Genomic DNA, 136,536 nt, shown 5'->3' with positions numbered 1-136,536 from the left:
TATTTTCCAGAAAATAAGGAATGCTAAATGATAAAATTGTGCTTTATTAGGCTATTAGAAACTGCATATAGGCCAATAAAACAATAATATTGTGTTCATTACTTTGCACTGCCATCGATCCAGGCATCGAAAGGTATTTTACACTATATTTGCTTCTGCTTTTCGAGTGCGGAAGTGTGATAAAGACACTGATCTAGTCTATATTCTCTATTATAGATCAGATAAAGGTATTTCTCGTACACGTCACGTACAAAATATGTGGTTTTAACGACAAAAGATGTCGTTTGAACGACATAAAGCTGTTGTTTGAACGAGAAAAGATGTCGTTTGAACGAAATAATATGTTGTTTGAACGAGAAAAGATGTCGTTTGAACGACATAATATGTCGTTTGAACGAGAAAAGATGTCGTTTAAACGACATAATATGTCGTTTGAACGAGAAAAGATGTCGTTTGAACGAGAAAAGATGTCGTTTGAACGACATAATTGAGTGGAAAAATAATATGTATGTGGCAGCAATGCGCCACCGTAGGTTCTCACTCTGCGTGTTTCGCGCTGGATGACGGTCGTGCTGAGCGGTGCAGGTATACAGAGAAGTAGAAGAGAAGAGGATGACAACATTTGCTAAGGGGGATGTTTTCATTTTCATCCTTAACACAAACATTTTAAACCACAAACTACGGAGTATGTTTTGGACATTATTTAACCTTTTAAAAGACGAACAAAAATTTTTAGAATGACATTTCTTACTCCAAGTTTTAGGGGTGCTGAAGCACCCCTAAAAAAGGGCTAGCCTCGCTCATGGTGTTGTCTGTTGCTGAGAAAATGTGTTTACATTATTTCTATCGTTTGATTATTTTCTCTTAATCTTCAGCAGAGAAGTCTATATCACTCTGAAACTCTTCACAGGATTGGCTGCTCACTGCAAACGTCACATTTTTATTTGCAAGCGCTCAAGAATTTAAAGCCTGTGCTGTGATACCAACATTAAGTCTCACTGAATTTTCTTCAACTTCGACATCGTGCATCTCAATACAGACCACGGGTTTACTTCCCCAGACTATAGACTACAACCTGTGAGTATCAGTTTACACAAGCTCATTTTATATTTGTGTAACATGTACAGTGCTGTATTTTTTATTTATTTATTTAAGTTAAAAAAGTTTGTAAAAAGGTGGTCTATCAATAATCTTCAAAGCATTGAGTAATAGGTATAAAAAAGCACCACTTTGATAATACGTCTTTTTCTGGAGAAAATCTGCGGTATTTTCTGAGGTTTGACTTTACCTTTTAATGTTTCACAGCCTACAGACAAAAGAAGAACGCTGAGGTATGTCAACTCTATTTTATTTTCACTTAATATGAATGCGCACAAACTGCTTTATTAGGCCAAATATCAGACGGTGCTTTGATATGTTTTGTTCAGCAGGTCATGAAGATCCATCAGTCTACTGTGATTCTGCTGCTGGTTATATGTGCACCATTGTCCACTTACAGCCAGAGTTATGAGGCTTTCAAAAAAAACATCTGGCTCCAAACGGGATCACTGACAATGATTGTACCACCGAGATCAAAAATAGACAAATCAATAAGTGCAGAAAAATACACACCTTCATAAAAGCAAATGAAAATGAAATTATACATGTTTGTGATAATGAAAAAAAGCATCAGAATTTGCCCTATATGATAAGTGCTACATTTAATGTGATTGATTGTGCTGGCAAAGAAGATAACAACGGTTGTAATTATACTCATGTTGAACCAAATAGAAAAACATTTATATTGACATGTGAAAAAGGTTTCCCAGTACATTATGGCGAATCCACCTTAAAGTAGCATCAGTTTATTTCCCTATTCATGTGATTCTTCTTTTCTGTTTTTCTTTTCTAGATTGTTTTAGTGCAAAATTTTCTTCTCTTCTTTCACTCTTTACATGATTGATTACAGCAGGGGTGTCCAAACTCAGTCCTGAATGGCCACTGTCCTGCAGAGTTTATCTCCAGCTTTTCTCAACACACCTGGCTGGAAGTTTCTAATATGCCTAGTAGCTGGTTCAGGTGTGTTTAATTGGGGCTGGAGCTAAACTCTGCAGGACAGTGGCCCTTCAGGAGCAGGATTGGACACTCCTGGATTACAGTATCATTTATAAGCAAAAAACTGACTACAGATTGACTACAGATGTTAAGTGCTTCAGTTCCTTGTACCATTACTTTGGGTGTTGGTGTCAGCCAGTGTGGCAAAAGCGTGGAAGTTGTTAACAGCTGATGAGTAAAGAAAAGTTTCTTTGTTTTAGAGAGTAGTGAATGTACAAAAACAGACAGAAAGAGGAAGATAGAAGATGAGTGAAGAATATGTTGTGCCTTCTGTGCCAAGACCCTCAATAAAATTATCTACAAGCATTAAACATGTCTCTTATTGTCTCCTGAAATGGAAATGATTGTTGTGTAGGCTATTTCAGTGCTTTTCAGGTAATATATAGGTGTGGAAAATCTCTTATTGGACAGTTTGTTGGTAATTGACAACTTAAGGCAGACTTGTTTGCAATGAAGCAAAATATTTCACGAGGACATTCAATGAGGGAAGGAAAAAAGCATAAAAAGCCACTGGATGTTGACAGGGAAAATGGAAATCCCATGTGTCCTTACTGGAGAAAACTCCCACCTGACTCATAAGCCTTTCTGCAGCACAGGAGGAGGTTTGCTGCTAATAACGTTCGGCCATTCCTTTAGCGGTAAATCGTTAAACATTTTCTCTTCTAAATAATCTAAAACAGCTCAACTTTATTTATGCAGAGGCCTGTCTCACAAAGCAGGTTTAAGTGGTTACCCAGGTTTGAGTTGATTTGAGCAAACTCAAAATAAAAAAATTTAAAAAATTGAAAATGATAAAGGGAGTCTTACTCTTCAGTGATTGTTACAATTGTAGATCTGTGCTATAAGAAATTAAACTTTTTTTTTCAATACTGCAACCTGCTTACTTGTTTTTCACTTCAAAATACATCACATGCATGACATTAACAACAGATCATTTTAATGCTATTGGTGCCGAATGCATTACACAATGCTGATGGCTATAACGTTTAATATAAACACAGTTTTAAAAACAGAACATTACATGCTTGTTTTGTGAGCTGATAACACCTGATCCTGCTTTATCTTGGCTTTCTTTGCCACAAAAAAAAAAATATTTTATGAACACACAATTACAGCAACCAAAGAAAAGTTAAAACAAGAAGACGTTAAAAAGACGTCTTCTGGGCATAACTTTGCTTAGGGCATCACAATAAGACACGATGCTGCCCTCTAGTGCAGTGAAGCAGAAATACATTTCATTAGTCCAAAAATGAGGAAAAAATATTTTATACTCACTCTCAAGTCACCCGAAACATATTTGATTTACAGGTGCTGGTCATATAATTAGAATATCATCAAAAAGTTGATTTATTTCACTAATTCCGTTCAAAAAGTGAAACTTGTATATTATATTCATTCATTACACACAGACTGATATATTTCAAATGTTTATTTCTTTTAATTTTGATGATTATAACTGACAACTAAGGAAAATCCCAAATTCAGTATCTCAGAAAATTAGAATATTGTGAAAAGGTTCAATATTGAAGACACCTGGTGTTACACTTTAATCAGCTAATTAGTTCAAAACACCTGCAAAGGCCTTTAAATGGTCTCTCAGTCTAGTTCTGTAGGCTACAAGACACAAAAGGTCATTGAAAAAGAGGCTGGCTGTTCACAGAGCTCTGTGTCCAAGCACATTAATAGAGAGGCGAAAAAGTGTACAACCAATATAGATAACCGCACCCTGGTGAGGATTGTGAAACAAAACCCATTCAAAAATGTGGGGGAGATTCATAAAGAGTAGACTGCAGCTGGAGTCAGTGCTTCAAGAACCACTACGCACAGACGTATGCAAGACATGAGTTTCAGCTGTCGCATTCCTTGTGTTAAGCCACTCTTGAAGCGTCTCGCCTGGGATAAAGACAAAAAGGACTGGACTGCTGCTGAGTGGTCCAAAGTTATGTTCTCTGATAAAGTAAATTTTGCATTTCCTTTGGAAACCAGAGTCTGGAGGAAGAGAGGAGAGGCACGCAATCCACGTTGCTTGAGGTCCAGTGTAAAGTTTCCACAGTCAGTGATGGTTTGGGGTGCCATGTCATCTGCTGGTGTTGGTCCACTGTGTTTTCTGAGGTCCAAGGTCAACGCAGCCATATACCAGGAAGTTTTAGAGCACTTCATGCTTCCTGCTGCTGACCAACTTTATGGAGATGCAGATTTCATTTTCCAACAGGACTTGGACCTGCACACAGTGCCAAAGCTACCAGTACCTGGTTTAAGGACCATGGTATCCCTGTTCTTAATTGGCCAGCAAACTTGCCTGACCTTAACCCCATAGAAATCTATGGGGTATTGTGAAGAGGAAGATGCGATATGCCAGACCCAACAATGCAGAAGAGCTGAAGGCCACTATCAGAGCAACCTGGGCTCTCATAACACCTGAGCAGTGCCACAGACTGATCGACTCCATGCCACGCCACATTGCTGCAGTAATTCAGGCAAAAGGAGCCCCAACTAAGTATTGAGTGCTGTACATGCTCATACTTTTCATGTTCATACATTTCAGTTGGCCAAGATTTCTAAAAATCCTTTCTTTGTATTGGTCTTGAGTAATATTCTAATTTTCTGAGATACTGAATTTGGGATTTTCCTTAGTTGTCAGTTATAATCATCAAAATTAAAAGAAATAAACATTTAAATATATCAATTTGTGTGTAATGAATGAATATAATATACAAGTTTCACTTTTTGAATGGAATTAGTGAAATCAACAGACAAAAATGACTTGTCTTGCAAAAGACAAGGCCAAAAATACAATTAGACACTCCGTTCAAGGTATACATCATTACAGCAGTTAATCTGCGAATAAACATATTTAACTCCATGTTCATTTAACATTAACACATTGAAATTTGCATAAACATGCAAAGAGCATTTTTCAAATGACGCGCTTGGGCTTAATCTGCCCGTATGGCATGTGCGTCACGATCAGCCATTTCTCATAGCTCGAATACACGACAAAAACCCAAAAACATTAGTTTAAAAAAACATTATTTATTTAACACATTCACTCGATATTCCTCCCGTTTTTAACAGAGGATTAGCTTTTATACATCTTTTATAGGCTATATACTACAACCGCATTTGATAGTTAAACACCATTTACAGAACATTTATACAAAGCAACCTCTGTTATTGAGGATTTAATCACTTTACTCACCAACAGAATTCGAATTTTCTAGTTATTAAGTTTTCAGACAGGCAAAACTCCAACCTCTGGAAGTTTCCTCTAGAACAGTTTGCACCAGAATCAACCGTGATAAACGACTGCCGATGTTCAATTCACATTTCTTCTCTCAAAATCTGTTATTTTTCTTAACACAACTGCTGATTTATGTGTTCTAATTCTGGGTTTTTTTTTGTTTTTTTTCAGAACTGCAGCTTCTCTCTCCCGCGTTCGCGCCTCGTTCTCTCTCTTGCACAGCTCCGATCATAGGGCGGGGCTAATTCCTCGCTCTCCTCATTGGACCAATCTTCAATTTGTTTTATTTGAATAATTTCTCAAATTAGTTTGATTTCTTTTTGAATTTATGCATTTTCCTATTTTCTATTTCACAAATGTTATTAAAATAAAATACTGATTTACATATTCACGAGTGTTATGGTTTTTATTCCCTTTTCTATTTTACATTAACAAGAGTAACCTGGGTTACACTATACTTAACCGCTAGTGTACTTTCATAAACTAAAGAATTTACTACTAGTATTAAAATAGTCTACTAGTATACTTACAAGTAAACTTGTAGTACAGATGCTGTACAAATGAGAAACATAGTTGTGAACTAGTTATGCACTTAATGTTTACTACTGTTACACTTATAGTACACTTAAACATATACTTTTATATACTAAAAGTGGGCCAATTTAGTCCCAAGCAGTATTGGAAAGTACACTTACAAGTTTACTAATAGTACACACTGATATTAGTATACTTATTACATGAAGTACTTAATAATATACTTATAACATTACTTAAGTATACTTCATAAAATAAAATTTAAGTAAACTTCTTTTTCATAAGAGACAAATATATTGGGACACCTGACCAGGGACTCTGACATTGCATTCTAAATATATAGACATTATTATGGAGCTTCCACTGTTCAGAGAAGGCTTTCCACTAGATTGTGGAGTGTTTTATTGGGAATGTTTGCCCATTCATCCAGAGCATTTGTGCAGGAATAATTCATCCACAGATAAAAAATCATGAGTTAAATCTTGACTCTTAGGGAATGTTGTGGACTGCTGCTGGTGGTTTTCTGGCTGCTGCTGTGTAGACATTCAGGAAGGTACTGTAAACTATATCTGCTAAAACTCCAGTCTGTGTTTAATATTTAAATGTCCAAAGATGGTGTTTAACACTGTCCTTTACCTGTATAAGACTTGTATGATCTGGTTTCTGTAGTGACTCTTGTCATTCATATCTGTGTTGTGTCCTGTAGGAGTTCTGTCGGCTCCGTGAGGATCTGCACTGCTGTGGGAATCACTGTTTTCCTTCATCACAAGGATCTATTACTACATGAACACAGAGCTGAGGAAACACTGGCCTGAACACTGTACAACTGCTCTCTGATCAGCCAGCACATGGCATGAACTAAAACACAAAGATCCTCACTTATCCAGCATTCCAGACATGTGGTTTTCTTCATTGCATTGCTATGTTATGTTATAGATTATATATTCTAACAGAAAAATGGCACCATAAATTTGCATAATGACACTGACTAAACCTATATGACTTTCTTCCTCTGTGAAACACAAAATATGTTTAGCACAATATTAAAGGTGGATGTGATGCACATTACAATTTATACTGTATGTTTACATTAAATATTTACTTGGAAATTAAGTTTTCTAGAACATCTAAATTGGATGCATATCTATAAATGTATGCAAGTACATTCTTACAATAAAAGGTTTAGTGGAGTTCTATTTAGAATTCTAGGGTTCTCGACACAATTTTAAAGAACGATTTATGTCAAAAAGGTTAAGTTGAAGTACTAAATTAACTAAAACTAAATAAACTAAAACTTACAAAATATAAAAACAACATTACCAGAGCTGGATTTCATGATAACTTTGTCTCTTAGCATGCTACAAAGACTCTAAAGGACAGGTAGACCTTAACTTAAGATATACCATTAGGCGAGTTCCCCGGACTATCCCTTAGGATGTTGCTTAAGGTATATCTCATTAAAGGATTAGTTCACTTTCAAATTAAAATTTCCTGATAATTTACTCACCCCCATGTCATCCAAGATGTTCATGTATTTTCAAGTTTGTGAATATTTTGAATAAAAAATGAAAAAAAAAAAAAAACAACGATATAAACGCGATACCTACATGTCTGTCGGCTGCATGATGCGTCTCCAAGGAATTAAAACTTTGTTCTAAAATAACGGTCGCCTTAATCTCAGGCTGATGGGGGCTCCGCGCCCCCAGAATATAAATAAATTACAGTATAGATTTAGTTTGCAATTTGGATTACTTTTATAACATCCTGATAAATGCAATTTCTACTTCTGAAGTGCTTCTTTTTATAAAGAAAACTGATTTCTCACATAACGCAGTTAAGCAGTCCATGTATAGAGTGAATTATTGCTTCTCGAGCCATCGATTTCAACCAATTCAGCACCGCCACCATGGACAGCACCTGGTAATGTTGTAATCCTGATTGAACACTGGGTGTATTACAGCTTCAGAATTATATTCGTATTGACTGTCAATGTGATAAGGTATAGCTAAGAGTGGTCCAGACCAGCCTTATGAAAGTATGACTTATTCTTAACTAATTAAAAAAAAAAAAAATTAGAGACAATATTTATTATTTAAGAACCATAATGACTTTGCAATACTCTTTATAACAGAAATGAACTCACTCATCTTCAGCATCAGTTCTGTCATCAGTGTAAAAGTCCAACAGGATGAACTAATGCAGGTAAAAACAATCAAACTGTTGCTGTCATTTATTTAGGGGAAAAGCACTCAACAAGGTTCGCACCATTAACATTTGCAACAAATTTAAAAATACAATTTATGATGTGAAAAAATAAATAAATACTGGCTCATCTCTATATACAAAGTACAGATCCCTTTGATTTCACTGTATTATAAAAAGTCTGTCACAACTCAAAACTTTTGCTCTAGTCTAAAAAAAGAGCATTTACTGAAAGTAAACGTCTACAATGGCTCATTTTTGGATTTCTGACATCGGAAACCTGATGTAATAACACACAAGTGCCCATATTTCCATATCATAATAACCAAGTCGATTCAGTGTTCAGAAACATAGTCTGCAAGTTAATGAGTAATATATTCAAAGAGCAGAAGAATTGTTGAGAAGAGCAGGAAAACCCAAACCATGAGACATATTTATGCTGTCTGTGCCAGTAACTTATCAAGAAAACAACTCAAGTACATAAATAAAATATAAAACTATTTACACAAATATATACAGGTTTTACAAAGCACCAAAGAGAGTCATAAGGCTGTATTTGTGGTTCCTCTGAACAAGAGTGCTGTGTTTCAGCATCTGATAGTGTTCATTCATACTGTATATCCAAGAGAACATACTGCTTATCTGAAGATGTTGTAATTTGTCTACTGAATCAGGCTGCGTCTCCTCCATCTCTATCTCTCCCAGCCTCCTGTTCTTCAGTCTGTAACATCGGTCTCAACTCAAATGATTGTGCTGCAGTCTGGTTCTGGTTTGATGGGTTATGTGGAGTTTCATCAGGGTTGGCCTTGTTCTGTGTTCAAGAGAAGACACATGAGTTAAACAATATCCACATGATACTGCTATAGTTAATCCATTTTATTAAGAAGAAAGTTGTTTGTAGATGAAATTACATATGGCTGACTGTGACACTTTTAATCTGGCATGTCTGACCAGTTCATACTGCAAAAATGATGTTCTTCCTCAGTATTTTTGTCTTATTTTCCAGTACAAATATCTAAACATTCTTAAATTAAGATACATTTACTTGAGAAGCAGAATTACTTAAGATAACAAGTGCTGATTTCTGAATAACTGACAAAATTAAGTGATTCCACCTAAAAGAGAAAATAACTTTGTTGTCCCTCTGAATTAAGTTTATTTTTCTGACCCCATTGACAGATATTTATTCTTATTTTAAGCACACTCACTTAAAATATTGTTTTAGACTCAGTTAATTTTGATCTGTTTTTCAGAAAACAAGCATTCTTAAGTCGTTTTTCTTCTCAAGTAAATGTATCTTGATTTAAGAATGTTTAGATATGTGTAAAGGAAAACAAGACAAAAACTGATTTTGTCCATTGTTTATCTATTGCTTATAAACTAAAAGCTGCTTGTCTGAAGAACCTAGAAGTGCAGATGCACTTTTATAATGCAGGTTAGTGACAAACCTTAAATAAATACATCGTTAAACGAGACATTCACCTGAGAAGAGTGATTCTGCTGCGATCTGCTCGCTGGATTCTGTGTTTGGGAAAAGTCACATTAAAACATGAAGTAAAGTGTCCTTTAATTTCAGGTAATTTGTAAATCTCATAGCAATCAATATCAAATATATATCTGTATATTTCTAACCTGAAAATGCTGCTGAACTTTCTTAATGACTGAAAAAAAGGGGGAAATATATTTAGTGAATCACTGTGAAGTTGATCATTCTCAGCTAAAGCACCACTGCTATACACACACCAGACTGTATAATGGCTGATTTGTGGATTTACAGTAGAAAAGAAAGAGCTATTAATTCACCTACACCTTCAAAAATGACATTTTTTAAGCTGAAGAATGTTGCACCAAACAGAATTGCAAAAATAATGACCATTTTCAAACAGGTTTCTCAAACTGTATTTGTTTGTACAGAAAAAAAAACTTGTGTGTGTTGTCTGTTTTTTTTCTTAGACAAGCTCCTGTATTTTGTGGGTTTGTTTCATGTTTATATTTTCATGTCTTTTATTATGTAATTCTCTTGAAAATGGCAGGTCATTCCACCAGCAGGGAACAGACAAGGTGAAGGTCAGTGAGTAATTTTGTGCACCACAAGACACCGTTCACTTGCAGAACGCAAGCTTCGGGAGGGCACATACTGTAGGTCATACTGTAAGTAATGCATCATTAGTTTCTCTGTATAAATAACCCTCATGTTGTTCCCTGTCTAGCTTTAATGTTCCCTGTTACCACTGCTGGTAAGTTTGCTCAAGTTCACGTTTGTTTCTAGTGTATGGTTCAAGTCAAGTCTTTCTTGATTTTGTATTGTTTTCACGTTCACATTTATAAACTGCACTTGGGTTTAGCTTCAAACTTGCCTTCAGTGGACTTGTGACAATAATTACTATTGGTTGATTTTTGTCTCTTGTTCTGCTTTGTTTTTCTTCTTTGTAATATTGTTCTAAAACGTAGACCCAGTGTCTTTAAACACCTGATTTACAGCAAATCAAGAAACACAAAACAGAAACTAAAGATCAGCCCATTATATTCTGATGTTGTTTACACTAGTGGTTAATACAAATGCATCTAGTTCATACTCACAATGTTCAAAAATTATTAACAGCAGCACTGAAGAGACAAACATGCATTCAGAGGAAAAGACAACTTTCCTAAGATCCTTCATCGCACGCTCACCATTTCCTGTGAAATTAAAATGTTATAGTAAATACAAAGTTTGATTACTCAAAAATCTCTATTTGTAAAGTGTGCTTGTTCTGATAACTGTGCTCTCGATTCTAGCAAAGCACACTGAGAAACCAAACTCAAATCACATTAAAGGACTAGTTCACTTTCAAATGAAAATTAGCCCAAGCTTTACTCTCCCTCAAGCCATCTTAGGTGTATATGACTTTCTTCTTTCTGACGAATACAATCTGAGATATATTAATAAATATCCTGATGCATTCAAGCTTCAATGAGTATGGGTTCAATGAGTACGAGCTGAAGAAAGTGCCTCCATCCACATCCATCATAAACGGCGGGTTAATAAAGTCCTTCTGAAGCGAAGTGATTCGTTTGTGTAAGAAAAATATCCATATTTAAACAAGTTATGAAGTAAAATATCTAGCTTCCGCCAGACTGCCTTCCGTATTTTAGTTACGGAAAAATGGAAAAACCGTTGTGTCAGTTACACTTTTTCCGTAAGTTGAATAGGGAAGGCTTGAGGATGTAGCATAAGCTGAACTGCAAGAGTTTTACACTTTCTTCATAAGTTGAATACAGAAGGCAGTCTGGCAGAAAATAGATATATTACTTTATAACTTGTTAAATATGTATTTTTTTTTTTAACACAAACCCATAGCTTTACTTCAGTAGGCCTTTATTATGATTGATTTTAAGGCCATTAATTTATGAAGGATGGATGGAGACACTTTCTTCAGCTCATACTCGTGAACCCTGTTCACTGCCATTATAAAGCTCAGACGCATCAGGATATTTATTAATATTTCTCTGATTGTGTTCATGAGAAAGAAGAAAGTCATACATACTTGAGGGTGGACTAAATCTTGGGCTAATTTTCATTTGAAAGTGAACTAGTCCTTTAACATGCTGTGATGTCAGACATTTAAAGATCACACATTTAAATGATGCATCCCTTAATAATGCATTGTTTATACTTTCGTTATTGTAGATTGATCTTTTGATTCACATTACAGTTTTGCTGCTTCCTTTCAGTTTACAATATGATGTTAAATGGTTATGAAACTCACTAATTTTCATGATCAGCTCGGTCATCAATGCAAAAGAGTTGACTAGAACAACAACAACTGATCCAACAAGGTACACAGCCTTTCTAAAAGGAAGATCTGTAAGGCAGATGAAACTTTGTTAAACAAATAAAACATATATATAGTAAATATAAAGTAAAACTTTCTTTTGCAATCTAATCTCAAACTGTGGATGCTTGTTTCCACCAAGGAATTAAAAAAAAGAAAGAAAAAAAAAAGTTAATTGCAACTTTTTATCTCACAAATTTGACATTAGGCCTATGTCTTGCAAGTCTAAGTTTATATCTTGCAATTCTGAGTCAATATCTAAACTCGGTTTTGCAAGACAATAAAGTCAGAAATGTGAGATAAAAGTCACAATTACCTTTTTTATTCTGTAGTGAAGGTTTTTTTTTTAAAACCAAGCTATTATAAATAATAAAACAGAATGCACATTTTTACTGAAGCATATTTTTAATAATTGACTTGAGTTATTTCATATTTTTAACTGACTTGTATTAATCGTACTTAGTTTTTTACATTTGAATCAGAAGCAAGATCTGCATGGGAATTGCAGAATTTTTTTTTTTTTTTTTTTGCAGGGAACTTGCAGGATCAATTTAGCATTGAAGAAAAGCTTACATGACTCAGACTCTTAAATCTCCTTTTCAGAGAAGAAAAACATCATACAGAAAATTATTCAAATCAATACTGTACCCAGGTCACCAAATGAGTGCTTCAGGACCACAATTCCCCAGAGACCTTGAAGAAATGCAGCTACGCACACCCATCCTTCACAATCTACAATTGGAAAAAACCATTAAGACTTTATAGTATCAACTTTAATTGGACATTTTTATGTAATTGTAGCCATTATTGTACCTTTTTCTTTTTTCAGTGCTATCAGGTACGAATAGACCATTATTGCATTCACTACTATCATGAAAATTAACCACGCTGCTCTCCTGACTGAGCGTAAACCTGAAAATGATTGAAACGAGAGAAAGCTTATTACATTTTAAAAATGGCAGAAAAAAAGATGATTTAGGATCATCTCACAACTGACGACAATTACTCCTGAAGATATAACAATTGATTGTACCCTTATTCAACAGTAAGTCATTTAAAACCATCAAAGATAGTGGTGTTCGTCATAGATTAAAGGCACAATATGTAAGATTTTTGGAATAAAATATTAAAAAAACACTACACAGTGTTATATATTTTGATGACTTGTGTACTTATATTATCCCAAATGTTTCCAAGAATGTTTAAATCCAGAGAAATAAGTCATTATTACATAGGACATGGGCTGTGTCCGTGCGTCGCCTATCAATCACATCATACCCTCGTTTTATTTTGTAGAAACCATGGAAACACCAAAGAGGCTTTAATATATTATATGTGTTATTAGACAAGGGAACAACTGTTTGGATACACTCATTGACAGAAAACTAATCATTGTTATCAATCATTCTTATTGTTTAAAACTAATTTTCTTGATTTACCGTGAATACCGCTAATATCGATCTAGCTTACTGCAGTGTGTAATAAGAGTTTAGATACTCAAATGTTTAGATACTCAAATTAGATACTCAAATGTATCTAATATGATAAACAGTGCTGCTTTACCCCATCCACGCATGACCAGAAGCAGTGGAAGCGCGACTGCGGCATAATAAAAGCTCCACTGCTCGCGAGGCATGTGTCGCACTAGTCTCTCATTATCAATCGCTCCAGCGGCCTCATTTTAGCTCCAACAGCACTCAACCCTGCTCTGCTTCATACCACAGTAATGCTGATAATCTCATCCATGAACATGATTTCTGACCGAGTCCCGTCAGATTATTTTCCACTAGCTGTGAAGTGAAGATGACATCTCCCAAGAATCTGCGCTCAATCACGGCGTCATCAAGCTACGCCTTTGTTGTGAATAGGCGACCTCTAGCGGCGAAAAAAACTACATAGTGTGCCTTTAAGATGTCTTTGACTTATGATCAGTTGTTTATGCATTAAATACTTACACTGCAGTTTTTCCACACATGCATCCTTCCAGTCATATCTGGTCAACGTTAAGAACAGTGGAAAAACTCCAATAACAAAAAGTGCTGCATGTGGAGAAAAAACACTGGGCTTTAGAAACAAACAGACAACACAATGAAACTATTCTTTAGTAGTGAGATGCTTAGCCATCATTAAAACTAAATTCAGCTGTTTTAACTTTTAGTAATTTTTCCTGATTTTGTTTATTTTATAGCAATAAACATGGGTTACAGATCAATAAATTAAGCTATCATTTAGTAGGCTAGTTTAGGCTGAAGTGTAGGTTTATTGTGATTGATAAACCAATATTTTCCATAAATAAAGGAAAAACATTTCTTCATTGACAGTGTTGTCCTATAAAAACTAACAAATGTTGAATGGCTTTAAAAATGTAAGAAAATGGAATGAGATTATAAGGGTAAATGAGCATTTACATATTAATTGTAACATATTTAGATAAAAGTTTATCGTTGCAGGATGATGATGCATTTACATTTATGCATTTGAAGATGCTTTTATCCAAATCTACTTATAATGCTTTCAATACAGATTTAAATTTGATCAGATGCATCTACCAAAGTGGTAATGTATATTAAAACAAAATGCCCCAGGAAACCTTGGTTTCTAGTGAATTTACAATAGGTTGTTAGGCATGACATGGAGTGGAGTAAAATAAAAGAGTAATCCAGCAAATGCGAAGGCAACGTAACAGTGTGCACAAACACAACAAACAGCAGACAATGAGTGAAGAGAACTGAAGGCATAATATACACAGAAACTATTGATCAAACAAGGAACAGGTGTGTGTAATCAATGAAACAAAGAGTAAACATAACAATGGACGGAAACAGAAAGGAAGCACAGGAAATAACGGTAACAAACTAAAAGTCCTTGGAAATTAAACAGAAAGTACAACAGATCGTGACAAGCCTTTCTGTGCCCATTCTGGTACTCAGACTCTAATTTTATCCCTCCAAAATAAAAACAATATTATTTTAAAAAAATATTAATGTATCCACAAATCCTCACTGACAAAGAAATAAAAACTTATTATTAACTTTAAAAAATTAATGTAATATAATGTCACCGATCAATATTTTCAGCAAAAAAACTTGGATCAATTAACCCCAAAAGTGTTTCAGTTGGCTACGGGTATGTTTATACAACAATGATGTACTAAAAACAAAAGTTTTTCCTTCCTACAGATGACAACATCATCAAAACGATCCACGGATTCATGAAAATGACTAATAACACTGTATTAAGAACTTTAAGAGCTGCTGTGCAGCCAAATAATGTTCCAGTTATCAATGTAAAGCTGCTTTGATACAATCTGCATTGTAAAAACCGTTATAATATAGGTATAATAGTATAATATAGATGATAATGGTATAATTTAAATTGCACTTTGAAACTTGTTTTCAAAAGTTTGTGATTTCAGGCCAAAAGGCCTAGAAAGTTTTCAGTTTTAAAAAGGTGTCATGTAAACAGCCCCTTAAATGTCACAAATGTTGATATTCAAATGAAATAACAAATCTAAGAAGAAAATACCATTCATTCAATGTGTTAAGATGAGATTTTATAAAACGTCCTACCTCTGCGGGCAGCTCCAAAAGCGTAGAAGAGGAAGATGACTTGTAATGGAGGCAGAACATCATGGCCAATATCAGACACGAGGTCTAATACAGCACGCATGCGGCCATCTTTATTTCTAATCAGTTCAGCCAATACTGCATCAAACAAATATAGAATTAACAATATGTTTCATTCAAAACGATCATGACCAATTTCTAAAAGAGCAATAAATAATACAACAGGGACAAAAATACTAGACTGAAACAGTATAATTTGACCTAGAATAAAAATATCCAAACAATGACACAGAAATGAAGTAACCTGCTGAAATAAGTTGTAAAATAGTACTGTATGAACTTTTTTTTAAAGTGTATTAATGATTTACATGTTTTTCTCCAACAAATAGTTTAATCCAATTGTACTCAATGAGTAAGTTCTGCAGTTTTGGTACAAAAGTTAATAAGTTAATAGCATTAAATTAATTAATGCATTAATGCATGAGTCATAAAATAAAAAGCAGAATCAAATGGATAAATATCATTTATAATCTCTTAATCAGTCTGAGATTACACTGCTGAGCTAACAAAAAAAAAAAAAAAAACAGTTTATATCCTTTACTCATCACTGATGTAGAATGATACAGAAATACTTACAGAAAACAATGTTCGTGATGCATATCAGAATCATTATTGCAAAGAGGATTGTTATCAGGACTCTGTCAGATTGTTCATAACTCAGACTCTTTTCCCAAAAGGATTTAAAAAGGACTAGGACATAGAAAGAGATAAACAACCATAATTACATAAATGTTGTTGACTGAGCTTAATGTGCAGAAACTGTTTCAAGTTTCATTGGGTATTAAAATTTCACCATGATATTATGTGCAGTGGAATATTCAAATTCGCTAACCTGTATAAACAACGTTTGTAAAGAGGGAATATTGTAAATGAACAATGCAGTGCATAGCCGTTTTGCGATTGCCTGCAAAACAGAAAAAGTTTCAAATCAAAAACAAAATCTGTAATCTAAATAAAACAAACAAAAATACTTTACACAGAAATTAACACTTTCTGAAACATTGATTTTATATTCCTTTGTCCATTTACTGACAAAGAGCTGCTCTGCAAATTCTGAAAACCATCAAACCAGCTTATTTGAGCATCTCTCTGAAAAACTAATAATCAAAAACAAACAAACAAACAAACCTGGGAAATGTTCTGAATGTGGAGACGCCCATAACAGCAGAAGGGGCCTCAGAATATAATGAGCACAGCAAGCAACAGTCTCACTCAGAAACCCTAGAAAACAAAAGAAACAGGAGATACAACAATAGACTAACAGTGACGACATTCCAAGGTTGTTTTATTCTGTTCTACAAAACTATGAATTATGGGAGCTTGTTTCCACCACGGAATCAAAAATTAAAAAGGTAATTGTGGCTTTTTATGTCACAATTCAGACTTTTTCCTCACAATTGGGAGTTTACATCTCACAATTATGACTTTTTTCCCCTCAAAATTGTGAGATATAAACTCACAATAAAGTCGCAATTGTGAGATTAATAATAATAATAATAATAAATATAGCTGCAAGGGTTAAGCTGAATAAGGGCAGAAAAGGATGTATTTGTGGATATCTGTGATCATGAGGTTAGGACAAAGCTATTTAACTTACATCAGTAAAAGCACTTATAATAACATGGTTTATCACTTCCGAGCAATAGATTGCGCTATGACGAAACTCTCAAGTCATGCCTGTGATGACGTACCAAGTTTCATTTCATTACACAAAACTTTTGCAAAGATACAGACACATTTCCATTTTGGCGAGCTCACAGGAAAATTTTTCTATCAAAATCTTTTAGCCATGAGTGTCTGTAGATGCTACATACCAAATTTCATACAAATCAGACAAACTTTGTAGTATAGGAGTTCGGAAAATTAGGTTTTGAATAAAATTCAATATGGCGGACAGTATATCGTAAATTTGGTATCGCAGGACTCGGCATAAGCCAACAAATATACTGAAGTAAGTTAAATGACAATTTGTTGAATTTTTCATATAAGCATTTTCATAAATTTCTTTATACCTCTTGACCACTAGGGGGCACTGACCTAAAACTTTACAGGTCCTCTCAGAACATGGCCTCGATGAATCATACCGAGTTTCAAAATGATACATTAATGCGTTCGTAAAAAACAGCATTTCATGACAACATTCAAAATGGCCGACCAAAGAAAATTGGATATCGTTCAACTCAGCATACCTCAAGGAATTTAAGAAGACCATCCTCATGATTTAAGGAACAAGGCATTCAAAAGTTATAAGCAAAAATAGCCATTTTTCCTATCTCGGCACCAGTAGGTGGCGCTGTGACGATACTATGCATGTACCCCCAAATCATGCCTGTAATTACATATACCAGGGGGTTCCCAAACACATTCCTGGAGCCTCCCCAGCACTGCACATTTTGCATGTCTCTTTTGTCTGTCACACGCATTTCAGGTCTTGGAGTCTGGACTAATGAGCTGAGGATCTGAATCAGGTGCTTGATTAAGGAGACATGGAAAACATGCAGTGTTGGAGAGGCTCCATGAATGTGTTTGGGAACCCCTGACATATACCAGGTTTGGTGTCAATACACTAAATCATTAAGAAGATACAGTATCAGTATCAAATCCATTTTTGCATGCTCGCCATCAAATTCATTGATGCGCTTTACAAGAATTGGCTGATCAAAAATCACCAAATTACGTGCAATGTGGAATACTCACCTTCAATAACACCCCAGAACCAGAAGGCAAAAAACATAAAAAGGTTTGGTACAAAGACTACAGAGATCTGAAGAAACAGGCCTGTATCAAAAGAGAAGTATAGTTCAGTCAGAAATGCTTTAGATAATTCTGTTGCATATTTTAGTGCAATTCAGATTTTTTTTACTTGCATATAAAGCCATAATCCTATTAACAAATAAACAAATAAGAATAAATTGTGTAAACTTACTTGTCTTTTGTGATATGTGGAATTTTTTACACCATAGAAATGACAGCAGAAGTGCAGACATGAAAGCAGCAATACAAAGACTGAACACAATTATGTGTAAAAATGAGTAACCTGTGACACACAAATATTACATTACAAACACAAAATGACTGTGCAAAATTCTCTGAGAAACTGTAATGCTCTGTATTCATGTCCAGTTATTAATCTTTTCACATGTGAATTTGAACCTGATGACACCAAATTAAATGTAATTACTAACCCAAGTTAAAATATAAATAATGTGCGGCCTGAGATTAAACAGTTCCAGAACCTTCTCATTCTCTGTTCCTTGCTGGTGGAATGACCTTACTAAACATATCCGGTCAGCCAAATCACTGACGATATTCAAGAAACTCATCTCTACAATGAACACTTAACTGCATCCTGCTGACCTAAACAAAACAGCATTCTTTTTCTATGTTTTCACCATGTACTATTCTGGACAATGTTTGAAATGTTGTATTACTAGCACTTCTCGTGTTATTGCCTCCATAAGATGAATCGCTTTTTGCATTCCTTAAAAAACATGCTAAATTAAATGTAAATGTAACATAAGATGGAACACTCACAACACTATAGTAAGGTCATTTGTCAAAGCTAAAAATGTAGAATTTTATTATTTATTTCTGGTAAAAGAAATACATAAATAAAAATGAATGCCAAAAAATAATAAATCCACTAAGATTTGGAGCCAAATTACAGATGGGGGGCAATGACTTTAGAAAGCTGCAGCTTCTTTCAGAATCATTAATGGTCCAATTCTTTATATTAAACTCATATAGCATTTGAAAAACTAACATTATCTTGAATTGGACAAAAGTATATTTATAAATTAACATTAACCAAGAGGGACAAATGTGTGAAAAAGATATTTAAATTTGTGTTAATTAATTTAGAATGCAAAACATGTCACATGTGCAAATAGTAATGTATACAATCTTGTAACTGTTACCAATCATAAAAAACGTGATCTACCTATGATATGTAATTGTACGCATTTAATATTTTGGCATTCATCACTATATGTCAGTATTTCTTCAGGAAAAAAATAAAATCATTTAATCTGGGGAAGTCTTTGAAATTTGGTTGATTTTACACAAAATGATGAATTAATGGTAAAATGTAGCTTTTTTTTTAATTCAGGAAATGCTTATCAGATTATCCAATTCAATTGAGTGCATATGTCTTTATGCACATTATTTGAATTTATACACATCTCTGTGTTTTAATCTGTATTATTTATTTATTTATTTGCAATATCCCAAAAATTGCATAAAAATAGGTGGATGGAATCATGGCTATAAACATCCAGCAAGTAGATCACATGAAGCAAGCACATCAGAAATTAGCCTTATATGCTTGATTGAAATAAAATGGAGCATGCAATGAAATCTTCATTAAAGTAAATTTAATTTCACTAGATTAGCTCACCCAGTTGCTCTAGTCTTGCAGTTGCATTAGCTGAAAAATTTCCAGCATTCGCGTGACACATGTAAACTCCTTTATCCTCAGTTCTGACACTCTTCAGTCTGAGAGAGAAGTTTCCTTTAGGGATTTCATCGGTGAAGAACTCAACTCTGTCTCTGTATCGCTCATCTGCTGGTAGAGTTTTATTCTTCTCAAAAACCAGAATCAAGATGTTTCCATACATTTTCCTCCAGGAAACCTGTTGAATGTGTTCAGGTGGGATGTGAGAGTCCACAGAGCAGTTCAGAGTGACATCTTCACCCACAGACGCTGATACGAGATGATCTGATCCTGAAACATTCAAATGCTCTGGAAGAACAAACTAAATATCAAAACAGTGTAATTCATTCAAAAATATTAGTCAAAATGCAGAGATTTTCACTCACCAACTTCTTTAATTTGAACCAGGGTTTCATCAGACTCCTGCTCAGTGTAAACTTTACATCTGTAGAAACCCTTATCTCCAGCTCTCACGTTTTCCAGACGGAGGGAGAAGTTTCCAAGTTTAATTTTGTCAGTGAAGAAGTGAGCTCTATGATGATAATCCTGATACTGGGCATCTGGTCGACTCTCATAATCTTGGTACACATGCACTAGAGTATTCAAGTCTGTTCGTATCCAAATCACCTTCAGTCCTTTCAGAGGTAAGGCTTCATCAACATAACAGGGCAAAACCACTGAAGATCCCAGAGGAACAACCAGAGGACTAGACGGACCTTTTACTAAGAACCCTAAAAACAAAATAGAAAACAATCAGACAGAGAGAGAAGAAGAGGAAGTCCCCCTTCTTTTTTTACATTCCACAATCCATACTTACCATCAGAGATCATAAATAGTGCTGCTAAGAACAAGCATTTATGTAAGCACATGTTCAAATACAAAATCATGCAAAACATAACTTATATGTTCTAACTGAAAATCAAAGTTCTTTCAGACATTGTGTGAAGAAGCAGCCGCACGTCAACTGATTTGCTTTCACTTTAGTTGGTAAATCACTTCCTGTAAAGTATCTGCAGGTATAAGCAGGAAGCCAAAACTTTGGAACCGCCCACTACTCACCTGATCATACGCTGAGCTGAAAAACTTTTAAAAAAATTTTTAGATACCAGCAGTCTATGTGTACTCCTTAACTCATTGACATATAAACAATATGTCGGGGTTGTTATTGTAAGAGCAAAAGAGCTTTTTAGAACTGTATGCAAAAAGTCCAGCTAAACCGGTTCTTAAGTCTTAACAAAAGAAGTACTGAGATTTAAACAAAAGGTCAAAATACATTAAGAAGCTCTGTTTCAATTTGGAGCTCATGGCATTCTGGACTTATACACCAGTAACGATTACTATAAAAATAACTATTTTGCGTCCTGCACGCTAACGAACGATAACTGTTTATTCTAATTTCACACGCTGCAGTTCTAAAGTGTGTATTTACACTGCTTTAACCAGCAGATGTCCTCAGCATGCTATGTTTCGAGTGAATAGCTAATGTAATTTGACTTGACATTTGATTCCTGACATTTATTCAACAGTGCTTTGATCTGCCTGCATTGACACTATTCTTTAAGAGCTGCTGTGCAGCCAAAATTAAATACCAGTTATCAATGTAAAGCTGCTTTGACACAATCTGGATTGTAAAAAGCGCTATATAAATAAAGGTGACTAATCGATCTAATCTAACAACGCCGAATCTTTTCCACTGCAACTTCAAAGGAAGCTAATGTTGTCGAAACTAGCTCTGGATAACTGAGGTAATTTTATGTCACACTGTTTGCTAGCCTGGCATAATGATATATTTTTTTGATATGTCAAACAGCCTTTTTCTTTACCTCGGCGATTGACTTCTCCGCCATTTTAAATGCGCGAGCCCTTAAATTAAAATGGATTCTGATTGGCTGTCAGTGTTTTATCCTTCAACAGCTAGAAACAAAATTGTCTTGAAAGTGATCCCAACGATGTCCTGTAGTGTGGACAGTGCTTCCATTCTTTTATATTTAGAACGATTTTTAAAACGATATCTTTATCATTATAGTTATCATTCTTGGTGATCGGGCAATGTGATAAAATAATTGTGATTTTTGATTTAAGTTTTTAATAAAAGAAAAGAAAAGAATGGAAGCTAAATAGTTAAATTGTCAATTTAATTAGTTAAATGGATAGAAACATTTTGTTCCCTGAGTAAGGACTTCCGTCGTTTCAATCACCAAAAAAGCCTGAACTGGGAACTGACTGGCGCGTGCACAAGGACTACATTACCCACAATGACCTATTGTAAACAGGAAGTGCATCACAGAATTTCAAAACCGTAGAGCTCCTACTGAATGATCAGTGTTTTAGAATTACACAAATAATAGTGTTTTATACATAAATCTTTCTCTAGAATTAAAGTGCGGCTTTATGTGTTGGTTATGATAGCAGATATTCTTGATCTTTGACTCCGAGGAACTAATTCAACAACATAAAGCTCACCGGAACACAGACAGGATTTCATTTTACACCTAAATCCTCAGATCTGGGTCCTAATAATTATCCAGACAGAACCAGAACCAGCTGCAAAAGCAGATCAACGGCGGTCCAGATCAGGATTTAAACGATGATCAGCTGATCTGGGTCTCAGCGCTCGTGCTTTTGTTGAGGCTGTCCCGGTTTCCATTGGTAACGGGCACGCGCGCAGATTTCACCATAAACACTCCGTTTCTCCTGCTGGGAATCAGATATGGTAAACATCAGCTTTCTTACTTATTTAAAACACAGTATACACAAAAGTAATAACAAATGCACTTTAATACTACTGTAAAACGAAACAAACACGTGACGACGGTGGCGTAGTGGTTACAAATCTGGGCTCGTGAAAGAGATTGAAGGTTCAAGCCTGGCGTTCATCTATTTATTACAGAACCTGTAATAAGTAAAAAAAAGTGTAAATTAACAGTACTTAATATAATTATTTTGGACAGATTGAAAACGTTGTTGCTGTTTAATGCTATTTTTTTTTTTTTTTTTTTTTTTTTTTATGTATAATAAATTTAGTATGCATTGCAAATCAGTGTTGCAAAACAATTTATATAAGCCTGGACCATGTGACATTATTCTGTGGTTTAATACAATACAATAATAAAATGATAGTAATGTAGTAGTATAATATGAATCATCTTTTTCAGACCTCAAAACAGAAGAAGGGTCTCAGAGGTGAGTTCAGTTTGTGTTTCTCTCTTGTGTTTGATTATTATATGAGCTGTAATGTATTTTCATCTTTCTCTCAGGCTCTATAGATGACGTGTTAGGAGATCTGCTGGGCGATGATGATGATGAAGGTATCATTCACTGATCTAGTCACAGTATTTTCATGGCAGCAGACGTGTTTTACCTGTTTTAAAGGTGAGTGTCTTCGGTCCACAGGTCCGGTGAAGGTGCGCTCGCCTGCAGCCGTGTCCAGCAGACCCGCGGCCGTCCTCACGTCACGCAGCGGGAAGAGGTCTGTCTGATAATGGTTGAAAAACAGTTGATAAACAGTCTGACAGATGAACTGAGACACAGTTAGAGTCCGTCAGCTGTGTAAACGTCTCATAAAGCTGCTCTCTTTGTGTTCAGATCACTGCTGGACGATGATTTCTTCAGTAAACTGGCAGAAGAGGCTGAGAGAGATGAGGAGGTGAGGCACGAGCTGCTGATCAAACACCTTTAATTATTATATTCAACTCAATAAAGCACTTTAAAAACTACAGAGTAAACTAAAATGCTGTACAATTAAAAAAACTAAGATAAAACAGGCTTAAAATTTAGGTAATGCTTTATTTTAGTGTCCTTGTTACACTTTACATGTAGTAATAACTATAAGTTATGCATAATTACATGCAAATAACCCTAAACCACACCCTATAGTAAGTGCATTTAGTTAATTGTTATTACTCTGTACTTAAATGTATAATTACACTAACATGGACCACATAAATACAGTGTAACCAAAACTTTAGTGCAGAATTCACTATTCGACGTATTAATACATGCAATATTAAGAAATAATACAGGCCGCTCATTTCTAGATAAATTGATAAGATGAAAGTTCAGATTGCCTGCAATAAACATCTACTCAGTGTTTTATTATTAAAGTGTTTATTACAATGTTGGATTAGTGTTTGTGTATTTTCCATTTTCATTTTTTTTTGGTCATTTTTATCAGATTTGTTTTTTAATATGTCTAGTGTAAGGGAAAGTTACTTTTAAAAGTAATGCGTTATAATATTGTCTCACTCCCTAAAACAGTAACTAATTATGTTCGTTTCTGAAACACGCCTTTGATTACACGAGATATTATACATTTCAGTAAGCTGTACTGTGTCTTTCAACATACCCTTGAATGTTCATTCATGTTTATTCTGTAACTAGTATTAACGAGGAAGAGATGATCGCGATCACTCGCTTGAACGCAGCTTGTGGCGCCTATAGAGAGATCTGTCAAGCCACATTAAAGAGCGCCAAAACGGCATTTCTGTTGGAATTTCATGATAAAATGGGAATTGGAAAGATGACACTTTGTTTCTTATCAAAAGTAACAAAACGCAGAGCTTATTTTAAACTGAAGTGTTCCCAAACAGGAGACCTTAAAGTTGCAACGAAATGCATTCGGTACACATGTGCACCGTACCGGAAGTCCTGTATCGACACGGTTCGGTACGAATACATGTACCGTTACACCCCTAGTTACGATATTGTGTTACTCCCTAAAAAAAGTAACTAATTACATTACTTAGTTACTTTTAATAGAAATAAATGTGTAAACAGTATTGTTTAATTTTTATTTCAGTTTTTGTTATTTTAGTACTTCAAGTTAAACTAAACGAAAATGAGAAATTTTGCCTTGGAAACTAGAATAAAATAAGTTTGTTAAAAATATTTAAGATAGGGTAACAAACATTTTTTTATGGTTTTAGTATTAAAACTAAACTTTTAGTTTCAATTTTTAGTGATTCTGTTGTGTGTTTTTGTCATTTTTATCAGATTTTTTTTTATGTTAATAAATGTTTTTATATAGTTTCAATTTTAAAGTTAAACTTTTAGTTAAAAGTTAAAGTATTTTCCATTCTCAATTTTAAAGTTTTAGTGATTTTGTTGTTGTATTTTTTTTTTTTTTTTTTTTTTATGCGTAACTATTTCTATTATTTTTTTATTTTAGTACTTCAAGTTAAACTAAACGAAAATGAGAAATTTTGCCTTGGAAACTAAAATAAAATAAATTTGTTAAAAATATTTATATAAGTTAATGTAATAAACAAATGTTTTATGGTTTATATCAAAGTTAAACATTTAGTTAAAAGTTTTTTCCATTTCCATTTAAAGTTTTAGTGATTTTGTTGTGTTTTTGTCATTTTATTAGATTATTTTTATGTCTATATAGTTTTATTTATTTTTATTATAGTTTTAGTTATTTTAGTAGTTCAAGTTTAACTAAACAATAATGAGAAATATTGCCTTGGAAATTTAAATAAAATAAGTTTGTAAAAAATACTCCAGTATATTTTATTTCAAGTAATATTTTTTATGGTTTTAATATTAAAGTGAAAATTTTAGTTAAAAGTTAAAATATATTCCATTTTCATTTAAAAAATGTAGTGATTTTGTTGTGTTTTTGTCAGAATCTAATAAAAAAATTTTTTTATGTTTTTTATTTTATTTATTTTTATTTGTTTTAGTTATTTTAGTACTTCAAGTTAAACTAAACAATAATGTGAAATATTGCTTTGGAAACTGAAATAAAAAATAAGTTTGTTAAATTATAGTATTTTGAAGTGACAAAAATGTTTTTTTAAGGTTTTAGTATTAGTCAGAGCACCTAAACTCTACCGTCTCTTCTATATTACTTCTATTTGGCATTCATGTGTGAATTTGTGTCTCAGGGCTCTGATGTGTCTGAGGCCGATCCTGCCGCTCTGCTGGACAGCATGAAGGTAAACCAAGCTGCTGCTGCTTCCTGATTGGCTGAAATATGAGCTGTGACATCATCAAACATATGGCATCATTCCGGTTTTGTTCATTCCAGGACATAGATGACATGGATGCGGATCTGTTCAGCTCGAAGAGGAAGCCGAGTTCAGCTCCAGCTCAGAGGAAAGAAGCTAAAGGAGGAGCGTCTAAAGCAGGAGATCAGAGCAAAACCACAGGTGCGTTTCTCTACTGTGAGATTTTAACTTTGACTCTTAAAGCACTGTTAACTATAAAGAATTCAATGTGTTTTTACAGAAGAGAAAAAGCCCAGTTCTGCTCCGGCCTCCACAGCGAGAGCTTACAAGAAGTTCAGCTTTCTGGGTAAGAGCAAAACCATGATTTCTGTCTGACAGCGTCAAAAGGCTTCATGAGGGTTTGATTTTCTCCATGTGCTCCACTTTCATGCTGCTTGTGGTTCAGATGATGAAGGTGGGGGTGTTCATCCTCCTCCTCCTGATGAAGGTATCACAACAACGCTTTTACACACACCTCTGTGAGATAAACCACTGAAACCTGTTCTTCATGTTTCACAGATAACGTGGACGATTCGCTGGATGATCTGTTGGGCGATCTGGAACACAAGCAGAAGATGATGAAGAAAACCGAGCGGCCGCGCTCTTCCTCACCTGCCGTTTCTCAGAAAACAGAGACGGGTGAGAACGGTGACGTCTCACAGATCTGAGCGTCACATGACTGACTCTGACAGATGACGTCTCTTTCTGTTCCTCAGCGTCTCCAGCAGCTGCCGTGAGGAAGAGGGACGATCTGACGTTTGATGATGAAGATGATCTGATGGATGCTCTGGGCTTCGGAGAAACAAACAAAACACAAGGAAACGGACTGACACTGAAAAAAGAGAGGTGAAGCCTGAATCCCGCGAGTTAATAAAGACACTGGGACAATCTTAAAACATCAACCCTGTTAGATTCAGCAAATAATAATAAAACATTCATTCATTAACTATCAATATTAAATAATTTTCTGTTGTATATAATCCAAACAAACAGAAAACATTTCAGAGTCATTCAATAATAAGTGCTGCTTTTTCCAATTCTTTAGTAAATTTCTAAATGTTTAAATTATTTATAAAAGAAATGTATTTAATACTAATAAAAATACAACTACTACAACCAATAATAATAATAATATTGTTAATATTATCACTATTAATTATGTTTCTGTTACATATTATATATTACATATTACATGTTATATGTTATATATTATCTGTTATATATTACATTATTATTATCATCATCATCATCATATCATTATTTACTTAATTATTTTTTATTTTATTTTTTAATCTTTTTTTAACTTTTTATCTGTTAGATTTTATATAAGACAAAGATTGTCATGAATATTTGTGTATATATTCATATATTAATTTATCTTGAGATGGCATAATTCAATTCATTAACATTTAAAGACAGTGTTTGTCTTAGATAATGTTTACAATCTTACAAAAATGTACTTAAGAATACAAATATAAATATATATATATATATATATATATATATATATATAAATGCCTCATTCATTCATTCATTCATTCACAAAAAAGGCAGTGATTATTGAATAAATGGTTTCTGATTGTTTATTATATATAGTATAAAAGTATATACTGCTACTACTTCTAATGATAAGACATTATTTACTTACTCTACGGTGTTACTCATAGAAAAATCTGATATGCACGTCGTATTTTACTTTTCATGTCATGATTTTGACGTTTTATCATAATGTTTTCATAATGTGTCTCATAAGTAAGACTTCAATAATTTAATTTCAATTTAGTAATTGACTGTCATAATTTTGTTGTATCTCATAATTATGACTTTTTAATTTCATAATTTTGATTTAGTGTCACATTTATGACTTATTTGATTTTTATCTCATAATTATGACTGTTTAAGTCAATTTCATCTGTCATAACTTCAAATGTGTCTCATAAGTAAGACTTTAATAAATAAATATTTAATTTAAATTTATTAATTGACTTTTCATGTCATAATTTTGATGATTTCTCATAATTATGACTTTTTAATGTCATAATTTTGATTTAGTATGTCAACTTCAAAATTTCGAATTGGTATATCATAATTATGACTTTTAACCCTGATTTCACAGACAAGGCATAAGCTAGTCCTAGACTAAAATGCATGTTTGATCTGTTTTTAACTGAAAGCAACTTGTCTATCTTAAAATTTGTCAGTGTCATTGTTTTGTGTCAAGATGCACACCAGTAAAAGCTACTTAAATGTCCTAATTGAACAAAGGCCTAATCCAGTCTGTGAAACCGGGCCTTTAAGACATAATCTTGACTTGTCATCTCATAATTATGACTACTTATGTCATAATTTTAAGTCATTATGAATCACCGGAGCATTTTCTTTTTTTTATGTGGCAAAAATAGGCTTTCATAGTGGGAAAAGAATGAGTTCAGTAAAAGGTGTATTCTAACTCGCGTCAAAAGTTAACGCCGCCTGCTTTCTTCTCAACGATCCTGTTATCAGACGGGTTTCTTTTGTAATTTTGTCTGGCTCAATCAGACATTGGTGGGCGGAGTTAGTTGTAAATAGCCTCTGCCAACAAGTATATACTGCTACTACTTTAAGCGCTAATACATTATTTACTTGCTCTATGGTATTATTCATAGAGAACTCTGATATTTGTGGTCTGGATGAATTGAGAAGGAAGTGGTTGTGATTTCTGTGTCTCTGTCCTCATCAGTGATCCTCCTCTGAGAGCTCGCACCAAACTGGATGAGATCTTGGGCCGAGGGACGTCTCCTCGTCTGCTGGAGAGACCCGTGACGGGAGAGAAGAAAGAGACGCCACAGAAAGAGAAACCGCCGGAGAAGAGCTCAGCGGGAAGAGGTGACGGCTGACACGATCTCAACTCATGCTAACTTACCAGAGCAGATTACTGTAAACGGCACTGATCAGTCACTTAAGTGCCAATACAACAATACACAATAGTTGCAATTTCATTGAAGTTATAGATCATATCACTGCTAAATATAGGTGGGTTTGATTCCCATTGAATGCAATACAAGTCACTTTGCATAAAAGCATCTGCCAAATGCAGAAATAAGTATCCAAAAGACACTGAAATCAATAAACAAGCTCTAACTGTTGATCTTGCTGTCTGTAGCCTCTCTGATGGACGAGGAGGACTTCACATTCGGCTCTTATCAGCCCACGATGGCTTCGACTCCAGAGGGCCGTCAGTCCCGGAGACAGTCTGTCAGGTGAGTCAATTCACAAATGTTACAACATGACTACTAACTAGCAGGTCACCAACGTGACAGACTGCAAGAAGCAAGGTTCTTACTCAGTATTTTTGTAATCTTGTTTTAAAGTACAATTATCTAAACATTCTTAAATCAAGAGATGCAAAGATAAGAAGCCTTATTTCTGAGAAACCGATCAAAAGGAAGGGAGATTATGCTTAACAAGAAGTCAGAAAAATCTACTTGTTTTCCCTTTGAAAAAAGTTTATTTTTCTGAACCCCGATGGCAGGGGATTTTTCTTGTAAATGCATCTTGATTTGTTTAGATATTTGTACAGGGGAAAAAAAGCTATGGAACAAAACTATGCAAGCTTGTTTCCACCACTAAATAAAAATAAAAAACACAATTGTGACTTCTTTTCTCAGAATTGTGTGATTTAAACTCGCAATTTTGTGTTATAAACTCACAATTGCGACTTTATATCATATAATTCTGATTCTATATCTTGCAGTTCTGAGGAAAAAAGTCAGAATTGCAAGATAAAAAGTTGCAATTATACCTTTTTTATTCAGTGGCAGAAACAAGCTTCCATACAAATCACAAAAATAACAACATAAATAAAACAAATATTATCATTTATTTGTATAAATCAGATTCTTTGCACTGTTTTGTGTCAGATTCTCGACTGAAGACGTGAGCGTTCACTCGCCTGAACACAAGCCCAAACCCTCCACACGCGCCGTCCGGCCCAGATCAGACTGGCTCGGCCTGAATCAGGAGGAGGAGGAGGAAAAGATGAAGGAGGAACCCAAACAACCTGCTCCGGAGATCCTGAAGCCTCCAGCGTCTCCCTCCTTAACGGCCCGGAAAGAAACACCTGCAGATCCGCCGGCTGCACCCTCGTCTCCTAAAACCGTCTCGAGACCGGTGAAGAGAGATGAGGAGGACGATGACTGGCTCGCTGGAGCACTCAGTCGCAGGAAAACACAGTTAGTGAGCCAATCAGAGGAGAGAGAGAGGAAACAGCAAGTTTCATCAGGAGTAAGGGAGGAGGAGGACGTGTTTCTCAGGTGAAGGTTTGAGATTGAATGTTGGTTGGACTGGATCAAGATGCAGAGATTTGCTCTAATGTGTGATGTGTGATTTGCAGCTCTAAATCAAATGTCTCTTCAGCCCCACGACTGAAACGACCGGACGAGCCTCCTGTCCCAAACACAGAGTCCAGGTACAGTCAATACAAACAGTGCCGTAATGCTGTGGTCATGTGATTTATGTTGCTCTAAATGGAGTGTGTGTGTGTGTGTGTGTGTGTGTGTGTGTGTGTGTGTGTGTGTGTGTGTTTCCAGCAGAGAGTCCACTGGCATCTCCATCCAACACAACACAAGCACAGAAACACAACATAAACCTGGTACAGTCAAACTCTGCACTCTATCAAACAATGTTAAAGGGGACTATTATGCAAAATTCACTGAAGTGTTTGAACACAGACGGGATGTTTTGAGCTGAAACTTCACAGACACATTCTGGAGCACCGGAGACTTATATTACATCTTGTAAAAAGAGGCATAATACATAATATGTGTAGACAAGTCATGCACATTTTAGAGTGAATATAAATGTTAGAGGTTTTGCTCAACTCATTATCTAGAAATTGCTCTTTTTACTTCTAAAACTTTAACATGATTATCCAATGAAATCTATTAAAAAACTATAAAATACAATTCCTTATCCAGTTATCACAAACATTAGGTAAAGAAATTGGTGCAAATATGCGGATTCTAGAACTTAGTGGTATTTTCTTACCTGATTATTTGAATGTTTTAATTGATTTCAGCTGACTCTGATTTCTAAGGTTAGTTGTGTTCGTGTCACTAAAGTCCCTTCAGTAAACACTGTTGTTGTCTGTTACCCTTCAAACGTCCTAAAACAACCCCAGAAAACACATTTCACGCCTAAACAATCATTTTAAATCATGAATATAAATCTCAACCAGGAGCAAAAAGATGACTTAAATGATTTCAAATAAGAAAATTTGCTAACACTACTCAAAAAAATTAAGATATTTCTTATTTTAATTACATTTTTGTCTTTGAAGAAGCAGGATGTCTTAAAAACCTGAAATTTATAAGGAAAGCTCATTGATTTCTAGAACCGATGAAAGTCTTGGAAATGTATCATCACATAACCCAGTAGTCATTTTTCTAGTTATGTCAAGCTTTGAAATTGAGTAAAAAAAAATCCTTATCAAGAAAATTAGAAATGACTGCAAAGGTCATGGCGCCTTTTGGAGTCAAAAAGGTTGAGAAGCTCTGATCTAGAGGAACCATCACTAATGTTCACAAACTCTTCTGTGAATGTGCCAGTTTTTCTTACTAAAAATGTGAAAAAGTCATGGAAAATCATTGGTTAAAAGACGTGAGAAGCCCGATTCTAAATTTCAACAGTTTACATGTTGGCAATAATTCAATTCATATATAATTCGTAATAAAAGTTAGTTCCCTCTAATTACATACTGTTTTAGCATCTGTTACCCGTCAAACACCCTAAAACAACCCTATCCACAATTCACTTTCAACATGTTCTCACTGTAGTGATCCAGTCATCTGCTTAGAAAGTTAGTGTACGTCAGGCCCTGTTTCAGGACATCTCTGACACCCCTGATTCCCCTCCAGCCCCTCTTCACCGCTTCTGTCCCGTTTCAGGACTCAATCAGACCCTCTCGTCACGACCCTCAAACACAACCAGCAGCGCACAACACACCGCACACGCTCAGGACCCCAGAACAGCCTCAGGACGGGACGGCCCGACAGAGACGCCCCCCTCCAACCCCGTCCACGGGTGGCCCGTGCCCACTATAGCGCCCCCTGCAGCATGGTGTAGGTGCTGCTAGTGTAGAGCAGGAGTTTATCGTGACCACTATTATATAAACCTCACGAAAACTCAATTCACCCAAAAATATGATTTAAATAAAATAGGGAATTATATTCTGTATGAAGGGAAAAAGCATAATGCCATTGTGATATTTTCCCATTTAAATCCCACATTCTCTTATTTGAAATTACTGTATTACTGTACAAATTAATTACAAGAATTACTAAAAAGAATACAATATTTTTTGTCATAAATTAAACCCAACAAATTAATATTCAATATTAATTAAATAGTTTTATAATAAATTTATTAATAATATTTATTAAATAAATTAATTTTATTAATAAAAATATAAATATTACAAATAAATTAAAATAATAATAATACATATTATGTATGATATGTCTTCTGTATTACATAATGAATTACAAAAGTGAATATGATGTTTTATATTAATTTATTCAAATTAAAATTAAATAAAAAATAAAACAATATAAAAATAATTAAAATTATTAATAAATATTCCCATGATGTATGATGCGTCTTCTGTATTACTGTAAAAATGAAACAAATTTACAATAATAACACAATACAAGTACAGGAGAATCATGAAAAAATATTTTCCCACCCCCCAGAGGAAACAAATAAATCTAAAAAAAAAAAAAAATAATAATAATAATAATAATAAATAAATTATTATTATAAATAAATAAAATTATCCACACATATCACAAATTTACAAAATTAAATACAAAAGTGAATGATTTTTTTAAAATGAAAATCAACAAATAATATTTAAATTCAACCAATGATTAATTTATTTTAATACTTGCATTAAAATTTAAATGATTTATTATTAAATATTACTATGACGTATGTGTGTGTTATTAAAACAAATTCAGTGAAATAACAGCAATAATAATAATAATAATAATAATATAATAATGTGTATTATTAAAATATTATCATGATTGTAAATATTTTGTTGTATGATGTATTAACATATTAAAAACATTAAACATGTTTTCACATTACATAAATAAGAATTAAGGGATCAATAATGTAAAACATTATTGATGTGTTTGTGTTTTTAAACGGCTGTTGTTTCAGTGTTTCCACCAGCGGAGGGCGCTGTACCTGTGACACAAACACACACGCCTCTGCCTGCAGACAGTCTACAGCAGCTGCTCATACAGCAACAGGTCACACACACACACACACACACACATTTACAACATGCTCTGATGTGGATTCATATTCAGTAAACTAATAAAGGGATTTTGTGTGTGTGTGTGCAGTTGGCTCAGTCTCATCTGTGGGGTTTGAGCAGCTCTCTGGACGTGAACAGACACAGAACAGACACGGACCATCAGCACACAGACGTGACGTCACTGCAGAAACGCATCATTCAGCTGGAGGCACAGGTACAAACACCACCAGCAGACGCTTTACTCTGCATTAACAGAGCCTGAAGCAGCCTTAACTGTGGTAAACATTTTCCAAACTTGAGTTCATGAGGGAAATGCAGGGGGTTGGGAATGAATGAAAAGTTAACAACTACTTAAATCATTAAAAACAATTAAAATTACATTAATTGACTTCAGAAAACATGTGAATGTGTTGATAAATTATTAAAAATATTAACTTCAAATCTCAAGTAAATATTTTAGCTCAAAGGGTTCATCTGACTAAAATATTCATGAATATCCCTGATATAACTGAAGCTAAATAACTAATGCATCAATACAGAATTGAACTGATGTGAATTGAACACATCTCATCCAATCAGAGCGCAACACAGAATGACCTCAGTCTTCATGCGTGTGTGTGTGTGTGTTCAGGTGAGGAGTTTACAGCTGGAGAGAGATCAGAATCACATGCTGTTGGAGAGCGTTCAGCAGAGACACAAACAGGACACTGAGCTCATGGAGAACATGCACAGGTAACACACACACACACACACACACACACTGAGTTAAAACAATGTGGTTTGGTCTCACACATGTCGTCTCGTCTCAGAGCTCGTGTGAAGCTGCTGGAGGAATCGGCCGCCCAGCGAGAGCTGCGCTCGCGGCAGGAGAACGAGGACCTGGCGGAGAGACTGGCTGCCGTCACACGTATGGCGGAGCAGGAGCGTGCGGAGATTCAGGCGCAGCACCAGCGCAGACTCGCACAGAGTCAACAGGACCGAGACAGAGAGGTGGAGAGACTCAGAGACCTGCAGAGGTGACACACACACACACACACACACACACACACACACACACACACACACACACACACACACACACACAGGTTTCCATGTTTACTGGGGACTTCACATAGACGTAATGGTTTTTATACTGTACAAACTGTAATTTCTGTCCCTCTAAAACTCTAAACCTACCCATCACAGAAACTTTTTGCATTTTTACATCTTCAAAATACTTTATTTAGTATAGTTTATAAGCCGTTTTCCTCATGGGGACCAAAAAATGTCCCTATAAGATCAAAATGGTATTACTATCCTTGTGGGGACATTTGGTCCCTATAATGTAGGGAATACCAGGTACACACACACTGATGAAGAGAGTGGATTCAGTCCTACATTAAATCTGATCTTCAAATACTTCAGATCAAAGTTTGTCATGTGATTGGTCTGGGATCTGACTGCTTTTGCTCATGGATTATTGAAGAATGTTTTGAAATCCCTTAGGAGAAAATGAATGGGAAAATGCTTCCGGAAACTAGGCCACTGGAAAAGTGGGAATCATTATTGCTCTATAGCAGTGTTGTTATTGATTACTAAAACTATTAATAATGTTTTTTATATATAAATGTATAAATATAATTACATATATATAACTTTTTTTATTACATGAAAAAAAAACACTTTGAAAAATCTTTCAAAATATATTTTAACTAATGGAAATAAAATAAACTGAAGTAGCCAAATTACAAAAATGAATATTTTTTTTTTAATCAAAGTAAAAAATGAATATACAAAATCAACAAATTATTATTAAAATTTAAATAATTGTTTATTCTTAATTTAATTGATATTAAAATTTAAATGACATTAATAATAATGATGTGTTCATACATAATAATTTCCTAAAATAAAATTAAAAATGACCATGATGTCGAAATATTGTTCAATCACATTTCAGTAATCAAAACATTAAAAATAAAAAAAATAGAAATTTTCTAATCTAAATCAAATAAAAACTGAAATGTAAAAAAAAAAAATTCTAAAACTGAAATAAAAATAAAGCTAAGTAAAATCATTTTTAAAAACGCCCTAATAAAAATAATAAAACCAAGTAGCAAAAAAACCCTGTAAAATTTAAAAATAAGAGCGAATTCAAAATATTGATAAATATTATGATATTATATAAATAATACTAATGATAACAAGATGATTATTGACTAAATTATTATTCTAAAAAGGAGGGATTGTCAAAGCGTTTTTTTTGTCAGCCGAACACCTCTGAGCTAAAATATTATAGAATATAAAATATAAAAGTCCCCCTGAGATTTTAAGTTAATATTTCAGTAATTTAACAACATATTCATGATGTTGGTTCTCTGATGGCGGTTAATGGTCACGTTACATGCAGATAAACAAATGAAATTTCATCTTTTTTCAGTAAGTGTTTTATTTTTAATTACTGCATTCATTTTGATTGTATTCCTGAATACATTTGACAGTTTCCACACATATATTTTAAGCCGTAACTCGTAAATGTGAGTAAAATATTCATACCTTTGAGTGAAAGTATCATAGAATATAAAATATAAAATGTGTCATGCAGATAAACAAAAAAAACCTATATCTTTTTTTTAAGTGTTTTATTCTGACTGTTTTTAAGTACTCATTTTTATTTATTTATCAGCATTTAATCAAAAAAAAAAAAAAAAAACTTTGGCTCAAAAGTCCTTTAAAGTTTGATGATGTTTCAGAAATAAGCGAATAATCCCACCTGAGTGTAAAACGAGCTCATTTGTTTAACGTTTGTGACAGGAAGTCCATCCTGGAGATGAAGAGAGATCATGAAGAGCAGATCCAGCACCTGAAGAAGCTGAAGGACGAGGAGATCGACGCCGTGACCAGCGCCACGTCACAGACCAGGTGCTGCCCGTCACCGATCACTCACAAAGCAGACTCTCGTCCGTCAGACGCGTCTCATGAGGTGTGTGTGTGTGCAGGTCTCTGACGACCGTCATCGAGCAGATGGAGCTGTTCTCCCGCAGGCTGGGCGACCTGTCGTCTCGAGTGGAGAGCTCACATGAGCACACGGCGCAGGGACTGGAGATCGGAGCCAGACAGAGAGACCAGCAGCTCAGAGGTGCCGCAGCAAACATCAGGGCTTGACATGTGCCTTTTTCCCCCAGGACCACATGTTTAGAAGCTCATAAAGAACTGTAGGAGCGCAATGAAAATGCCAGAAACAGTTTATGTTGTAACCGAAATACCAATAATGACCAGAAAAAATGTTCTTAAAGGATTAGTTCACTTGTGAATTAATATTTCCTGATAATTTACTCACCCCCATGTCATCCAAGATGTTCATGTCTTTCTTTCTTCAGTCGAAAAGAAATGAAGGTTTTTGATGAAAACATTCCAGGATTTTTCTCCTTATAGTGGACTTCAATGGAGCCCAAACAGTTGAAGGTCAAAATTATAGTTTCAGTGCAGCTTCAAAGAGCTTTAAACGATCCCAGACGAGGAATAAGGGTCTTATCGAGCAAAACAATTGGCCATTTTATAAAAAAAAATACAAATTTATATACTTTTTAACCACAAATGCTCATCTTGCACTATTCTGCGATGCTCCACGCATTGTGTAATAATGTTGGAAAGGTCACACGTGACATGAAAAAATTTTAATTCTGAAGTGAACTAATACTTTAATGCTGGACTTTTAATTATAAACCAGCCCAAAACACACCAGGACTCTTATTTTGAAATGTATGTGCTGTACTACTGCCAGCTGCCCATTCAAACATATAAGGGAGATTAAATATGCACTCTTACAACCATCTACAACATATTACAATATAAACACCATAAAGTAAACATTGTGATAATTCAATCAATAATCAATCTATTGGCATAAATCTGCAGTATTCAGTGATTGTGAACCACACAACAGTGTCATGTTTTCACTTTGAATGCGCAGTGATCATAATTATTTAATGAAATTAAATAATAATCATATTAGGCCATATCTCAATTCCTGTTTTACAGCTTCAAATTTAAGACCGCTTCAAATGAAAATTAAAACTTGTGTTATACCATTTAAAACATTTTACTTTCTATGACCTTAAATTTGAAAAAAAGTGAATTTAAGATGTTTTACAAGACCTGCGAGGACCTCGTTTATATTGGCATATAATGTGCTCCTGAACACATTTTACAGTTCGCACACATCTATTTTTAGTCGTAACTGCGAGTGAAGCGCTCGTACGCTTCATCCCTGGCAAAACAACTGAGCTGATGTGAATGTGTTTTTGTGTCCCAGTGCTGCAGGAGCGTTTGAGTCAGCAGCAGCGCGAGATGAGCGACGAGAGGTCACGTCTCAAAGAGGTCATCGCCAAGATGGACACACAGCTGGCTGAGCAGCAGAGACAGCTGGAGAAGGTCGAGAAACCCCACTGAACCCACTCCACACACTCGCTCTGAACATGAATAAAACACTCATATACATTATCAGTCAGAACACAAGACCGTTTAACAGTCGCTTTCCTGGATAGTTTGAAGGATAATAAGGAACGGTTCCAGTTATATTGGACAACTGCGCTGGTAGAAGTGTGTAGTGACGCCGCCACTCGGGATTGGTCACATGTCTGTGTTTCTATGTAGCTGTCCAAGTGCACTAATTGAACGATGTAAACATAAGTTAATAATAAAAATAAAAGAGAAATCTGATCATCCTCCATAACGCAGTCGCTATTTACATCTAGTACCGTCAGTGAAAACGGCTCATGAAGTTACGCTGGTTTGTGTGTTTAGGAGCGCTGGCGTGTGACATCAGAACAGGCCAAAGCTGAATCATCTCTACGAGGACTAGAGGAGGAGAGACGGACCATGATGCAACACTTCAGCATGGAGAGAGAGGAGCTGGAAAAAGGCAAAGGTCAGACCAAAATCACTCATTAAACATGATTATAGATTATAGATTACTCATCAATTACAGATCTACTGTATATCTATCTCTCCCTCTATATATGATAAATATATAATGTGTGTGTGTATATATGCACATATATACTCTCTCTCTCTCTCTCTCTCAGAGCGCTCTGCTGGAGGAGCAGCAGTCCGTCATGCAGCACTGCGCTGAAGAGCGGCGGAAGCTGGCGGCCGAGTGGAGCAGGTTTCACACGCAGGAGAAGCTGCGTCAGGAGCGGGCCGAGAGAGAGACCAGCCGCGCCATGGAGAGAGACGCCAACAGAGAGGGGTCCATCCTCAGCATGGCACAGGTGTGACTGATGATATAAACCTCACGCAGCGCAGTTCAGACACTATCTGTACTGTATCAGCTGATCACAATACAGGACAAAAACTCCATGTGTTTGCATGCATTCATTCATGCTTTACAGATAATATTAGAAGCTGAAGCCGATGCATTTTTTTAAAAAAAAATTTAAATTAATTTTACGTAATGAGTTGAGTTAGATGCTAATGTTTACATGAAACAGACACAAACAGCATCATTTTATGCCATAGTTGTATTTCTCAGTACTAATATTATTCTATTATTGTATTTAAATCTTAACATTCTGATTTTTGAGTTAAAAACTTGCAATTAAAAGAAACAATTGTTAGAATTGGGAGATATATAATAATATAATGTCGGAATTCCCTGAAAAGAGTCTAAATTGTGAAAATGTAAAGTCGCAATTAACATATTTGTTAATCTGTGGCAAAAACAGTAATAAGTCTTTTCATTCTCAAAGCAGACCATTCTACGTTTTTTATGCTTGTTATACTTAAAGAAAAAAAGTTTTATTTGGAGTTATAATAGTTAACTTATAACAAAAACCATAAAAAAAACAAACAAAAAAAAACAGAATAAAACAGAATAAAATGACAAAAATACAAAATTACTAAAAATTTAAAATTAAAATTATATATATATATATATATATATATATATATATATATATATATATATATATAAAATAATCTGTCTCAAAAACAACTAATGTACACATATATAAATTAAAAATGTAATATATAAATTAAAATAATCAAATAATTACATTTTTATTTATTTTTTAATTTTAATTTTTGTATTACATATTACATTTTTACAATTTTTAAATTTAATTATATATATATATATATATATATATATATATATATTTGAATTTATAAATATGCAAATTCAAATATAAACAAATCTAAATTAAAATATGAATATTAAAATATGAAAAACAAACTCAAATAAAATTAGACTAAAACTAAATATAAAATTACAAAAATGTAATCAAATTAAAATGAAAATTGAAAATATGAAAAAAGTAATCCAAAATATTGAATATATAAATACATTTATATTATATATATATATATATATATATATATATATATATATATATATATATATAGATTATACATATATTTATATGTATTTTAATTTAATATTTTTTTATATACATTTATATATTTAATATAAATTTAATACTTTTTTATTTATTTATTTATTATTTTTTTAATTTAATACTGCTAATACGAGTCTAAACAGTTCAAATGGGAGAAATTGGAAAAGTGAGAGGGACTGCTGACATCAGCAGAAAAGGGAAGTCATTTGAGAGGCGGGACAGTCCATCACAGTTTTCCTTGGTGATATTCAGGAGCAGGCCGAACTGAAGCTGCGCTCCGGAGAGCTGAAACAGAAGGAGGAATCGCTGCAGAGAGAGAGAGACGGCCTGGAGAAAGAGAGACAGGAGCTGGAGAGAGAGAAAGAGAAGCTGAGCTCCACGGCACTGCGACTCAAAACACGGGCACAGGAAGTGGAGGCGTTCAGTAAGGTAAAAGACTAAGTAAAGCACTACGGTCAGCGGCGCGTTTGACACCCGATCATGTGACACTGAACCGTCTCCTCACGTGCAGCTGGCGTCCGAGCGCTTCGAGGAGGGAGAGCGAGCGCTGCGGGAGGCCAGACAGGTGGAGGCCGAACATCAGACCAGACTGCGAAACATACACACACAGATAGAGCGACTGAGACAACAGGAGCACAACTTACAACAGGTCACTGCTAACCACCGTCTGACACTAACACACAATGTCCTATTTATAAACCTAATTATTTTTTGATGTCACAGCAATGTAGTTATCTAGTTACCCGACGCTGCGTAATTCTGATCATGTGACCTCTCAGGAGCGCTTGAGGATGACGGATCATCACAGAGACTTGGAGCGACTGAGACACACTCTTCCTGTCAATCCAGTGACGTCAGCGCCTCTCATCGCAGGTAATGTGTCCGTTCACAGACCCAATGCAGGCGTTCAGTGTCTCAGACAGTGAGTCACGTGTGTGTGTGTTTGTTAAGATTTCTCTCCAGCGTTGGCCAGCACACACCTGAGCGCCGCTGTCAACCCGGTGCCCGCCGAACTACACGCCCGACTCGCCCTCATCAAACACACCGCTGAGAAGGTACGATGACAAAGATTCACTTCACAGCTGATAACGTCACAATAGGGTCATTCAATACCCAGTTTCCCCAAGTAATGATGCGCTTTGATACTAAAGAGGACCAGAACCTTTCAACTGACCACCATTAAAGAGGCTTCACATGGTATATGGGTTACACTTATATACATGTATGCAATGATGAATTCAATAATTCAAACATGATTCAAAACAGAAAAATCCTCATTTAAATGCGAAAGTAAAGCCAACGGTACCTGAACGACTCAAGTGAATAATTGAAATAAAGCAACACTTTGGTTCAGCAAAAATAACCAAAAAAAAAAAAATGCAGAAATAAAAGATTAAACAAATATATACAAGAATAATTCAATAAAAAAGGGAAAATCTCACCCTATTTCCCATTGATGTTGAAGCCATTAATCTAATGGTGTAAATAAAAAAAGTTGAAAATGATAGTTTATATATAATCCAGTAGTGTAATTTTTTTTCAATAGTGCAAAAAACACAGTATATACATGTACATTAAACATAAAATAGGCTCAAGGGCATATTATATACATAAATGAAATGATCAAGTGAATAATTCAACCATATTAACCAGAAAAATATCCTCATATAAATGCCAAAGCCAACAGTTCGAGTGACTCCAGTGAAAAATCAACAATTCAGTTCAGCAAGCGTAGCCAAAATTAAATAAATCTCACCATATTCCCTATCGATTTTGAAGCCAATAATCCAATGGCGAAAAAAAATCAGATCAGACAAGGATGTAGTTAATCCAAATTACATGCCACTTACAATCCACTTCAACATGAAATTAAGTCAATCGAAGCAGGTGTAACAAAGGCTGAATCCCAAATGGCACCCTAAATCCTCACGGTCTTCCTCTGAGTCTGCACTTTTGTAATGTAATGCAATGACGGATATCCAAGTGAGCGAGGGGTGGGCATAAACACAGCCCAGCATTTCAGGATGGATGTTTAAACATCATTTTTATGGCCATGAGTGATTATTAGTAACCCTTACCCATAATTCTTGGAGACTGTGGGCTGTGTTCAGAATATCAAACTACCACACAATTCTCACTAGTTCCACAGCATAGAGGATGTGTATGCATGGCATATTTGAAATTTAATTTGCCAATGTACAAATGCATATTATATACTGATCTAGTATTCCATTACCACATGAATTAAAATTAGTGATGGCCGATTTCGAAACACTGCTTCATGAAGCTCCGAAGCTTCATGAATCTTTTGTTTCGAATCAGTGATTCGGAGCGTATCAAACTGCTAAAGTCACGTGATTTTAGTAAACGAGACTTCGTTGCGTCATCACTGTTTCGAAACAGTTCGAAATGTCAATGGTTCACCGATAGAGGGCGATGATAAAGTGAGCCCATGAATCATGCAGATTCACTGAGAACTATTGAACAAGTGTCTAGACTCTAGAGCTTTACCCTATGGTTTTGCCTGATCTCCGATCAGTTTTATACATTTGTAGATGTTTTAATTATACATTAGAATAATTAAAATTAATAATGGTAGTTATTAATCTCTTATTGGCCTGTTTAGCTTGAGGCATGGAACAAAGAAACAAGCCTTTAAAATTGATAAAAGAACACATTATACAGACACTCTATATTTAATCTTAGATGATTAGTTGATTTCATTTGATTTTACTTTCAATAAAACTTTTGCAATACATTTGTTAAAGGGTATTTTTAATGCATGTTTGGCCCGAGTTGTTGCATTTACACTGTTCTGACCACTAGGGGTCACCGTAGAGACTGGTGTCATATTGTTTCGAAGCCTCAAATCATTACGGCACATTTGATTCAACTGCTTCAGTGTTTCACGAAGCCTCGATCTGCCCATCACTAATTTAAATATGGAAGCTTGTTTGTCACTGAACGAAATTAAAAAGGTATTTGCGACTTTTCCTCACAGTTGCGAGTTATAAAGTCCAATTCGGAGGGAGGGCACCTTTAAAAGACACAATTGAAAGTTTATACCACACAATTGAGAAGTCAAGTTGCAATTACCTTTATTTTTTATTCAAGGGTTGAAATGTGCCACTAGAATTACTTTTAATCATCTGCTATTGCAATGAATGGACATTGTGGGTTAAATTCTTGCCTTCAGAGGGAACTCGTTCTCTCTCACATTTAAGACCTTAATTGTTGACAATTATGAAACACTTAAATGTAGCATTCTCTGTGTTTCATTAAATCCACAGTAATTGCAGACAATTTCATAAGTCACTAAACCAGTACAATCATTGGGAAATATTCTATTTCAATGTAAATGCTGAATAAATAGTTGACATTGCCCTAAATGGACAACATCCCACACTAAAGTTTTCTGCCCATTTCTCTAACAGGACAGAGACTTCCTGCAAGAGGAGCAGTACTTCCTGGACACCCTGAAGAAAACATCGTACAACTCAGTCTTCAACACATGACCATAGACACTGGAGACATTTTGATACACTTTATTTGATAATAAACACGGTTAAAAAAGAAAAAAAGCTTCAGTTATTTTCATGTTCTGATATCACTCTCCAACACAGCTTCTGCAAAAAGTGGGGGAGGGAGAAAAAAAAAAAAAAAAAAAAAAAGTCATCATTTTCATTTATAAAATAATTTTTTTTTTATAATATGGGAATAGCCTCAGGTTACCATAAGTCAACACAAGTTTTCAGACAGGGATAACTTCTCTCATCACAGGCTTGAATGTCTAAACACTGATCTTGGGTCAGACTGTTCCTTCATAATCCCAGGAGCATGTTAATGAACCATCAGAACTATACTGACCCAAGAACAGCATTACAAAAAAAAAATTTTTACACTATAGATGTACTTTGATTTATACATACAGCTGTGAATCCAGGTGAAGCAGGAGACCTCATGGTGTTTCTGCTCCATCTGTGAAGAGAAAACCAGAGTCAGACGGGTTTCACACCAGATTACAGGGGCAGATTCTCATTGGCTTCCTCAGAATTTTACTGGACCATCATTAGTTTCTCACAGGGCATTTCCAGCAGGGCCGGGGCTCGGGCACCCGGAAGTTGTGGGACCCCCGAAATGCCACAAGCCACAGCCCTGCTGGAAATGCAGCATTTATCACCACAGGAAGATTCAGACAAACATGTGAACAGAGAGATCTTTACCTGATCAGCACTGAATCAGATTCAGACGTTCACCTGGAGAGAGAAAGAGCACGTGATCAGACTCAGTGTTTCCAGCACATTAAACTTTAGATCTGCACATTGTGTCTCAGTGATTCTGCTTCGCCATCGTCAGTTATCGCATCAGACGGCTTTTCCTATACAGCATCTTCATCACAGAACACAGTCAACCTTACCCCCCAAAAAAAAAAAAGAAAAAAAAAAAGAAATTTACCATGTCGCTTAACTGACAATACAGAAGTGGCACATTTAACAGACAAGAATCCATGAACCGCATTAGACCGTTTTCTAAGGCTGTATGACCTTAAATTAAAATCTGTTAGGATGACTTTTAAAAACCCGAGAATTTGGGTTGCTCATAAGGTTCATCTGGGAACGCAACATGCTCCATTTCACCAGATCTGAAACGTAAAGTCACTAATAAACCTATGGCAACAGGAGAATGCATCAATGTCTCTAAATATGCAAATTATTGTTCATCGCAGTTTCAAATGTTTAAACCCTCACTCTGAGTTGTTTTGAGGTCCACATATTCTTGTTCAAGTAACTACTGTGGCTGTAGCATTTCTATCATTAGGTGGCCAAATATTAAAGACTAATTAAACATTTGAAATAAATGTTTCGGCAGCATTAAACAACGATTTGATCTGCTGTAATGTAACAATCACTAGGCCGCTGGCGCCCTCTGCAGGTATTTGTTAAAGTAAATAAGTTGATTAAGTTTATATTATGCATTTTAACAGTGTTCAATAAAACCATATGATTAATTGCTTTGATACTATTATTTGAATTAATTACCTCACCGTTATGCATTTTGTCTCATTATTATTATATGTATTTTAAGTCATTTTAAAGTTGTTCACTTCGGTCTTTAAGTGCCCAGTTGTTCAGAAGTAAATCTGATCAGATTTCAGCCATTCGATTGGATCAAATCTTGAAAATGGGTTGTTCAAAAGAAAGGAGGATTGTGAAATTAGATCACAATCCAATCTTGGTTGAGATCTGGATAAAAATCGGTTTGTGTTCAAAACTTTAGTAAGATTGGGGTACCTTTAAAAAAAAAAAAAAAAAAAAAAAAAAAGTAAATATGCACTTTATTTTGCTCTTGATTAGTTTAACTTAAATTATATTATTTGGCTACATATATAGTCTTTTAAAGTAAAAAAAGATTGGTGCAATAAAATAATGCCCAACCAACTGTAAACAATACTATATTTAATTTGAAGTGTTCTGCATCACTGTTTGTAAACTACATTGGCACAGGCAGGCGAGTTTTAAATCAGGGTTGGAGCTAAACAGGACCAGAGTTCACCACCCCTGCCCTAGAGGTTCAATCCTGTAATTAAAAAACAGATCTATGGTGATTTATACGTACAGCTGTGAATCCAGGTGAAGCAGGAGACCTCATGGTGTTTCTGCACCATCTGTGAAGAGAAAACCAGAGTCAGACGGATTTCACACCAGATTACAGGGGCAGACTCTCATTGGCTTTGGCTTCCTCAGAATAATTTGAGCCATCATTAATGGGCATCAGAGGGCATTTCCAGCAGAGTCGAGGCTCGGGCATCCCGGGGGGGGTGGGTGGGTATGGGTCCCCGAAATGCCACAAACCAGGACCCTGCTTTCAATGCAGCATTTATCATCAGAGGAAGAGCCAGACAAACATGTGAACAAAGAGATCTTTACCTGATCAGCTCTGAATCAGATTCAGACGTTCACCTGGAGAGAGAAAGGAGCACGTGATCAGATTCAGTGTTTCCAGCACAGTGATGAACTTCAGATCTGCACATTGTGTCTCAGATTCTGCTTCGCCATCGTCAGTTATCGCATCAGACGGCTTTTCCTATACAGCATCTTCATCACAGAACACAGTCAACCTGACACCTCTAGTGACCAAAGTTCTTCTTTTAAAAAGGTAATGCATTTAAAAAGAAAGAAAAACGACGTAAAACCTACCTTTTAAGTGAACTGTGCACACAGTGAAGCAGACAATCCTCATCTCGATGCATTAAATTCAGCCTGCAGAAAAACAAAACGTGCAAAATTAAACACTGACCGCCATCTCGAGTGTGGTTAATAAAATTACTCTAATCGACAAACTCACTTTTATCAAGGTGGTCTGAAGGCGCTGTGTTCGTATCTCCGCGTGCAATTCATTATAAACGTGTTTTAATCGCGCTAAACGCTTCTTTGTGCCTGAGGAGGCGATCCTATCCACGTGTTGCGCGGCGAAAGAGGACGAGGAACAGGGAGCGTCCGCTTTTATAGCGCTGAAACGTCACGACCCACGTGACGGGGCGTGTTCCATTCAGCAGTGAACATCCCTGCGCCCTGCTCCCTTCGAAGATTTCACCTTGAGTTCTGGAAGGTCAAAGGGTATGGGGCTCTAATTCTGAAATAACACAAAGTGAGTTCCGAATGATTAAGAAATGTATACTGAAAGTTCTGTATGGAACAATCCTGTTTTCCTTTCCAAGTGCCCTGCGAAGGGATCGCAGGAAATGTGGAGCCCACAATGCGCGCGCTGGGAAAGTGACGCATTTTACAAAATAAAAGTCACTAGAAATAATATAATTATACAAAATTACATTACTGCAAATACATTTTAATTATATTATTTAGATGTATAATCCTAAAAATTTGTTTTTTAAAAATCCATATATAACATGTTTTACATTTAGGACTACATTTTACTATTAAAACTGCAGCTACACATAAAGGATTGTTTTTTAAAGGGATAGTTCACACAAAAATTAAAATGATTTCATCATTTACTCACCCTCAAGTTGTTCAAAATATGTATACATTTCTTTGTTCTGTTGAACACAAAGGAAAATATTTTAAAGAATGTGAGAAACTGAACAGTTCTGGGGCACCATTAACTTCCATAGTAGTCTTTTTCCAACCTCTCACCTCCCTTAAAGGATTAGTTCACTTTCAAATAAAAATTTCCTGATAATTTACTCACCCCCATGTCATCCAAAATGTTCATGTCTTTCTTTCTTCAGTCGAAAAGAAATGAAGGTTTTTGATGAAAACATTCCAGGATTTTTCTCCTTATAGTGGACTTCAATGGAGACCAAACGGTTGAAGGTCAAAATTACAGTTTCAGTGCAGCTTCAAGGGCTTTAAACGATACCAGACGAGGAATAAGGGTCTTATCTAGAGAAACAATCAGTCATTTTCGGATTTTTTTTAAAAAATGATATACGTTTTAACCATTAATGCTCATCTTGAACTAGCTTTCTTCTTCTTCTTCTGTATTTGAGTGTATTACTGCCCTCCACAGGTCAAAGTTTGAACTAATTGTTATATACAATATGCTAGTGCAAGTATATAACAATTTAGTTCAAACTTTGACCTGTGAAGGGCAGTAATACACTTAGCAGTGTCTATACTGCAGGAATTCAAATAGAGAAGAAGAAGAGAGCTAGTTCAAGATGAGTATTTATGGTTAAAATGTAAAAAAATATATTTTTTTTTTAGAAAATGAGCGATGGTTTCTCTAGATAAGACCCTTATTCCTCGTCTGGTATCATTTAAAGCCCTTTGAAGCTGCACTGAAACTGTAATTTTGACCTTCAACTGTTTGGGCTCCACTGAAGTCCACTATATGGAGAAAAATCCTGGAATGTTTTCATCAAAAACCTTCATTTCTTTTCGACTGAAGAAAGAAAGACATGAACATCTTGGATGACATGGGGGTGAGTAAATTATCAGGAAAATTTTATTTGAAAGTAAACTAATCCTTTAAACATGCCTGGAGTTGAGTGGCATTCATCCTCTGGTTCCGCAGGGCACTGTTCACAATGAAGCGGTCATCAGCATGGGATGTGGCCAAAGCACATCCAATTCTATGCCTTTCTGTGACTCTCTGTGTCTGTTGCAACCTGCTGTGACACTAAGCTCAGTGGCAACTTCCCTCTGAGAACATCCCGTTTGAAGCCTCGCAATGGCCCAGGAACTGTTGTTAGGTGTCATCTTGGTCTCATGATGTCAAAATGTGAACAGCACAATGAAAAGGACTGTTTAAATGCAAATTTTCATTGAACCAGAACAGATTCATGGATCATTTAATCACCCTGTTAGAGAACAGCATGTTATGCAAGAAGTACTGTAGTATTGAACAGTTGGACATGTGCATTCAAAAGTTTAGAGAAGATCAAATTAAGTTTTTAAAGGTTATAGTGCATTTTAGGTTCATTCTGAAATTTCCCCAGAAAGTCAAATATCCCTAACCTTTTGTGAGTACTGTATATAATATATATTTATACTACTGACAGGTGAAGTGAATAACACTGATGATCTCTTCATCACAGCACCTATTAGTGGGTGGATATATTAGGCAGCAAGTGAACATTTTTGTCCTCAAAGCTGATGTTAGAAGCAGGAAAAATGGGCAAGCGTAAGGATTTGAGTGAGTTTGACAAGGGACAAACTGTGCACAAAAATGCTCAAGTTAATGCTGGTTCTGATAGAAAGGTGTCAGAATACACAGTGAATCACAGTTTGTTGTGTATGGAGCTGCATAGCTGCAGACCAGTCAGGGTGCCCATGCTGACCCCGTCCACCGCCGAAAGAGCCAACAGTGAAGCATCAGAACTGGACCATGGAGCAATGGAAGAAGGTGGTCTGGTCTGATGAATCACGTTTTCTTTTACATTGAGTCAAACCTTGAGTACTGCCATCCTTGTGGATGTTACTTTGACACGTACCACCTTCCTAAGCATTGTTGCAGACCATGTACACCCTTTCATGGAAACGGTATTCCCTGGTGGCTGTGGCCTCTTTCAGCAGGATAATGCTCCTGCCACAAAGCAGAAATGGCTCAGGAATGGTTTGAGGAGCACGACAACGAGTTTGAGGTGTTGACTTGGCCTCCAAATTCCCCAGATCTCAATCCAATCAAGCATCTGTGGGATGTGCTGAACAAACAAGTCTGTTCCATGGAGGCTCCACCTCACAACTTACAGGACTTAAAGGATCTGCTGCTAACATCTTGGTGCAGATACCACAGCACACCTTCAGAGGTCTAGATGAGTCCATGCCTCGACGGGTCAGGGCTGTTTTGACAGCAAAAGTTACACAATATTAGGAAGGTGGTCATAATGTTATGCCTGACTAAAGGTTCCACCTTATTTTGATGCACAGATTTCTTTCCAATGATAATCAATGTGATGCTGACAAATGTTACCTGCCTGAAGCATAATGGAGTGATTGTACAGTTTCACACAAAACATTAGTAAATGGCCGATCTGAGACAATCAGGAGAAGTTGTCTTCTATTATTTAGAGGTTTGAGTCAGATGTCCAATTACACTAATGATTGTTTTCTCCAGCAGTGGTTTAAATTACAAAAAACCTTCCCATTACATTCTATGAAGTTAAACGGAAAGTTTCTTGAAAATATCTTTTATATATATATATATATATATATATATATATATATATACAGGTCCTTCTCAAAAAATTAGCATATTGTGATAAAGTTCATTATTTTCCATAATGTAATGATAAAAATTAAACTTTCATATATTTTAGATTCATTGCACACCAACTGAAATATTTCAGGTTTTTTATTGTTTTAATACTGATGATTTTAGCATACAGCTCATGAAAACCCAAAATTCCTATCTCAAAAAATTAGCATATCATGAAAAGGTTCTCTAAACGAGCTATTAACCTAATCATCTGAATCAACTAATTAACTCTAAACACCTGCAAAAGATTCCTGAGGCTTTTAAACACTCCCAGCCTGGTTCATTACTCAAAACCGCAATCATGGGTAAGACTGCCGACCAGAAGGCCATCATTGACAACCCTCAAGCGAGAGGGTAAGACACAGAAAGAAATTTCTGAACGAATAGGCTGTTCCCAGAGTGCTGTATCAAGGCACCTCAGTGGGAAGTCTGTGGGAAGGAAAAAGTGTGGCAAAAAACGCTGCACAACGAGAAGAGGTGACCGGACCCTGAGGAAGATTGTGGAGAAGGACCGATTCAAGACCTTGGGGGACCTGCGGAAGCAGTGGACTGAGTCTGGAGTAGAAACATCCAGAGCCACCGTGCACAGGCGTGTGCAGGAAATGGGCTACAGGTGCCACATTCCCCAGGTCAAGCCACTTTTGAACCAGAAACAGCGGCAGAAGCGCCTGACCTGGGCTACAGAGAAGCAGCACTGGACTGTTGCTCAGTTTTGCATGTCATTCGGAAATCAAGGTGCCAGAGTCTGGAGGAAGACTGGGGAGAAGGAAATGCCAAAATGCCTGAAGTCCAGTGTCAAGTACCCACAGTCAGTGATGGTCTGGGGTGCCATGTCAGCTGCTGGTGTTGGTCCACTGTGTTTTATCAAGGGCAGGGTCAATGCAGCTAGCTATCAGGAGATTTTGGAGCACTTCATGCTTCCATCTGCTGAAAAGCTTTATGGAGATGAAGATTTCGTTTTTCAGCACGACCTGGCACCTGCTCACAGGGCCAAAACCACTGGTAAATGGTTTACTGACCATGGTATTACTGTGCTCAATTGGCCTGCCAACTCTCCTGACCTGAACCCCATAGAGAATCTGTGGGATATTGTGAAGAGAAAGTTGAGAGACGCAAGACCCAACACTCTGGATGAGCTTAAGGCCGCTATCGAAGCATCCTGGGCCTCCATAACACCTCAGCAGTGCCACAGGCTGATTGCCTCCATGCCACTCCGCATTGAAGCAGTCATTTCTGCAAAAGGATTCCCGACCAAGTATTGAGTGCATAACTGAACATAATTATTTGAAGGTTGACTTTTTTTGTATTAAAAACACTTTTCTTTTATTGGTCGGATGAAATATGCTAATTTTTTGAGATAGGAATTTTGGGTTTTCATGAGCTGTATGCTAAAATCATCAGTATTAAAACAATAAAAGACCTGAAATATTTCAGTTGGTGTGCAATGAATCTAAAATATATGAAAGTTTATTTTTTATCATTACATTATGGAAAATAATGAACTTTATCACAATATGCTAATTTTTTGAGAAGGACCTGTACTGCTTGTACTAATGTGTTTTCTTTTGATATGGTATAGTACTGTGCTTGTAGGTAAAAGTGTGAAATGTTTCTTATGGCCACGGTATTCTCTGAATAATCACAACACTTTTTACTGATGTAAATCGCATCTCAGGAGTGTCCGATCCTCAGACTGTCACGGTCACGCCCTTTTGCCTCAGTTATTTTAATGTCATGCCGCTTTTCTGTCACTAGGGAGAGATATGTGAACTCTCTCTCGCGCGCACACACACACACACACACACGCGCACACGTGTTTAAACAGCGTCCCGCGGCACTGCACGCGCACTCACTGCAGCACCGTCCCGTCGCGGGATGGATGAACCGGACGCGTCGCGTCAACAGCAGCAGCAGCAGCGGCGGAACGGGCCCGCCGCGGATGCGCGCATGCACGGGGTGTTTACAGACGCGGAAACCGGGCGGCTCACGTACGCGCTGAGTCTGTCGGACAGCTGCCTCACGGTCCAGAGGATCAACTCCCCTTCATCACCACCAGCATCATCGGAGCACCTGGACCTGCGCGACTGCCTGGGAAGCCGCGCGCACCGGGGCGAGCGCGAGGACCAGAGCGCGTATCTGTGCGCGTATTTCTACCCGTACCGGCGCCGGTGGATGGCTTCGGGTCCGGTTCGCCAGAGGGACGAGCGTCGCTTTCGGCTCGAGCTCAATAGTGATGATAATAATGATGATGAGGAGGACGCGAACCTGCGCGAGGCGGAAAGGTGGGCGCGCGCCATCAAAAACAACACCGCGCGCCACCCGGGAAACACTCACGGTAAGAAACTAACTTATTAAAGACCGAAACGACAAAGTTTAAACTCCTTTTCACTCAAAAAAAAGAGGCTTTTATAGAGCGTTTGATAAAACTTTGTAACAATAACATCAACAAACTTTATCTACACAACTCTAATTAAATGTTTTTGCACATAACTGGATAATACCCAATGTGGTAGTCGTTCAATATGTTGTACATTGTGTTACAGTCACTGTATGGTACTGTCACAGTAAACATATAGTACAAATAAAACCAAAATAACATATGGTTATTGTAGTTAATCCATGGTAACCACAAATTAACCATGGTTTTGCTTCAAAAACCATGTTTTTGCTATTATAAAACAATGGTAAATTTTCATACTAGTTATTAGAACTTGCTTTAGCCGTGACTAATAAAAAGTACAATAGAAATACAGTGTTTTGTGTATATACCATGCAAATAGTGCATGAACATGGTAATCAGTCAGTACTGTTTGAAATATTTGACAGTGTCATGCCTTTCCTTACATTCACACGTGGTTTCACATGTTTAACGTGTGGTGACGAGGTGTGACAGTTTGCCAGAAGGAAAAATGTGAAAAGCTAGATGATCACATACTGAACTAGTTTGACTTGCAAGGTGACGGTTATTACTGTAGAACTACAACTTGATGTAGTTTTTCTGGTTATTAGATCAGTGCCTACATCTAGATCAGGAATGGTTAAGCCAAAATATAGCTAGATATGGTCTTGTTGCGGTAAGATTCGTTTCGTTTGCTCACGATGGACAGAAATAAGTGTGTGTGAAGAGATGCTGAGAGGACACGAGGTGTCTCATCTGGGACATGTCCATCTTCATCTGTCCAACACTGAGGGGGCTAATGGGGGTTTAACCCTGTAAAGCCTGACATATCAAATAACAGTTCGAAAAATCGAATATCATGTATTACACATCGGGATTTTAAGGCTCTTAAAGTATTAGAATATATAAGGAGCTCATATTTTGCAGTTATGCAGATGCTGATATTTATATGGACAAAAAGTAAATCAGTGAGATCTTGATAACAGTATAGCAGAGTACTTATATAAAATGCATATCATTTGCATATCATAATGTGTCTTAGTTAGATGATATTGCTTAGTTTTATAATCAAACTGCTATGTATTTTTAAAACATTTAATGCAGTGCAATACAATGATGATTGAGAGATGAACTAATAAACCTTCCTCAAAAGCCTGATGATACATTTTAACATGGTTTTTCTAAAAAGTTTATTTATGATAATCAAGTAAACCAAAGTAGCTTCAGTGCAGTAAGTGTTCATCTTGTAATATTACTAACAATACAAAAGTTATTTTTATGTTTACTTTATAAAAATCAGTAAAAAAACACATGAATCACAAGCTGAAGGTGGATGCTTTTACGATTGCACTAAAAAAGGCCTTTTACTTGCCAAAGAACTGTCAGTCAGATAACAGAAGGCATGTGGAAGATCGTGTGCCACAGGTTTTTCTGCAAAGTTTTGATATGTTAATCATTTACCTTAGAAACTTGCATATCAAATTTGACACAAAGTTGGCTTTATAGGGTTCATCAAAATTTGACCTCTTATTAATAGTGTTTGCAAAGTTTGCATCACTATTATTGCTCATATTGCTCATATTAAGTAGGGATGCATAATATATCGGCCACCATATCAGTATCGGCCGATACGTTATTTTAAAGGGTTAGTTCACCCAAAAATGAAAATAATGTCATTTATTACTCACCCTCATGCCGTTCCACACCCGTAAGACCTTCATTCATCTTCAGAACACAAATTAAGATATTTTTGTTGAAATCCGATGGCTCCGCATAGGGAGCAATGACATTTCCTCTCTCAAGGTCCATTAATGTACTAAAAACATATCTAAATCGGTTCATGTGAGTACAGTGGTTCAATATTACTATTATAAAGCGACGAGAATATTTTTGGTGCGCCAAAACAAAAAAAACAAAATAATGACTTATTTAGTGATGGCCGATTTCAAAACACTGCTTCATGAAGCTTCGGAGCGTTATGAATCTTCTGTGTTGAATCATGATTCGGATCGCTTGTCAAACCGCCAAAATGCTGAAATCATGTGACTTTGGCGCTCCGAACCGCTGATTCAACATCGTTATTTTGTTTTTTTGGGACACAAAAAATATTCTCGGCGCTTTATAATATTAATATTGAACCACTGTACTCACATGAACTGATTTTAATATGTTTTTAGTACCTTTATGGATCTTGAGAGAGGAAATGTCATTGCTCCCTATGGAGGCCTCACTGAGCCATCGGATTTCAACAAAAATATCTTAAAGGGGACCTATTATGCAAAATTCACTTTTGCCTGGTGTTTGGACATAAATGTGTGTTGGCAGTGTGTGTACACAACCACCCTATAGTGATAAAAATCCACCCACTCCTTTTTTTAAATCCCCATAAATCAAAAGCAGTGTCTCAGAACCGGGTGAAGCCGTTTCCAGATCCCTGGCAGTGTGACGTCACAAAAGCCACAGGCCCCGCCCACGAATGTCGACAGACACTGATGTTTGTGGGGTATTTTGAGCTAAAACTTCACATACACACTCTGGGAACATCAGAGACTAAATAGGGCATAATAGATCCCCTTTAATTTGTGCTCCGAAGATGAACGAAGGTCTTACAGGTGTGGAACGGCATGAGGGTGAGTAATAAATGACAGAATTTTCATTTTTGGGTGAACTAACCCTTTAATGTTATCGTTATCAGCCCGATAAGAAAATTTGTCCGATATATTAAAGCTGACAAATAACGGATTATTTCTTTCAGCTGAGACACTTGAGATGCGCACTGTTCGTAATGATGATTTTGAATTGCTTGAAATATGATAAATGGTGAAACTTTTGTTTTTGTAATCAGTCAATTATATATATAATATATAAGCCTGTTTTGTTTTACGGAGACATGGCTGTCCCAGGAAACAAAGGATTTTAATTTAAATGGTTTTACTCTTATTCGGTTTGACCGTGACATTACTAAAACTCAGAAAACTATTGGTGGGGGTCTTTGTATGGCTGTGAATAACAGACGGGCAACGAACTTTACGTTGAGGGAAACCGATTGTTCATAGCATTATGAAATTATGGTGGTTTCTTTTCGCCCTCATTATCTCCCCCGCAAATTTACCCAAATAACAGTGATACTGGTGTACGTTCTCGGTCCTTATTTCACATTGGCTGCTGAAAGTATTGCAGACACTTTCAATAATATTGTAAGCAGAGACCAGCCGGTGTTTCTGCTCGGTGATTTTAATCGTTGTGACGTTACTACACTTGGAGTGGTATGTCACGTCTGTCACCAGGTTGAGCAAAACACTGGACTTGTGCTTTGGAAACATACCAGGCGCCTACATCTCCAAGGCATGTCCACCTCTCGGTCGATCTGACCACAATGCTGTTCTGCTTTTACCTCGTTATAGACAAAAATTAAAAACTGAAAAAGTGCAAACTAGGACTATCCAGGTATGGGACTTTGATTCTACTGAAACACTAAAAGGTTGTTTTGAAGCTACAAATTGGGATGTATTTTTTAAGGACTGTGAAAATGATGTAGATATACTCAATGCCTCAATATCAATATCTGGGTATGTTGATTTTTGTGTAGACACTGTAATTCCTGTGAAATGTGTGAGGTGTTACCCTAACAATAAGCCCTGGGTTACAAAAGATCTTAAACATTGTTTAAATCTTAAAAAAATAGCTTTTTTAAATGGTGATGAATTTGGTTTGATGAATGGTAGAAAGTCTGAAAATGTGGTTTTAAAAACTGGTCTCCCACAGGGATGTGTTTTATCCCCAATTCTCTTTATTTATACAAATGAGATAACCTGTAACGATGAAAATTTGATGCCTATAAAATATGCAGATGACATGGCACTGGTGGGACGTGTGAAGGATACCCAATCACTGGACAGTTATTTTACCTTTGTTAATGTTTTCACAACCTGGACAGAGGAGAGTTCCTTGCAGCTTAATATTAACAAAACTAAAGAAATGTGTTGTTGGGATAGTAATGCATGCCCACTTTTTAAACCCTTGATACTTAATGGTGAGGTAGTTGAACAGGTGGGATCTTTTAAATATTTGGGTACAGAGATTGACTCCCAGTTTACTTTTGGAAAGCACTCAGATAGTCTTTTTAAGAAGGCTTACCAAGGTCTAAGTTTTAACATTGAAAAAGACATTTTGATAGTTGTGTATAAATCTCTCATTGAGTCCGTTCTCACTTTTAATATGGTTTCTTGGTTTAATTTTCTTTCTGTTAAATGTAAGAACAAACTTTTTAGGATTATAAACATGGCTGGTAAAATTATTGGAGAGAAACAAGCATTTCTGTCTTTATACTGTTGCAGTAAAAAGAAAGACTTCCGCTATTTTGGCAGTTACTCCTCATCCTCTTTATAGTTCATTTCCAGTATTTCCATCAGGTAGACGGTAAAGTACCCTTGATTAAAAAGGTTAAGTAGCCTATAGGAAGTCCTTCGTTCCAACAGCCATTGATTTTTTAAATAGGATTGTAAGATGAGTTGTTGTTGTTGTTGTGAAGTTTTTAATTAATGTTTGTGGGTTCTGTCCTTGTTTGAAGACAATTTTCTACCCTATGGGGCTAGAAAATAAAGCTTTTTAATTTGAATTTGAGTTTGAAACAGGTGAACATTTTTTTAGAGCATCATGTAAGTTTTGCATACGTGCAAATATCACTTATATTTTCTGTAGACCAGTGGTCGCCAACCCGTCGATCGCGATCGACCGGTCGATCTTTATCACTGTTCCAGTAGCTCGCGAAAATAACAGAAATATGAGTACAAAAATACATTACATTTCTCCAGTCTTTGTACTGTATTTTTGTATTTATTTTTGTTATTTTCTGGAACTACTGGGGTAGACAGATAAAGGTAAATAGCCCACATTATGTCTGAGGGTGTAAACGGCCGTTAACAAGAGGCCAGAGACGCTGAAGACGGACGCGAAGAGGGGAAAATTCTGTAGCAGGCAGATCAGCTCTGTTCACGATGCTCGAAATATAGGAAGAAAATATAAATATCGAATTGGGGGTGAGGGATTATGAATTCATCTCTAAAAGGAGATCAGTCTTCAGGAAGATTTCGATGGCAATGGCATTTTATTTTCCTCTTACCTCCGAATAAAGTAGCTAATTATTAGCGCATTTCAGCTTTGTTTACAGCGGTAACTGAGGAAACACTGTATCACTGCTGTTCCATAAGCGCCACCTGCTGTCAGAGAGTGAATCTGCGTCTCATTCAGCCAGCTGTTTTTGTTTCATGCTTTTTTTGTGTGTGTAGCATTTATAATTTCACAAAGATAAAGTCAGACTGTTCTGTTTTTGCTTTAAATCTTCAAATTAAATCTAATTCAAATAAAAAAAACAACTGCTCATGCAACGTGCGTAGCATCTTTGTTTGGATTGTGATTAAAAAGCAGTGGTTCCCTCTAATTTTAAATGGCTATGTATTTTTGTTTATTATAATAATATTAATAATAAATATCTGCAACCAGTATCAGAATCAGCCAATTTGCTTGTAAAAAATAAATATATAAACCAGAATCTACATTGACCACGAAAAAAATACTAAATATAATCTGGGCTGTCTTTTTCTATCAAGTAGATCTTGTCTTTCAAAAAGGTCGAGGTCAGGGATCTTGGGCTTAAAATGGTTGGTGACCACTGCTGTAGACAATATCTAGCTGTTTTATGCATGTATGTCATGCATGAACAATTCAGATGTTTAAATCTTTGAACACATAAAAAATAGGACAGACTCTTCCTGCGAGTTTTGTCAGATCCTGTTCGTGACAGCTTCTCGGTTTCTGCTATAAAAAGCTGAAATACATACGCGAGAGTCAGTCGCTGATACTCCAGCTGATATCTGATCAGGACGAGACACATCTGGGCTTCTAGAACCGGAATCTGGAAGTTTTGAATGATGAGGTCGTTCCAATAAAGATTCTAGGTTACCACGGTAACTCAGAATTCTAGTGAACACATTGGTAAAAGGATTGTTTGTCCTCATTGTGCACTTAGGAATGAAATGAATGAGCCAAATCACATAACTCCTCACGGCAAAACATCCCTCCATTAACATCAAAGAATTCGTAACAATGCATATTCATGGATGTATGTGCATATTTATGATGGTTGTTATCTCTAGATTTTTGTGTAACTTTTTGTGTATTTCTGCAGCCCAAGTCAGTAGTATTTATACAAATTAAAGCAAAAAATATATCTGCAAGCAGCAATTAAGGGGCAAGCACAACAGAAGTAAACAAAGAAGCTAGCAGCAGACCAACAATGTCATAATGGACTATGATAGAAACTGAGACCAAGACACTGCATGACAGTTTTGAATTCAATCAGACCAACGGTACTGTAGTTAGAGCCAATTTCTTGTTTTATTATTATAGCACCACCAAGTGGTGCAGTACCACCGCTTTTTTTGTGTGTGTCCTCAGAGTGTCCCCATATATGTGTGTGTCAAATTTAGTGAAAATATCTTATTTGGTTTAGGAGTTATAGACATTTATATGTATGAACACATAAAAAATACCCACATCTGACTTTGAATGCTTTTTTTTGCCACTTACTATCAAAATTTTGACATTTGGCCATTAACGCTTAGTCAACAACCTATGTTTCTAATTTTCCTACTATGGTTGTCTTGATCGGACTAACGGTTTTGAAGATATTTACAAATGTTGTTTAAATGATAAATCACGACATTGCACTATCCATAAGGTGAATCCCATGAAAATAAGTCAACCACATCCAAAGTTATAAGCATGTAAGCCATTTTTTTCACATTTGTTTTACACCACTAGGTGGTGCTGGTCCGAAACTTCTCAGACTCCTTCAGGGTATTATGCTGATGACCCATACCAAGTTTCGTAATTATATGTTCATGCATTCATAAAACACAGCATTTTACTACAAATTCAAAATGGCAGATATGGGAAAATATCATTCGACTCTGCATAATGCTCCGAATCTAACGAGACCACTTTTATGATTTTTGGACAAACTGTTATAGGCAAAAATAGCCATTTTCCCCATCTCCGGATGAGTAGGTGGTGCTGCACCGAAATGCAGCATTTCAGTAAATGCAGTTACCTCAGGTCATTCTTGTGACGACATGGACCAAGTTTGGACTGAATATGAGGAAACGTTGTGGAGATACAGCAGCCTTACGTCTATTTTCGTAAGCGCTATGTAAAATTTGTTCATGAGTTATTCAAAAATGGTTTAACAAATTGACTTGAATCCCACAACTTTTTGTCGACATGGTCTGAAGGTGATCTGGTTCAATTTTTATGAAAATCAGAGCAACGGCCTTGGAGGAGTTCAAAAAAGTATTGGAAAATTACTTTTATTATCACTTGCTTGTGCAAAACTCTTACTTTTCAGGATGATAGATTTGCCAGTGTTTGTGAGGTTTAAATGTATACACTCACAGCTTTGATCACAGGAATAAATAACATTTTAACATATTCATATAAAATTGTAATAATGTTTCAACATATATACTTATTTTACTGTATTTTATTAATGCAGCCTTGGTGATATTTCTATGCTTCCTAGGCGGTTGCTGTCAGCATTATAGAGACTGAAAATTAAGCTGACACATTAGAGGCTATCTGAATATCCAGAGTTAAGGACACTCATCAGTTTGAAGCTCTCAGATAGTGGCAGGTTCAGTGTATGTCTGCTGCGGGCACAGCGTAGCATTACTACTCACTGGCTCAGTCACTCTGCATTCATATGTTTAATTGATGAGCTTGTTTCAGCATGTGTGATCCTGAGCAGATGATAATACACTATTTATCAGAATACATGTATTTTAAATGAGCATATCTCATGTGTGGCACAGAACTGTCACATGTGAAGATGTCCAGCTCTGTATTATGAACCAGAAAATAACAGTGAAACGTGATTCATTCTTCTTTATGAAAGCTGAGATGCCCCAAGACACTCTCATGAGAATCTTTCTTGATGCTTAAAGCAAAAAAGATGACGACAGTGTAAACAGTATTTAGATCTATTTTCATAGAGGGAGGGTTCGGGTTGAGCTGTTTTCTGTATTGGTGTACTAGAAGTTTACAGAATTCAGTGGATGGGAGTATTGGATCATTTCAAAGAGGTCATATTGGACATTATTTAATAATTTTAGGTCCACTTATGTTTTTGCACCAAAAACAATCAATATTTAGTTCTTTGTGATCCATTTTCCATCCTCCACCCACAGTATGTTCACTAACTGTCTGATCCATATTGCACACTAAACTGGAAATATGATCTGCTGATCTCTAATCTGAATTGATGATTTTATGCAACTTCCTGGATTTTTTTTTTTTTTTTTTTTATCCATCTGTGTGGAAACATTTGTGTTTATGAGGTACTGGACTGATACAGCGAACACCTTTGAGGATGAAAAAAAAATTGATTTGTCAAAGTTTGCGGGGTTACTGACATCAAACCTTTGACAGATGCTTTAAGGCACCTAATAACTGTCAACAAGGAAGAGTGGAGGCAGGATCTAATCGCAGCAGTCACTTTTATTAACAACTTAAGCAAAACAACAAATACACTAGAGCACAGGAAAACAGAAGCACGCAGGAGAAATACAACCAAACTATAGACCTTATGTAGTCCCACCCATTTTCAGCACTGCGATCATTGTGTTCTGTCTTCTGGTTTGTATTCCCACAGTATGAAGGTAAGTTCTTATGGATTTATGAATGAACCACTCATTTTAAAGGTCCCGTTCTTTGTGATCCCATGTTTCAAACTTTAGTTAGTGTGTAATGTTGTTGTTAGAGTATAAATAAAATCTGTAAAATTTTAAAGCTCAAAGTTCAATGCCAAGCGAGATATTTTATTTAACAGAAGTCGCCTACATCGAACGGCCAGTTTGGACTACATCCCTCTACTTCCTTCTTTAATGACGTCACTAAAACAGTTTTTTGACTAACCTCCGCCCACAGGAATACACAAGAGTTGCGTTTGTAGAGTGTGTTTGTCGCCATGTCGTCGAAACGCTGTTATTTTCATCCCGCAGTCCAATCACCGGGTCTGATTCCGGCTCAAATTGATAGGGTAAAATTAAAGACATGTTTACAATAACACTGAGCGCGTGCATCTCCACGTTATGGTAAGAGGCGTGACTTTTCCGGGCACAGTGCGCTCAGAGCTGTCGAATCACAACACAGGAACCGCTGGCACAATCAAAACTTGTTACGTATTTCTGAAGGAGGGACTTCATAGAACAAGGAAGTCATCAGCCCGTTTTTATGACAGTGGAAACAGCGGTATACAGATAAGTAAATTATGTGAAAAATACTGTGTTTTTTTACACGCAAAACATGAACACATGTTATATTGCACACTATAAACACAATCAAAGCTTCAAAAAAACCACGAAAACGGGACCTTTAAAATCTTCATTGACATTTGTTATGACATCAGCTTCAAACATTACAATGCTCATGATAACTTTGGATGCATGCTTGTTTCTCTGGCACATAAGGTCTATACAGCCACGAGAACAGACAAAGAATGACTGGAGGGAGGGTTGCAAAAACTCTGGGGGTGGGAAGGAGGGCTATACAAAAATATAGGTCCATGGGGGTGCTGGAGGAAGAATCCATGGAGGAGTAGGTGGAGGAAGGGACCATGGGACAACCCTGATCAAGGCTAGGAGGAGGATGACCCACGGCGGAACCATTGGAGGGAGAAGCCAGAGTGGAGTCATGAACTGACCAACAGAGGTGAAGCTGGGAGAGGTGGAGACCCAGGCAGAGTCCGAAGGAAGGAAAGACTGAGCAACATCGGAGGACAAGTAGGCCAAGGCAGAGCCACGGTGATGAGCGGCCAAGGTGAAGCCAGGGTGCCAGAGGACTGTGGCGGAGCCAGTGGAAGTGAGGACTGAGAAGAAGTTAAAGAGGTGGGGGGATGAGGTACAGCCAGAGGTCCGGAAGTCTGGGGTGGAGGCAGAGCCATGACTAACCAAGGCAGAGCCGCAAGAATGAGGGAGCCTGGTGGAGCCGGAAGGATAACGGTCCCAGATGGAGCAGAGGAAGTGAGGAGCTGACTGTTCGATGGGCCATGGTGGAGTAATGGGCTTTGAGGCCAGAGGCGGAGCCAGGGGATCCTCACACTAAGGTGGAGTTGACGACCTGGAAGCCAAAGGTGGATCCGAGCAGCTGGGCGGAGCCACTGAAGGAAGAGCCGAGGGGCTGAAGGAAGCCAGTAAAGATAGGGACAAGGAACTGGATGGAGTCGATAGAGGAGGAGGGAGTGGGAGGCTTTGGAAGGTCCATCAGTAATAAAAGATATTTGGTGTTGGGTGACGAAGGAGACTTGGAGCTGGGCGATGAAGGACACGTTGGCTGCATCCGAAACCTAGGCAGTTGACTTGTTGCCTCGCTGCCTAATCAGTTAATGACTTGTCTGACAGATGTCCGAGGCACCATAACAGTTTAATGATCTACAGCAAAATAGTGTGAGCTTTGGTGAGAAATAAACAAATATTTATTTACTTACAGTAGTAATTTCTTGCTAGAAATGACATCAAAAGTGGAAAACTGTGGTCAAAAACGTACATTTACAAACTGACTAGCAAATGCAACTTTCGGACACCATCTTTATTTTTCTAGCTCAACTGTCATAGAATAGAATGCACAGGATTGTGGGATATCAAAGGCAGCGAAGGATACATCTATGCTGCCTTCAAAAATCGATCAGATGAAGGTATCTCAGGAGACATGAAGTGAAGCTAATATTGGGTTTGGATGTGCCTTGATGCCTTTCTACCTTGAAATTTGTCCCCCGAAGGCAGCATTTTTCAGTTTTCAGATGCAGCCTTGGAGCCAGGCAAAACCAGCGATGATGACGAGATTTGGATGCTGGACGGAACTGACAGAGACGAGGAGACTTGGAAGCTGGGTGGGATGGCGGACATGAGGAGAACTGAAAGCTGAGTGGGACCAGTGGAGATGAGGAGATTTGGAAGCTGGGTGGGACCAATGGAGGCCAAGACAACTGGAGGCCGAACAGAACCAGCGGAGGAGGAAGGGCTTGGGAACAGGAGGAACTCGGAGTTCATTAATCCAGGGTTGGGAATACAGATTTCCAAGGCTGGAGGATGGGTAGGACACCACTCTTCATCATCCAGCTCTACTAGAAATCCCACTGGGAAGGACACTGGAACTGGCTCATACACCTGGTCAGACTTAGCAGTGTGCATTGACTCAAGGACGGACATGTCTTCAGGCTGTGGCTCAGTGCTGCGGTGGGCTCAGGCTCTTGATCCATGGTGGGTTCAGCAAAGGGCTGGGTGGACTGCAGATGCTGGTGGATTTAGATCCTCCTTGCTCTCACCGTTGGTGAAGGGGGATCTACATTGAAATAGCATCCACTCCACATATTCTCAAAATGTCCAATGAGGACCATCTCTTTTGTCTGTGGAATAAAACCTGCCCAGAAAAACATATGCAGAAGCTGTTGTCGGGGTAATGGACCAAATGAGCAAGATCTAAAAAACTCTGTGTCTGCTCCTCGAGGGATCGATCCCCCTGGGAGAGGAGGAGGATCTGAATTGCCATATCGTTAAGGTCCGTTCCTCTGTCAAAATCATTAGCGTTTTCATTAGCGCTGAACATACGCTGAATTAGATGCAGTTTCTGTAGCAAGAAAGAGAGAGACATACTGAATACTGAAGCCTGGTATCATGGTATTCCCTTGGCACACATGCACTTTGTGTGTGTGTGGATCTATATCTTCTGTGAAAGCCTGAAGGGTCCTCTAGTGTTTCATCTCTGTGCCCCTTGACCCCTTGATTTTTTGGCTGTTTGGCATGATGCTGTCAGTCCGCTTCTGATCAGATACCCATGAGCCCCTTGGCCAGAACACATTCCACCACTCTACAGCTGTAATGCAGGAGGAATATTTTTATATGTGATATAGTGAGTGTTTAAAACCTGTTAAAATGTGGTAAAATCACTCTAACAGAAGAAATATATATATTAGGGCTGTCAACGTTAACGCGCTTAACGCATGCGATTAATTCAAAATCCTTAACGCGTTAAAATAATTTAACACATATTTAATGCAAAAAAATTATGGAAGCATGTGAAATTGCGTCATAACGTAATTTATGTCACGCAGTTAGATGATCTTAAAGTCCATGCCGATTATATCAGAGATGACAGAGTCAATTATTTATTCCAGTGTCTGTTTCGCTTTAAAACACAAACTCTCTGTCATATTCTGTCATTTATTCTGTGCTGTTCCTGTCTGAACGGAACGTCGAAACATCCCACCGCTGTATGGCCAGATGATATGAAAACTATGTTTCTCGGCTGGATAAAGCTAACGAGCTTCTTGCTATGAAAGTTTTGATGGATGAGGATTGCAATCAAAGTAAAGACGATTGTGGTGACGTTATAATGATGGGCAAACAAATCATGTATGAGCGCGCTCTAGACGCACTGATCGCACATTGTATTTATGCACAGACACATTTCAGTACATTCACGTTGTTTTCACACACATTCAGGATAAAGTTGCTGTTAGGTATGGAACCGTTCGGTTCTCCACTCACGGTTCGGCGCACGCTTGCATCCCAAATCTGACGACGCATCTATAATATGGTTTGTTGAAAACAACGTGCAAAACAGACAGACGGATTCGGCTAATGTATGTTTCAGTCGATGGATGTGCATTCTGGTTTCCCATACGTTACAACAGCAATGATCAAAAGAACATGGACAAAACAGTCACTCGTTGTAAACAAATGTTCAATGATGTGCTGAAAACTCTATGACCAGTCATTTACACTATCATCACCAGGGTGTTGATAGCGTGTGAGCGCAGGTGAGACCTGAACATCTCACGTTGCTATCTGTGTTGAAACTAAACTCATTTAAACCTTGACCATTTAAACATTCATCCGTAAGATGCGAGAACTTGATGAGAACTTGCGCGCTCTGTGAGGAGATTTGTGTGTGCTCTCATCTGAAGAGCGTTCATGGAGAGATGCGTCACAGGCAAGGCAAGGCAAGGCAATTTTATTTGTATAGCACATTTCATACACAATGGTAATTCAAAGTGCTTTACATAAAAAAGAATAATAAAAATAGAACATAAGGAATAGAAATAACAGTAAAAACAGAATTTTGCTATCTGGATGGAAGAGCTAGGAAGTCTCAGGGAGTTTGTTGTTGTTGTTGTTGTTGTTGTTGTTGTTGTTGTCCATCAGAGTGGATCTAAACGGATCTATCCATCAGAGCAGATCAGAATGGATCTTCCTCACACGACAGGACTGCTACCTATTAAGGCACTTCAAACTGATAAACACAGTTTCAATCTCCCCTTTTGCCAAGACACCTCAAACTGCACCACACAGCCCTAATCCCCCTTCCGGAGATATCTTATCTATGCAACGCAGTTCAAATTTCCTCTTTGGAAATTTCCCCCTTTGGAAAGTGTCCTGACTGTAATCCGGAGATATCTTAACCATGCATTACAGCTTAAATTTCCCCATGGTTTGTCCCCTTATCCAAATTTACCAAATTTTAACCTAATCACAGCACAAATACTCTCACGCAAATTCTCTTTCAAGTCTTGCACCTAAATGGACAATTTCACACAAAAATTATGTCAACATGCCCATCTTAGCGAGTATCCTAACAAACATAGTAGGATATTTCTTAAGAGAAAAACAAGACAGCGCATGTGTGTCAGTATCAGTGTACTGGATCTTTGAATTATGTCTTAAAGGGACAGCAATATTCCTGCTCTCTGTTTTTAATGTTAATCAAAAGTTACTCTTGTTTCACCTTTATTTAATTATTCAAAGAAGTTTATATGCAGTTATTTTATGGTTATTTATACAGTTATTTTTTTATGGGTGCTTTGGTGTACATAAATGTATGATTTATATTAAATCATATAATTTGGTTATTTGGTCTCCTTTTTTGGAAAGACATCTAAATTTATCTTGAAAAAAGCTAAAAAAATACAGTTGTTTGAAAATCACACTTCAATCTGATGGTTTACTTTGCTGGATATAGATGATGGAAAAATGGAAGTGTTAAACGAGATAAATGGTGTATGCTTAATTTCACGATAAGTGTGCGATTAATCATGATTAATCGTGATTAAAGGTGATAGAGAGGATTTTTTCGTCGACTGAGAATCCAAAGACTGTTACTGAGTTTTTGAAATGAGCGCATGCGTAAGAACAGCCCCCCTCTTTCACAGCTCACTTCAAAGGAACGCCTCCCAAAACTCGTGCACGAGTATTTGAACACGAGTGTTTACCACCGGCATTCGCTGTGTCGTGTTTTTTGGATTCATTATGTCGGACTCACCGCAGGTAACTCATAATCTGCAGTTGTTACTCCTGTCTCCTGACAAAAACATTGCATGCGGCGCCTGTGGAGTGTGGAAAGTTACTGGAGCGCGCAGCCGCGCACGTCTCTCACAAGGAACGTCATGGCAGTGATTGACAAGCCAGAGGGCCAATCGTTTACGTGATGATCGCGTAAACGATTGGCTGATGTTTTTAAGGCCTCGTGCACAGATGATGTATATTAATATTATTACTTTCAGGGCACCTAATAAATAGTCTTTGGAGTTTGACAAGGAACAAATTGTGATGGCTAGACGACGGTCAGAGCATCTCCAAAACTGCAGCTCTTGTGGGATGTTTCCAGTCTGCAGTGGTCAGTATCTAAAGTGGTCCAAGGAAGGAACAGTGGTGAACCGGCGACATGGTTCACCACTGGACAGCCAAGGCTGGTGGCTGTGGCCTCTTTCAGCAGGATAATGCTCCTGCCACAAAGCAAAAATGGTTCAGGAATGGTTTGAGGAGCACAACAACGAGTTTGAGGTGTTGACTTGGCCTCCAAATTCCCCAGATCTCAATCGAATCGAGCATCTGTGGGATGTGCTGAACAAACAAGTCCGATCCATGGAGACTCCACCTCGCAACTTACAGGCCTTAAAGGATCTGCTGTGTGTGTGTTTATTGTGACTGTCAGTGAATCATTATTATTGTTTTGTTTATTTTTTAAAAGTGATTATTAAATTATTTATATTTTCTATTTAAAATTATTTTATTTTATTTACATTGTTTAATTAATTAATTTTTATTTTATTTTAGAGTACAATCAGTCATAAGGGCTATTTTTTAGTGTTTTTATGGTGCTTATTTTTGCTGACACATTGATTTGATGCAGCTTAATAAAGCAATAAGGCCCGTGAAGCCATGGTTTACAGTGAATTTATAACAGCTAAGGGGCGTTGTTAGGCACAATGTGGAGCGGAGTGCCTAAACCCCCCTTAGCTGTTATAAATTCACTGTAAACCACTGCTTCACGGGGCTTATTGCTTTTATAAATCAGTTACCACACAATACAAATATTAAAGCCAAAAAAATATGTATCAATGCAACTTTCATGAAGTAAACTTTCACTAAAAGCCTTCCTTCCGCCAGAAAAAAATAGCCCCTGACCATGAACAGCAACAGAAGTTACATTATTACGCCATTAGATGGCGGCAAAGATTGTCACTCAGTCGCAAAGACTTTTATATTGAAACTTGTTGTGAACACGGAACAAGACGCAAATACTTTGACTAGCGCTGTCAGTGTCAGCAGGGCACGGGAAAACCCATTAACTGTTAAAAGGATCGCAGCGGACATTCAAACTGATTTTTTATTGTGAACACAGGACTGACCTGAAGGAAAATGCTAAATCTGAATGCAGGTAATACACTCGCTCACTCGACAGACTAAGACAGACGCAGCAACATACACATTTAGTGGCGCAGTGATACTTATGTAATGCGGTCTGCTGTATGTTTTCGAGAATTTTACAACGGCTTCGAACACGGCTCAACCAATCAGAATCAAGGGCCAGAACTATCCGTTTTATAATGATGTATTAAACACACACACATAAACTTACACAAACATCACATGCATCTATTCCACAAGATTGCTTAATTATATCCCACATAATTAATATTTAAATATTGATTTGATTAATGAGCTGAGGTCTCCATGTCTCTGGTCCTGAGGCTTTAATTATCAGTGTCAGTCAAGCATCGCAGTGATAATGATGTGCTGAAATCTCTAACACTCAGCAGCGTTTAAGCTCTCCTGCATTTTGCAGTTCTCAGAAGGCAGTATTTCATGATGAATGTGTTTTCAGGAGTTTTCAGATGTAGCTGGATGATGGATATTTTACCAACTCCATCTCCTACAACAAGGTCAGCACGACTTGAACACAAAGAATGGCTTTCTTGCTTCATTTTTCTATAACTTTGGTGCTCGTTCTCTCTAAAGAAAGTAATTTAAGCCATTGAATGATGAATGAATGATCGGCATGCAGTGGTCAAACAGACACACAAAAAGAGATTCATCACAAAAGGACACGTAAGAACATGCTACATATACAGTGAACGGAGCTGTGTTCACAGTATGACTAAAAACAGTTATTGTGCAGTTAATCCTTGTATTTTCAAAAAGTTTTGGAATATTTTTTTCTCTCCCCAAATGTGTCACTATCGAAACACAATGATAAATAATTTAATAAGAAAGATTACATTGACCTATTAAGATTTAGTTTGCATCTACCTTACATATATATATGTATATATATATATATATATATATATATATATATATATATATATATATATATATATATATTTTTTTTTTTTTTTTTTTTTGGTATTTTTTAAAAAAAGTTTTCACAGGTAAATCAATAATTACAATTTTAACAATATTTCAAGTGTAATTTCTGAGATTTGTTGTATTTTGAATCTAATCTTTCTTTGTAAAAGGCATAAAGTTTATCATACTGATTTCAAAGTGAAGGATTCATTAGTTTGAATAAACATTGAACCAAACACTATCATAACATCTTAGCTGAAAATTCAATATGCTTTATTTGTGACAAAACATCCCGTGTTTCGGTCATGACTGCACATTTTCGGTAGTGACAGTAATGTGTTGATAGCGAACATCACAATACAGAATTTTAATTAACTAAAACAAAACATTAAAACACTAAGAATTTGCATAACTGTACCAAAGTTGTGTTTATTTCCCCCAAATAAATGATTATGTGTTCCCTTTTGTCACTACCAGAACAATGATGACATGTTTCGGTCGTGACTGTTTCGGTAGTGACAATTTTAGATACTTTTGAGCCTAACTCAAAGATGATAATCAACACACGGTTAACTAGCACAGTTCTGAACAGTTGTACACACAAAAAAACTAAATTTTATGAATAACACCCAAAAAAGTTTGCTCAAAAGTTTGCTCAAAGGTGTTTGGTAGTGACTGTCCTTAAAGTTACAGACAGATATTGAAACTTTTGAACATATTTAACTCAAAATGAAGGTACCTATCTACTATGAAAGAGAGGGACAGGAATATTTCCTGATCAAAACTGTAGAAGTGTGTTAAAATCAGCCAATGGACTAAAACATACACTGTTTCGGTAGTGACATGAAAATATATTTTATAACTTCACTTTAAAAAAAAAATCTAAAATATAAATTTTAAAAACAACAATGAAAAAAGTTGCAAAAATTATTTCAAAATCATTTTCACAAGTTGAAATTTAGGGGTTAGGGTTCGGGACAGCCACTACCCAATTGACCCTTCTCAAAAACCCGCCCCCCTTATGTTGCTTTGTCTGACAAGCCGTGGCGCCATCACGCCACACAGAGTGAAAAATACATCGCTGAGCAAAGAGGACACTGACAACACGTCGACAGACAAGACAGAGCAGGTTACTCATGATATTAAACAAAGTCCGAGCTTTCAAACTGTGTCGTTTTTTAAGAAATTCAAACAATAAAAACCGTTTTGTGGCTCTTTAATGTGTCATGACAGATCGCTGTAGCGCCTCAGCTCAAGAGGCTCTTAAACCGATAATTTCTTTCTACTAGTCCATTTATAGCATCAAATAAACATGAATGAACATGATAATGAATTATATTTCAAATGCAGAAAGACGACAATATAAAGTTCAAGTACACCGAGGTTAATCTTCTAACTCATGACTGCTTTGTCTGACAAAATGGCAGATTCGGTGTTATGATTGGTTAGATCGCTTGTCAATCAAACTCCCGGCAAAGGGTCAATTGAAAGTATCCAATAAATTATGATTTTATATACATTAAACTTACTAATATTTTAAATATTATTGTGGGATTCAATAGATAATAGAAGGATCTTAGTAAACATCTACAATTTGAATACTTTTGAATGCTTTTTAAATGTGTTTTCTGGTTGTGGGACAGCAGTTTGCACCAATTCTGAAGAATGGCCCATATAGGGGTTGTGGTGAAATATGACCTGGACGCATTCCTGACAGGTTTAGCGAGATTCATAGAGAAGTTTTTGAATGCTTGTGGTCTTGTGTTTGGATAGTTTGAGGTGTTTCTACTGACACACTTTACACATCACAACAACAGAGGTGTGTAAACACACACACACACACACACACACTTCCGTATCTCACCATATGTTCACAGTTCAGCAGCTGTGATTTTGAGAGCTTTACCAGCATGAGAAATGAAACACACACACACACACATCTCTCTCTCTCTCTTTCTCTAGCAGTAAAAATAGAAGCCTATTTGTAGAATCGGAGACATGCTCTTTTTTTGTTCTTTGGTTTTGGATGGAAAACCATTACTTCAGTTTAAACTTTAAAACTTTACTCAAGACTCTAGACAGTTCATATCTGTAGCAAAGCCCACCGATAAATCACATTTAACCTCCAAAATAGCCATGGTTATATGTTAATGAGCTCATGCTTGTGATGTCATCTTTATTAATGTTTATGAATGAGAATGTGACTATGTAGGCATCTCGCTAGCGTTCGGAACGGAGCCGTTATCATCATGTTTCTTATAAAAGTGAATGTCTCTCCAGGTTATTTCATTTCAGGCCTTGAGGTTTCAGTCAGAGACTCGAGTGCTAATTAAGTGTGTGAAGGTGCTGAGTGAATTTTAATCACGGACCGATATGAACGAGCGCAGCGGGTGTTCGTGGCTCTCTGAATGGATGGGCGTCAGCATATGTGTTTTCTGCATCTCCTGTGACAGAGCGCTGTTGTTCGTCAGGTTTCTTCCCGCTGGCACGAGGCTGAAAGGTGGCATTGATCCGTGTGTGTGCTCTGACCCGCAGGAGCTCATTACAGCCCTTTGCCCCGGAGGATTCTGGGTTACGGATGAATTACAGTTCGGGTGCAAGAACCTCCTGCTGCTGCTGCAAGATTTCAGTCCAGAGGAAGTGGCTGAGATTGTTTACTAATGCAAGAAGTCAGGCGTTATAGTGATTTTACCACAGTTATATGAAGCAGAGTGTTTATGTGGTAAAATCACTCTAAAATCAGATTTTTAGTATTTTATTGCTTTTAATGGATTAATAAATGTATTATTGTCAATCCCATTGTACAATATAATAAATATTTTATTTTACTTTAAGTTTTTATATTTATTTATATTTTGTTTTAATTATTAAATTCACATTATTTTTTTATTTTTTTAATTATTTTATACTAATGCAATAAACCATGCATTATAGTGATTTTACCACCGTTTTAAATGTTAAAACACCCTTGAATGTGGTAAAATCACTCTTGTCTTTATAAAACTTTTATACTGCTTTTTATAGATGATTAAATGTATTATTATTGCCAATGAAAACTTACAATAATACTTATTTTAGTATTTATAGGATTTTTTTTTTTTGAATACTTTGAGGATCTTATTTTTATATATAATTAAAGGTATTATTATTGCAACTGACAACTTACAATAATATTTATTTTATTTTTATAGGATTTTTTTAAATTATTTTTTTTAAGAAGACTTTGAGGACCTTATTTTTTATAAATGATTAAATGTATTATTATTGCCAATGACAACGTACAATAATATTTATTTTATTATTATTTTTTTTTCTCATTGTCTTTATAAAACAGTCTTTATTGTTTTTTTAGATGATTAAATGTAGTATTATTTTTAGGGATGCACAATATATCGGCCACCATATCGGTATCGGCCGATATATGTTGGTTTTAATGTTATCATTATTGGCCCAATAAGAAAATTTGGCTGATATATTAAAGCCGATAAATAACAGATTATTTCCTTCATCTGAGATGCTTCAGATGCGCACTGTTCACCATGATGGTTATGAACTGCTTAAAATATGATTGAAATCACTTAAAAAAGGAAAATACGGTTAAGTACAGCGAAAGTCTGTCATATAATCTACATAAAATTATAATGAGAACATATAATTGTGTGCTTGGGAGATGGTGAGACTTTTGTTTTTGTAATCAGGCTCTCAAAAATGATATAAAAATTTGGATTCAGATTTATCGGCCAATATATCGGTTATCGGTAAATATAAAGAATTATCGGTTATCGGTATCAGCCAAAATTTTCATATCAGTGATAACAATATGCATTATATAATATTATTAAATGTTTGTATTTATTTTATTATTTAATTAATGAATTTATTTTGTTTTTAAATGTTTTTTTACAAATGCGATGTCTTTTTTCATAGTTGACAAGAAAAACATTAGAATCAAAGATGTTTCCATTAACAAATGAGTTTAATTCTATTAATATAGGTTTTAAATTAAATGAAATTGCTTTATTGTCACTGACTGGATGAATTACAGAGGCAGCGCTACTGTGAATAAATCAACTCAAACCGATATGAAATGCCTCACATATTCCTTTAACCCGGTAGATGAGCGGCAACCAAACCTGATCATGAATCATTTGTGCTCTGGTAAAACTAAAGAGCCACAACCTGTTTGAGACACTGAACCCTTTTGTGACAGTTAATGTCTTTCTTTCTGAGGGTTTGTCGTCTCTCTGTGTTTCTTAATCCTAAAATAGCTCCATCAAATCTGCTGCTGTCGAACCACTGCTCTTCAGCGTCTGTGTGTCTGTATTCACTGAAGGTCTCACCTGTCACCCGTCAGCCTGTCCCGCGTGTAAACCGCTCCCCGGGAAACAAGTCCGTCTAGCTGAACCGGATGGTGTGTGCGGCGGTCTCAGGAGAAACCCAGAGCGAATGCTCCTGTAACATGAACAAAGCTGTTAGAGTAATGCCTCACACTGAATACAAACCTGCATCTGTTTGTGTGTCTTTTGTGAGTTTTTAGCTGGTGCTGCCGTCTGTTAGCGGTGTGATCCTGCCGGAGGCCACGGCGCTTTTCTCTTTATGATGTTTGTCAAACATGAAACCTCTTAAAGAGAATTAAAATAATGTTTTTCAACACTGAATTAAAACTTCCTGCCACACCGATCTCGAACCAGACCGAGAGGAAGATTAGCAGAGAAAACTGAATGCTTGGCTTACTGCATTAGTATAAAACAGTAATATAAATAAATAAATAAATGCATTTTAAAAATGTAATTAAATCAAATAATTCAATTTACCATAAGATGCCTGCATTATTTTTCCTCTACAGTTCAAACTGATGACGACAATATGAAGGATGTTCATCTCAGACTCGAATATAAAGAACAAAACTGTTTAAGTGCAGTTAAATGTCTTTTAAATGTTCATTTTGTACACACACAGTTCAGTCATTTCCTGGAGCCATTAATATCTGTCTGTTCACCAATATTTCGTAATGTTTCCATTAAAATAGCGAACACTAAACGGGTTAAACTTTTGGCACCACATTTGTTATTTACAGCCATGAGAAGGTGAAATGCAACTACGGTTTTATCGTATTGTGTTGAATTTTATTGTTGTATTTTATATTTGCTATGATTACATTTTTTTTCTTATTATTACATAGGTTGCTATGATTTCATTGTGTTGTATTTTTATTTTATTAATATTTGCTATGGTTAAAATTATTTTTTATTTTATTTTATTTCATTTTACACTGGAGTGATTCTTGCATTCAAGCACAGAACGATCAGTGATTTTGTTCTGTTTTTTATTCTGCTTGTAAATGTGTTTGTCAGACCTTTCACATCTCTCTCTCTCTTTCTCTCTCTCTCTCTCTCAGGTGTGTTGTTCTCTGAGGTCCGCCGCCCGTGTGGCGTGATGGTATTGGTCAATCCTCAGAGTGGGCGGGGCCAAGCGATGGCTCTCTATAACGGCCACGTTCAGCGGATGCTCACTGAGGCTGATATACCACACAAGCTCGTCATCACAGGTGTGTCTCACACATACACACACACAAGCACATGAGTGTGAGAGGATTTCTCAGAAGCTCTGAAGAGATTGAGGATTCATTAGATGAATTTCATTAGATGATCTGCTACTGTGGCAGCAAGCGGGGTGTTTCAGCTCATCCTCATGTTTTTCAAACAGTCTTGACTGTTTGACCTAAAACTGGGTGTCCATACAATGAAAGTCAATGGGGTCCAATGTTGTTTGGTTCCCAAAATTCTTCAAAATATCATCTTTTTTACCATCTAAAAAAAAAAGTCAATGATTTGAGTAAATGATTAGGGAATGATCATTTTTGGGTGAACCATCACTAACTTCTGGTTCTGTCAATGTCGGTATCAAACAAATAAACTTTTCCTGATAATTTACTCACCCTCATGTCATCCAAGATGTTCATGTCTTTCTTTCTTCAGTCAAAAAGAAATTAAGGGTTTTGATGAAAACATTCCAGGATTTTTCTCCATATAGTGGACTTCACTGGAGCCCAAACGGTTGAAGGTCAAAATTACAGTTTCATTGCAGCTTCAAAGAGCTTTAAACGATACCAGACGAGGAATAAGAGTCTTATCTAGAGAAACAATCGCTCATTTTCTAAAAAAAATACATATATATTTTTTTTACATTTTAACCAATGCTCATCTTGAACTAGCTCTCTTCTTCTTCTCCTCTATTTGAATTCCAGCAGTGTAGACACTGCTAAGTGTATTACTGCCCTCCACAGGTCAAAGTTTGAACTAAATTGTCATATGCAATATGCTAGTGCAAGTATATAACAATTAGTTCAAACTTTGACCTGTGGAGGGCAGTAATACACTTAGCAGTGTCTACACTGCTGGAATTCAAATAGAGAAGAAGAGAGCTAGTTCAAGATGAGCATTTATGGTTAAAATGTATATAATTTTTTAATGTTTTTTTGAAAATGACCGATGGTTTCTCTAGATAAGACCCTTATTTCTCATCTGGTATCGTTTAAAGCTCTTTGAAGCTGCACTGAAACTGTAACTTCAACCGTTTGGAGGTCATTGAAGTCCACTGTATGGAGAAAAATCCTGGAATGTTTTCATCAAAAACCTTCATTTCTTTTTGACTGAAGAAAGAAAGATATGAACATCTTGGATGGCATGGAGGCGAGTAAATTATCAGGAAATTTTAATTTGAAAGTGAACTAATCCTTTTAAGCAGATTTCAGCATATTTGTCCTGAAACTGTGGCTCCACCATAACAGTATTGATCTGTTTTTGGGGCTGAAGTTGTTTTTTTCATCATTGTGTCACTATATAGAGTTTGGAGCTTCATACATAAAACATGCTATTAGTCACATATGAGTGAAAAACACTCGACAGCAGCAGGACTGACGAGAGATTCACTGTCACACGGTGAACTCAGAATAACCTCCGACAGACAGAGAGAGAGAAAGACAGCTGTCTGAGTGATGCTGCCACTGATTGTGTGTGTGTGTGTGTGTGTGTCTTGATGCTGATGGATCTATTTATACATCCATCAGTCAAATTTTCAGTGTGTGTGTTGTGCATGATTCACTCTCACTGTGCAGTTTGTGTTCCAACTTATATAGTGATAATAAATGCCATGAAAATAATACCGAACTTTTTAATTCTCCCTCTGTCTTTGATTTTATGGTGAAATCACAGCAGGTTGTTTCTTCATGAGATTCATCCATCTGTCAGTGTCTATATTCATCACCATCACTGGTGCTTTCGACTGTAAACACATTTCAGAAACAAGTCACTGATAAACCCATGCTTGTGTAACACTAATCAGCTCTGGAAGAGGATAAATACATTCAGCAGAGACCTGCTAAAATGTTCAGATACAAGTGAAATCGTTTTCTTAAAAATAAAGGTTCTTTATTGATATCAATGGTTCCATGAAGAACCTTTAACCTCCATAGAATCTTTCCATTCCACAAGATTCTAAATTTTAAAAATATACTTTAGATTAAGTTCTTCACACCAAGAAAAATGGTTCTTAAAGGATCAGTCCACTTTTAAATAAAATTTTCCGGGTAATTTACTCACCCCCATGTCATCCAAGTCTTTCTTTCATCAGTCGAAAAGAAATTAAGGTTTTTGATGAAAACATTCCAGGATTATTCTCCTTATAGTGGACTTCAATGGCCTCCAAACAGTTGAAGGTCAAAATTACAGTTTCAGTGCAGCTTCAAAGGGCTTTAAATGATACCAGACGAGGAATAAGGGTCTTATCTAGAGAAACAATCTGTCTTTTTTATAAATAAATACAACTGTATATGCTTTATAAACACAAATGATCACCATGCACGTGCTTCCGCTTTCCGCATTCTTCAAAAAGTTTACGCTGTATGTCCTACGCCTTCCCTATTCTACTTACGGAAAAAACTAAACTGGTGCCGCATTCGATCCATAAGTAGAATAGTGAAGGCGTACAGCGTAAGCATTTGAAGAATGCGGAAAGCGGAAGAACGTGCAAGGTGTTTATATAAAGCATATATAGTTGTATTTTTTTTTTGAAAATGAACGATCGTTTCACTAGATAAGACCCTTATTCCTCGTCTGGTATCGTTTAAAGCCCTTTGAAGCTGCACTTAAACTGTAATTTTAACCTTCAACCGTTTGGAGACCATTGAAGTCCACTATAAGGAGAAAAATCCTGGAATGTTTTCATCAAAAACCTTAATTTCTTTTCGACTGAAGAAAGAAAGACATGAACATCTTGGATGACATGAGGGTGAGTAAATTATCAGGAAATTTTCATTTGAAAGTCAACTAATCCTTTAAGAACTGTTGACTGAAAGGTTCTCTGAGGAACCAAAAATGGTCCTTATATGACTTCATTGTGAAAACCCCCTTCTGGAACCTTTATTTTTAAGAGGAAATGAAGCATATATTTGCTGTTTGAACATGAATGTGTGTGATCAGTAATGTGGGTCACTATGATGTGAAGTGTCTCCCTCAATTAACACATCACACCACATCCACACTGAGCCAATGAGTGTGTGTGTGAAGTGCAGTCTCAGCTTTAGGCATTTCTGCTGAATCAGTCACTATGAATCTTCACTTCTGCCTGACACACACACACACACACTCCATCAATGCTGTTACTCTCTCACACACACACAGGATTAAAACTTCAGACTTACTTGCGCTGTGATACTTTTATAGGAGTTTCATGCAATTTTCTTAAGCTCATAAATCAATTGCTGTATCTGACTGTATAATTTACATTTTTCATTTATGCTTTAATTCAAAACAACTGACAAATGAGGAACATCACAAGCAATTTGTCATAAGAGCTAATGATATTCATAACAAATAAAAAAATATATATTTATTGAAATATTATTAAATATTACAGTTTTCAGTGTTTAATTTTCTCATACTAGTTGGTACAAGCACAGAATGTGTTTTGTTTTTTAACTAATTGTGCTTTATTACTTGGGGATAATTGATTGTATATTTTATTTTGATAGTTTTTTACTTTTACTATTTTTTATTCTGATCCATTTTCTTTATACCTTGTCGCATGTTAAAATGTTATCTAAACTGTATTTTTAAAATATATCATAATATTTTGTAATAATTGAAAATACATAAAGTGAGGGGAAAAATAACTGTTTTGTGTGTGAATATATGTTAAAATATATTTTATTCCTGTGATCAAAGCTGAATTTTCAGCATCATTACTTCAGTCTTCAGTGTCACATGATCCTTCAGAAATCATTCTAATATGATGATTTGATGCTCAAGAAACATTTAGGATTATTATTGAAGACAGTTGAGCTGATTCTTATATACATAGAGCGCTGAATAATAATAATAATAGTGCTTACATGAAAGAATACCATAGTATTACCATTAAGACCAACCCAAACTCACGGCAATTCATACGTACACTGTAAAAAACTTTATCATAACATTTTTTCTTTTGTCAATTCAACTTGGATAATTAATTTAGTTCTGATAACATACTATTTTGAGTTTCTGTTGATTAAAACCAATCCCCAGGTAACTTACTTTTTTAAGTTAAACCAACACTTCTTTTTTACAGTGTATTTTACGAGGTGGCTAATTTGTATGTCCTTATACGTTTTTTACTAAATCATACGCATTTTACGAGTTGCCCAATTCGTATGACTTCGTACGAATGACCGAGCCCTAACCCCGCCCCTAAACCTACCCGTCACTGGGGTTTAGACAAATCATATGAATTCATGCGAATTCCTACGAAGTAGCCACCTCGTAAAATACATACGAATTGGTCGTGACATAGCGTTGTTGAGAAAGGGTTATTATAGTCAACTAAAACCATTTAAAAAATATATCTTCATTACTAATAAAAATGGCAAAAACACACAACATAATTACTAAAACTTTAACTTAAATTAAAATGAAAACAGAAAATATGAATAAAAACCAACAGTTTCTCAATTGTAGTAGAATAAGACTGCATTGGGAAGAATGGTATTGGATGTCTGGGTGTATCAGGACTTCTTGGTCAGATCTAATAGACATGTTTAATGTACCAGAGAGAATCTGCTCATGAAGTGCATTAACTGACTCTTGGGATTGAAATGTGATCGCATCCTGTGATCTGTGATCCATACAGAGCATCCGAATCATGCTCGAGATCTGGTGAGGAACGCCGACCTGACGCAGTGGGACGCTTTGGTGATTCTGTCTGGAGACGGGCTGCTGTTTGAGGTGCGTGGGGAACGCTTGTGTGTCCGTCTCTGTGTGTGTTGGCCATCCAGCTCATGTATGTGTGTGTGTGTGTTTTAGGTTGTGAACGGTCTAATGGATAGGCAGGATTGGGAAAAGGCCATCCAGACTCCTCTGGGAATCTTGCCCGGAGGTTCGGGAAACGCACTGGCTGCTTCCGTCCATCACTACACGCGGTGAGCAGCATTCAGAGCCACTGTGACCATTCATTCAGTCACATGATGCAGGCCAAAACCCGCCCTCGAGACCCTCTGATGAAGGGTCCAACCACATTTATCTTTTGTGTTCAATCTCAAATTTAATATTAAATGCAGATAAGTTATGGCTAATGGTAAATTTCTATACTTATTTGTATAAATAAAACAAAAACCCAGCCATTATAAATGCTGCATTATAATGTACAATATGAAAAATGCATATTCATTTTGAGATTTGCTAAAGATTTCATGTAACAGTATTATTAAATTATTAGTGTTTTATAGATTAGGTTATTTCTGAATGTTCAAAATGTTTTGTACATTCACTCTGTACATTCTGAAACAAACAGCAGCATATGAAGTAGTAACATTAAAAAATGTTAGACAACTAAACGTCCAACTAAAACGTTTCAGAAAAAAGGGTTCAAAAATAATGATTTTTTGCAAACGTTTCGATAACACTATTAAAGACCAGATAACTTAAAGGGGTCATGAACTGCATTGTTTTATTGTTTTATAATGTTTCCTGGGGTGCACTTATAATGTTAGTATGCTTTTCACATGAAAAATTGTCATAATTTAGAAATAAAAGGCATTTTTGCTATCCTGATTTTAGCCCTCTGATTTGAACGCTCTGTTTTAAGGGGCGTGTCTGCTGTGAGACTTCAGTGTAAACGCCCACTGCTGTGATTGGCTAACATCTTTCCTTTTGAAATAGCCAAGTATTACTCTCTCTTTTAGCACGTTTTTACTATTACAGCTCTCAAGGTTAACGAATTGTGAAAAGTGTTGCATTACATTTAGATCTATGGCATTATATTTAGATAGTGGCATGAAAGGTTGCAGAGATGAACACTGTAGCCGATCACAGACATGTTATTGAGCACACGAAAGTCACTGCAACTCAATTTCTGTACACTAACAAATGCTTTCATCATAACTAACAGTGCAAATGCGATATAACTGAGAGATTCGTTGAATAAAACGGGAGTTTTGGCACGTGTCCACTGATAAACTTGTGCTGTTTATCAGCTCCAGCACGCGCTGTTTGATTGACAGCTCCAACAATTACAAAGGGAGCATTCTTTGACTGCTTTCTTTATATGATTTAATCACTGGTTTGATTTACTGAAACAGACACATAGACAAAGAACATCTGACTGTACATGAATCATTATATCAGATCAGGCATTACAGTGAACACAGTTACTTACATGTTGTTGCATTACTGTCGAGTCCATATCGTAAAAGTCAGTTTTCAAAGCCTGCACTGAAATGCGATTGAATTACCAAAGAATCCACAGTGAAATGAGACATTCACATTGTTGAAAATAAATAACCATATTCCGAGCATTAGGATCCTTTGAAAGGCAGAAGAAATCAATGCCTTCTTCATCATTGCAACATTAGCCCCGCCCACTGGCGTGTTAGTGAGATGACGAGGAGAGAAGAGCGATACAAGACTAAAATAACATTACCTTTCAAAGGATCCTAATGCTCAGAATATGGTTATTTATTTTCAACAATGTGAATGTCTCATTTCACTGTGGATTCTTTGGTAAATCATTCGCATTTCGGCGCAGACTTTGAAAAAACAGACTTTTGTGATATTGACTCGACAGTAATGCAACAACATGTGTGAAACTGTGTTAATTCTAATGCCTGATATGATACTGTATGTAATGATTAATGTACAGTGAGACGTTCTTTGTCTATGTGTCAGTAAATCAAACCCGTGACTAAACAAGCAACTTCATGTTGTTTCTCTTAGTAGGATGAAACTAATTATTTAAACAGTGATTAAATTATATGATGATTAAATTATCTATATAAAGAAAGCGATCAAAGAACGCTCCCTTTACAATCGCTAGAGCTGTCAATCAAACAGCGCAAGTTTATCAGTGACTGAGTTCTGGACACATGCCAAAACTCCTGTTTTATTCAACAAATCTCTTAGTTACGTCGCGTTTGCACTGTTAGTTATGATGAAAGCTTTCTTTAGTGTGCAGAAATTGAGTTTCAGTGAGATCACTGCTTTCATGCACTCAACAACATGTCTGTGATTGGCTGTTCATCACTGCAACCTTTCATGCCACGATCTAAAAATAATGCCTTAGATCTAAATGTAATGCAACACTTTTCACGATTAGGTAACCTTGAGAGCTGTAATAGTAAAAACGCACTAAAAGAGAGAGTAATACTTGACGAATTTCAAATGGAAAGATGTCAGCCAATCACAGCAGTGGGCGTTTACACTGAAGTCTCACAGCAGACACGCCCCTTATAACAGAGCGTTCAAATCAGAGGGCTAAAATAAGGATAGCAAAAATGCCTTTTATTTCTAAATTATGGCAATTTTTCATGTAAAAATCATACTAACATTACAAGTGCACCCCAGGAAACATTATAAAACAATGCAGCTTATCCCCTTTAATGTTACTGGAATAACGTTAGCTCAGATAGACTGTGATCTAGGGTCAGTGTTCATGCAGAACTTCATTTAGTTCAGTAATCGCCATTAAATTCTTCCTGAAGCGTGCTCGTTCAGATGGAGAATGTTCTGCTGCTCAATTTAAAGTTTGCAATGCAAGCAGTCATTACCGAGAGTCATTATTCCAGCCATTAGCCGCGTGTTTCTTTGTGAGAGCTGAATCTCTGCGGGTTTAAACTCAGCGTTTCTTTCAACAAAAGAATAAAAGTTCGGTTCTGCTGAGAGAGAACAAACAAATGAAAGCATTAATGATTCGCTAATGACTTGCATCCAAGTCAGAGAGCTGATGTTTGCTGAATTCAGGTGAATAAAGCAGGTGATGAGAGGTTAAATACACTTTCTGGAAACAAACCTTACTATATAATGGAGTCATTTCTATTCATGAAGATAAAGCAGACCGCAGACTTTCATCAGCACACGGTTCACACGCGAAATGACTGGCCGGTGCAGATTTACCTCAGAATAATCTGTGTCCATTCGCGCGCTTTAGAGTTTGGCCGTTGGACTTTTATTATTGAAGCACAAGCGCCACCTATTGGTGATTATTAGACTGCATTTAAAATTAAACGGAGCACTATTAGTAAGCTACCTCAGAACTGCAGATATGTCAATAATAACTTTGTTAATCCACTTTCCGGTTTATTCATCTCAACATCAGTTATTTATAAGCAGAGAAAAATAGAAACTCGTACATTAATGAAATGCGCGCGAGAAATCATAACGCTCAATATGACGAATCGGATGTCGTCCCGCCAAACGCATGTTTGTTTATTATTTAATGCGCTTTGCATTATGGTTAAGTTTTGGCCCGATTTACGTAAAGAAGCTAAAACATTTTTAGGGATTCGAGTTTTTCCCCATTCAGGTAAACAAGAGGGTTTTCAGGACGGCTGTCAGGTGAACCTTTACAACTCAGGACTTTGGATTGTGTTTGGATTGTGTTCAGAATGAAATACTAGCCATGTTATTATTGTTAACTAAAACTATTAGGCTAATATTTTGAATTCATTTAATATATATTAAAGTAAATATGCCTACTATAGTGTTTTTGAACCATTCTATGGTAAAGTAACGTTACTTGAATTAATTTGTTGTGGTAATTGGTTGCTGTGGTAATATACTAATATAAACAAATTACTTTACCCAATACTGTACTCATTTTTCTACAACTATATGGTATATTATACTACAATACACTACAGTTTACTGTAGTAAAAACTAAAGTATACTACAGTATTTATTACAGTTTATCAGTTCACTATAGTTAATACTACAGTAGGCTGTAACATTCATTAACAAAGTGTTGTAAATAATATAATATATACATTTAGTATGGTTCAAAAACACTAGGCCTATTTACTATAACGTTCTATAGTATTTTTAATGTGGGTAAATACTATAATAGTAGCAATAGTATGGAATAAAACAATTTAAAACATAATTGTGAGTTTTTATCTCACAACTGTGAGTTTTTGCGAGTTATAAATTAAGAATTGCGAGATATAAAATCAGAATTTTTTACTTTTTATTCAGTGTTGGAAACAAGCCATAATTGGTTTGTTTTGACATTCAACTAATGTTATAAGGTTCACTTTACTGTTTGTGCTCTTTTATATCAAGATCTTTTCAATTCATAGTCATTGATTTTAGTGTTGCAAGTTTTGCTTGACAGTTGTTATAGTTTACTAAAACTAAAAATTAAAATCTGAAAAATATAAATAGCCTACTGGATGAAAATCTTAAAGAATAATTACTTAAAATTACTAAAATAAAAACAAATTAAAGCTAAAAAGAAAAAAAACAACACAATTAGCCTACTAAAACTGAAACTAAAATGCAAATTGAAAATATAAAAAAAGTTATTTTAGAATATTAATACACACTATTACAGTAGGCTATATATAGATAATACAAAAAAGAACATTTATAGAGGATGTTTTTATTCTAATAGGTTCATTTTGCTGTTTGTAAATGTATACATGTTTGATTTTCCAGTCCTGGAGCATCGTTTCTATCCAGTAAACAACACTGGCCTCTGATTATAGTGTTTTGCTATGATTGAACATTAATGTTGTGACTGGATCTGTGTGTCACCTGTAGTGAGTCTCCGGTGTGGGGTGAGGACCTGCTGACTAGCTGTGGCTTTCTGCTGTGTAAGGGTCTGATCTCAGGGCTCGACCTTATCTCCATCCGTCTGTCGTCCGGCGCTCGTCTCTTCTCCTTCCTCTCTCTGGCCTGGGGCTTCGTGGCCGACGTGGACATCGAGAGCGAACAGTTCCGTCAGATCGGAGAACTGCGCTTCCTCCTGGGAACGCTAGTGCGTCTGGCATCCTTACGGATCTATCAGGGAAAACTGGCCTTCCTGCCTGCCGGAGACCAGCCGGAAACAGATTCCTCTTCTACCGCTGACAACCAGCTGCTTGACCACCTGCTTGTCCCACTCGACCAGCCAGTCCCGCAAGACTGGACGGTCGTGGAGGAGCAGGATTTTGTCCTGGTGCTCGCCATGTTCCAATCGCACCTAAACGAGGAACTGATGGCGGCTCCGGACGCCCGAGCCAACGACGGGCTGATCCACCTGTTCTACGTGACGGCGGGAATCTCTCGGGCCACCCTGCTGCGACTCTTCCGGGCCATGCAGAGCGGGACGCACCTGGACTACGGCTGCCCGCATCTGGTGTACCGGCGAGTGCGAGCGCTGAGGCTGGAGCCGCTGAGCGAGGCCGGCGTGATGACGGTGGACGGGGAGCGCGTGGAGTACGGGCCCCTTCAAGCACAAGTGCACAGAGGGGCGGCCCGTCTCATCTCCACATGACGCTGTTTTTAAAGCACAATCCGGACTGGCTGCCGTTAAACTTGAACTTAATGTATTCCTTTGTTTTATTAAAGAATTGTAACTTTGAATGAATCTCACAAAAAGATGTCCAGGTCACATTTCACCCCAAAAACAAAATAAATTACATTCCACATTTAGAAAATGGACTTTTTAAAATTTTAAAAATTGTTATTGCAATTTTTTCTAATCTAATCTAAATAAATAAATACATTTATTTGGGTGAAATATGAGCTGAACAGATTTCATGAGATTTTTTTCTGATGCTTGTGTATCTGAAAATTTATCCAGGTCAAATTTCACCCCAAAAATCAAAAGAAAGACATAAGACATTATATTTTGCATGAAAATGAAGACAACCATTACTATTTTTGTGACATTGTGACATTATTTTCTGACCAATTAACATTTATTTATTAATTAAAAAAATTCTGCAAATATAATAGGCCTATTTAATTTCTTCTGATTTTTGGCATGAGGTTTGTGAGATTCACGGTGTCTGATGCGCGAGCATCTGCATTATGCTGGAGTTTATGCTGCTGCGATGCACCAATCTTGATTTTCTGAAGTGCCAACGTTGAACATATGATATAGCTGTTCATCTTTATTTTTCTATGATAGAGCATTATGTCAAGCGTTTGGTATTATTTAAGAGAGCATCGTAATGTGCTGCCTTCTGACCCTCCTAGGAAATTACAGCTCACTTACAATCTAAATCATAATGACATTTGTGGCTTTCATCTGATTTTAAATGATAATGGACGCTTTGGGGATTTTATTTCTCTCTTTTTCACTGATTGACAAATACAGGAAGGTTTTTTAGTGATATAATGCAATAAAATGAAGCACAAATAATGTGTGTAACTGGTGCTTGATCTGTGTGTTTTATTGCTCATGTGCTACAGCAGAGAATAATGGGAAATATTGTTTGATCATGCAAACCTGTCACACTTTATCATTGCATTGTTCATCTACGGCATACTAACTTTATTGTATAGTTGACATGGTAAAATGTCCTGTCAATGGTGAAACCTGACACCAATAACAATGTTTGGTTTGCTTCTATAAGTTACTACTTTACAATTTTGAATTATTTACAAACCAACAAGAAAATCAGCAGGATGTTCATAACAAGCTAAAGTTAGCCATTGGTCATTCACTTACATTCATTTTTCAGTTTAACCATCTTTTGAAATGTTAATACTTGAACTGATTTATGTAATGTTAGCAAACAACTATCCAACTAATACCATCACAGTATACGTACATTAAATTCAATCATAATACTTACCAATGCCTGTGCTGCTGTTTCTCCTCCAAGATGATGTCACTTCCTGGGTGATGTCATTAGTTAAAGGTAAAAAAAAAAAAGAAAGTTAAATAAACATCCACTCATAACCAAAGCTTGCGCTTAAAATCACCCCTGTGTTCAATTCATTGTGAACTAATATGATTTCTGTGTTTTCAAATTGAGAGTTGGTAGTGATGTTCTGGGATTTAAAACAACAAATAAGGCATTCAGAAGTGGAGGTATTTGCATAAATTAGATTGAATAGTAGTGCAAAGGATCAATATGAAGAGATCGACTTTACTGTATATGAAACTTGAACATTTTGTTACAACCTTGTACGGACCATCCAGATGCAGACTAATGGACAGAATCCATATAGTTGGGCAACATGTGTTAGTGTCAGATTTGCTAACATGTTAAACATGGGTAGTCGATTTGTGTATGGATGATAATATTTCTTTGTTTTGAGACATTTGGTTTTTGCACAATATGTAACCTGAAGGGATTCTGTGGAGAGCTAAAACATGCAGAATAAAAGTGCTTTGATTTGTTTGCGAATCATGTGCATATGACTGCAACTGTACTGTGATATTTAAACCCCATTCTCTGTATACTTGATATATACAAATATAAGTTATATATTTTTCCAAGTCATACAATTTGTATGAAAAAAAAAAATAAAGATGCACAATATTAACAGTTTCAGGTGGTAAACATATTTATGTGTATGTATATGTGTTGTCCTTATGTCTAAGTTCATAAATTTATATTATTATTATTATTATTATTATTATTATTATTATTATTATTAGAGTGGAATGGAAATTAATGCCTCTCGATATTTTCTTGGTTGAAAATATTTAATGTTTAGGCCTTCATTATGAAGGTAATCTTTTATTATGAAGCAAAATTGTGTTCAGCTCTATAATTCCCAAACTGTTTTGTCAGCTGAAATCCTTTGACCTAAATATTTACTTGAAGGTAATATTTTAATAATTTAACAACATTTGGATGTTCACAGTTCTCTGATGTATGATGTTCAGGTACACAATTAAACTACATCACCTTTTTTGCAAGTGTTGTATTCTGATTTTATTTTTTTATTATTATTTTATATTTATTTAATTGATAATTAGCTAAAACTCACAAACTCACCGCAGTTCCCTCGCAAACCCCCAGGGGTTCACGAACTGCACTGTAGAGTGTCGACATCAAGTAAACTAGATTTATCTCTATCATTCAGAGATCGAATTTACTGTGTAGATATTCATATTTCCAAGTCACAAATAGTTTAAACAATACATAGACATTCCAGACAAAGTCAATTTGGGTAAATATGAAATAGTATCTTTTATTATATATGAAGATCAAGAAGCAGTTCAGCCCATTCATCAAGATGAACCAGAAAATATAAAGTAACTGAAAAAGCATGTTAAGAACAAAGACAGGAAAAAATAAACACCTTAGCATGACATAAAAGGCTCCAGAGAACTTTTATCTTATATATGGGTATGGAAAAAAACCCTAGAACCAAATGTCCCTTGCTGTGCAGCACCTAAATCTGTTATCATTGTGTGTTGTCTTTATTATTATTTGGAGAACTTGTAGCTGGAATAGGATGGAGTATCTACGACGTCGGACGATGCAGCTGGGAGCAGGAGCAGCCCTGTGCTATGGTCCCTCTTGCATCGAGCCATCGCCTCCTTATACGTGATCTTTTCCCTCTTGATGGGGTCGGTCACATTCTTCACAAAGCTCGATTCATCCTGAAGTTGCTTGGCCGTGGATGCGTCGATCAGTTTTGCATCAACAGCATTCTGCACGCCAATCCGACCTGCCCGGTTCGGGTCTACCAATCCGCCGGTCAGCAGCTGCGCCTCCATAAACCACATGGCACTATCATTGGGGATAAATCCCCTGCGGCCAGCTTCTCCCACTGACATCCGCTCTTTGGACACAGGGTCTTCAAAACCAGTAAAGGCCTTCTGGGCACTGAGGAGTTTCTGAAGCTGGCTTGAATCGATCAATCCTTGCTGTGCCGCCTTGTGAATGGACACTTTGTCCTTCTTGTTCAGGTCAACAATACCTCCAGTGGCAGCCTGAGCTTCCAGAAGCCTCATCGCTGTGTCTTGATCAATCAGTTTGCGTGTTAGGGCACTTCGTACGGACATGCGGCTCTCTGTGGTGATGTCTAGAATGCCAGAAATTGGGAAGAGTTCATCTCCACTGGTGATCAGCTGAGAGTGTGAGTTCAAGTTGCTGGTGCTGGAGGACAAGCGGCGGGTCAGAGTGGAGGAGTTGTAGCTGGAGCTTGCTGGTGCGAGTGTCTGAACAGTTGTTGTTTGTGTTGCACTTAAAGGAGGGAAGGATGTTGATTTCTTCTCCCCTGCAACCAAAAGAGCAAACTCTGAAATGCTCATTTTGTTCTCTCTGTAGCGCTGAAGGTCGTACTGTGTCAGTCTTCCATTTTGCATAGCCGTCTTGACGGAGTACTGCTTTCCACTCTTACGATCCTGCAGAAGCATCGTCTCACCTTCAGGACCGGTGGTTGTGATTTCCTCCCAACTACACTCGAGCTCTTGGAGGTGGATGTACTGATTGCGATCAATCAGACCCTCAACGTAGGCGTCGTAGGGTGACATGTCTTTGCCAGTCTCTGGGTCCAGAATGGTGATTTTGGTGGAGACATTGGTCTCTCTGGTGTTTGTCTCTGAATGTTGTGTTGCCTTTGATTCTTTCTGCAGCTCTATGATAGTAATTTCCCGTTGGTTGATTAGCTCTTTCACCTCCAGGATTTCTCTCTCCAGGCGCTGGATCTCAGACTCCAGCTTGATGCTTTTTTGCCTGCTAACTTGGTTCCTCTCACTCAAGATTTTGGATTGATGCTGGAAAGTTATAGTGATCTCCTGCTTCTGAGACTCCAGTCTTTTCAACTCCTGGATAAGTTCATTTTGCTCTTTCTTGATTTTATCCCTGTAAGCAATCAAGGTGGTTTCTTCTTGAGAGAAATTTGTTCTGGTTGTCTGAATTCGAGTTATTTTGTTCTTGAGCCGCAGAAGTTCTTCGTCTCTGAGGGTCCTGGCATTCTTTACCTGGGCGACTTGGGATCTAAGACTTTCTCTCTCTGCCTCCACCGTTTGATCCTTCTCAACCCTGATTACCTCTTTGTGGATGATCCTCTCAACAGATTTCTCTTTGGTCAGGGACTCTATCCTGATTTTGAGGTTCCGAATATCTCTCTCCAGGTGGGAAATGCTGGCACCCTCGTTGTCCATGTGAGTGCGAAGATCAATGATTCGTTTGTCAATTATTGGGTCTCTCTCAACTTTCAAAACCTCTTCAATAACAATTTTTTCCTCAACAGGCGTTGGACAAGTCTCAAGTTCATAGATTCTAGCCTTTATTTGTCTCAGCTCTGTCTCTACCAGGATCTTCTTCTGTCGGTCCACAAGCTCCAGTTTTTTCTCGAGTTCCAGGACTAGAGATCTCATCTGCTGCACCTCCAGTTCCAGCTGTCGACGAGTCTTGATGGTCTCTTCCAAAGTCTTGACTAACCTCTCATGAGCCAGAATCTGACTAGGATCTGTCTGGAGGCGCACAATTTCTTGGACCATGACCCTTTCCTCTGGTTTCTGTCTCTCCAGCACAATGTACTTGTTTTGAAGGTCAAACACATTCTCCTCCACTGTTCGGCGGCGCTGAACTTCGTCACGTACTTCCCTCCTGAGACGTTCAGCTTCCTTCTCAATAAGAGGGTCATTTTCATACTTTATAAATTCTTTGGTCACCACTTTGGTCTCCACCTTTGATCTTTCAGTCTTCCACTCATCCCTGTCCTTGCGCAGACGAGTCACCCGATTCATAGTCGAGTCGAAGTTGGTCCGCAAAATGGTAAGTTGCTCATTCAACCTCTTAAGTTCTTTGACGACCTCAGGGCTCCTCTCTTCTTTCACCACCTCTCGAGTTACCTCCTTCAGTTCGATCTTGGGCTTTTCGGCGCGCAGAGTCTTCAGATCCACCATGATCACGTTTATCTGATTCTCAATGCTAGTACGACGTTTGCTTATTTCGAGAAGTTCATTTCTCAGTCGTCTCAGTTCCACATCCGTCTCAGGGTCGATTCTGTAGATCTCATGGATGATCTCATTAAATTCTATCTTTGGTTTGATGGTCTCCACTTGGCTGTAGCGGAGCTGAAGGCTGGAGAACTCTTTTATCAAAATACTGTTTTCTCTGATCAGTTCTTCCAGGCTTACACGAAGTGTCTTGGACTCTTGTAGGAGTTCGGGATCCTGCTCCACCCTCTTCAACTCTTTGATGACAGTTTTTGGTTGTATGGTTGGAATAATCCTCTCCAGGTTATTGATCTGGCTCCTAATTTGGAATATTTGATCATTCAGGTTCTTGCATCTGATTTCCTCATCCGAGATCACGCTCTTGAAGTTAATCACAGCCTTCAGCATTTCTGGGTCCTTTTCCAGCTTCACAACCTCCTTCAGGATCACTTTCTCTTTTATCACAGGCTTCTTACTCTCCAGGACAGTAACTTCTGTTCTCATGTGAACTGTTTCACTCTCGTGCACTCGAATTTCCTCCCTTAGTTTGAGTATGAGCTCCCTGATCCTTGCCATTTCCACATCCAGTTTGGGATCACGCTCAATTTCTGTAAGCACCTTTGTCACCAGCCTGGGCTTCACTTCGATAATCTCATGTTCACGAGTGACAATTTTTTTGTTGACAATCTCAATTTCTGTTCGCATTTCGGATCGTTTATTTATCTCTTCGGTTATCCTCCTCTTCAGTGTTTCCAAATCGGCTTGCAGCTTTGAATCACGGTAGTAATGCACAGTTTCCTTTTCTTCCACTCGCTCCACACCTCTCCGACTCTTCAGGGACATCATCCGTTTCCTGTAGGTCGCTAGATCAGTCTCAGCATGAGCACGGCGAGATATTTCCTCAGAAAGCTCTCGCTTCAGGCCGTCAACTTCATCCATGTCTCTCTGCTGACTTTGCAGCTGCATTTGCTGTTTTACCACCACATGGGTAACAATTTCATCATTCTGTTCATGGGATACAAAATAAAGATTAATTCAGATTAAGTAAAGAAGTTCACAGTAGCTTTACACCCAAGAAATTTAAGTTACCATTCAGTTTGCAAATATTACTGTTACAACATTTAAGAAGCATTAACTCATTATCTATTCAAATGATTGTTGAAGCTTTAGATATTCTGTACCTTGTTGATGAGGTCTTTGGCCAAGATGACTTGATTCAGGAGTTGATTATTTTGTGCTGATACTTCAGAGTAAAGGTTCACAACATCCCTTTCCTAAAAAGTAATCAATTATAAAGATATTTGGAAATGTACGTAAAATATAATATAAAATAAGTATATCCTGGTCATTAAAGCAAAGCAGCCTACAGTACCTTGTTCTCCACAGCTTCAGCCAGGGTAATGCATTCAAGATTTTTTGAATTTATTTCTGGTTTTCCCAATGCACTGCGGTATTTGTAAGAATTCATCTCATACTCCTGGAGACAACAGACTATTTGCATTAATGTTACTGACATTTGAAATGCGCAGTAGTATGATCATGTTCAAGATGGCCAACTCACATTAAGAATACTCTGCAGCTCAGAAGAAAGTTTGACGATTCGGTTTACATCATCCTGCTTTCTCTTGATGTCTTCAACTGCTCTCTGCAACCAAAAACAAATTTACCGGGTAGGTATTACACTAAATTCCCAAAATCCACTGTATCTGAGATATTTAAAGGTGATGCAAAATAAAAATCAACCATTTTAAACCTTGTGGCAGTAAAATTTAATACTGACCATCTGAGAGTTTTGCTTGGCATAGACTTGCGACACACTTTCACCAGGCTGAACCTTGTTGTTGGGCATATTGATGAGGAAAGCAGTGAGCGATTGGACGGCGCTGTGAAATTCCTGGTTCTTATTGACGGCCTCTTGCAACAGAGTTGCCCTTTGGAGTAAAAAGTTTGTGGATACAGTTCACAATCTGAAGCACTGTACTTTCCCCAAGTAAACAATAAACAAACAGTATACAATAGTGAAGAAGGCCTCTCTGACCTCTGCTGCAGCTGGCTGTTGATGTTGGAGTAGCGATTCCTCAAGCGCTTGACCTCGGTCTCTTGGTGGCGTATATCAGGGCAGAACTCCTGAAAGCTCTTCTGCAGGGAGCTGCATGCCTGCTCTGTGACCTCCAACTCACGGTTCAGCTGCTGAATGTCATCTTTCTTGGAGGCAACGTCTTTACTCATGCTCTAAGGAGAAAACAATTAAGAACATCATTCCAATGTTTTGAGTGAAGGATTGTTTAATTGAAAGTTGTACCATATCAAAACCATTTGCATTTCAATTCAACATTAAATCTAAAAAGGAATATGTTTAGTTAATAATAACTGAAAGGGGTCCTTGATTATGATTTCACTTTTTTAATTTTAGTTAATGTGTAATGTTGCTGTTTGAGCATAAACAACATCTGCAAATTTCAACGCAAAGGGAGATATTTTCTTTTACAGAAATAGCTTTCAACAAATTGCTGGTAGGGACTACAGCGAGCTTCTTCCTGGGTGGGTGACATCACAAACCCTAAAATTTACACCCCCGAGAACCCACAACAAAGGAAGCAAGACCATGTTGGCCTGCTTAAGAGAAGAGAAAGAGTTGTAGTAGAGTGTTGTTAACATGTCGTCATTTTACAGTGGACTGCTTCACAAACGAGGGTCAATTCAACGCTGGATTTGCACAAAAGATGAACATGACAGCACATGCTAGTCTATGAGTTGAATCAACTCCACAGCAACTACATTAATTTATCCACTATCCATTCAGAAACATCCAGATTCATTCTAAAAGTTGTAACTTCTTCCTGAGTCTCTCCATCAGTGTCGACTCCGGTTTGAACAATGTAAGGCTGAACACTGTTACTGACAATCCTCATTTTGGCTGCGTGAGATTCTCCAGCTTTGTTGTTGTTGAGCAACCGAAGCGTGAGCTGTTAAAGCTCCGCCCTCTTCTGGAAAGGGGGCAGGGAGCAGCAGCTCATTTGCATTCAAAGGGACACACACAAAAACTGCGTACTTTTGCTCACACCCAAATGGGGCAAATTTGACAAGATATAATAAATGATCTGTGGGGTATTTTGAGCTGAAACTTCACAGACACATTCTGGAGACACCAGAGACTTATATTACATCTTGTGAAAAGGGTGTCCTTTAAATTTCCAATTAGGTCAGTTCATCACACAAATCTATTGTAAGCTATCAGAAGACTTTGAGTATAACCATAATACACTACCATTCAAATGTTTGGATAAGAGTATTGAATGTTTTTGAATGTAGTTCATGTGTTTGTGTAAGAGCGTTTACCTGCAGCTGTCTGGAGTGGCTGCGGATGGCACTGGGTTCGTTCAACAGGCCAGTGTCTGCAGCCAAATGATCCTCGAATGCTGTCAGAAAGTTGTCTACCTTCTTGATCTGTTTCTCCAGGTACATGGAAGATGTGGCCCTGAGGAAATGATCCCATGTTTATCCCAAGTTTTTTTTTTTTTTTTTTTTTTTTTTTAATTTTTCAAAAAACAAATGCTGTGCCAATCTCAATGATTTACTGCAAAAGGCATTGTTTCTTACTTCTTGTTGTAGAGATCAGAGAGTGCAGTTATGTCATCGATCTTGTTGTTGACTTTGCTCAGTTTCAGAGGCAGTGAGGACGTGGTGGGCCCCAGGGGTTTCTGGGATATCAGGGGCTGCATGTCCCTCTGAGCCGATGATTTCTCAGCCTCCAGATTCTTCAGAGTCACGACAAAACTCTAGAGCGATCAAACCAAACAACTGTCAATGCTTCATACTAACTATATTATCCACAGACAGAGATTTACATTTGTTTCACACATTTTGACCAACTAAATAACCACATTTAGACTCTTGTGGTTTTATTTGCCATTCTCACCTCGTGGTCTCTGATTCTGGCGGACAGATCTCCGATGGGTGCGGTGCGATCTAAAGGAGATCTCATTCGGTTCTGCATGTCTTTCTCTAACTTCAGCAGATCTGAAGAGATCTGGTCCAGACGGCCGTCAATGATGCCAGCCTTTGCGCTGTCAGGAACGGTGGCCACGGCGACTGTTGGGAGACAAAAAACAACATTTACCACTAAAATTTAATATGATTAATGTTTTTTGCACTAAAACCTTATAATCGATCACTATAGCTGATAAAGCTGCTTCACATTATTGTAATAAATTGAACAAAACCTCAGATTTTTTTATTGGGTAGTATTAAAGTATTAATAAACAGTTAATATCCTAGTAATATTATAAGTGTTACTGACCAATATTATAAACAGCATCATGCTTTTCTGTAAAACTGCTTTGAAACGATGTGTGTATTGTGAAAAGCGCTACAGTATATAAATAAATTTGACCTTGTTTGACGAACTGCACAACTTCAATGGGCGTCTTTGCCTGGGACAGTAGAGCCGACCTCGTCCTCTTCAGATCGGAGAAATCCCTGCTCAGACTGAATACAAGACAGAAAAACACAGATATGTTAAGAAGAGAAAGAAGCAGCTGGGAGAATTGGGAGCATCTCAGGTGCTTTCTTACCTGTCCACCTTGTCAATGGCGGCTGAATCGGGCGGAGGGATCAGGAAACAGACACCTGGGATGAGCTTGGTCTCTCCCGTGCTGGATTTCACCTCCCAGAGCTCCTCTTTGGGACTGGAGAGCAGCGTCACCTTGTCTCCTCTTTTCACAGAGTCCTGCAAGGGACAAAGTAGAGAAATGGTTATCACACATGTGAATTTCCCTGATTTTTCCAGGTTTTCCAGGACCATAGGAAGCCTGTTTGTTAGATTACGTACCTTAATTGCAATTTAACTTTTGTGTTTACACTGTAAAAAAGAATTGTTGGTTTAACTTAAAAAAGTAAGTTGGTTGCCTTAAAATTTTGAGTTCATTGAAATTAAAAACTTAAGTTAATACAATGAAGGTGATTGGTTTAACCAACAGAAACTCAAAATATTATGTTATCTGAACCACATTAATTATCTCATTTGATTTGACAAAAGAAAAAATGTTATGATAGCAAATCATAAAATAACTGTTTACGTTGCACTGTACTGCCATTTGAAAACACACTTCAAGTGTTTCTCATGTAATATGCAGAAGTAGAGTTATTTAATATATGAACTATAAAAGACAAACTAAACCATTTTTAACTTCTGACTCCCTTCAGGGTGTTCAAGCCTTATTTAGGGGTCACATTTTGTTATTCACACCCTGTATGCGTATAAACAACCGCTCAAACGTTTGGGGTCAGTGAACATTTTTATGAAAGAAGTCTCTTCTGCTCACCAACGCTGCATTTATTTGATCAAAAATACAGTTAAAACAGTGAAATATTATTACAATTTAAAATAACTGTTTTGTACATGAACATATGTTAAAATGTAATCTATTCCTGTGATTCCTGTTACACCAGAAATCATTTTAATATGATGATTTGATGCTCAAGAAACATTTCTGATTATTATGAAGGTTGAAAACAGTTGTGCTGCTTCATATATTTTTGTGGAAACCACTTTTTCAGGATTCTTTAATGAATATAAAGTTCAAAAGAGCAGCATTTATTTGAAATAGAAATCTTTTGGTACATTATAAATGTCTTTACTGTCACTTTTGATCAATGTAATGCATCCTTGCTGAATAAAAGTGTTAATTTCTTTTTTAAAATGAATACCTTCTCAGTGCTCCAGTCACACAGGGCGATGGCGCTGACGGGTTTGTTGGCGGTGCTCCGGCGCAGGTGTAGAGGAGCGATGCTGGTGCACAGCTCTCTCAGATCGGCCAGACGTTGCTCGTTCCTCAAGATCGACCTCTCCTCACCCTGCACACACAAACACACATTTATTATGCTAGACTGTTAACTTATTTCAGTGTGTGTGTGTGAGAGAGAGTGTGTGTTCTCACCTCCAGCTGCAGCAGGATCTCAGGGTTGCTCATGTTTTTCAGCACAGATGGTTCAGTGTTGGATTTGATTCTCTTCAGTGACTCAGTGAACGTCTCCACATCCAGCTGATACTGAGATTAAAATACACACACAGACATTTCAATAACCGCTCATCTGAACCTCCTGCTCCTGACAGTGTCTCATCAAGATGTTTTTGTTTGCTCACTTTCTTGTATTCCTCCACGCTATCCAGGTGTGTGTCCTGACACAGACAGAGATTCAGGAACCGCTGCCACTCTCTCGACACGTCTGCGCTGTACAACTGAAACACACACGTGAAATCATCTTCAGTCAGCAAATAAACCACAGCAAGAGCCGTAGTGACTGAATGAATGAATAAACATGCAGATGAATGAATGATTGACTGAAGGACTGCAGACCTTGACGGCGGATGATCCGGGGTGTTTGTCCTGAACTAGTGCGCCGGCCTCCTCCTGTAGTTTGCTCACCTCCCTCTCGTGTGTCAGCAGCCCGTTGTTCTTAAACCTCTGAAACACATTCATCAACAGGATGTGGTTGAAAACACTGAATAATCATGATATATTAAAAGCGCAGATCGTCTCTGGCTCAGTGTGTGTGAATTTAGCACTGAACGTTCAGATCACAATGGTGCAAGTGTCAAAGGGTTCAAATCAGTCCCATTTCGGGGGTGGAGGGGGATTCATTAAAACTGAGGGGCCAATGGGGCCTGCACTAAAGTCAAGATCAACCAGCATCACTGTTTAGTTAAATTCAGCCTTATTCTGAGATGCCACATAATGACAATGTACAAAAACCAGAACCAACTCAACTAAATATATTAGAAGTCATGCTGCTAACCAGGCATAGTACAGTTAACTAAAACTAAAACCATAAAAAAAAGCTTTTGTTACTTGAAATAAAATAGACTTTAACTAAAATAAAATAAAATCTAAAATACATAAACTGAAATTTTATTTCAGCTAGAAACCCAGGTTCATTAAATAAATAATATTAACAGATACAACTTTTATATTAGTAAATTAACATTAACTAAGATGCTGTAGAAGTATTGTTCTTTGTTAGTTCATGTTAACAAATAAAACCTTATTGTAAAGTGTCAAAGTCAAAATAAAACCTTATTGTACAAAGTCATCTGACTGTAGATGTTTTAAAGACACCATGAAATCAAAACTGACAATCCTTTTTTTAACCCGTGTGCGGTCTTCGTTTGGGAAGTCACACTCAGGGTCTTTGGGGTCTCCAGACACCTCAGGCAACAAACTGTATTTTGTAACAAAATAATTGTTTTTTTTTTTTAAACAAATGTAATTTTACTCTGTTTATTAATGTTTTTACTCCACATTTGTGCAGTTTTTGGAGGATTTATCATATCTTTTACATTTATATAAATAAATTAAAAAATATTTTGTTGAGTTTTTATACAAAAACAGCTTTTTATGTAAAATTCACTTTATAAAAGACCCACATTTCTAACTTTCATTCATGGGGATAACATGGATAATTTGACATGGTTTAGTGTAAGATTTTTGCCCATCTTTTGGAAAATTCAGTTTTAAAAGTAAAAAAAAAACTATCACTTTTACCAGTAGATGCTCCAGAGCTCCACTATATGCTATGTGCTATTTGACTGACTGAAAGACATCTTTTCACAAGTATTTTTCAGTTGGATTCATATCTTAATGTTATGAAATCACAATTATAACAATAAAAGCTACTTTGTCAAAGTTTAGTATTTTTTTGTCCTAAAAAAAAAAAAAAATCAGTTTTTCAACATTACAACATTACATTTCAACGTTACATTATGATGAGACCCTGCTTAGAAAATGGACAAAATTCATCCTCAAAATCAACATCTTTGAAAAACATTTTTTTTTCAGTACAAAAAAATGCTAAACTTTGACAAAAAGTAATTTTTATTGTTTTTTTATTATTTCATAGTATTTAGATCTGAATCCAACAGAAAAAAAACTTGTGAAAAGATGTATTTCAGTCATTCAAATAGCACATAGCAAATAGTGGAGCTCTGCAGCCATCTACTGGTAAAAGTGATAGTTTTTTTTTTTTTTACTTTTAAAGCATTTTCCAAAAGATGGGCAAAAATCTTGCACTAAATCATGTCAAATGATCCATGTTATCCCCATGAGTGAATGTTAGAAATGTGGGTCTTTTATAAAGTGAATTTTACATAAAAAGCTGTTTTTGTATAAAAACCTACTCAACAAAATATTTATTTATTTAAATTTAAAAGATATGATAAATCCTCCAAAAATTGCACAAATATGAAGTAAAAACACAAATAAACAGAGTAAAATTATATTTGATTAAATATATTTATATATATATATATAGTTACAAAATTACATTTTGTTGCCTGAGGTCCCAAAGACCCTGAGTGTGACTTTTTTTTTTTTTTTTTTTTTTTTTTTTTTTACACTAACATAAAAACAATATATCACTTTTTTTTATTTGTAGATCTAGAAAGTGTTAACAACTGTACAAAGATTCATGTCATTTGGACAAAGAGAACATGTTTTTATTTATTTTAGCAAATGTCGTTTGGGGTCTAAAAAGACCTCAAAGACCCTATAAGGGTTAAAGGAACATTGCAGTATTTATTATAACTGATTTATCTGATGAAATTCATGTGCCTCATAAACTTTAATCAAAATAACTTCTCCTTCATGCAGCTCTTCTCTTCTCTGATGATGAGGGCGGGGCAACCTGTCAATCACATGAGATCCACCAATAGCAAACCACAACCATCCAATCAATCCCCATGGACAAAATCAAGCCCCGCCCTACATTTGTTCTTGTTTGTGAAGCCGTTTCACTCAGATATACGGGAAGAAAAGACTAGCACAACTTCCGTTTCATGCCGAGTTTAAATGTTCAGGGTGTGGTGTGTATTCCAGCGTCTCACCTCGTACTCCATGCGCACTCCGGCGCTGTCGATCATACGGTCGCTCCAGTCTCGGCTGCTGATCTTGTGCTGCTGTTCGGTCAGATAGAGCAGCTCTTTACTGCAGCCCTGCATGAAGTCATAGAGCGACGACAGATGCTGCCTGCGCTTCTCTGATGCCTCCTACACACACACACAGACTCAGTTAAACTGTGCAGAGCTTCACTTTTTAGAGTTATGTATGAGAATATAAAGAGAAGATCTTACCAGTAGATTTGCATATTGCTTCTGAAGGGCAGACGAGTTATCCTGTTCAGAAAAGAACTTATTATTATTTATTTAAACTTATTTTGTGTGTTCATATGTGAGTGTGTGTGTGGACACTTACGTTGCTGCTCTCCAGGGCCGAGCGATACGCCTCGATCTGTTTATGCAGGATATTATGGGCTGCGATCTGTTTCTCCACATCAGACAGAGTCGGACCGTAAGTGGCTCCCTGAATCGACGCCTGAAACACACACACGTCACACACCGTCACAGACACACACTCCATAACAAACACTTCACTACTAGTCAAATCAAGGCTCTATATGTTTCTTTACAGATTAATAAATTAATGTATAGCTACTGTATAGTTGTACTGTATTTATTTTGTTGATATAATGTTTATTTATAATGTATTCTTTTCTATTATTTTACATTTTCATTTAGCTACATTACATTTTCATTTATTTAAATCAAATTTTTATTTATTTATTTATTTATTGTCTTATTGTAATATTTAGGTATTTATTTAAATTAATCTCTTTTTAATTATTTATTTTCTCATTTATTTCAAGTCTAATTTTTATTCATCAAAATATTTATTTATTTTAATTTATTATTTTTCTTTAACTTCTTGTGTATTTGTTTTTGTGTTTTAATGTAGTTTATTTATTTATTTTAATCTATGTAATTTAAATGTAAATTAATTTTAATGTAGTTTATTTTAATATTTTTGTTTTAATTGTGTAATTGTAGTATTTAATATTTACATGTTTTGATACTTAAGCATTTATTTATTTAGTACTGTATTGTTATAATGTATTTATTGTTTTAATATAATGTTTATTTATTATTTATTTTCATTTATTTATTAATCTATTTTCTAATTATTTTAAATAACATTTTTATTTATTTAGCTTTTTATATATTTACTGGTTTATTTTTATTCATTTGTTTCTTTGTGTCTTAATGTAATGTTTATTTATTTACCAATTCATTTATTAATCTATTTATTTATTTTATTTATTTTTATGTAATTTCTCATGTATTTGTTTATTTTATGCAGTTTATTTATTTATATAATTTTTGTTTACATTTTTAATTATAGTATTTACTAATTTTAATAATAATATTTATCTAATTGCTTTTGTTTTAATCTAATTTTTATTTATTTATTTGCTTGTTTTGAATATTATGTGTACTTATTTATTTTAATCTAATTTCTATTCATTTGTTTTTTAGTCTAATTTTTAATATTAATATATAACATTTAAGAATTTATTTATTCAAATAAATAAGATTATGTTTTATTATTTATATATTTTCTCATTTATTTTTTATTTTAAATCTAATTTTAATTAATTAATTTACTTATTTAATTTTTGTATTTATCTTTTTATATATTTATTTATTTTCATTTACTTTCCCATTTATTTGTTTGTTTGTGTTTTAATGTAATGTTTATTTATTCTTATAAAATTGTTTATTTAATTATTTATGTATTTTAATATTGAAGTATTTATGTAACAATTTTTGCTTTAATGTAATTTTTATTAATTTTAAATTAACATGTTTACTTAATTTTATTTATTTATTTATTATTTATTAATAGTTTTTTTTTCACACTTTTCCTCTGAACCCCAGCTTTAAAGCAGCAGATCACAGATGTTTTTCTGAAGAAGATCAACAGAAGATGTTCTTTGAGGAATGTAAGGAGCTTCTCCTGTGACTTCAGACTGTTAAACTCTTGTCAGAGTCTTTCTCATTTCATCTGTCACCTGTTTGTCAGACAGCAGTCTGCTCCAGTCGACGCCGGGCGGCAGGTAGATCTCGTGAAGCTGTCCGTACAGATCCCTGTAGGTGGCGCAGTGTTTGGACCAGCGCTCATGCAGGTTACTCACACTACAGGCACAACACACAAGCACAATGTTACTGCTCAGCGCTCGCTCTCTTGAGTATCAGTGGTGTTTGTGTGCAGGATGTGATGTCACTCACTCCTGCTCGATCACATTGGCCTGCGGGTGCTGGAGCTTCTTGGCTTTGCTGACGTCCATGAAGAGATCCTTCAGTAAGATCTCGGCCTGAGACAGATTCTCTGCGGCCGGACCCTGCTGTTTCAGAGCAGAGCCTTTCCGCTCATTCTCGAGGTCCTGATCACAGCAACAAAACACAGATAAACATACACTCAGACACAAGCAATTTGAAATTACAGTAAAACTATTAAACTATTATCTAACAAAATAAAAATATAGCCAAGAGGAGCAGCTAACATTAACCCTGATAAAAACATTTTCAAACAATATTATCTCCTTTCATTTACCAAAAAAAAAAAAAAGATAAAAAAGATCAATTTTTTAGAATTAATTTTTTCTTAATTAACTCAGAAAACTTGAGGAAAACGATTGCCTTTAATTTAAGTAAATTAGCTCATCATTTTGAGTTGATAAAACTTACTACCACTTAGTAAAGAGACCTAGAAGTTACTTGTAAAACTTGAGCATTGGTATTTTACAAGTTGAAAATGAAATTCAGACAACTTAAAGATTTAAGTAAATTGAACTCAAACAAAAGAGTTTTCCTCTTGTTCACATTATGTGGAAACTGATTGCCTTTAATTTCTCAAGCATGTTTTACTCAAAGTTGTAAGCTGTTAATATAAAGACATAGAACAAGTGTTGGACCGTGAATTTATTTACTGCAGATACTGTTCAAATATTTTTATATATTTGAAATTTAGCTGAATAATGATAAAAAAACATGTACTAAAGGTACTAATCATTCCAGGTATTTTTCTTGGCTATTTTTTTGCCATAACAACTTAGTTACAGCAACCAGAGAAACACTAACATTTACAAGTCAAGCAAACACCGATCACCATAATGGTGACTACAAACTTTATTATTTTCAATAAATCATCCATGCATGTATATCTGTTAAAGGTGCAATATGTAAGAATTTTGCACTAGGCCAGTGTTATATATTTTGTTCACTTGAGTACTTACAATATCCCAAATGTTGCAACTATTTGTAAATTGCGAGAAAATTGCAATTTTAACCAAGGCTCCGGGACGTGTGAGGAGTCGCCTGTCAATGGCGTCATACCCGCGTTACCCTCGGTTTTATTTTGTAGAAACCATGGAAACACCAAAGACGCTTTCATATTTACATGTTTTAATAGACAATGGAACAACTGTTTTGATATATTTATAGACAGAAAACAAATTATTGTTATATAGCTCAACACGTTTAGTCTTATTGTTCAAATCAAATTTTCTTGATTTTTGTGCGAGTACCATGCTTTACATTTACCAAAAACACTATTTTGTGAAGTAGCTAATATAGCATAATCAGATGCAGCTTTATTTTTAGTAACAGTAATAAAAAAATTTGCTCGTGAGGCGTGTTGCGCAATCGCTCCAGCTCCTCGTTCAGCTCCACAACACTCGTTCCTGCTCTGCTTCATACTACAGTAACGTTAATAATCGCATCCATGAACATGATTTCTTCCTGAGTCCTATCCCGATTGTTTTCCACCGGCCGTTGAGGTGGAGACCACATGTCCCAAGATTCTGCGCTCAAACTTGACGTCATCAAGCTGCGCCTTTGTTTTGAATAGGCCTCTAGCGACCTCTAGCGGACAGAAAATATTACATGTTGTACCTTTAATTCTACATACGTGGGTGTGTGTGTCTCACCTCCTCCAGCAGTTTCTCGGTCAGCAGTACGTTCTTCTCCACCTGATCGGCGTTCTGCTGTAGGCGTGTGACCAGAGCCAGCATGTCATTCATCTGCGACCTGAGCAGAGGGAAACACCAGAAACGTTCACTTTACAAACAAACCATCACACACATCATCAGTGTGTGATCACGCGTGACGACACTCCCTCTCCGGGACACCTCACCTGCTTTTGTAGCAATAAAGCTGATTTCTAAAGCTCAAGAGTGTGTTTGTTTATATGTTAACATGTTTCTTCATGTTCAGAGTCAGCTGTTGGTAGTTTGTAATCAACTTCTGCTAAATTAATTCAATTCAGTTGGGTTCAGTTTCTACTTCCTGCTCCGCCTGCATGAATTCTACATCTGTCAGTCACTCACTTCACAATCTTATCTGTCTTTTTACTGCTCTGACATTCCTGCAGTCATTATGCAACCGCGTCACACCCTCCTGAGAGAGAGAGTGAAAGACAAGGGACTGGGAGTGTCTGAGGAATGCTGAGGCGGAACTCTCGGAATTCTGCCTCCTTTCTCGAGAATTTCCACAGATTCCTGCTCTTTAATGTCACACCCTGACGCACGGGCGGATCATTGTCTTCATAATCCAGCGTGTGGCGCTGCTTAAATGCAATTTCTCAAAACGGATCTGGGTGGTTTATATGCATTGAGAGACGACATGGAATAAATAAATAAATAAATAAATGGAATAAATATATCAATAAAATAAAAGTGTTAAAAGTTTACTTTTTATATATTACATGTCATAAATATTAATAGAAAGACTGCATGAAATATTTGTACTTTTAAAAAATGATTTGTCAAAATTCATGCAACTGTCATATTTACTGAATGAATAAAACTAAATAAATGTTATAAGGTAATTAAATATGGTGGGGAAAACTATTATATATTATATATTAGAAATTATTTATAATACTTTATTATTATTATTATTATTATTATTATTATATATCACAGCACAAACATGGGACACAACAAATGGATATTATGAAGCAATTAAATAAAATAAAATAATATAAATATATAAATATAAACATCAAATCTACAATAAAATGTAAAATATACATTTTAAATCAAATGAATTAAAATAAAATAAAACAATATTAAATAAAAATATAAAATATCATAAAATATAAACAATTTATATAATAAAACACTTTAAATAAAATATTATAATAATATTAAGTATTACAAAAATATACAAAATATTATAAAATACAATATAAAATTTAAAATATCATAAGATATAAAAATATATTAAAAATAAAATAACATTTTATAATAATAATCTTAATATTATTAAATATTATTAAATTTAGACACAATGAAATATTTGTACTTTTAAAAAGTAATTGGTCAAAATTAATGCAATGGCCATATTCATTCAATCAATCAATAAACAAACAAACAAATAAATGTTATAAGGTAATTAAATATGGTGAAAAACTATTAAATATTAGAAATTATTTATAATACATAATTATTATTATATATGTCATAATCACCATTTAAGAAAACAAATAAACAACAACAAAAAATATGTACAAAAAAAGAAAAAGGGTTAAAAGTTGATTAAACCTGGTGAGTCCCAGTGTTTGAAACTGATGAGTGACTCACAGTGACTGAAACTGATGAACAAAATATTTGAGCATTCAAGCAAACGACACACATGATCTCCTTTTACAGGCGCTGGTCAAACAGAGGGAGATTTCCTTTCATTCAGATGCAACAATTACCAATCAATCAATTACAACAATCACTGACGCGTCGGTTCGAGGAAATGACTGGCACACAATTAGATTATAGGTTAAACACACACCTGCTAATACACACACACTGAGAAGAAGTGATGCTTTAAACAACACGCCCATCTTTTCACTGGCCTCATCCTGAACACAACAGCACAGACTCGTATGTGTTCTGCTCACCAGGACAAAAACACACTGAGACGCTGACTGCAAGAGTGTGTGTGTGTGTGTGTGCGTGCGTGTGTGTGTGTGTGTGTGTGAGGGGTCACAGCCCTCTGATTCACACTGATGCGTGTGTAGCTGGATACAAGGAAACACACATAAAACAAACACAAATATGCTTTGTGACTTGATTAGCTGGATTGACATCAGTGTGAAATAATAGACGTGACTCACTTAATTAACTTAATCACCAGACTCACAGAGAACAAAGGCTTTATACTGTTTGACTTCTGCTCTAGATCCACAGCTGAAATATGGGACACAACCAATGGATATTATGAAGCAAAAATAAAATAAAATAAAATAAAATAAAATAAAATAAAAATATACATTTTAAAATCATGCGAATTAAACACTATAAAATAAAAATATAAAAATATATAAGAAATTAAAATAACATTTTATTGTAATACATATAATATTTTATAATATATTAATATAATATATAGTATACAAAAAACAAATAAAATAAAAAAAATAAAAATATCCATTTTAAAATAAAATAAAATATTACATTTTAAAATAAAATAAAATTAATAACAAACTTTGACTTATCCATAAACATTTTTCTATCCAACATCAGAGAAATGTCTTAAGATATCAAGCGCTGCTACCAGACTACCAATGAACTTATTTTATTCAGAGGTCAAAATATATCAGAATGTATGAATTTTTAATCACCTAATTATAAATAACCGCATGCATAATTAATAATGTCATAAAAACTGCATGCATGTATCATATCTAAAGTCTTTCTTCTTTCGCTTGTCTTTTGCTGTTTGACGGTCTGATTAATGTGAGTGATGGCTGTCTGATGGACAGTTCGACTGTTGTTGTTATTTATTGCTATTTTATGTTTGATTTTTTATGTAGAGGAGCACTTTGGTCCATTTTCATAGCTTTGAAAGTGCTTCATAAATAAACTTTGAGTGAGTTGAATGTTGTAAATGAAGCAGCTGCTGTCGTCTTCTGTTCTACAGCATCTATTGTCTCATTGTGCTTCTGTCAGTTTGTATATGATACATAAACTCGTTTATGGTGTAGTTTAGACGTCCCACCCCACACGGCACACACGACACGCCGTAAACCGTCACAACCAGTGACTCGCGCTCTCACTAGCTGTCAGCAGCGTGAAGTCACACACAATCCTGGACTCTGATTGGTCAGATATTCATGTGCAATGACTATAAACCTGTATAACAAACCCTTGTAGCAGGTTTTACAGAAACACTTTACAATAAGGTCCCATTGCTTAACATTATGTATTGCATTCACTAACAATGAGCAATACGTTTCTTACAATATTCATTCATCTTTAATTTGTCAATTCATGTCAGCTCAGACGCATAGAACTTTTGATACAAATTATGATACATGATCTAAGATTAATAAATGCTTCAGAAGTATTAGTCATTGTTAGTTAATGCTAATTAACCTAATTAACTAATGTTGACAACTGGAGCCTCACTGTAAAGTGTTACCGGTTTTTCTTCATGCAAAATAAAATAATTCAACTCAAATCAATATTTCCGCTCCATTTCTTCATTTACTTGCTAATTAGTTGAGTAATGAGCAAGATAATCATATCGGAAAAGACATTGATCACCCTGTCGTGAGTTATTTTGCAATAATGCAAGTTTTGCAGTGCATTATCAATAATAAAACGTCCAGCTTACTCAATGACCCGTGTGTGAGATACAGCCCTGCCCTGTCATAAAGATAAATCACAACACACACTGAACATTATCTCGCTCACACACACTATAACCACAGGTTTAATGCATGAACACAGTCCGTTTCTACTATAAAATGGCTTCAGATAGAGCTGTCATTCATTCAGGTGTGTCTCTCTGCTGTAATAATCTCCCTCTGCACTCTTAGAAGAACAGCTTCTATAGGGTTCTGTCAGATGCATCATATTTAGAACCTCTTAGCAGTTCCATCATGAGATGATTGTATGGATTTAGTGTTATACATTTTGTTTTCTTTTAAAGTTAAATGCTTTAGTTCTATTTAGAACCCCACTGAACCTTTCATTCTAAGATGAAAACAAACAGATAAAATGAAAACAGATAAAAACACACATAAAAACACATGGTAACTCACTGTCCGGCCTTCACAGGACTGTATTCCTTCTTCTTAAACATCCTGCGTCCGCGTGCGATCCGTGTCTCTGTCTGTGTGTGTCGAGGTCTCTTCTGTCCTCTGTTATGGTGTTGTCACTTGCTTTGACTCCACCCACTGAAACAGGTGTGTCACATTCAGTCAGTACAGACTGGACCTACCTGTTCCTGCCCTCTGAATTCCTCTGTCAAACTCTTCCTCTTCTGCACTTCACCATCCTCTTTTAATGTTTGACGCCGTCGTAGAGCAGCTAATAATCATAAAGAGTGACAGGTTAATGTGAGCTGAAAAGTACACTGAGATCTCTGTGTATGAATATTCAGCTGCACTTACTTACCTGTATGGCAGGTGTGTAAATGTTGGAGTGTGTAATGTGTGGTGGAGGAGGAATGCAGCCCATCCAGTCAGATGAACATTATAACACTCACTCTCGCTACTCATTTATCATCACAACTCAAAACACAAGCATTTACCCACCCACTCACTACATACCTACAGTCTGTAACTAAGCCATTTGAGTGCCAGGAGAATAAACCCAAAACACAACAACCTCTGACCTCTGACAGAGGAAATTTCATGTCATAGACAGACAAAACCCCTCAGTCACATGAAAGCTCAAGAGCAGACCTGCCCGACACATGCAGAGAGCGTTGTCAACATTAGCGCTGATCTCTTCAGTGTGTTTATGCCGCAGGGCGTCTCAAATGAGAGGAATAATCATCATAACTAAAGGATAAGTGTTTAGAGCAAAACTAACAAGATTTTTATGCATATTTATGTTTTATAATATATATAAAATAATGAAAACATTACTTTTTTACTTTTTGTCTTGTCTTGTCTTTTTACAATTTACTTTTTGTCTTGTTTTCCGGTATAAAGATCTATTCTAAAGCATTAAGATTAAGATTTGTTTACTTTAATTTTTATGAAAAAAATTAAGCAGTTTTATGCTTAAACCACGAAGAAATGTCTGCCAGAGGAGTTGCAGAGTCTCTCCATCAGTGTCGACTCCGGTTTGAACAATGTAAGGCTGAACACTGTTACTGACAATCCTCATTTTGTCTGCGTGAGATTCTCCAGCTTTGTTGTTGTTGAGCAACTGAAGCGCAAGCTGTTAAAACTCCGCCCTCTTCTGGAAAGGAGGCGGGGAGCAGCAGCTCATTTGCATTTAAAGGGACACACACAAAAACGGTGTGTTTTTGTTTATACCCAAATAGGGGCAAATTTGACAAGCTATAATAAATAAATAAATGAATTGGTATTTTGAGCTGAAACTTCACAGACACATTCTGGGGACACCAGAGACTTATATTACATCTTGTAAGAGGGAAATTATAGGTCACCTTTAAAAACGTAAAAAAAACAATAGGTCCTCATTAACTTTGAGAGCGCCTGTAGAGAATCACTGTCTGAAGCCCTTGAGAGGCTCAATGATTATGAAAAATATCACAATATTAATAATCAGAATAAACAATTCAATGTAACAGTTCAGATTGTTTACAGTTGTCAAGCGGCGTAGCAACTCGCCGCATCACTTTAAAATGTACTGAACATTCCAGACGCAGCTCATCCAATCAGAATTAAGAATTTGAAACTATTTATTTGAATTTGCTGTAAATTATGTATTAGACTTAATCAGAAAATAAGTTTGCCATTCTCTTTTCTTTAAATGATGACTTACCTGTCGCTTACTGTAGGTACAGTATGGCAACATGCACATCTTAAGTTTTGAAAATGGAAGAAGAGGATTATCCTAGACAGCGTTCCTAAATATTTATGTTGCATATTCAATGTGTTTTAGATTATATTTGTTTTGAATGTTGGACAACATTGAATCTGGATTCAATCCAGTTATACATCCACCCCACAAGCAAACACAGATGGATAACACACACACACACTCTCACAGAGAGAGAAAGAGAGATGTAGTTAGTCAGTGATTATGACCTTAAATAATAATCACATTCTTAGCATTATTACATTATAACATCCCTCAATGCAAAAATGTGACCTGATCTACATTTACCCCCAATTCACTTCAGTCACACTTAATGTGCTTCATTCTCAAAACTAGATCTATTTTATCATTTTAAAATTTTTTACTTTCTTTACATTTAACAATGCTTCTATTTTATCATCTAAATCAATGATATTCAGACATTATTAGTGCATATAAGTATACTCCATATTGCAAAGAAAAACCCAGTAGGCTTGAAACACCTCATGAAAACATGTCATGCATTTCATCCTCAGATTAAATCAGCCTGTCACTTTCATGTTACGCTGATTAGATTATCTATATTTTAAGGCAAAAAAAAAAAAAAAATATATATATATATATATATATATATATATATAAAAAATCAGCTTAATAAACAATATCGTACCTAACAAGAGATTATTGATTTTTCCTGATGTTGCATGTAAACCTAATAATTCCTTAGAAGGAAAAAAGCCTTCAAAATTACTTAAATATTTGAAATATGGAGGCAAAAATGTTCTTATAGTTATTTTATCTGTTATATTTTACAGAATATTTTAGAATATTCTATTAGCCATATCTATAGATTCAGGCTGAAAATCAACATGCATTTAAATAGGTAAATAAAATAACCTGAAAATCAATTCTAGGTTGAAAATACGAGTCATATAATCGCTCTAGTTCAGCGTGATTGTATGTAACTGGTATCATCGTGTGTGGAATGTTTGACCTGTCCAACATGTGTGACGTCACATGTGTTTATTTGCATATTAGTATCTGTGATCAGTGGTGTTTCTGGACTGAAAACATACCATTTGTCATGATGAACATTGAGTGGAAATGTGGTTTATTGTGTTACTGTTGAAATAGGTGTGTCCCCTTCACACCCTACACAGGCACTTACACACACACACACACACACACACACACACACACACACACACACACACACACACACACCTACATACCTGTGCACGGACAACACACACACACACACACACACAGTGCACGGACACACACACACACACACACACACACACAAGCAAACACACACACCTACATACCTGTGCACAGACAACACACTCACACACACACACAGTAATCCTGACCAAACACGGTTCACAGTGACCGAACCCGCATTGCTCGCTTCCCGCCAACACAAACTCATGGCGATTCATAAATATTTTACATTTTGGTGAATTTGTGGCTAATTTGTATAAATTTGTTGATCTGCGTATGCCCCGTTGAGTTATGTTTAGGGGTGGAGTTACTAACTTTTTTTTCTAAAAATCGTATATTTGAGTATAATTCACATTGTGCGATCAATCTTAAAATGTTTTCCTGTTTCATCATGATATTGCAGTCTTTCCTGTGTAAAGTAAATGTTTTATAACTTTTAACAGTACAAAAACTAGATAGTTTCAGATTCTAAATTCTCATAGGATGAGCCGAGTTTGAAGCTGATAAACACCATAATGAACTGTTCAGGTTATAATTCTGGACCAATCAGAATACAGGACCAGCTCTGGATCACAATATGATATAATAATAAAACAACACGGAAACATTATTAAGATCATAAAATGATGGTCGCACCTGTTCAGGTTTTTCTCCAAATATTCTCGATGCCCTACAGGTTCTGCTCACAAACACAAAAGAACAATTTTACTGTCATTCAAGACTAAATACACAGCATTGCATTTGCATATGTAATGATGAGGTCTAACACACACTCAGATCTACAGGGAGAGACTCGTCCCAGATACTTCACTACAAAACATCATCTCAACTCCACCAACTAATTAATTACAGATGATTATAAAAACGGATGATTTAATTATACAGAGAATTAGATATTTATATCTTCTGAATAAAAGACAGGGGCTGTTTGACTGTGCAAAACTCACCAGCATGACAATATTGTCTTCTGTCATTTTTGACCGAAAAATTGTACTTTTTTTATTTTATTTTAATTTTTTTTTTTAGATTTTTTACCTTATCAGAATGGTTAAGGTTTGGGCACTTGCTATGTGAACGCACAAAAAAAAAAAAAAATCATGGACATGATTTGAAAAAGCTTAAATGGTCCTGAAAAAAATAGTCTCACTTGTGCTCCTTGTGATCAAAAATGAGCGTATTGGAAACAAATGAGAGATGAATTTCATCTAGTGAAAATCTTTGGTACTGCAGCCAAACAAAATCTTACTTAAAGCTCATTTGTTGAGATATCAAGCTCAAATTTGGAACACAACTTGTTTATATTTATGGCTTTGATTTTCATGCAGATTTAGAGTAAAATGTGTTTTTGAAAATATATATTTCATATAAAATTTTAAAATAGTATTTTTGTGTATTTTTAATAACAATAAACAAAAAAATTCTGTAACTTTTTTTAGGTTAACTTTATTTAAAAATGTTAATTTCAGCAATAATTTGCCAAGTGTCGTCTTTGAAAAGAGATCAAAATTAAGTCTGTTGCCTAAAGCATTCAAAATTCATGACAGTTTAAATTTGGAAATTTCATTTTCAGGTCTATGCTCAAAAGTGAATAAATGGATTATAACTGAAGTGTAAATATAATTTAGTCAAGTCAAGTCAAGTCACCTTTATTTATGTAGCGCTTTTTACAATGCAGATTGTGTCAAAGCAGCTTTACATTGATAACTGGTAGTGGAATAGTGTCAATGCAGGCAGATCAAAGCACTGTTGAATACCAAATGTCAAGTCAAATGTCAAGTGTCCCCAACTAAGCAAGCCAAAGGCGACAGTGGCAAGGAACCCAAACTCCATCAGGTGACATCAGGTGGCAAACAGGTGGCAAATAGGTGTTAAAATGGAGAAAAAAACCTCCTCTGGCGAACAGTGCTTTGTAACGATTCAGGTTGCTATCATAAGTCTGATAGGATCGCAACAATCAAAGTATTTATTTCAGTTCCATCCAGTTGAGGATCGTATTCATCACACCAGTATGGACGGTTTGTTGAGGAGCTGTGCTACTATAGTACTATAAAATCCGCTATAAATACAAAATATTAAATAAAAAACATTATCGAAATAAAAAAATAGTACATTCTTTTCATTGAAATGAAAAAGAAAAGGTCCTTTTTGACCGACACGCGAATAGCACCAGAGGGTTAAACTCCTTGAGTTTTTTTCTCAACGTCAGCAACACTTTCACACACCAAACTTTACAACTTTACTCATATCTATATTCTAAAGGTTTTTACTGAGGGGTTTAGTCATATATCATTCTCATTTATTTATAGAACATTTTATTCCTAAAAACATGGTGAAAATGTGTTTTTCTGGCTGTTGCCAGCATTTTCAGATTTATAGATTGATGAAAAGTGATATCAAAAATCCCTTCTGTAAAAACCTTTAACTCTAATATATCAACAAAATCAAACAAGAAATTTGAATATGACTTTATCTAATGTTCAGATTTATCTTCTGGAAATACAGGCAAATTAGCACATAATTAGATAATGCCTCATTTGCATGCTTAAACATACCATTTCAGATATTACAAAACAATTGTCTTAATGTACAGCAATTAATCAGCTGGGGAAAGTATGATGAGATCTATTAGTTAAAAATGTTTACCTTTTTCACCTGTAGTATCTAGTGATTTACTTTAAAATACCGGAAAAAAAGACTTAAAGGATTACTCCACTTTTAAATAAACTTTTGCTGATAATTTACTCACCCCTATGTCATCCAAGATGTCCATGTCTTTCTTTCTTCAGTCAAAAAGAAATGAAGGTTTTTAATGTAAACATTTTAGGATTTTTCTCCATATCATTCATTTCAATGGGCACCAAACGGTTGAAGGTCCAAATGGCAGTTTCAGTGCAGCTTCAAAGGGCTTTAAACGACACCAGACGATGAATAAGGGTCTTATCTAGCGAAACGATTGGTCATTTTTTTTTTTTATAAAAAAGTTTAAGTTTTATAAGCACAAATGCTGGCTTTGCTCTTTTCTCCGATGCGCGTTCGTGACGTCACGTAATGCGCAATTACGTTGAAAAGGTCACGGTTGACGTAGGCGGAAGTATCGAGTCAGTGTTTACATTACAAATGTGCGGAAGGAGGATCGTATACACATATTCAAATGTCTTTGTGTCAGTTTATTGTTTAACCGAGCTCAAACGTACCGCTCAAAGGGTTAAACATTCCCATATGGGATGTTTATTTCTGTGCCCCTGGGCGTACGATTCCACATATGGGATTTAGAATGTTCAGCGACGTCACATAACTGCTAGATTCAAACTGTGCTTTCGCGCTCTGGCTGCGAGACGGACGCGCGCTCTCTTGTCATCACAGCTATGCAGTGTTTTCAGCCACTTAATGTTTCTTTTAAGGTTTCAGACATTTAAATACGCATAAGCGCCATTAAACAATACATTTGGAGTTTATAAAATACACGCTGATGTCAGACGTCAGTGGAAGCATCAATAAACAGTGAATTCAAATATAATTTGCCGACATTTATTCATATCAGACACACATAATGGGTCTAAGTAACTATAAAGTTTACTCTCTTATTCTTCCAGTTCACCAGTCACTTACTTGCATATATTTCAGGAGAAACTGATGTATTCACCTGCTGTAAATCAGACTGACAGAACTCTGAACTGCAGTGCAAACTAAGATGGCGGCGCCCCCTATGGAGTCAAATTAATGCCTTAAAGTTTTGCACAAAATTAAAGTTTTGCAAAACACAAAAAAGAATTGAGCAATAAAAAAATGTTTTGCAAACAAAAATAAAGAATTGCAAAGGAAAATTAAAGTATTGAGCGGAAAAAATAAGTTTTGCAAACAAAAATAATAAATTGCAAAATAAAATAAAATAGTGCAAAAATAAAAATATAATCAATTACAAAAATCATTGACAGCTGTAATCCTATTTTATCTTTGCCACATATTTTTCATGCTCAAACCTACTAAATCATTTGCAACTTTTATTCTGCGTTTCAGGCAAGCGTGCGCTCACAATACCGGTTTTTCTTTGCACTGCACTTTTCTGTGCGGATCTCTTTATGGCACTGGTTTGACGTGGGGGTGGAGTCAAGAAGCGGGGGCACGCCCCCGCGAAATGCATTGGAGGGGAACGTAATCGGCGACAGGTGAAATAATTCTTTGACATGGTTAAAAATAATGAATGGTTTGTTTTTGTTGGTTTGTTTAGCATATGTTGTCACCGATTACGACCCCCTCCAATGCATTTCTTATAGTAATATGACCCGTTGCGCTCTATCTCACTGCCTGTATCCACTTTTGTGTCCTTAAACATTAGTTTTTTGGGGTCGACAGCTTATAAAAACTTATTTCTGGGTTTTTTAGCTTGATAGCTGTACACCTTGTCACACAGCAGCTTTTAGGCATTGTTCTGTTTTTTGTAATGAGTCAGAAAAGACAAGAAGGCAGCCTCACGCAATACAAAGTCAATGGAGACGGTTGGATTGTTTTTCCCCCCGGTGGGCGTGGTTTTCAGATTATAATAAATGCGCTCTGTCTCTATGCTTGATCTGTTCTGTTGCGATCTGCGTCTCCTGCCGATGACGTGTTCCCGGGGGCGTGCCCCCGTTTCTTGACTCCACCCCCACGTCAAATCAGTGCCATAAAGAGATCCGTACAGAAAAGTGCAGCGCAAAAGAAAACGGTATTGTGAGCGCAAGCTTGACTGAAACGCAGAATAAAATGAGCGTTGCAAATGATTTAGTAGGTTTGAGCATGAAAAATATGTGGCAAAGATAAAATAGGATTACAGCTGTCATTGATTTTTGTAATTGATTATATATTTTTATTTTTGCACTACGTTATTTTATTTTGCAATTTATTATTTTTGCTTGCAAATTTTTTTTTCTGCTCAATACTTTATTTTTCCTTTGCAATTCTTTATTTTTGTTTGCAAAACATTTTTTTATTGCTCAATTCTTTTTTTTTGTTTTGCAAAACTTTATTTTGTGCAAAACTTTAAGGCATTAATTTGACTCCATAGGGGCGCCCATCTCGCATTATATATCAAGATAAAGATCATTTATAAAGGTTTTTAAACGACAAAACACACTCACTCACACATATTTGAGAATCGGAATATCATATAGTTGAAGACATGTAAGCAAGTTTGCGAATATTTTAAATAAAAAAGGAAAAACAAAATAATAGTGATCCATCTCTCATACAGTGTTATTGTGGCTACGTTCAGCGCTCGTGACACGCACTCGTCGCCATGGAAACAAAAAAAAACTCACTCTGGCGATCAGTTAGAATATTTTAAACTCACGCTTGAAAGGTGTGCGTATCCTGGGTGTTTTAATATTAGAAAGCCTAAAAAAAATTTTTTGTCAGGACAGAAATTTGTGACTTTTCATGAATGAAATGAAACTGTGGTTGCTACGCCTACGTCAACCGTGACCTTTTCAACGTAATTGCGTATTACGCGACGTCACAAACGCGCATCGGAGAAAAGAGCAAAGCCAGCATTTGTGCTTATAAAACTTAAATTTTTTTTTTTTTTTAATGACCGATCGTTTCGCTAGATAAGACCCTTATTCATGGTCTGGTGTCATTTAAAGCCCTTTGAAGCTGCACTGAAACTGCCATTTGTACCTTCAACCGTTTGGTGCCCATTGAAATGAATGATATTAAAACCCTAGAATGTTTACATCAAAAACCTTAATTTCTTTTCGACTGAAGAAAGAAAGACATGGACATCTTGGATGACATGGGAGTGAGTAAATTATCAGCAAAAGTTTATTTAAAAGTGAACTAATCCTTTAACTGTCCATAATTTCCCACTTAAAAACTTCACTTCACAAAGTATAAATCAACTTGTCATTTCAACTTGAATTATAATAAACTGATTTTAAAAATTCAAGTTGAATCTTGTACAACTTATTTAAAAAAAGATGAAATTGCTTAAATTATTTTGATGAGTTAAAGTAATGTAAAAATATAAGTTGCCATGACTTACTGATCGTATTTTGGCATCTATTGTAACATTCGTTTTTTTAACCATTAAAAATAATTTTAGAGAATTGCATGTTTTTGTTGGTTAAGTGGACAATGATGATTATTAAAGCACTTAAACTGTAGTGCCTACTGTACAGCCTTTCAGCATCTATCATCTCAGCAGCCTCCCATGACAATGACATTTATTAGCAGCAAATACCAGATTTTGAAGAATGCGGAGCCTGATGTGTGGTAGAGGTGAAAGTGTGTATAACACCAATAACAAAGAGTTATCAGATGACGATGATGATGTGTGTGTGTGTGTGTGTGTGTGTGTGTAGATGTGTGATGTGCATTGTGAAAGTGTGCATTTATCAGCAGAGAGTGGGCTGAGTGATGTTTTATGATGGAGGGTGGAGGTCCCGTCCTTTAAACCGCAGAGACTTATCAGCCGCCAACATCTTGTCAGCTCACTTCACTTTTAGTGTAAGCAAAGTCTGAAACACACCTACACCTGCTGATCAGACAGGACCGATCACTCATTTCATTGCCTTTGTTCATGCGGCCTGAGCTGCGTGTCGTTCCACACATATTTCAGACAGCTTTTACTCTAGAATTACAGTGGAAATATGCCAGCCTCGCCCTTCACCTCTGCAGAAAGTCAAACACACATCACTCTCAGAAAAAGAAAAAAGGTACAGTGGGGATGTATTACCCTTTCAAAAGGAACTAATATGTACAATTTAAGTACTAATATGTACCTTTTAGGTACTAATATGCACACTTTAGGGGTTAATAAAGTGAATGTTTTGACAGCTTTCATACCTTTTTTTCTGAGAGTGAGATATGAGGGAGAATCTCTTGAAACATATGAAGAACGTGCTCTTATTTAACATTAAACCAACAGAACAAATAGGAGATTGTTTTGCATGAAGAAAATGAAGACCATTTAGGTTTTCTGCATGCTGGCATTATATTCACAATATTCAAGGACATTTAAACCACAGATTGTCATTAGAATTCAAGCTTTTTTTGCTTTAAAATAAAGTTAAGAAATATTGTAGAAAGTCCTGGTAGTATTTGTTGTGCTGTCCTTAAATTTTGCTGATAAAAAAAAAAAATGTTTGCCCTTAATTTTAAAAAATAATAATGAATGCATTAATCATAACTAAGAATAATGGGAAAGTCATATAATGGATGCACAAAAAATATGTTTCATTAAAGTAATGAGAATTTTGCAAGAAAATGTGCTTCTCATAAAAATGTCACAAATGCAAAAAAAGTCTAATTTGTGAGCTATATTGCTTAACATGAACTGACAATGTGCAATACATTTACAGCATTTATTAATCTTAGTTAATGCTAGTTAATACTAACAGTTTATCAAAATCCAATGTAAACATTAGTAATGCACTGTGACCTAACATGCACAAACAATGAACAATTGTATTTTTATTAACCAACATTAACAAAGATCAGGAACTGCTCTAAAAATATGCTCATTGTTTGCTAATGGGAACTTTTTTCGTCTTTTCGTATTTCTGTCTTTTGGTCTTGGGGTGAAATTCACCAGCAAGGTGTGGAGTCTGTACTGATGAGTGACACATTCATGCATGAAAGGCTTTTAATAGTGAGCATTTACAATCTTTTCAGTCGTGCATGATGGGAATTCTGACCTTTAAAGTTGGCATGAACTGCCACAAGTGAATATGTAAATCAACTCTTGTAGTAAATTACAAAAGTAGTACAGGATGCATGCGTGGGTGAGTCTCAAAAACCGGTCAAGTACATCTTCAGGTCATACTGTATTTCACCTCAAATTCAGATGAAAGAAAAATAAATTATATTTAGTTTAAAGAAGAGTCAGAGGTCTACTGTAATGTTATTTGTCATCTTTTTTTGATAATGAAATGAATTTATGCAAGTTGTTTAATTACTTTACTGTAAAAAATGTAATTAAAATGTGTTAAATATATAGATAATAAACAAATGTGTAACAAATATTAACATGATGTATGACACATTACAATTTAAATAATTGTTCATTACAGTTACAGAATTTGATGGTAAAATTTACTTAAAATGTCATTAAAATAATGTCACATTTATATAATTAAAAATCCTTTTAATGGTCCTAAAATGAGCTTCATTTTCAGCTTCTTTCTGAATATTTTCTTTACAGGTAATAATTACACAAGTAAAACAAAAACAACTACATTTTTCATCAAATCATCAAATTTAATGATTGAATGAAGCTGGAATTTGGTTTCGTATGAATTCCTAATTGAGTTTCTAAGTAATTGCAGTTTCAAAAAAGAATTTTGATTTGCATACATGCACTTGTTACAGCTGTTTCTCATAAAAACATGCAAATTAGCTTACATAATAACAGAGAGGCATTACGGCATGTAACGTGTCGCTCCTGCTTTACATTTACAAACAAACATGCAAACATGATGTTGTGTGAATAATTACTTATGAAGGAGAAGACAGTAATGCTGAGATAACTCACCCACCACAAGAGGACGCCATTGTTAAATATTCATCGTATTTCCCAGTGAACAATAATTTTTTTCTCAGGGAGTTAATCTGATTATAAATATATTGCCATATTACAGTACACATATAATAGGACGCTAAAAGAGCAACTAGGACTGGGTGAAAAAAAAAAAAAAAAAATATATATATATATATATATATATATATATATATATTTTTTTTTTTTTTTTTTTTTTTTGCTGAATGGCAATATATGGTTTATCAGTAAAAATTATTTAAAAAATTATCATTAAAATAATATTTCACATTCAGCCAAATGTTGCCCTACTAACATAAAAAAAAAAATAATAATAAAAACAAATTGAAATTGCATGGTTTGTTTCACTGATCAAATGCAAACTGACTTTACAATACAGTTTCAATTGTATTGAAACTTCTAGCAAATTAATTATTGAAGTTATTCAAACTTGCCAAATGTTTAGAAAACTGGTGCATGTGTAATTGTGTACAAATGAAATGAGCATAGATTAAACTGAGGCTTTCTTGAACCAGTTTAATATCCTGTTTTAGCACCATCTGCTCCATCTCTTGGTCACTACACCTTTACACTTTTATGGAGATGAAAAATTTGATTTAGTTCTTAACATTTCTTGAATAAACAGTCTTTACCTGCTGTCAATTTAAAGAGACTTGTTTAAAGAGTTGTTGCTTAACCAATCTTATTGGTTTTTGTTTTATTTTGATTTTAAAATTTTCCTTCAGATTTGCTTAAATAAATAACTAGTTAGGTCTGGGTGCAAGCAACAATTGAAACAATGTTAAATCAGTGTTAATGTGTTAACATTAACTGCATTGAATCAATATCACTTTTGTACCCACAATTAATTATGGGAAAAAAATACTTAGACATCAATAATTAGCATATGAATCTCAACATGTTTCAAGTCGTAATGCATGCTGGGAGCTATAATATTAAACTCATGACTCCCAGCATGCATTGTGGCATGAAGTATGTCACCATTACTGAGATTCATATGCTGACTATTTATGTCTGTGTGTGAATAAAAAAATCCCACAATGTATTTTAAAAATAAAAAGTCAGACTGTCTGATCTGTGGCAGGAAAGTATTGTTGTTGAATATAATATATTAATAACAAATAACCACTTTTGGTCAGGAATAAGATTAGTCAATTATTTTACTTCATGATGCTGAAAACTGTATCATCTGATCATCTTTTTTTCTGGCTTTCTTTGCAACAAATTATTTGCTCTGATAAGCACTGTTAGAAATACCACAAACTAAGAAACACTGATCACCGTAATGGTGACCAAATATTTTCAATAAATCATCAACATCTAAACCTGCTAATTCTCAGAAAGAACTGTAGATGAACGACAGAAATAAAGTCAACCTGTTAGTAATAAGTGAAGCTGGTAATGCTGTTTGTGGAGTTGTTTAATAGTCCTCTGCTGAGATCTTCAGAGATTTATTGTCTTCTCTTATCTTCAGTTGATTTCAGTCAGTTGTAGTTGTTGTGTTTCATTTTCTGAGAGTGCAAGCATGATGTTGAACCAACATCACATTGTAACATTTTTGTTGAAATTTCACATTTTTTTCAATGTTTGCTTGCTATCTGGGGTCTTAGTGGTAATTCACTTATAATTATATCTAAGGGTTTTCCTGAAATTACCTTATTGTCTTATTGACATATTTAACTAGCTGTATCTTTTTCCCTGATAAGACAGTCTGCGATAGGGACCCAAACAGTCACAAGAAGAATCACACCAGGCATCCGTTTTGTGGTCATTCCAAAAGAAGTTTAATAAAGTCCATAAAACAGTGGATATGAGCAAAAATAAAAACAAAGGTTACAAAAAGGTTACACTGTTGAGGTACTAAAACTAGCACAAACTTCTCTCACTAACTGTTGGAGACCGAAGCTACTCATGCTCAAACAGCATTAACTTTGCATTAAGCTCCAAACTGTCCCCCTGCCTCACTTATAAACACAACATTTTCCTGCCTTTAGTTAATTGGAACAAACCATTTTCTGTGAAACTAACCCTTGACTCTCTATACATTTCAAATATATGTGAATCATAATCATGAATGTTGATTGTAAGGAATGTCTCTTCTTAAACTCTATAAGTGTTAGGTGACACCACACAAATCTTGAGAAACACAACACAGTTGAAGTATGCAGTCAGAAGAATATTTACAATCAAATGTGTAAAACATTTTCAGCATTCTACTAAGCTTAAACTATTGAAATACTATGAAATAATACAGTTTTTCTTTTTTCTGATTCTTTCCTTTAACAAATTTAACATTTCAGCCTCTTTCAGCTTTTTCTGCTCTTCCAGCTGACGAATTGTTGCTTCATATTTCATTGCTATTTTTTGCTTCTCTTGTTCAAACCTCTGCTTTTCCATCTCCATTCTGCGTCTATGGTTGGACTCTTCGTTTTTTCTCTTCATCTCCTCGTTCTCCATGTAAAGCTGATGCTTTAGCTGCTCTTCTGTCTGTTTTTGTCTTTCTAGAGCCATCATTCTTTGATGTTCTGCAACCTGGGCACTAAATGTGTTCTGTGTTCTTTCTTCGTCTTGCCTCCTTTCCTTTCTTTCAATTTCAATGTGCTCTAGCATAGTAACTATAACACGGTTGTGTTCCATCAGTTGTTCATGCATCTGTGCTTCTCTTACCCTTTGGCGCTGCTGCTCCTGGTCCATAAGTATGAGCAATCTTTGAAGCTCAGCCTCTCTATCTTTCTTCTCCCTCCTAGCAGCGTCAGCTTTCTGTTGTAGCTCAGCCTCTCTTTTCTTATATTTCTCCAGTAGCTGGTATGTTGAGTTTGTAAAGCATCCACCACCATTGCATTGCACCATGTCTTGGATCTTTTGCAGAAGTTTGGACACTTGTAAATAGTTTCTATCTCTATTGTTGAAAACATGGCATCTGCCATCACATTTGGTAATTAAGGCTTTGAGATCTTTTGTAGCGTCTTTCAGATAGTCATCAAAGGTTGAGTCCTCCAGGTAATCTCCCTTTGTGAACAGAATCATTGTGTATCTTGTAGCTCCTTCCCCAAAGATCTCCTGTATCTGCTGCACTGTTTTCTTCTCTTCAGATGTGAAGCGGTTGCCAATCGCCAAAATGAGAAGAAAGACGTGGGGCCCTGGGTATGACATGTCGATGCATTTCATTGTCGCCTGCGTGAGCTCATCCTCAGAGAGCTCTGTGTCACACCAGCCGGGGGTGTCCACAACTGTGATTGTTATGCCATCGAAAACAGTGGTAGCCAGACTGCACTGCTTAGTCACGGACATAGAGCTGGCTGCTTTATGAAAAAAATCTTTTCCAAGTATAGTGTTACCGGTGGCACTTTTCCCCACGCCTGTTTTGCCAATTAGGACAATCCTAATTTCTTGCTCTATATAGATCAAGAAAGAAAATACATTCATATAAAAGGAAATAATTTGTATATAATAAAATATTAATACTATATTGTCTTTTTAGAATGTATCTTTTCTTAAGATAAAACTAAAGATCGTGACAGCAGTAGGGGGAAAGAATTACGGTTGCTAAACTTATAATAGACTAAATATTAAAGAGCATAACATTACAATATTAGAATATCAGATTATCATTGCAAGCCATTAATAATGGATTATATCCAAAATGATCAAACTGGAAACTTCAGATAAAGCTCGAGAGAAAAACATTAAAAATCTGATACAGACCTGTGAGTTGTACACTCATTTTGGCTTAGATTATCAGAGACCTAGAATGAGAGATACACTACAAGAGAGTTTATAAAGGCTTTCTTGTTCCAGCCCATTTTACATCTTGGCAGTTTGACAGATTATTGTCTCAAATAGAAACTGAAAGCCAACAAAAACCAAACTATGTGTTGTGTTTTAGCACATTTCTACATGAGACATCAGGTAAGAGATGCAGGTTTGCATGTGAAAGTTTTTTGTAATGTAAATGTATTTGTTTCACATCTGTGGTTTTGAGAAATGGAAACTAGAGAATTGCTAAAATGTTGCTGAGGCTGCAAGTTGTTGTATTCTTTTATGATGTTTTCACTTATCATCTTGTCAGTATCTGATATGTGCACACAATTGTACTTTCACCGGATTTACAGTAAAGAGGAAGTGGGGTTAGATTTATTGTCCACATGTTTAAATCAGTGTAATGGTCTTGCATTTGGTTGCAAAGTTCACTAAATGACAATGTCCGCATTTAACAGGTCTGAAGAGTTATCAGGTTCAAATCTGATCTGTCTGTATTGTATCTCATATAGTTTTGTTGGATGATAGCTTCTTTGGAATATTTAAAAATGCAGAAAGTTTAGTGTTTACGGTGTAAACCTTACATATTGACTATAAAAACAATGCAAGTACCATGAAACAAAGTCTGTGTGTATATTTGAAGGATTGCAGTGAAATAGTGCGTTAAATGTGTTTGGTCCTGAGTGTTGGGGTAACAGTGTTTATTACTGCTTTGTGTGCCTATATGTTTATGTGAGTATGCCTGAGAATGCATTTATTTTTAAATTGGAACATTTTTCGTTTATCATGTGCAAGATGATTCAGCCAATGTGTAAGTAAGGGTATCTTTATAAACACCGGTCAGTCATAACATTATGAGCACTGACAATAACACTGATTATCTCTTTATCACGGCACCTGTTAGTGGGTGGATATATTAGGCAGCAAGTGAACATTTTGTCCTCAAAGTTGATGTGTTAGAAGCAGGAAAAATGGGCAAGCGTAAGGATTTGAGCGAGTTTGACAAGGACATTTGTTTGTCAGAACATCTCCAAAACTGCAGCTCTTGTGGGGTGTTCTCGGTCTGCAGTGGTCAGTATCTATCAAAAGTGGTCCAAGGAAGGAACAGTGGTGAACTGGAGACAGGGTCAAGACTCATTGATGCATGTGTGGACTGAAGTCTGGCTGCTAAAATATTAGTGCCAGATAGAAAAAAAGGGGGACCAACACAATATTAGGAAGGTGGTCATAAATGTTATGCCTGATCACTGTATATCAATGTAAAATTGATGAAAAAAAAAAAAAAAAAATCAAACAGGCTCTAAACATACATGTATAAAATTATTCAACCCCCAAAAGTAAAATTTTGTGCAGAAATTTTATTCTTTATAACCTCCAATAAATGCTGGCTGTAAGTGCTTCGAAGCTTCTGTCACCTCTCTACTGTAATCTTGGCCCATTCCTTGCTTGAGAAAGCTTCCAGATCACTGGCAGTCTTTGGTTTCCATGTTATGACTGCTTTTTTACAAATTCCACCAAATATTTTCAATGAGATTTCAACCTGAAGATTGTACAGGCCACTCAAGAACATTCTACGACTGATCCCTGAACAAGCTTAAGCTGATTTGGATGTATACTTTGGGAGGGCTGTCCTGCAGGAAAGTCCATTGATCATCAAGCTTCAGTCTCTGCACTAAAGGCATCACCATCTTTGCCAAAATGGCTTGATACTTCAAAGATTACATGATGTCCTTCATACAGTCAAGATTTCTATTTCCTGCAACAGCAAAGAACCCTCATAACAACACTGGAACATCTCCATGTTTGACCATGGAGATGGTGTTCTTCTGCTCATAAGCTTTGCCTTTTTTGCACCAGACATATCGCTGATCCATGGGTTGTCAAACCGTTTAGCCGTGACTTATTCACGATACAGCACAAGCCTCGAGTACCTTATTGCTTTTATTACCACACAACCCAGGTGAAAAAAGTACATTTCTATAATATACTTAAAGTGCTCTATTTTACTTTTTGCCTAAAAATTACATATATTTTTTGTCTTTTATCAGCAGTTTCTCAGCATAAAAATGTCCAAATGTAATGTAATTTATATTTTCTAAAAATTAAGAATTGTTCTATCAAATGATACCAACCTTTTGACTCTCCTTGCTACAGTTTTGCAGTTTTGCAAAATCAAGGACAGGAACTAACTGTTTTATAAATAAAGAATAAAAGATTCTGCACAAAATTTGACTTTTGGGGGTTGAACAATTTTGTACATGTATGTTTAGAGCCAGTTAGGTTTTTTTACATTCTCGGAATTATTCAAATGTGTTTTAATAAATTTTGTATAATAGTTTACTGATGTCTTTGATTAATTGTTTTCATAAAAGTGGGTTGAATAATTTTGATTGCAAATGAATATGGGTAAACTTAATAACTAAGCCTTTACTAGCACCGTTTTAGAAGAAAATGTTAGAACCTTAAAGGATTCGGGCAGGTGCTTCATATGTAGAATATTTTAGGGGTTCCTGCATCATGAGATCATTTTGTGGATTAAAAGTTGTACTAATTTTGTTTTAATGAATTCATTTTTTAAAAATTTTAACTAAATGTTATGAATGAAACCGCTCATGAACAAACATGAAAGTATGTAGTCGATTAAGACATTTTTCTGGCAGCACTTTACAAGGTTCCTCAAAAGTTAATTAATTAATTAATTAATTAATTAATGTATTAACTAAAATGAGCTAACAATGACCAATAAATTTGTTACTGTATTTATTATTATTTTATTATTTATTACATTTTTCCTTATATAATAATAATAATAATAATAATAATAATAATAACTTTTTGAAGTATTTCCTGAATTATTTTTTGGTAATAATAATTTTATCATATTTTGTCAGTGTCTGATACGTGCACGCACACAATTGTCTTTCCACCTGATTTACAGTAGAAACACAAGAAATACAACTGACTTCAGCCACAGCCTTAGAAGAAATCAATCAAAATCATTTCTTTAATTAATTTGTCTGTTGTTCTTTTTGAGAATTTGCAGGAACCTGTCCTCACCTTTCTTTAACAGGAACCTTGCCTTTCAATACATAAATAATCCAGGTTAACTGGTATGATATTTTCTAAAGGAAAAAGGTTAGCAATAATCCTCCTTTTATTATCATTTCTTGTCAGGGTCAGATAAGTGCATGCACACAATCTCTTTCCATCTGATTTACAGTAAAGGGTGAGTTGGGTTAGATTTATTGCCCACATACTTATTACCCTGATGTTTAAGTCAATGGTATTTCTTGTACTTGGTTGCAAAGTTCAATGTTAACATTTAGCAGGTCTTAAGTTATGAGGATCTTTCTCATCTGATCTCTCTCTGGATTGTCTTATAGTTATTTTTAAGAAAATAGTTATTGTACAATTGATAACAGAGCAAAGGTATGATGAAGATATGAAATGCCGAGAACAGAGTTTTCTGCCAATTCAGTAAATGTTCAGACTGTGCCATATGACCTTTTCATTTAGAGACATATGCACAAACATGTCAGGCAGTGAACTTGGTACTGATCATTCCACCTCTTTGACACGACCTGATTGATTTTATAGTGTTTAGTATCAGCATAATCATATTAAGTTTTGTAAAATTGCCCAGCAGAGGTTTCTGATCACAGTTTAATTATGTGTAGTGTTTTAATTAAGTTTGTTCCATATAAGAGTGCAGTCATTGAGCCACGATCCAAATTTTTAGAAATTTGAACTAGGCAAATTTATGTCTCACACACAATCCCACTTAATTAGTTTTTTAAAAAATACAGTAAAGTTAGTAAGTTGATATGAGCAACCACAGTCATCACAAATGTAAAAAATAACATGAAGTGAAAATAAAATGGTATTTTGGGTTAAGGAAGTTACCATAGTAAATACATCATAATAACATGAAATGTTAATAAAACATAAGGACACTGATCCTGAAAAGTAAATGAACACCATACCATAGGCAAATCCTTCCCAGCTAACACACGATGTACCTGTTATGTAATTTATTGGTACTTTTTTGTAATTTCATGATTGACAACTACAATGTCGCACGGTCGTAATTGCATTTGTTCTTTATATATAGTTAAGTGATATACAGCACGCACCTCTGCATTTGTAAGCAACAGAGATTATAATTAAAGAATTCTGTCAAAAGTACACACTGATATAGCCCAGATATAGAGATACAGCCCAGTCAATAAATACTTTAAAGGTGCCATAGAATTGAAAATTGAATTTACCTCGGCATAGTTAAATAACAAGAGTTCAGTACATGGAAATGACATACAGTGAGTTTCAAACTCCATTGTTTCCTCCTTCTTATGTAAATTTGATTTGTGCAAAAGACCTCTAAAGAACAGCGAATCTCAACATAACACTGACTGTGACGCAACAGTCGGGATCATTAATATGTACGTCCCCAACTTTTGCATATACCAGCCCATGTTCAAAGCATTAGACAAGCTAGTATTAACGTCTGGAGCTGCACAGCCGAGTCAACAGACTTTATGCAGGTAAGCAAGCAAGGACAATAGCGAAAAATGGCAGATGGAGCAATAATAACTGACATGATCCATGATATCATGATATTTTTAGTGATATTTGTAAACTGTCTTTCTAAATGTTTCGTTAGCATGTTGCTAATGTACTGTTAAATGTGATTAAAGTTACCATCGTTTCTTACTGTATTCATGGAGACAAGACTGTCCTTATTTTCATTATTAAACACTTGCAGTCTGTATAATTCATAAACACAACTTCATTCTTTATAAATCTCTCCAACAGTGTGTAATTATTATCTTTAGCCACGGAGCACTATCAAACTCATTCAGAATCAAATGTAAACATCCAAATAAATACCATACATACATGATCTGATATGCTGCATGACGAACACTTTGTAAAGATCCATTTTGAGGGTTATATTAGCTGTGTAAACTTTGTTTATGCAATGTATTATAGAGTCACGAGCTCGGGGGCGGGGAGCGCGAGCATTTAAAGGGGAAGCACGCTGAATCGGCGCATATTTAATTATGCCCCAAAATAGGCAGTTAAAAAATTGAATAATAAAAAATCTATGGGGTATTTTGAGCTGAAACTTCACAGACACATTCAGGAAACACCTTAGACTTATATTACATCTTGTGAAAAAGCATTCTAGGGCACCTTTAAAGGCTGAAATTGTTGTTTTGCAGGATTAAAGATCTACACACACACACACACACACACACACACACAAAAAGAAACATAATATTGATTATGTTGGTAGACCTGTTGGGAGCACTAGTTCACTTATGGTTGCAAACTATGGCTGAAGTGGATTCCCCTTCAAGATGCTTTTAAATTAAACAATTATTGTAAATATTCATTGAGAACTGTTGGACTGTTTTTGGGATACAGACCATTGGACTTCTCAAACATTCTGTGAGTGAGTGATGATTGTTCTATTATTTAAGACACCTGATGATAATGAGCACAATCACTGAAGGAAAGAGAAACACAAGAACTAGGGATGCAACTGTAGTGAATTAACTCAAAGGGGAAATATTAATAATTATTCATAACTCATTATGATTATTAATTATGATTAATTCTGAATATGTGAATCAGTTAATCAGATTAACTTGATGTAGCTACATTAAGATTAATATTACAATCAATTAACCTGTTCGTCCAGTGAACACTAAGTGTTGATTGTTTATTAATTCTAAGAAGTGTTAATTTCCAGGTTATGGAAAAATAACATTTTTATTGTTCCGTATTACTCAGAGCATGTAGTCAGGATCTAAATCAATTAAGAGGCAATTTATTAGCAGACAGAGTCAGAACCAAACATGTATTGTGCACAAGCTTTATTAACTAACTCACAAACACATAACTAAGCTAACAAACACATAACATAAACGCAGGTCACACACATACATAGGTAAGAATGAGTAATGATCGAGTTGAACCGGAAGCGGAACTGGAAATGGACCTATAGGAAAAAGTCAAAGACAATCTGGAAAAGAATCATCAGTTTCCTCAGCAATAAAACACCTTTGCTGACACAAGTGGTTTACAAATCAATACTAAATCGCTGTTTAATGTCCAAATGTACGATACTTGCAAAATGCCTTTAGGCTGAGGAGCATCGGATCTGCAGTCTGAGGAGAAATCTTGATGATTCGATCTGAAGTTGTTGCCAGTATCTACTGTGTTGTATAAAGTACTATGAAACAACTTAAGCTGTTCATTTGACTCTTAGTGGGGAACAAACTTCTCTTCTCTTCTCAAACTTTCTCTCTCTCATAGATGAGCACATGGCTGGGTTGTAGGCCTAGGCCTACAGGCCTTGCAGGTCCACAGGCCTTGGCCTGAAGAGGCCTGCAGCAAAAAGGGGTCTCTTCAGTCATCCAAGAAGCAAGAAAAGAAAGAGGGAGGGGCGTTGTGCACTGGCTTTTAACCTCTGGTCAAAGTCACACCTCTTAGGGTTGACCTGACCAATGAAGATGTTATATTTCCGGGTGACAACACACCTCCTGTCAGGGCTTTTACGACCGAGCAAGATTAACTGGCTGAGTTTTTGAAGAAGAACTATTAAAGATTCATGTAATACTGATGTGTTGCACAGGAATGGACATACCGCATACACAAGCATTTAAATCTTCTTGATACTGTAAGGACCTTAGGTCATTTATTAGCTCAATTAAGTATAAAGAATTAAGTTACAGGGAATAAGAATCGAATCAACTGTAATTGATTCACTGTAAATGATTCAGAATTAATATTTAACACTTCATCAATTATTCGTCCAGTGAAAAATTGAGGTTAAAGTATTCTACCAATTCTGGATAAAATATTATTCTGTGGCCAACAGTAACAATATTTTATTATGATTATTATAAGCAAGAGGTAACTTGATCTTTTAAGTTTAAGGCAGTAATTTGACACACAGCACAAGAAACTCGTATATGTGAAAATCAAAACAAGCTTTATTGACTACTTCTAATGATTACAGGAAACTAAGGCTAAACACACACACACATTCATACGCACACACACACACACACACACATATTCACGGAGTTGATATGAGTTATGAAGAAAGTCCCAAATACTAACTAAACATCGCAACCTGAGGAAAATCACAAAAGCAGAGCTTTGGCTTGATTCTTTAGGTTTAAAGGAGTTTCATCAGTTTCCAGCAAGAGAGAGAAGTTTGCCTGTACCTGCGTTTGCTGTGACAGCTGAGGTAATCGGGTTGTTCTGCGACTCGCGTGCAGCGGAGCCCCGTTCTGGATTGGCTGTCTTTCAGGTGACGTCTTCTCGGGAAAGCCCTTCGTGGGTTGCGCGGAAGCTTTAAAGTTGTTGCTGGCTGGTGAAACGCGCTGTTCTGAGCAGTTTTCTTCTTTGGAGACTTTGGTCAGATGTTTCACAGAGTGTTTTGGAGTCTGGATGTGACGGCTGTTGAATGGTCAGCTGCGCGGCTCGTGGATGAAGTCGGCGACTGTTAGATGGAAAATCAGCCCCGGTAAGGATCAGTTCTCAATGACCCATGCGACTTTTCCGCCGTGGTCAAAGTAGCGGTGCTTCGGCTACTGGGCTTCAACGACTTCTGACCGATTTCTGACTACTAGCTATTGGGAAAGCATAGTTTTAAAGGAGGAAGTTAGCTCCGTCCTTCAGATGTGATCCTCCAATGAGACGTTGCTACGGAGATTAGACACGCCTCGTCTATTGTCTATTGATCACATTGCGTGATATCTGTGGAACATTCTCCTGTTTTATTAACAACTTTATAATGTTTCTTAATATCTTCCTGATACTGAATTTCAATGTTTCATTCACACAGAATTACAGAGAATTATAAATTCTGCATTTAGAACTCAAACATGACACACTTCTTACACACATATTACTAGACTGACCTAATTAAAACAATGATTACAATAATGCATTTGAAGAAAACCCACATATTGAATACATTGAATAGACATGTTAGTAATTACATCATGGCATGTATTATTCTGTATATAGTTTTAAAATGATCTCTTGATGATGGTCCATCTGAAATTCAAGATTGAGTCTGTAAGCATAAAGTCATTGACCAGCGACCGGAGTCACAAGTGACCGGGTCAAAATGGATACCTCCACACAAAGGAGGTATAGATAGGACATATTCGTCTTTAAATCCATTGATGGGTGTTTTCCTGTTCCGTCCAATAATACAAGAGGGTTTTGTGAGAGAGTCAATAGATTTAATGTGATCAGACCCTCGTGATAGGTTCTGATTAGTTTATTGCTGATGAGCTAATAAGTCCTTTAGACAGAGTCCTTTATTAAAAGAAGTCGTGTCATCACTTCTGTTAAGGCTAGGTTTTTTCCTGTCAGGAAATGGATCTTTTGGACCAAATGAAGCTTTGTTCAATCATGCCTCTGGCTGATAAAGCCATTTGGTAACGTCTGTCGAACGAGTCCCTACAATACGAACCCATAGACACTAAACATGGCATAATTGAATTTACCTTAAATTGATCATAAAACAATGTGAATACACTGAGTACAATACAACAACGGTAATAATGGATACCATTTCCTGGGGATGTGCATGTTCATTTATAGAACAGTCTGTCTATAAATTAATGCAGGAAAGTCTGTGTTCTGTGGGAAAAATGCAGGAAAGATGCAGGTTTCCTGTGTCTTTGTCTCTGCTTCTCCACGTGCAACACACACACATACTTCAGGGCAGTAAAACTAAGGCTGGTCTTACCCCAGAGTAAGTTTTACATAATTATTTGTTTAGTACAACAAATAATTGTGTCTGATTTGTTTCAGCCATTACTTAACAATACCAATTTTTAAGAACAGAGTAAGAGTACCAATATTTTTTTTCTGCTACTCGCTGGTACTGATACTGATGCCTATACATTTATCAATTAATTAATTAATTTTTTTTAGTAATGTGGCAGTTTCCCAAGCACAACACAGTGAGACTAATCAATGTAGGACAGCTTCTCTATTGTTACTCCAATGAAAAAAGTAGTCATTTTTATGTGCTTGTCACAAACTTAAAGAATTTACTTAAAAATTCTTAAACTTAAACTTAAACTTCTTAATCTTAAACAAATTTCAGAGTGTCCAAAAACCTTCAAAGGGCATAATTATTAAATTCATAAAAAATCAAGTCTTTTTTTAACTTGCCTTTCAAAAAGTGCTAAACAAATATTACATAACAAATGTTTATAACATAACACTGTGAACCAATGTAAACACAACCTAGTGACCAGATTTCTCATGATGCAATATGGGACGAGTGGGCAATATGATATGAGAAATTTTATTTCACTATATATATATATATATATATATATATATATATATATACATTCATTTTCATTTCAACATCTTTTGTTGTTTTTTTAACATTAATGACAGACAAATATTTAATTAGACTACTCTCCCTTTAAGACCGATCCATGTATACTGACACATATCCTGTTTTCACCCACCTGTTTGCATCCACTTAAGCCTTAACCGACTGTATTTACAAGAGATACTAGGTGCAAGGAGAACGAATCGCGCACTGTCTAAAAGAACGGGGATCGCACACAAGAAAGAGAGAGAGTGCTTCTGGTCTGTCATTAAAGGTACAGTCTGTAAGATATTTGCAGTAAAATATCCAAAAACCACTAGGCTAGTGTTATATATTTTGTCCAGCTGACGAACTAACAATATCTCTAATGTTTTCAACTACTTGTAAATCATGAGAAAATTCCCATTCTAAACAGTGACACGGGGCAGTGCAGTCGCCTGTCAATGACGTCAGTTACCCTTTGTTACCGCCTTTACTGACGTAGAAACCACATGACAAATGCGGAAGTAGTGTCTAGCGTCCAGCAAACCACTAGCTTGCTTCAAGCAGTTCCTTATTTACTTCTTGCACGTTTATGGTGGATTGTGTTACTTATTTAAGGAACATAATTACTGTTTACCATCTGCCGCTGGTTCTGTCGACAAGGACAGCTCCCGTAAACCTCATACTCATGACCGGAAAAGCGGAAGCGGCGCCGGCGACTGTGACATAATAAAAGTCCCGCTGCTCGTGAGGCGTGTGTTGAGCAATCGCTCCAGCTCCTCGTTCAGCTCCCGCAACACTCGGTCCTGCTCTGCTTCATACTACAGTAACGTTAATAATCACATCCATGAACATGAGTTCTTCCCGACTCCAATCCCTATTCTTTTGCACCGTCCGTTGAGATGGAGACCACATGTCCCAAGTTTCCGCTCTAAAACTTGGCGTCATCAAACTATGCCTTTGTTTTGAATAGGCTTCTAGCGACCTCTAGCGGAAAAAAATATTACAGATTGTACCTTTAAGCACGATTTGCATGCAGTTTGCAATGTGTGGGTTGAAGTATTTCCACACCTCTGAGGCTGACATTGTTTTTATGAGTACGAGTACAAGTACACAAGCTTGGTACTGGGCCAGATACCGATACTGGTATCAGTATTGGTGCATCCCTAACAAGAACTACAACTGACTTCCAGCCACAGCCTTAGATGAAATCAACTGAAAATGCATTACATCTCTCTTATTACAAACCAGACTGACTTTATTTCTGTCATTCATCTACAGTTCTTTTTGAGAATTAACAGAGGTTTAGATGTTGATGTGTTATTGAAAATAGTGTCACCATTATGGTGATCGGTGTTTCATGTAGTTAGGCAGATTGACTCTTGGATTTTTGTGTCAGCAAGTAGCAGTGTAGCACGCCTGAAAGCTACATTCCATTTCGGGTTCTGACGGGTCACAAGCCTGTAATGTAGTGAATCAGTGCAACGTCGTCTTCTTATTAGATCGCAAACTAAATTTGTTCATTGCTGCCATCTGTTATTATATAAGAATCAGTTTTGGTGTCAGTTTTACCTTCTCTGCACTACATTTCCTAACATCACTACTGATCCTCACCTGCACACAATCATCAATCACCCTCTTTACCACTCATCACTCCCTTCATAAGCAGTCACCATCCTCACTACAGTTGTCTGGTCTCATCAACGACAAGCTCCGCAACCCAACCTGTTATACTCACCTGAGAAACCTACCTGTTGTTCCTGATTCTGTCTTCTGTCTGCCATCTTCTGTTCCCTGTTGTCACCTGCCTGGATCTTCATTTATGCCTGTCATCTTCACCGCTCACCACCTGCACAAAGAAAACAGCATCACTGCCAGTTAAGTCTTCAGTATAACTTTCATCAATCACTCATCTTACCTGTGATGCATTCCCACGGTGTTCCCCTGATCTCTGAATTAAAGACTGTTATTTTGTACCTACCTTGTCTGTCCTCTTCTGTGCACGACACTTAGACTTTGCTGAAAGTTGTTTTTAGCTTCTTTATTAAAGTCTCCTACTCTTAGACAAGTCCTACTTTTTACTAAGAATTTTTTGACAATTAAGTGAAAGCTTAGGAATATTCTTAAGAGAATTTCTGAGAAGTTTAATGCATATGGGCCCAGATTGGGGTTGCCACTTTCTTGGTTGGTTGATGTTATTTCCTATGCTTATATAAAAAGTGGGTTGCCAGTTCCTATAGGAATATGCGCCCACTCAACCAAAGGTGTTTCTACTTCATAGACTGTACTAAAAGGAGTTCCTGTGGGGGACATCTGTGCAGCAGCATCATGGTCTACACCATGTATGGTTGCAACAATTTACAGAGAAAACATAATTAATGAAATACCTGTAAGCTCTGCTGTTTTGAAGTCTGTTGTACAGTGAGGTTTGAATATAAGTCATGAGTCATCCTATTTAGACCGTAGTGTCAGAGTGAGGTCGAAACAAATTGTAAGTAATGAATATAGCTATGGATTTGTGAGACTAAATGATGACCATTACTATCGGCGCAACACTAAGGGCATTTAAGGTAAGAGAATGAGCAGGAAGTTTAACCCACTTTCATAAGTGCAGGAAATTCTAGTTTTGGGGTCATGGGCATGACTAGGTTTATAAGGTCTTGAGAGAAAATGGAATGAATGTTATCATTAATCTGGTTATCATCAGGTTATCATATGCTGGTAATTCTGTATTATCACCTGCACCTGCAAGTTCAACTACAAAATGAAAAACCTGAATAAAGCTGTTGATGTGAAGCAGTATCTTGTGTTATTGAATATATATAACAGTAAAATTAAAATTAAAATAATAATAATAACAATAGAATAATGATGCTATAAAATAAGCTTGCAGGCTATTTTGTTGCCAGTAAGTTACCATTGATACGCTACATCAAATGTTTTACAGAGTAGTTATATTCATAACTTTAAAATTATTTACATAACTAATTCACATCCCCTGAGTCTTCTTTTATTTATTAAAGACTGTTTATTTATATCTTTTTGCATCAATCATGTTGGACTACCACACTAGGAAGTTCCTTGATAATCTAAGTTTGATTTTAACTTTTGAGGAGAAAGCACTTTTGGAAGAGTTTGGTGTAGGTATTTTTTTTATTTATTTATTTTTTATTCCTGATAATAAAAATATTGAGACTTCACCTGCCATAGATGTGTCCTGTTTTACTGGCAATCTGTTGAACTTTGGACTTAATGAGCAAATTGTTTTTTGGGAAGGTTTTATATAAATGCGTCGTGAAAGTTATTCATCAACACAAGTAATAATAAATACTAATAAAGTAATAAAACACATAGGCCAACAGTATATGGAGGTAATGCTTTTGTATCCACTTTAACCTCCAGTGTGAGTGACAAATATCCTTGTTGTTGGAACAAGAGAGCATTTTATTTTATTGTTTTATGCACTAACCCTCATTTTGAGTGTTTTGTTTGATTATTTCAATATTTGTTTTACAAAGCATACTTTTTTTTTTTACAGTCAAAACAAAGTAAAAATATCATTAACTCTATTGTGAGGCAAGCATAATATACTGCTCATATTTCACAGAGGAATAAGACAGATGAGAAATAAGGACAAGATGTTCAATTAGTTTTTTGAAAATGTTTTTTTTAAATGATTTTAATTTATGTAAATTAATGAATATGATAATGGTTTTGGTGGGGTTCAATGGGGTTGTGATAATGCTGTGTTCTGTTCTTGATTAAAAACTTTGTTTTGTAAGAGAGTTGTCATTTTTTAAAAGTATTTTACTTTGTTTTACATTTTGATTTGTGTTTCAATTTCTTTGTTTCTCTCTTCCTCACAAACCCAGGTGAAAAAAGTGCTTTCGCACACAAATTTTGTACTTAATATACTAAAAATTCTTCTTTAGTACGTCTTAAGTTAATCTTAAGAACATCTAAGTGTACTCAACCGTGCTATTTTGAGACATATGAATATGAACTAAAATCTTTAACATTTCTCTTTATTAAAAAAAATATATATATTTAATTGCCACTTGTAGTACACTTAAGCCCCAAAGTGTACTACAAGTGGTAAATAAATACATTTAGTGCACGGAAATAGAGCACTTTAAGTACATTATGCAAGTACATTAAATCAATTATAATAAAAATTCATTTGGCCATATGTTATCTGTTTGAAATTGCAAACCTGTTCTCTCTAAAGAAATCAATATGTCCTGTTTGTCATTCGGTCACGGCTTCATACAGGTTTAAAACCAAGCTTATGTTATTGTCAAGCTTGAAAAAAAAAGTAAATTATTTTATTCCTCTCCAGACCTTACAATGAAATGTGATTGAGTTAGTAAGAGTACAAATATCTTGGCATCATTGTTGATGATACATTATCTTTTAGCTCTCACATAATTCAATTAAAGAAAATTAAAATAAAGCTTGGGTTTTATTTTGTTTTTCATATAATGTAAGAAAGAAATTAGTTTCTGCTACCTCTTTACCTGTAATTGATTAGAGTGATGTAGTGTATCAAGTTGCTTCTTATCTTCTCATTTTTTTGGATGCTGCTTATCATGGAGCTCTAAGACTTATAACAGATTGTAAACCTTTATCTCATCATTGCACTTTGTACAACAGAGTAACTTGGCCTTCTCTGTCCATTTGAAGGAAAATGCACTGGTATCTAATTATTTATACAACTATTCTGGGGTTGTTGCCTTCATACCTCGGTTGTCTCATTCAACAGAAAAGTGTTGGGAAATATTCCCTTCAGTCTCAAAATGGTTATACTCTTTCTGTTCCATGTGTCATAACTGAACTGGAAAAAAAGGCTTTTATGTAGGCTATGCAGCTCTGTTTGACTGGAGTTTACTCAAATTGAAATTGAAATTACAAACGGGTGTCAATGGTCACTTAACAAGATTAAAGATTAAAGGTGATTAAAGATTAAACAAGATTAAAGGTGCCCTAGAATTAAAAATTGAATTTATCTTGGTATAGTTAAATAACAAGAGTTCAGTACATGGAAATGACATACAGTGAGTCTCAAACTCCATTGTTTCCTCCTTCTTATGTAAATCTCATTTGTTTAAAAGGCCTCCGAAGAACAGGCGAATCTCAACATAACACCGACTGTTACGTAACAGTCGGGATCATTAATATGTACAACCCCAATATTTGCATATGCCAGCCCATGTTCAAGGCATTACACAAGGGCAGCCAGTATTAACGTCTGGATCTGTGCACAGCTGAATCATCAGACTAGGTAAGCAAACAAGAACAATACCGAAAAATGGCAGATGGAGCAATAATAACTGACATGATCCATGATATCATGATATTTTTAGTGATATTTGTAAACTGTCTTTCTAAATGTTTCATTAGCATGTTGCTAATGTACTGTTAAATGTGGTTAA

The 136,536-nt window shown here is 36.0% G+C and overlaps 4 protein-coding genes, 2 long non-coding RNA genes and 3 other non-coding genes across 12 annotated transcripts; 3 read left to right on the top strand and 6 right to left on the bottom strand.

Annotated features, from left to right (window-relative positions):
* Nucleotides 1–535: 535 nt before the first annotated feature.
* LOC125274214 lies at nucleotides 536–2,420 on the top strand. 2 transcript variants are annotated; one of them, XR_007186203.1, is made up of 3 exons: nucleotides 536–1,077; nucleotides 1,306–1,331; nucleotides 1,428–2,420. It is a non-coding gene; the product is annotated as an uncharacterized LOC125274214 (long non-coding RNA). The 2 variants fall into 2 exon arrangements; XR_007186202.1 differs by having other exon boundaries at nucleotides 542–1,077; nucleotides 1,431–2,419.
* Nucleotides 2,421–8,084: 5,664 nt separating this feature from the next.
* Nucleotides 8,085–22,538, bottom strand: LOC125274018. Of its 2 annotated transcripts, none has more exons than XM_048200047.1 (17): nucleotides 22,408–22,538; nucleotides 20,331–20,675; nucleotides 19,909–20,253; nucleotides 18,439–18,549; nucleotides 18,210–18,290; nucleotides 16,641–16,733; nucleotides 16,345–16,416; nucleotides 16,089–16,202; nucleotides 15,456–15,590; nucleotides 13,842–13,925; nucleotides 12,700–12,798; nucleotides 12,535–12,618; nucleotides 11,821–11,916; nucleotides 10,652–10,750; nucleotides 9,704–9,732; nucleotides 9,554–9,592; nucleotides 8,085–8,882 (listed from the first exon to the last, which is right to left on the bottom strand). In XM_048200047.1, exons 1-17 carry the CDS (start codon nucleotides 22,427–22,429, stop codon nucleotides 8,742–8,744), a joined length of 1,989 nt encoding a protein of 662 aa, XP_048056004.1. In that variant the 5' UTR covers nucleotides 22,430–22,538; the 3' UTR covers nucleotides 8,085–8,741. The 2 variants fall into 2 exon arrangements, with proteins under 2 accessions (XP_048056004.1, XP_048055994.1); XM_048200037.1 differs by lacking the exon at nucleotides 22,408–22,538 and adding an exon at nucleotides 20,762–20,947.
* Nucleotides 22,539–22,544: 6 nt separating this feature from the next.
* Nucleotides 22,545–43,195, top strand: LOC125274186 (fas-binding factor 1 homolog). The gene is made up of 30 exons (XM_048200366.1): nucleotides 22,545–22,657; nucleotides 23,100–23,127; nucleotides 23,202–23,252; nucleotides 23,338–23,413; nucleotides 23,530–23,590; nucleotides 25,833–25,883; nucleotides 25,976–26,096; nucleotides 26,176–26,241; nucleotides 26,454–26,573; nucleotides 26,651–26,780; nucleotides 28,654–28,799; nucleotides 29,077–29,173; nucleotides 29,834–30,226; nucleotides 30,307–30,381; nucleotides 30,503–30,564; nucleotides 31,859–32,032; nucleotides 33,138–33,229; nucleotides 33,326–33,451; nucleotides 33,869–33,969; nucleotides 34,047–34,253; nucleotides 36,031–36,138; nucleotides 36,216–36,355; nucleotides 37,532–37,650; nucleotides 38,023–38,140; nucleotides 38,299–38,489; nucleotides 39,867–40,043; nucleotides 40,126–40,263; nucleotides 40,394–40,487; nucleotides 40,566–40,669; nucleotides 43,049–43,195. The coding sequence occupies exons 1-30, from the start codon at nucleotides 22,655–22,657 to the stop codon at nucleotides 43,127–43,129; spliced, it is 3,450 nt and encodes a 1,149-aa protein (XP_048056323.1). The 5' UTR covers nucleotides 22,545–22,654; the 3' UTR covers nucleotides 43,130–43,195.
* LOC125274201 lies at nucleotides 43,144–46,306 on the bottom strand. The gene is made up of 7 exons (XR_007186197.1): nucleotides 45,960–46,306; nucleotides 45,812–45,874; nucleotides 45,542–45,574; nucleotides 45,231–45,279; nucleotides 43,838–43,870; nucleotides 43,544–43,592; nucleotides 43,144–43,240 (listed from the first exon to the last, which is right to left on the bottom strand). It is a non-coding gene; the product is annotated as an uncharacterized LOC125274201 (long non-coding RNA).
* On the bottom strand, nucleotides 43,331–43,400 carry LOC125250655. The gene has a single exon (XR_007180830.1). It is a non-coding gene; the product is annotated as a small nucleolar RNA R38 (small nucleolar RNA).
* Nucleotides 43,942–44,016, bottom strand: LOC125250665. Its single transcript, XR_007180833.1, has one exon. It is a non-coding gene; the product is annotated as a small nucleolar RNA SNORD49 (small nucleolar RNA).
* LOC125250662 lies at nucleotides 45,650–45,722 on the bottom strand. Its single transcript, XR_007180832.1, has one exon. It is a non-coding gene; the product is annotated as a small nucleolar RNA SNORD49 (small nucleolar RNA).
* Nucleotides 46,307–51,097: 4,791 nt separating the features above from the next.
* LOC125274040 (sphingosine kinase 1) lies at nucleotides 51,098–85,502 on the top strand. Its single transcript, XM_048200079.1, has 5 exons — nucleotides 51,098–51,669; nucleotides 73,810–73,959; nucleotides 78,579–78,673; nucleotides 78,752–78,867; nucleotides 83,480–85,502. The coding sequence occupies exons 1-5, from the start codon at nucleotides 51,210–51,212 to the stop codon at nucleotides 84,192–84,194; spliced, it is 1,536 nt and encodes a 511-aa protein (XP_048056036.1). The 5' UTR covers nucleotides 51,098–51,209; the 3' UTR covers nucleotides 84,195–85,502.
* Nucleotides 85,503–86,828: 1,326 nt separating this feature from the next.
* Nucleotides 86,829–112,219, bottom strand: evplb (envoplakin b). Of its 2 annotated transcripts, XM_048199835.1 has the most exons (24): nucleotides 112,198–112,219; nucleotides 110,088–110,130; nucleotides 106,493–106,760; nucleotides 102,378–102,477; nucleotides 100,678–100,832; nucleotides 100,461–100,584; nucleotides 98,807–98,926; nucleotides 98,686–98,727; nucleotides 98,440–98,601; nucleotides 95,918–96,025; nucleotides 95,704–95,799; nucleotides 95,498–95,608; nucleotides 95,268–95,414; nucleotides 94,133–94,287; nucleotides 93,952–94,046; nucleotides 93,478–93,650; nucleotides 93,159–93,337; nucleotides 92,898–93,036; nucleotides 91,597–91,790; nucleotides 91,339–91,489; nucleotides 91,120–91,203; nucleotides 90,931–91,035; nucleotides 90,740–90,832; nucleotides 86,829–90,563 (listed from the first exon to the last, which is right to left on the bottom strand). In XM_048199835.1, exons 3-24 carry the CDS (start codon nucleotides 106,531–106,533, stop codon nucleotides 87,093–87,095), a joined length of 6,045 nt encoding a protein of 2,014 aa, XP_048055792.1. In that variant the 5' UTR covers nucleotides 106,534–106,760; nucleotides 110,088–110,130; nucleotides 112,198–112,219; the 3' UTR covers nucleotides 86,829–87,092. The 2 variants fall into 2 exon arrangements, with proteins under 2 accessions (XP_048055792.1, XP_048055802.1); XM_048199845.1 differs by lacking the exon at nucleotides 112,198–112,219 and having other exon boundaries at nucleotides 106,493–106,627; nucleotides 110,088–110,105.
* Nucleotides 112,220–136,536: the final 24,317 nt, after the last annotated feature.

This window comes from Megalobrama amblycephala, linkage group LG1 (assembly GCF_018812025.1).
Source record: "Megalobrama amblycephala isolate DHTTF-2021 linkage group LG1, ASM1881202v1, whole genome shotgun sequence".
NCBI lineage: Eukaryota > Metazoa > Chordata > Actinopteri > Cypriniformes > Xenocyprididae > Megalobrama > Megalobrama amblycephala.
Note: the sequence above shows the minus strand (reverse complement) of the source record. Positions and strands in the feature narration are given on the sequence as shown.

What these genes read in the sequence shown, in the direction of transcription:
- LOC125274018 (XM_048200037.1), bottom strand. Translation starts at nt 20,840, where the DNA reads ATGTTTTGCATGATTTTGTATTTGAACATGTGCTTACATAAATGCTTG. An exon ending in ACATTCAGAACATTTCCCAG is followed by an intron (nt 16,417 to 16,640) that starts GTTTGTTTGTTT and finishes TCTGTTTTGCAG; the next exon opens with GCAATCGCAAAACGGCTATG. An exon ending in AAGTTCAGCAGCATTTTCAG is followed by an intron (nt 9,593 to 9,703) that starts GTTAGAAATATA and finishes TCCCAAACACAG; the next exon opens with AATCCAGCGAGCAGATCGCA.
- LOC125274186 (XM_048200366.1), top strand. An exon ending in GAAGAGCTCAGCGGGAAGAG is followed by an intron (nt 28,800 to 29,076) that starts GTGACGGCTGAC and finishes TGCTGTCTGTAG; the next exon opens with CCTCTCTGATGGACGAGGAG. An exon ending in AAGTGGAGGCGTTCAGTAAG is followed by an intron (nt 40,044 to 40,125) that starts GTAAAAGACTAA and finishes CCTCACGTGCAG; the next exon opens with CTGGCGTCCGAGCGCTTCGA.
- LOC125274040 (XM_048200079.1), top strand. Translation starts at nt 51,210, where the DNA reads ATGGATGAACCGGACGCGTCGCGTCAACAGCAGCAGCAGCAGCGGCGG. An exon ending in ACACAAGCTCGTCATCACAG is followed by an intron (nt 73,960 to 78,578) that starts GTGTGTCTCACA and finishes TGATCCATACAG; the next exon opens with AGCATCCGAATCATGCTCGA. An exon ending in TCCGTCCATCACTACACGCG is followed by an intron (nt 78,868 to 83,479) that starts GTGAGCAGCATT and finishes TGTCACCTGTAG; the next exon opens with TGAGTCTCCGGTGTGGGGTG.
- evplb (XM_048199835.1), bottom strand. Translation starts at nt 106,533, where the DNA reads ATGTTTAAGAAGAAGGAATACAGTCCTGTGAAGGCCGGACA. An exon ending in AGCAATATGCAAATCTACTG is followed by an intron (nt 98,602 to 98,685) that starts GTAAGATCTTCT and finishes GTGTGTGTGTAG; the next exon opens with GAGGCATCAGAGAAGCGCAG. An exon ending in CTGAAGCTGTGGAGAACAAG is followed by an intron (nt 90,833 to 90,930) that starts GTACTGTAGGCT and finishes ATTACTTTTTAG; the next exon opens with GAAAGGGATGTTGTGAACCT.